Below are 130,911 nucleotides of genomic sequence, written 5' to 3' on the forward strand. Positions count from 1 at the left end.
CGACTTCGTGGTAGATGCTGCTGCTCGTGGTCACCGAGGTCCAGTTCACAGGGCTGGTCAGGTTGGGCGACAGCCATTCTTCAAACACAGCATATCAGCAAACATCCGTGTGGCGATGTCGAAGGGACGCACGGACGGCTGTGATATCGCTGTATACTTGCACGGTGTGGACCGCGTTGTCGTTCGCGGTCGCCTCCAAGGCAACGTATGACAGAGGAATGGACTGCTTAACCCAGTCGGAGGGCTTGCGAGGACGCGTAAGAAGAGTGAGACGCGTGAATGACGATAGCAGCGTACCTCGAGAGGGGATAGGAAAGTGATTGTGAGGGTCATCGGGCCCACCTGCATGGAGTAGATACTTCTTGTTGGGGTGACTTGCACAGCGGTGATGTTTGCCGTAGGTGGGATGAGGTCACCGCCCATCCAGTTGTACACCGTCCCGTCAATTCGAATCTTGCCTCTCCAGCCCAGGTCCGGAACCTGCCCTCATGCTCGAGAAGACAATAGCTGCGAAAAAACAACGGGGCGTACCGTTTGAGACCAGAAGTTGGCCCACGAATTGGAGAGTGGTGCTGATCCATTCGTCGAGATCTGCCAGGCGTTGACATAGGGGGAGCGGACTGCAAGAGGGATGCTAGCAGGAGTGAAGGAAGCAGCGCGTACTTGAGAGCAAACCAAGAGGGGAAGGACGGCGAGAAGGAGAAGAGGCAGCATACTGAGCACAGCTTGCCCAGTAGCTGGAGGAGAGAAGGGATGTCGGCGTGAGCAGGAGATCCTCCTCACGGCACGGCATCTAAGTTCCAACTCTATTATGTCCGGAGCAACCGGAGTCTGGGTTTGATGTCGGATGTCAAGATCCTGGAGGTTTGGGCTTGACCAGAGCGGACCAATCAAAGTAAAGCATGCCGGCTATGAGGCACTTGGTACGCCTTCAAGTTGGTCGACGTTGACGTATTCTTTCTAGGACGAAGACCTTAGCCAGTGCAAGGACGAGAGAAGGGTGGAGACGACGCGCCTGCAAAACTTTACAACATCGTCACTGGCGCATGACTGATGCGGCTCTCTCACAGCTGTCACATGTCAACGTTTCAACGTTAACAGTGTACTACATAAGTTCATGATGGCGGCTGTGCTCAAGTGCTGGTGGCCACAATTGGCAGAGGAATCACCGGCGCAGGTGTCTAACTATGTACGCGGGGCGGACTCGGATCTCTCGGTGGGACGCGCGATATGGCAGGGAAGCCGACCATTGAATATCGAAAACTATTGTGTGGGATTTCAGGCCGCGATCGGGAGAGGTCGGGGATGATGGCGTCGCGCCTGGTCTCCTCTGGCACCTGGGACAGGCGAATGGACGGGGGATGTGTGGTAGATGGTGGTGGATAAGAAGGAGCAAACGCGTAGCGTACAATTAGTAATACAGGCGGTGGCGAGCACGATCGGTACACGGTTACCTAAGCGAGCGGCCCGAGGTTGCACATTTAGCGCCCAAGTTCCAACTTCAACATACTTATTGGTATACACTGTACATTTGGATGGGATAAGATCAGAGAAAGTAGAGCCTAGTGAAGACAAGGATCGAGAACGTACCCGCTGCGGGAATCTGACACAGAGGCGAGACGTAGTGAGAAGTTCGAGTCAAAAGCACCCGGATCCAACCCGGATCCGTGTCCGCCCCACCATCTGGCGCCTGTGACACACGGCCGTACACTCAACTCAAGTACTGAGCAACGTCAGCGTTAACGCCAGCCGCTCTGATTCCTACTAACGCTGCCACAAAGCACTGAGGGTATGTCATCGATATTTTCCCTTTTCTTAAAAAGTCGGGGCACATGGACGCGGCAAACGATGTACCCTAGCCTTGGTTGTCGGGCACAACTTTGGAACCAGGATAAATGACCTCACTTTTATCCCTTGTCTACCGCTATATCTACAAACACTGTGAGTCCCACGTAATTCTTCCTTTCTTCCCTTCTGTTTCTCTCATCTAGTCATACCCTCACATCACTTCCCGCACCACTTCAGGCTCGCGCCGCTGCGGAACAGCTGGAACCACGGCCCAACACCCTTCCACACCTCCGCCAGCTCTGGCGGATACCGGCTGTTGCTCTCCATCGTCACAACACGCTCCGTGTGCGGCAGGAGCGCGAGCACCCGCCCGTCAGCCGTCTACACGCCCGTGATGCTCCCATGGACTCCCGTTCAAGTTGAGCGGGTACGCCGTCGCCGCCGCCGCGCCCTTCCCATCGACGTACCGCACCGCGACGAGCCCACACGCCTCTAATGCAGCGCGCTGTCCCTCACGCGCGAACACCGGGCGGCCCTCCCCGTGCGCGACCGCGACAGGCAGGCGCGCGCCCGCTGGCATATCGCGCAGGAAGACGGAACGTGCGGTCGCGGGCCCAGACACGATCTCGACGACGGCGACGCGCGCCTCGAGGCGCTCGGAGCGGTTTGCGCGGAACGCGGGCCAGTCCGCCGCGCTGGGGATCACCTCCGCGAGCGCGGCAAGGAGCTGGCAGCCGTTGCAGACCACGAGCGTGAAGTTGTCGGCGCGCGCGATCGAAGAAGGCGGAGAACGCGGCGTGCGCGGTCGCGTTGAGGAGCACGGAGGACGCCCAGCCGTGCCCCGCGCCGAGCATGTCGCCGTACGAGAAGCCGCCACAGGCCGTGAGCCTGCGGAAGGAGGAGAGCGGGACTGCGCCGGAGAGAATGTCGGACATGTGCACGTCGACGGCGTCGAAGGCCCGGGCCATCTCGATGTGCCCGTTCACGCTCTGCTCGCGCAGGATGGTGACATTGGGGCGGCGGAAGAGGCTCAGAGACTGGTGCGGGAGAAGGTCAGATCGTATTAGAGCCCGCGGTGGTCGGGGGATGATATGAGCGCGAACTCTTCTTTTGAACAGTCAGGGTTGTCGCGGAGGGATTGCATCTGGTAGGACGTTTCGGTCCATGTCGGCTGCAACTGCGCGCGTGTGCTGGAGAACACGTCGCCGGAAGACGTCGGGAACTTGACGGTCTCCTCACGAGTCACGCTGCCCAGAACGTGGATGGAAGACGATGAGAAACTTTGCTGGACGAAGACTTCGGGCCCGTGTACGCTTAATGTCCTGGGTCTCCACCACATCCGGGGCCTCCGAGCCGACCTGCTTGAACACCTGCGCGACAGCCGAGCCTCCAAGGCGCTGCTTCCCGCGCGCAAGGTCGAAGAACAGCAGCACCATCGGCCCGTCCACGTCGGTGCGCAACCGCGGCGTCCACGTCTTCCCCACATCCTCGACCGCCGCGAACGCCGTGACGACGAGCGAGAGCGGCGCGCTCACCTCCTTCCGCTCCCCATCGCGCTCCTGCCACCGCATCGACATCGACATCGAGTCCTTCCCGACCGGGATCCCGACTCCGAGCGCCGGGCAGAGCTCCAGATCTCCATCGGGGACATGCTCGAATCCGCGACGAGCACGTCCCGGATCTCGAATGCTGCCCCCAGCCCAGAGTCGTGCACGAGCTCCGGGAGCGCGTTCGAGAGCCCGCCGGCGCCGACGTCGTGGATGGACTCGATCGGGCTCGCATCGTAGAGCGCGATGCAAGCATCTCCGTGTTGTCCCGCTACACGCTCGCAAAGTCGAGCTCCGCCCACCCCGCGCTCGACAGCTGGCGGGCGGGCAGTGACTGGCTGCTCGCCGCGCCGCCACCCAGTCCGATTCGGAGGAGCCCTGGTACGCCGAGGATGACGATCTTCGACCCTTTAGAGATCTTCGACTTGTGCGCGAATGCCGCGCGTGTTGGTTTCTAGTGTTCCGGTGTACGCCCTCATCCGAGGCACGACCAGTACGCTTAGTCATGTATACTACGTTCCCACGCATTGTACAGTACTATGCCGCCGTATCGTCCTAGTAGATCGATCATATCCATTCTATCATCCTATCCACCATCGTCGTCCTATCCGACACCCTGTCCGTCATCCGGCGTCCTTTCGCCTCTACGGCTCTCTTCGTCCACTGCTCGATTCTTCACAGCGCGGACGTTCCCGAGTCCTCTAGCGAGCGTCCGGCGCTCGCTCCCGCAGCGTTGTCGCAGCTCAGCTCATTCGCCCTCTTGCACGCCTGCCGCGCTCAGAAACTTTGTCATCACTGGACATTTAGAAATGCCATTACGTCGCGTGTAGATGTACCAAAGGCCGATGTGGGTGCGTATAAAGCTCCTGGCATGACCTGACAGTAGCAGCAACTTCAACACAACCCACCCAACCACCCTCCAGCACCACTCAGCATGTCTACCGAGGCTTCCACCTCTGCACTTTTCAGCCCATTCGCATCTGCGACATCACTCTCGCCCATCGCGTGGTAATGTCCACGAGAAGACAGGCGGGCAGCCGAATGCCCCGGGTATCTACAACGACGCACAGGTCGCAGCGTGGAGAAAGGTGAGCACGTATTCCAGCGCTTCCAGTGAACGTTCGCTGATAATCAAAGCGCAGATCGTCGACGCAGTCCACGCCAAGGGCTCTCACATCTACCTGCAGCCTTGGGCTCTCGGGCGCGCGGCGCGCCCAGAACTATTTAACAAGGAGTTCCCCAACTGCCCCTACGTTGCGCCTTCGCCGATCGCGCTCAAAGAGCACGCCGAGGACACTTCTTGCCCCTTGACTGTCGACGGTATGCTGTTTCGTAGGACGGCATGATGTGGATATCCCGTCATGCTCACCATTTCGCCCACAGAGATCAAGTAGTGGGTCCAGTAGTAGTAGTATGGCCAGGCCGCGAAGGACACCGTCGAGGTGCACGGCGCGAACGGGTACCTTGTCGACGAGTTCCTCCAGGACGTCCCGAACACCTGCACGGACGAGTACGGTGGCTCGATCGAGGACCGTGCGCGCTTCGCTCGTCATGGACGCCATCGTTGGCGCCGTCGGTGAAAGCAAATTAGCGATCCGTCTGAGCCCATGGAGCACACTTACCAGGACATGCGCATGGAGGACCCGGTGGCGCAGTTCACGTACCTCGTCGACCAGTTCAAGCAGCGCTTCCCAAAGTTGGCGTACCTCCATGTCGTCGCGCCCAAAACGCTGGCCAACGTAGGGCCGAAGGACCCTTCGGTGTGTGCTGCGGCGTTTCTGGCGATGGTATCGAGGCTGACAAGGCATGCAGCAAGCGAACTTCATTTACGACCTCTGGGCCCCCCGGCATGTGATCTCCACCGGTAGGTACGACCACGAGTCTGGTGTGAAGACCGCGGAGGTCATCGGATACGGAATGATGTTCCTCGCGAACCCTGACCTGCCCTTCCGCCTGAAGAAGAACCTGGCGCTCAACGCACGGGACTACAGCACGCTCTTCACCGCGAAGTCCGCGGAAGGTTACACAACGTACACGTTCTCGGAGGAGTTCTTGAAGACGCAGATTGGATGAGCTCGGGCGATGTAACTTACAGCGACCTCCTGATGGTCGTGGATTGACGGCATTATTGGCGCGTGTTGATTGATGAATGTTCTTGCACTTTCTGGTCGTTAACGCATTGAATACGGTCCACCTTCCATCCCGCCCTTCCCGTGCGCGCTTCGCAAGGGCCCGTGTTCTCCGTGTCCCGGAGGCGTCAAATTTTCAAATTTCAAGGTCACCTGTGCTCTAGGACAGGCAGATGGCAGCGGACCAGTGCCATGTCTGTGCGCGACAGCAAAGTGCTTATGTCGAAGGTGTGGCACATTGGCTCAGCGGAGCCGTGTCCGACCCCGAAGTGCTGCGGCCACCGCCGCGGTGGTAGGTAAAGCAAGTGGGAAAATATCGATCAGAATATACGGACGCTCGAAGTAACTCAATCTGAGAGTCCATTTCAGAGGGCTCCTCCCGTTTGCTGGTCTCATCGCCAGCCGCTCCTGTGCCGCACCGCGCCGCCGCCTCGTCTGGCGTATTTCGACAGAGACCCTGCTTTTCTCCCTCCAGTCCCAAATGGTGTGACCGACTCGGCCCTCCTAATGCCGTCGGCGGCCCAGCGCGCAGATTGCGTTGCCCGATCGCGCGTCGCGTACCGCCGCGCTCTTCCTCCCTCCGCGTCCTCTGCCCTCCGGCTCCCTTCCTCAGCATCCACTACTTCCTGTGTAGCTTTCGGGAATATGTCTTTGGGTCCGTGGAGATGCGATCTCGTCGGGTCATGGCACTCGAGCGCCGGTATGAATCCAACTCTAGATTCAGACAAGGCGGCCATCTGCGCGGGCGGTCCGTGGAGGGCCGAGTCCGAGAGCATACCATTTGGAATCGGGGGCTCTGTCGAATTTGCCAGACGCTCGTCCAGGCGGTGGGGTTAGAACTGAGTACTGAGTCAGTACTGGTTGGTCGCGGTGTGGGCTCCGCGGCTGTGGACCCGACGCCCGCCTTAGTATGGCGTGCCCGCTCAAGCGCCAGCGAATGCGCAGCGGCACTGCAAGTTGGCCCAGCTCCCTCCTCCTCCTCCTCCTCCTCCTCCTCACCGTTGTATTGTGCTATCCCGTCGCCGTTTCAGTGCCTGCCTGCATCCACTGCCCCTCAGTCGTCCCTCCATCACTTGCACTGGTTCAGGGCATGGGTGCCGGGGGCCGAGCAGCGCGGACTCGTCAAGCACGCGCTTATCTCTGGTGTCAGACGTCCGCCACTATCAGTAAGGATTGTTCTTATGGATGGTTCCCAGTACGTCGCGCCTTCAGAGAGGCTCCTGTTCTGCTTCACTGACAGTGAAAACTGATCACGGTCGCCATACTATGTATAAAGAGCTGAGAGGAAATGCTCCCCCCACGCTCATAGCCAGGCGGCCCCTCACTCCTTTCACCGTACCTGGCCCGCATACTGTCCTGGTACGTATCCCGCTCACCATATCCCCTTCTTCTCTGACGACACACCCCTTTGCAGCTCAGTAGCGTGAAAAATGCGCCTCCTTGCCACCGACACCGGGTTCATGTCCGAGTTCGCGGACCCGACCGAAGTCAAGTACGCTATCCTCTCTCACGTATGGGCCAGGAAAACGGCCGAAAACGACAAGCCCTACGAACCAGAACTCACGTATGACGACTACATCCGCCTTCGCACCGAGCATGGAGACGGATCCGATGATCTCTTCCTCGACAAACTCCCTTTGAAGGTACGACGCTCTTGCGAAGTCGCCAAACACCACGGCATCTCCTTCATCTGGATCGACACCTGCTGCATCAACAAGTCAAATAGCTCCGAGCTTTCGGAAGCGATCAACTCCATGTACCGATGGTACAGCCTCGCGCAAGTCTGCTACGCCTATCTCTACGACGTCGATCACGCCAAGACCAAGTTCCACGACAGCGAATGGTTCAAACGCGGGTGGACGCTGCAAGAGCTCATTGCGCCCCCAGAAGTTCTCTTCTTTGACAGCGACTGGCAGATGATCGGCTCGCGCTATGACCTCTCGGACGAAATCCGGGCGATCACCAACATAGACCGTGCCGTCCTCCGGAAGGAGCGCCAGATCTCCGACGTCTGTGTCGCTCAGCGCATGTCGTGGGCGGCATCCCGGAAGACGACACGCGAGGAGGACATGGCCTACTGCTTGATAGGGATCTTCGATGTCCATCTTCCCCCCCTCTACGGCGAGCGCGACTACGCGTTTATCCGCCTCCAAGAGGCCATCCTTGCAAAGATACCGGATCAGAGCATCCTAGCCTGGGGCTCGAACCAATACGACGAGGGGCTCACACTCGACAGGCCCTCTTCATGCGCTCTTCCGCCAAACGTATCTGTCAAACATAGTCGTCAGTCCTTCCTTCTCGCTGGGTCTCCCAAGGACTTCGCGAACTGCCACGAAACCGTCAACATCACCTCCGACATGCTCGCCCGCGCTCTCGACTGGCCCAACATCCCCTACGCTCGCTTCACGGTGACTGCGAACGGGATCTACGTCAAACTCCCTCTAATACCCTGCTACGATCTCTCGGGAGCTCAGCATCGTCTCGCTATCCTCACCTGCCAGGTGCCCCTACCGCGGAGAAACAAAAGCCAGGTCCATCATCCGCATCGCTTCGAACAGCACAATCCTCAAGTCGTATGCTTGGTTCTCCGTTCGTATGGCGAAGCACGATCGAGCAAGAGCACGGAAATGTTCGTAGGACTCGCGTCCATGGCCGACAGGTTACAGATCGACGCCCGGATTCCTATCAAAGCCGCGCTCGACAAGATGGCGAGCTACTTCCGCCTGGCAACGCTTCCTCTCGAAAGCCTCAAGGCGTCTAGGGGTAACGCTAAGGTGGAGTCCATCTACATCCACCATCTCCTTTCCGCCGGTCACCACGACCAAGACGGCCCCGAGTCCGACGTCCTCTTCCAAGCGCTTGCACGAGAAGGCTTGAACGATCCCAAGTTCGAGCTGACGAAATGGTGCTCGGACGTTCTCAAGAAGCGGGGTTTCGCCGTCAGCCAACCCCGCACTCAGACAATCACGATTTCCGACGACGCAACGAAGCTGGATGAGCTCACCATCGAGGTCACCCGCTGCAACTGCGTGGGCCATCGGTACTGCATCGTTCCTCGCTCCAACAGCGCCGACTCAGTGTCCCCGCAGCAGCACTGGTCGTGGGACACCGCCGTACACTACGGCGACGCCGGCTCGCGCACGAACTCGAACTGCTCCAGCTACCACATCTACTCGTGGGACATCAAGGACGGCGTCGCGCACCGTTCGTTCAAGCCACCTAGCCGACGGTCTGCCGGCGGGATCGAGCACATCAGCATCCTTGTCAAGCACGTCCCGCAGCCGGAGCGCTTCGTCGTCGACCTCAAGGTCGTCCGGTTCCGGCCTGACGAGTTGGCGTCCCAGCCGACGTGGCCCGCGGAGGACTTCCCGCCCTGGCCGCCGTCACCCTCATCCTCGTCTGCCACTGAAACACCTACTCGGGCCCGCACGGCCCTTCACGTCGAGACGAATGGGCCTCCGAGGAAGCCCGGGGGTGTCCGCTCGCACTCGTTGGCGCCCGCACCTATGATGATGGCGCAGCCCTCGGGGGTCAATGGCAGCGGCCGAAGCAGAAACGCCAGCTCTCCGCTGCGCCATTATCTTCATCTCCACATCAGCCGACGCGGCCTGCATGGTTTTGTAAGTCTTCAATCCGCGCTCCAAGGAAGCGTGGAAGCTCATAGTCCAGTAGCGCCGAACGATGGCCAGCCGCTGTCTACCATCTCCGACGAGCCCGAGCCCTTCGATGAATCAAGTCCTCGAACGCCTGCCACGGCGGTCAGCCCAGATACGGGAGAGGCTAGGTATGAATCCTCGTGTTATTGGGCATGGCTGGTTCTTACGTCTCTACGCAGAACTTCGGTCTCGTGGACCCGGGAGCTGGAAGTTTCCGGTTTACCCCCAAATCACGGAACGCTACCTGTGGTGACCAAGCTGCCGCCGCCGCCACCGAAGATTCGTGAGAAGAACAGCGAGCTCAAGAAGCGTCACCCTGCCAATGATGCTGCAAGTCGAGGTGAGTATGGGATTAAGTACCTTCGCGCTGCCCACCGTTTAAAGCTGGGTATATCAGACCCGAGAAGTCCTCGACTCTTCGACATGTTCAAGAGACTGGCCCGACACATCTCCCGTAAAGCAGCCCGTAGTGCCGACCAACGCAGAAATGCACAGTTCCGCTGGTATTAGACGGTTTGAATGGATGATGGTGGCGATGATGGTGTGTATGGTGATGATGATGGCGCTCCTTGTACTACGTGCTCCGCCCGTACACTAGCCATGACCGTAGTATAGTTTCATGCCATTCTCACGAACGAGTTACAACTCAAGCACTTCTTACGGCGTCCGTAACGCGAGGAAATGCGTCTCGAAGGGGTACGTGGCGTGTCCCTTTTCTCAGCATACTAGTAGTTGGAGTAAGTAGTCGGGATCGCTGGCCAGAATGTTGGTTTTAGCCGGAACACTAAGTTAGGCAGCAGCCCTTGACGTCAGACCTCCTCTCCGCGCATACGGTCTCAATGGGACTCACCATCGACAGGAACATCTGTCCTCGATATTTTCTCTGTCTGCTACGCTTTCTTCAACGCCATCTCCCGCGTGTATGCGCCCGTGGAGATCAGTGATTGCGGTGTCCATGGCTGGTGGATGAAGTCCGCCTGCCTCGGATCCTTGGACGAGCCTCCGCCGAGCGCGTTCGCGTTCACAAAGATCGGGGTGACGTGCTAGGTTGTCTGATACTTATGACAAAGCGTACAGAATACCGACTGGAGCTGTCGCTTGCGTGGTCACGGAAGCCGCGCAGAACTTGTCATTTGAGACAATGGAACGATTGAAGTCCCGGCCGCCCTTATCAGTACTACTCACATCTGTGCATCGTCGTGGTCATCCACAAGCACTCGGCAAGTTAAATCAAGGAACGTACCACCACTGCAGTCTTCTGTGTGAGTTCACACACCCCTAAACTCGTCGCGTTCATTCTTTCCGACGACCTTCTCACCGCCTCGGCCAACTCTCTGTCTTCTTCCGAGAGGGCGTCCATCCTTCCATCGCGTTCTCCCACGACCGGAAGTACGTCCACCTCGCATGTCGCCCCTTCCTCCGGCGGAACCTTCTCGTCAAAGTACCGCCACACCACCTTCGCCGTGCACACCGACGAGCCGCTCGTCGAGCATTGCGGCCACGCGCTCTCCTGCACCAACAGCCCCGCGGCCCCGAAGCGCGCTGGCCCGTCCTCCTCGCCTGAGCGAGCGGCGTGACCGGGTCGAACCTGTTCGACGGCGGCGACGGCGGGTGCGCCGCGCGCTCCGCCGCGACCGGCGCCGTGAGCCTCGCCTTCGCGCGGAGTGGCCACCCCGCGCACTGGACCCACGACGTGCCCCACACAGGCGCGAGCAGCGGCGAGGTCTCGACGAGGGCATCCCAGACGCGCGCGAACGCGGTCGCGTTGTACATACGCGTGCGCGTCCCCGTCCGCGCACTCCACCGCCCAGCGCGCCGTGCTTCTTGACTCTGGGATGGGACTGGCGGAGGAAGCATGCGTCGTGGCCAGTCACTGGATGACTAGATAGGCCGGCGAGGCGAAGACGGGAGTGGGGTACCGAGCCGGTGCCGACGCCGGAAGAAGCTTTGTTGGATGATGAGGACTACTGAGGCGGAACAGGATCTTGCGAGCTTCCGAGGACGGTGTCGAAGAATCTTGACGCGGAAGGATGGCGAGACAGAGTAGGCGTCGGGATCGGGTCCGAGGGGGGCAAGTCAGAAGACGGGTAGTCGGCGAAAGCAGATGACGGGCGAGATCCGGAGCTGCGCGCATTGGATTTGTTGGCCTGCCGCTGTTCCGGTGCCTTGATAGAAAGCAAGTCGTCCCAAGAAAGCGTGCGTTTCGGAATCCCCCACGAAGACGGTGTCGTCATCGGACGCAGCGAGAACGAAGGAGTAGGAGTAGGGACGCGTCGCCGCGCACCCCGAGGCGCACCCGAGACTGGTTGCACCAATGAGGGCGCTGGGGTATGAGAAGAAGCAGAAGTGCGCTTTTGAGCCTTGGCTGTATGCACGATATCCGAGCTTTGGCCAGAGTCGAGAGGCCTCTTCCGGCCCTTGGCCGCCGGTGGGGGACGCTGAGTAGTGGGGTTTTGGACGCAGACGCAAATGAAGCGGATCGAGTTCACAAAAGTGGTCGCGGCTCCTTCGTCTTGAAAAGTGACCTGAAACCTGCGATACTGCTGCTCAGGACGAATTTAGCAACGCGTATAGTCAAGGAAGATAGGCGTGGGTCCTCACTGGAGCTTTTCAGACAGAGACGTCGCGTGAAATGGGGCGCTGATAACGGAAGCCGACCATAACACCTTCGTAGACCGCTTTGAGGGGTGGCGTGAGGGGCGCCTGCATATCGGGCAGGGACCAGCGGCGCCTACACGACAAAGTCCAAGTCTTCCTGCAAGGTGCATTCAGCATACACAGCAAGGAGCAGTAATATTAGGGCACACACAAATCCGATCTCTTGCTGATCTGCGTCCATCGCATCTCGTCCGAGAGGGCATATCCACATGATTTTGACTCTGAAAGAGTGAAGACGGCCGTCGGGTGCCTTGGTGTCTTCAATCGTCAGGCGTATGATCGGGGTACTGAACGTCTGCCGGCCTCGCTGGGTCCCGCGTTGCGCGCGCGTGAGTACTTGAACAGCTCGTGAGAATCCGTCGTCGTCGTGGAAAGCGACATCGCCAAACGATTGAGTGATGAAAGCACCCAGGAAGGAATTCATGCGAGGATAGTGCCGCGCGGTCATGTGACTGAGTTCGATGTTCGAATCCCGCATCGTCCAGACATGCCGATTCGAAGATTTTTGCGGGGAGGGGGACAACGACATACATAGAATGCAACTCAGAAATAAATCAAAGTTGTCACTGCTGGCGCGTCCGAGGGACCTGGGCCTGAGCCGCGATCCACTGGCCCAGGACTTCAGGGTTCCTCGAGTTGTATGTACACCATTTCGGGCCCAGTGGATCTGGATCGCGTTAGCACGCTTCCCTCACGAAGAATATGAGCGGGATAAAAGACACCGGTACACAATGCCCTCGTCTGTATGCGATCTCAAGAGGAAGCCCTGGGAGATGAGCTCAACCTTGGATTGCGCGGTCCAAGCAAGGCCGTTGTCGGCTGCAGCACCGCATCGTCAGCCGTCTCCAGGGCGAGCATAAGGATGCAATGAAATGCCAATGACGCACCAATCCACCGCTCACCTGGCTGGATCGTGCGCGACGTGACGCCACCCTGGCCCGTGGCATGGTAGACGAACAGGCCGTCCTTGGAGAAGGCTGATCGTGGGTTAGCATGCAGCCCGTGCGGTGAGGAGCGAGGGGAGCAGAAGCAAGGTCGGATCGGACAGCGCTAGGTACGCACAGACAACCTTGCCAAAGCCTTAGCTCATGGCGGTGCGCGCGACGCCGCCGCCGGTGCAGGCGAGGAACGCGTCCCTGCAATCACCCACGGAGTCTCAGTCTGGCGGTCGAGGTGGATGGGGACGAGACCAGGGACGGTAGTATCGCCCCGGTCTCAAGTGTGAGCATGGCCCCGCCCGGGCCGGTGAACGCCCGAGACCCAGACATCTGCGCAGGCCGCCGTGCTCGTGCTGACCAGGCCCCAGGGTAGCCACGCTGCTTCTAAGACATAAGTACCGACGAGAATATGTAGATGCTGTTAGTGGGGGATGGGACGGAGAGGGTGATAGCAATCGAGCAGTGAGCTTGGCCAATCGCTATCCCAGATGGACCTGAAGGCTGAAAGATGCGCACGGTCTGGATCCGTGCGAAGGCAAAATGCTTAAGGCTACAGCGACAATGAAAAAGTACAAAAATGGTATGGTCTAGGGTCCCTATGTCACAGGGACGGTGCGAGCAAATGCATCCAGAGCCAGCCAGAGCCCCGCGGCGAGGTCATGAGTTGCTCCGTGGCGGCGATGGCGTCCCGCGCCTTTTCCGCACTCGTCAGCACTGTACGCGCCCAAACGCAGAGTTCCGTCGTCGTGTTTGCGAGAGAAGCGGCTGATCAACGAGGAAGGTAGGGGGTGCGGGGATCAGCGAGATTAACGGGAGATAGGCTTAGCACACACTTCCGGGGAAGGCCGAGGAAAGCGTACCTGACGACGCCGACGCTCATCGACGTGGATCCGGAGTCGGCGGCTTTCGATTTCGGCGGCAAATTCGAGCAGGGGTTTGTGCGCGCGGCGGCTCATTTGTCTGAACTTGCGGAGCTTAAGGCTCGTTGTGCTGTTTTCGTCGTGCTCCCGGGGTCGCCTCCGATGCCGCGTTGAGCTCATTTTCCTCGACAAGGAGTGGAGCCCCGGCTTTCCCGAGCACCGCGGGCTTTTCCTCGACAAGAGAGGAACACAGAGTAGCGCCTGTTACGAAAGGGGACGAAAGTGAGGATCCGAATACCTTGGGATTGACCAGGAATACTCACAGAAGGTGCAATCGTAGACGCGACGGAACTTGATCCTTCCACATGGGATCCCAAAGACAGACGGAAGGGGTCGGTATTCAAATATTCGTCCTCGGAAACGAGCAGATCCATCTTGAGGTCGGCGAGTTCCGGAGAGTTGTACAGAGGACAGAAGAAGATATTGGGATTGCTCCGGCTCTGCATATTGGGTATCGGGTGGCAGTCGGCGGCTGAAGTCCAGGGGCGATACTACAACGCTCTGTGCCCAGCGTTAAGAATATATGTACAAGCTCTTGCTTTGAAGAGAGCCACATCCTGAAGCGGGCTTTCGGCGAACAAAGAGTCGTCATTGTGGTCTGAAAGTGAGATTGAGTGGTCTAGTGAGCCGCCCAGGAACCAACAAAGAGCCTTGAATATGTCCACACGAACTTACGTGCTTCTTCACAGTTTGATGATACCAAATGTCAGCGCCTTTACGTCAAGAACACAATTTCTGACCAAGTACTTATGGCGCAGCGCTTGGTCAACTGGTTGTGACTTGGTCCGTGCCAACAAGTAGAACAAATAGAGACTCAATGGCGTGTAATTATTGGTCTTCATCGGGGATTTCCAGCCTGTGGCCTCCGTGACGGAACCCGTGGGACGGTGCAAAAGTGGACCGAACGACCCACCACGAGAGTACCAATAATTACGGCAACGTAGTGTAATCTTGCGGCAGCGTATGTACCATTTCAACTGCATGTATGCAATTTTGCAAAGGATCGGTGGTCCCGGCGTGGTGCACTGCAGTACTACGGCCTGTTAGCAACCATCGACACTCTATTCGACAGTCGCGAGCACATGGTTGGCTAGACCAACAATCGATGTGGATTGTGGTCGGCGTGAGAAGACGTGGGCTGATCGTCTGTCTTTACCATCGAGTGATGTGCTGGTCCGGAGATGTTCCTCAAAAGTGGACGGATCCAAGCCGCGATACAGGTTTCATTTGTAAGTACGAGGGGAAGCGGCTGAGACAAGGCGGTCTTAAGCACCGCTTGGGGCGGGGGAAAATAACGGCCGACGCACTCAAAGAGGCAAGATGCGGGGCAGGGCGGGGGCGGTGATATGGCGCTGCGACGCTCGGGCGCAAGCCTCGGCGATGAAGCTTGGAGATGGGTCTAAAAGCGGGGCAGCGGCTATCTGCCACAGCAGACGGGTGAGCAGGAAGCGGAGGTGCAGGTGCGATCATGGAGGCAGGGGCGCGGCACATTGCACCGGTTTAGCGCGAGGGAACGAACGGTCCGCCCGCGCCCAACGCGCTCGGAAGATTGAAGGCCGTCTTCCAACCCCTCCTCCTCCTCCTCCTTCGTCTGCCAACCTCGATCCGCCCTCCATGCGCTCTGGCTCTCGCTGAAACCCCCAGGTCCTCTGACTGTCCACGCTCGACGCGACCTCTTGGCTCTGGAAACACGCTCACCACTCTCTGCTGCGCACCTTTCGTCGCGCGAATGCACCCCCTCACCGTCCTCCCCTTCGAACTCATCCTTGCTGGCTTTGTTGTCGCTCGAGACATTGTGCGCTCTTCGGTTCGCATCGCGTCCCCCCGACTGACTCTCTGGTGTACGTTCAGCGGCTCCGAGGTGCACCTCCGCAGTCAACATGTCGGGACGGGCTTGACAAGGTGAGCATATGTTCTGTGGCATGCGCGTTCAGAGGGAGGGCAATGGAGGGAGATGGTAGGGGAAGGAAAGCAGATGAGGTGGGCGAGGCGATCGGCAATGCCTCAGGGTCAGGTTCGATCGCTTGCAGACCGTGCCGTCTCGGCCGCGGGGCCGTCTCAAGCGGTGGCGGCGACTCGGCGACTCGGCTCAATGGATGCAACAGTACCTGAGGAGAGACAGGCTAATCCACTGGAGGTCACTGTGCCGGATTTCCCCCTCGTTTTTCTTCGCATACACCCACTATGGCAGCGGTTGACGATGTTCCTACAGCTGAACAACAAGTACGGACATAGTCCATGCACCCTGCAAGACCAGCTCAACCAAGCTTGCTCTGACGACCCTGGTATGTTCTCTTCTCTCTTGAACACGTCTGCCCTGCCGCTCAATGTATTATCCTAGACGACGATACTTGTACATGGTGCGTTGTCAAGGACCTTGTGCTAGTCGCCCTTCTCACTGCGGACGCATGCTCAGCAATACCATGATGTATAATGTCGGTGCAGCATGTCAAGCTTGCTCAGGCAACGCTACCTCTACCTGGTCGCAATGGGCAAGCGCACACTCCTGTGGGTCTACACCTGGTCCACCCCCCTCTCATCTTCAAGTCCAAAAAGACACTGTCCCGGACTGGGCCTACCAGAACCTCTCGTCATCCAGCGACTTCAACTTGGCAGCTGCTCTTGCGCAGTCTCGTACGTTGCGTGACTTCCCGTGACCACTGACTCTAGCTAATTTTATACTCGACACCCTTCCTCAGCGCCGAATCAAGGTCTATCAAAGGGCGCAGAAGTGGCTGTGATCATCTCCGTAGCGATGGGCGCGCTGCTGCTGTCGTCGCTCGGCTTCTGGTGGTATTGGCGACGGAAGTGGGCACGCCAGCGGAATTCGCGACAGAAGACACTCCCGCTCCTCCCAGGACAGAACTCACCATTCCACCCTGCGAAGTGGTTGCGGTGGGTCGGCTTATTCCGTGGGTCGCAACGCCTTCGCCCGACAAAGAAGAACTCCGAGTGGGAGATCGACGATGACGACGATGACGACGACGACGGCACGGAACTCCTCTCGCAGTCTAGCGGAAAGCGGAACAGCTACCACAGCCCGTACTCTGCGCTGTCTCCGCAACGTGCGTACGGACACAACGTCAGCCCAAGCACGTCGGGCCACGTGCAGTCTCCGTCGGGCTCAAGCTTGCTCTCGCGCTTACCAAGCGTCAGGTTGCCGTCCTTCTTGGAGCGCTTCTCCAAGTTCAAGGACGGGGTGCCCAAGAGCACGTCATACAAGTCCAAGTACGTGTCGCCCTCGTCTGCGGACGTCAACTTCCAGATCGACGGGCCCATTCCCGAATCTGGCGAACTCCTCGGACGCAAAGGGACGACGCGCACCGTGGCAGACTTCCGCCCTCGACTTTCGGGTTCGCTCCCCGGCGACAATAATGCCCACCGACTTTCAAGACCCGTAACGGATCCCGGTGCGGCGCGACCGGACCACATGGACGAAGGTTTTGTTCTGGTCCCAGAACCGGCCCCGGTTCCAGAGTCGGTTCTGATCATCTCGAAGGACGGACGGGATTTCTCACTGGACGACACGACGACTGTCGCAGGCATGTCGGGAGGCAGCTCGGCTCTTTCCCATCCCGTACGTGGTTTTACTCACGTACCATCGCCCATCGCTCACTCACACGTTTTACGCATCAGCCCTCCGCCTTCGGTGGGCGATTAACGACGTCCTCCGGGTCGGGCTCGTTCTCCCGCACCGGCACCGCCAGCATGATCGTCAGCCCCGTCTCCGCCTGGCAGTCAAGCACGGGCAGCTCCTCCTGGCTGCCCTCCCGCAGCCACCGCGCGGAGACCTCCTCGACCGTCTCGGGCGCGTACCCGCACGAGCTGCGCCGCGATCCGGACCTCGCGGCGCCGCCCAGCTGGGCGAACAAGTTCCCCCTCCCCCCCACCATCGTCCCGCCGGTCCCGCCGCTGCCCCCTCTCCCGGACTTGCCGCCGGTGGCACCGCTGGCGGTGCGGCCGCGGCCGTTGCCGCGGATGCCGGTGGAGGACCTGGAGCCTCCGCGCGTGCTCCCGGAGGACAGGGAGCGGGAGTCGCCGACGGCGATGACCCCCGCGGACATTGGCGCGCGGACATTTCGATGACGGAGTCAGAGGCAGCCGTTGATTCGCGCGTTGTATGCGCCCGTGCGGTCGTATATACACAGCGGCCTGCGGTCGTGTTGCGTCATGCTCCGCCGTGCCGCGCTCTCGTCGGCGGAGCGGCGTCGGAGATGGCGTCTGCGTATATGGTTGCTTGTACGTATTTACCAAGGACTCTATCCATATCACGCGATGACACTTGTACATATTCCACTAACATGCGGACAGTGCTCTTTGCTGTACTTAGTATCGAACGGGGCTCGCCTCTCAAGGTAAAACGACCTCGATGGACGTCTAGACTCGCTGGAATGGATCCATAACCACGGCATTGAGGTCCCCAGCGACGGACCCTCCTATGTACACGAGTATAAAACTAGAAACAGATGTACTTGTTGTTTGAGTTGCTCTCAGATCAAAGTGGCATCAATGGAGACCAGTCACCCGCGCAAGCGGGTAGATGCGCTCAGACCACCAGAGCGTCTGCCCAGACAATACAGACGGGATTCCGGCTGGGTGGGGCCCGGATAAGTTGACACAACTAGCCAGACTCCAGAGGGTGTGCTAGGACCAGTGGTATTAGTAGTCGCGTGCTTGCATACGTCGACCGCACTGATGGCCGATCATTCCCACTCGCATGGGCGCCTACCCCGGGATCATGATGCCCGGCGGGATTTTGCCTTCTGTCCACTCCGAGCACGCGGCATGCAGGTCCATCAGCGCGCACACCACTCGTCGCACATGGCCATTGATCTTCTCCTTGACGACTTTTCTCCGTGGCCTCTGTGCCTTGTTGCTGGTGCTCCACCTCAGACCTGCGTCCTAGCTAGTAGCTAGTACCCAGGTCATGGGAGAGGCGCAAAGGTAGGAGACCTACTTGTTACCGTTCAAGTCGCAGCCGACTAACTTGGTCGAATTTCAAGTCCTACCCGCGAATCCGTGCCGTCAGGATGGTCATCCGGGATTGCTGCAGTCGGAAAGAACACATGTCGACATCGCCTATGCCCAGAGGCGAACCCCCGGTCTCCACCCTTTTTCTTTACGACGCACGCCGGGACCCGTTCCCGCGGAACGTCAGAGGGAAACGCGTCCCTATATACCCTTCAGCAACGCGGCGCAGCCCCTGCTTTGCGCCTTCCCGCTCCTTCCGCTCGTTGCTCCCTGTCCCGGCGTCCCCTTGCTCATGTCCCATGTGTCGCTCCTTGGTCGCAGCCTGGCTTGTTTCGACGTACGTTGCCTCTACCTTCAGCCTGCCCCTCCCTTTACTCGCCGCCTCCCATGGTCTTTCCCCGCTCTCGGAACTCTTCCGGCATCCGAACCCGGGGCCCGAAGACTCTGGCAAGACCCATGATCTGGAGCGGAGAGGATTAGCGCGGTTTGACGGAGAGGTCGCTCAAGGGCAGGAAGATGGAGTCCCCAAAGTCAGAACTACCTCTTCCTCTGCGGCGTTCATCGACACACCCCTTGAGGTATGGAAATGCTGTTCAGTTCTTTTCTCTCAATGCGAGCTCAAGGCACGATAGCTCTCCACCCGGGCTCGCCTGTCTTTACCGCTCTCCTTTTCAATATTTCTCGACAACCCTTCACATGAAACCCATGCGTATCATGTGCAAGGAGATTCATTCGTTGCTGTCGCACGTGAGTATGGAGCTTACCCAAGTTGTAAACTGATACTGAGGGACCGGCTCGCAGAGCGATTCCCAGCACGTACATTAAGCCCTATTCGAACAGTAGACATCCACGCGCAGGTCACCGCGCTCTCGACCGACACTCAAGCCCTCGTGTCTTCTAGGTTCGATGTCTTCTTGTGCCATCCGTTGTGCATACGCACTAACGACCGATTCAGAGCACAGCACGCTTCCGGGAACGTCCGTCGTGATGGAAGCGACGATAGCCAACCAAAGACTGTGTCCACGGGGCCGTACTGGGCGGCACTATTCCAACCGTAGCCTTCTTGGTGATCGCGGTTGGAGCGACGTCCTTCTTGCGGCGCCGCAAACGCAGGAGGGGTCGCAAAGGACCCCGGGACGACAACCAGAGCGAGATCATCGAGTATTTGGACTCACCCCGAGAAGCGCCTGGTCGCCTCTACCCTTACTACTACTCCAAAGACGCCAGCACCTTTCACGAAGATCACGAAGCCTCAATGCCTTCCTCTGCCACATATCCTATTTCCGCTCCCCCCAGCCCCAGTCCTTCAATCACCCCGCCTCCCCCCGCCATCGTGCACCAGCACCACTGCCTCGTCCGCGACAAGCTCCCCTCCACGGACAGCACGCCCACCTCCTCCACCCGCTTCAACTCCACCCCCCACTCCCGCTCCAACTCCCGCCCCACGATCGCCCGCACTGCCACCCTCCCTCCTCCCCTCCTCCTCCTCCCGACCGACCCGCGGCGCCCCCTGTCGGCGGCGTCGGACACCGCGATGCACCCGCTCTCCGCCGTCACCGCCGCGCACCCGAAGATGCACCGCGGCCCCGCGCGCCTCGTCGCCGTCAACGCGACCGCGGCGGACATCATCAGCCCCGTGTCGCCCGGGCCCCGCGCGCGGCCGCCGTCGATGATGATGGACGTGGACGGGGACGGGGACCCGTTCCGAAGGATGCCGAGCCCGGTGGTGGCGCCGCTGAGGAGCGGGTCGTCGCTCGGCGCGCGCGCGGAATGCGGGGCGGGCCCAGAGGCGACTTCGCCGGTGGCGACGGTCGAGGTGTTGCGAGCGAGGACGCTGGAGGAAAAGGCAAAGCCCGAGAAGGGTGGCGCGGGCGGAGGTGCCAGGGCACATAAGGAGATGGTGACGGGACTGAAGACTGAGATCCAGATGCTGATCCAGGAGGTAAGGGCGCTGAAGAGCGACCAGGACGTCCTGGACAGGGAGCGCGAGAAAAAGTACGGGATTGGGTCGGGGATGTGAAGAGGTGTAGTAGGTATATACGCGACCGCCGGTCGCTTCGTGCGTTTCACCGAATTTGCGTCTGGACATATACGTGTGTATCGAGTAGTTGATAATCTGGATCACTCTTACTTTGTACGTATGCCTCTATTCTACCTTGCGCCTGCGCACGTATTTGTATCATCATCTGGGTAAAGTGCACTTGCTTTTGTCATCGCAGTGCGCGAAATGGCCCAAACGAACCCCACAGCGACGGAGATAGCTTGCTCACGCATCCATCCAGTTCTTGCACTGGATAATAGCCCCATCAGTCGCGTAGAGGCTTTGGAACATAAATTGCTTACGAAGAATCGGCGATGGACTGTGGATCCAGCATCATCTATTGTTTTCACCTCCGCCGATGTCAAGTCGGGAAGGCGCAAAATATCGAGGTACTCCTGCATGCGCTCTGCCTTGGAGCTAGTCCTGTGAGTAAGGTCAATCAGATTGTAGTCCCGACGGAAGTAAAGCAACCATACGTGATCTCTATCACCCCGTGTGCGCGATGCCACAAGAGAAGCACCTGAGCCTCAGTCACTGGTGCTCCTGCCTCCTTCTCCAAACGCCGACGAATGGGAGCCAGCAGCGCTGAGTCGACGGGGCCGTCCGGGAACCGAGTCAACGTCGCAAGCCCGGAGTAGCCAGCGGTCGCGATGCCGTGCCGCTCGTGGATGGCGACGAGGGTCTTGTTCGTGTCGTACACGTACGGATGATACTCGACCTGCGCCATAGTCAGAAGTCAGCACGCGCCGCACATCCGTTATCATGGTCTTGAGGGCATCACCTGGTTGACCGCGGGAATGACCTTCGCGTCTTCCAGGATCGTGTGCAGCTGGGTCGCGTTGAAGTTTGACAGCCCGATCGTCCGCGCGAGCCCCGCCTCCTTCACGCCCTCCATCTCGCGCCACGTCGCCTTGAGGTCCGCGAAGAATATGGGCACGTGGATGAGGAACATGTCGACGTAGTCGACCCGCAGCTTCCGGAGCGACTCTTCGAGCGCGCCGCGTACGCTCTGGCCCTCGGGGAGTTTGTTGAGCTTGGTAGTGATATAGAGATCCGCGCGCGGCCGGCCGCACGTCGCGATCGCGGCGCCCAGGAACTCTTCGTTCTTGTACAACTGCGCGCCGTCGAGGTGGGTGAACCCGGCGGAGATCGCGGAGAGGATGGTGGAGGTGGTGTCGTGCTCGCGGTGGATGGTGCCGGTGCCGTATCCGAGGGCGGGGACACGTGTGCCGTCGTTGAGAAGTACCATCGGCATTGGTGGAAGCTGGGAGGCACCCATGGCAGTGGAGGATGACGGAGGTCGATTGTGAAACGAGAGACTGCAACAGCGGATTTCCCGTTGGTCCAGCGCAGATCGGGCACGTGTCCTGGCTGTTGAGGCTGATGGTTTACCGTCGGTGCCGAGTTTCGAGATTATGGATTGGCAGGTAGGACGACGGACCTTTTGCAGAACGAACATGACGATAGCGTTGAGGCGATAGAATGATATACATACTGGATTTGGAAGTGTGCACATGTGCCAAGTTGTCGGGCGTCTGCTCAAGTGCGCGCACGAGAGACATCGCGCGTGTCCTGGTTCGATACGTTCTTAGCTGTGTAGTTACACGCGCATATGTGACACATAGGGATAGAATGAGAATAATAATAATAATAAAAGCGTGTCCTGGTTCCCTGTTCTGCTCCATCTACCCGCTACACCCAGTCTCCTCCCATATCGCCCGCCCTGGCTACTCCTCGGCACGTTCAAAGATCGGTGCCATAGACTGGGGTGCCTATTCACAACGTCGCATCTGTCCATGAGAACCCCAGGTATGTACCTACCAAACCTAATCCTCGCCCCTTCATTCTCGCTCGGTCTCCCAAGGACTTCGAGAACTGCCACGAAACCGTCAATATTACCTCCGGCACGCTCGCCCGCGCTCTCGACTGGCCAGCATCCCATACGCTCGCGTCACAGTGACTACGAACGGAATCTACGTCAAACTCCCTCTGATACCCTGCTACGATCGCTCGGGGGTCCAGCATTGTCTCGCCATCCTCACTTGCCAGGTGCCTCTACCGCGGAGGGACGAAAACCAGGATCGCCCGCGTCACTTCGAACAGCGCAAGCTTCAAGTCGTCTGTTTGGTTCTCCACTCGCATGGCGAAGGGCAATTGTGCAAGAGCACCGAGATGTTCGTAGGATTCGCGCCCATAGCTGAAAGGCTGCAGATCGACCCCTGGAATCCGATCAAAGCCGCGCTCGACAACATGGCGAGCTACTTCCGCCTGGCGACGCTTCCTCTCGAAAGCCTCAAGGCGTTTAAGGATAACGCCAAGGTCGAGTCCATCTACATCCACCATCCCACTTCCGATGAGGACGGTCCCTCGGGGTCCACCTTCCTCCTCCAGGCGCTTGCGCGAGAAGGCTTGGACGACCCCAAGTTCGAGCTGACGACATGGTGCTCGGATGTTCTCACCCTCTCTCTCTCTCTCTCACCAAGCAGGGCTTCGCCGTCAGCCGATCCCGCACTCAGATGATCACGATTTCCGACGTCGCGTCGAAGTCGGACGGGCTCACTATCGAGGTCACCCGCTGCGACTGCGCGGGCCATCATCCTTCCCCGCTCCAACAGCAGCGACTCGGTGTCCCCGCCGCAGTACTGGTCGTGGGACATCGCCGCGGACTATTACGGCGATGCCGGCTCGCGCGCGAACTGGAATTGCTCCAGCTACCACATCTACTCGTGGGACATCAAGGACGGCGTCGCGCACCGCTCGTTCAAGCCACCGGGCCGACAGTCTGCCGGCGGGATCGAGCACATCAGCATCCTGGTCAAGCACGTCCCGCAGCCGGAGCGCTTCGTCGTCGACCTCAAGGTCGTCCGGTTCCGGCCTGACGAGTTGGCGTCCCAGCCGACGTGGCCCGCGGAGGACTTTCCGCCCTTGCCGCCGTCTACCATCTCCGGCTAGCCCGAGCCCTCTGATGGACCAAGTCCGAGTCAAACGCCTGCTACGGGGGTCATCCCGTATACGGGAGAGTCTAGGCTGGGTCTGACGTCCCTACGCAGAACGGCCTCGTGGACCGAGCTGGAAGTTTACCGTTTATCCCCAGATCACGGAGCACTACCCGTGGTGACCGCGCTACCACCGAAGATTTGTGAGAAGAAGCTCAAGAAGCGTCGCACTGCCAATGATGCTGCAAGTCGAGGTGAGTATGGCATTAAGTACCTCTGCGCTGCCCCCCGTTTACAGCTGAATATGTCAGACTCCGAGAAGCCCTCAACTCCTCAACCTGCTCAAGAAACTCCCGACGCATCTCCTGTAAAGCACCAAACGAATTCTGCTGGTATTAGACCGTTTGGTTGGATGATGGCGGCGATGATGATGATGATAATTGTGCTTTTGCTCCTTGTACTATCACGACCCCAGTGTTCGGACAGACCCTAGTGTTCAGACAAACGTGAATTGGGCTCCAGTACCTCTACCGACAATCATGAAATCTTATATTTGGCTAGGATATCTTCTCACACAGCTATGTTCGAAGTTTCGCGTCCTCCCAGTCCAAGCTGGGTCCGATCTCGAGGATGCACTCATTTTGCAAAGTGCCGATCACACGCCCAGCCCAGCGCTATTTCTCTTCCCCCTCAATCCACGACGTCCGCCCGTCATCCACCGTGGATGGCTGTTGCATTCGACGTTATCAAGAGATGACATTGCTGGATTTCGGGGGCAGTTGGTTCGGAAAGACAAAAAGGGGAGGCCAGGGGAGGGCAGCATCAAGAGACACACACTTCATCACGTGCAAAAACGCGCCTGTCACATCGTGTTACGGGAACGCGACGCGGGACCGACGCGCTGAGTTTCGACTCTTTCTCTCCCCCACTGGCTCAAGCTGCTGCCGCTCATCCCGTTCAACGGTGATGTCGGACATCGTCTTTGAACAGGTTGTTTATCACATCTCCGAAACCCTCGACGTCCAGAAACGCGAGCAGCTCTCCCAGGTCCTCGACGCGCGCGGGGCACAGAAAGCCGAAGATGTCACCGACCCTGACCTCACCCACTTCATAACATCGTCTTTGCCCCTCGAAGACTTCGTGGAACAGCTCCCCCCACATTCTCGTGCGCATACAGTCACCCCACTATGGGTCGAACGCTCCTTTGTCCTCGGCTCCCAGCAAGACCCCGAGTTCTTCTCCGCCGACCCCGCCTACCTCTTCTCTGGCGTCACCGCGACTGCGACAGACCTCTCGGCGGCCGACTGCGAGCTCATGTCGGCCGCGATCACCGCCATGGGTGGCCAATGGCGCACGGCCCTCACCCGCGACGTCACCCACCTCTTCGCGCTCGCAAAGGGGAGCGCAAAGTACGAAACGGCGATGCACTACCGCGAACAGATGAACGTTTGTGTCCTCGTCCCCCACTGGTTCGACGACACCGTCCGGCTCGGCATCCGCGACCTCCCCACGCGCAAATACGAGTGGCCCGAGCCTGCGGTCTTCGGCCAGCGACTGGAGGGCCGAACTTCTCAAGAGGACGTCGACTACGAGCCTACGAAGGAGCGGATGATGCTGTACGACACGGCGTCGATGTCGGCCGACGACCACAAGAAGATGCGGCCGGCGGAAGGGAAGGTGTGGGAAGGGAAGCGGATCCTCTTGGGCCTCTCGCTGGACCTCTCCGACCGTCAACGCGACGCGCTTTGCGTGGACATCCGACGACAAGGCGGAATACCCATCGTGCTCCCCTCTGAGAAGTCGACGAAGGCGGCGGGACGCGTGCAAGAGGAGTTGGCGAAGATGGAGGAGACGGACATATATGTGACGCGGTATCGGACAGGAGCGGCGTATGCTAAGGTGCGTCTCTTCCTCGTTCTGCGCCATTTTCCATCTCCAATGGGGGCTATAGGCATACAAGCTCGAGAAGACGATCGGCACGCTCGCGTGGTTGTGGTATGTCCGTGCCTCTGGCAAGCTATCGAGGCCGGCAGACCAGCTTCTGCACTATCCTATCCCCGACTCGCCGGCAAGCGGCTTCGAGAAAGAGGTGAGAGGCTCGAAGTACATAGAAGGCTGTTTTGACGCATAGATTCAGGTGGTCACCGTCACCAACTACACAGGGAAGGACCGGGAATATCTGAAGAAGCTCATTACTCTCATGGGGGGAGAGTTCACGGCGTCCATGTCAGCGGAGAAGAACAGTATCGTCGTGGCTGCATAGTGCGTGTCTTGACTGTTCGAGCGAATGTTTGGCTCAATCAAAGCAGTTTGCAGGGGACGAAAACGGACAAGGCGGCATCATGGTCCATCCCTATCGTCAACCACACCTGGGTTGAAGATTGCTTCATCCAATGGCGACGCTCACTCCTGCTTGCGACAAGTACATCCTGTTTCCTCCCGGCGTCGACTTCAGCGTCGTTTTGGCACAACGGGGCCTAGGCAAGATCGCATGGGAGCCAGGTCAGTTGGAGGAGATGGAGGCCGAAGTGGAGGCTGAGGAAGAGGCTATGGACACATCGCCGAGGAAACGCACGAATACCAAGACCCCTACCACGAGTCCACGAAAGCAGAAGAACCACAAGGCCCGAGACGACTTGCGACCAGTCGGAACGCTACAGAGCGTGGGTGAGGTTGAAGATGCAATCGCGATGGACGAAGGCGCGGACATGGACGTGGACCCCGACCACTCGGCGATGGATGTGACGACGAGCCGAGCCCCAGCAAACCGTCACCGAAGAAGTCGCCAGCGAAACCTCTGGTGAAGAGGAAGCTTGTCCGGAGGGTCTCCCGAAAGCCTGAGAACGACTCAGAAGAGCAACGTCCCACCACTCCCGACACGTCTCCCAAGAGGCCCTCACGAACAAACGAAGCCGCACAGGCTGCCCCCGCGGACTCGGACTTGGAGTCGCCCACCACGTCCAGGAAGCTTCAGACCGCACGTCGAAAGGTCCTGCCTCGCGATGAAGAGAGCTCCGCCGAAGAAGAAGTTCCGAAGACGAAGTCCAAGGCCAGAGCCAAGCCAGCAGCCCCCGCACCCTCGACCGAAAACAAGGAACAGGTCTCTACGAAGAAGCATAAGGTCGTTCACCCTCCCAGCGACTCAGACTCGGACTTCCCGATGACCTCCGCTCTGTACTCGGCGACCTGCTGTCGAACAACAAGGGCAAGGCACGCGAAAAGCCTGCGCCGAAGAAGCGCGACGCCGACCCTGCCGTTGCCGACGGCCACGACTCCCTCCCATACGCAGCGAAAAGGCAAAAACGAAGGCACCCACGACTTTCAAGGTGGGACCTCCGAAGGCCGCACCGAAAGCGTCAGCCGTCGAACACCGGCCCTCGCAAGATCAAGAAGACGGCGGCGCTGGAGGCGGAGAAAGAGCATGGTGATCATGCGTCCACAACAGAGAGCCCTTACAAGGTCGGACGGACGCCACGGGGGGCCGCGACGAAGGCCGCGCAGAAGCTGCACGATGTCGTGATGCCGGACGTGCTCTCGTACCAGAAGGAAGTTAAGAGCGGGACGGTGCGTGCCACCCACGAACGCGACGGCGGAGCATCAACGTCGTTGCCGGCCAAGGGCAAGAAGCGCCCCTCGATGGGATCGGCAGGCCCGGAGAGTGAAGAGGAGGATGAGATTGCACAACCGGAGAAGAAGAAGCGGAAGGCGGGTGAGGTGGAGAACGGTGGTGCGGCGCCGGGGAAGGGGAAGAGAGGAGGAAGTCGGGCACGGATGCGGATGCGACGCGCAGTGAGGATGAGCAACCCGCCCCAAAGGCCGCGCAGGCCGTGCGGGTCATGACCACACAGCTGGTTCTAGGAGACGACGTGACAAGGTGCGTATCTATCTCTCACTCCATCCGACCTCCACGTTGAAACGCTGCGCAGCGATTGACGAAGTTGGGCGTGAAGTTCGTCACCAAGCCCGCAGAGTGTACACATCTGCTCGTCAAGAACGTGGTGCGGACAGAAAAGTTCCTGTGCGCGATGGCTGTGCACCGCATGTGCTTACTGAAGGGTGGGCTACGTCGTCAGCTGCGAGCAAGAAGCTGCTCGGTGAGTGGCGCGTATCCGTTTCGACAAGCGCGTCCACTGATACCATTGACAGCGGAGGACCAGTTCGCGGTCAAAGACGGGGACACGGAGAAGAAGTACGACTTCAAGCTCACAGACGCGCTGAAGTTCGCGAAGAAGAACGCGGGGAAGCTCTTCAAGGGGATGACGTTCTATGTCACGCCGAAGGTCCCCGTCGAGACAAAGCTCCTCAAGAATGTCGTTACCGCGAATGGCGGCACAGTGCGTATTTCGTCATGACATTCTGGTCTTCCGATGCTCATACCACTGCGTCAGCTCTCTACCCAGTCGCCTACGGTGCGGATCTTGGACGGACACGACAATCGCTTCGTGATCTCGAGCCCCGGAGATGTGTCGATCTGGCGGCCTCTCGTGAAGCACCATCCCATCTACAACCAGGAGCTCATTCTCACCAGTGCGCTCAAGCAGGAGATAGACTGGGATCAGGCTACATTCCGGGTCCCGGGTTCGTCTTGATCAATTGTGGGTACCGGGTGGATTGCGTTGCCAGTATGGCTTGTGTAGTATGTTTCCTGTACCTTATCGCTATCTCGTACATTCCTAGTGGTCGCATTGCTTTCATTGATTGATATACCTGTTTGCTCTCTTAGAACCAGGCTCCACTGATTGGACTTCGAAGTTCGAATCTAGTCGAACCACTTCATTTCCGCTGTTGGCCAGCCGCCTCATAGTACTTCGAGACAGGTCATGTCGATACTTGGTGCGGCCCCGTACGCATATGTACTCTAGTACATATTCACAAACTCCGGAACATCAAGCAGAGTCAATGACCAATCCGGCGGTGGTAAACGGGAATCCATATACGACTAACATTCGGAGTAGGAAGTCGCGGGACGAGCCCAACAGTGCAACCCAATGTGAACACCAAACCCGACTTAAGAAGGGTCGCAACAGACGCTAGCCATGATGCTCAGGTCAACGTGTGTTGCCGGAGCCTTTGCAGCGCAGGAACGAAGTGTCAAACCGGTGTCGTACCAACTTGCGGCCAGTGTCCAGTACGAGATCGTCATGCCCTGAAGCATTCACGAACTTCGTGGTATAGAGCAGGAGGATGCGCATTGCACACTGTAGGTGACGTCTATCAGGGCTGGCGAGCGGTATGAATCGCGCGAGTTCAGTAATGAGAACTTCTCAGACGCGTAATAAGGTTAAAGCGAATACTATACAAAGCTTGTCCGCTTGAAGTCGTCACGGGCGCTGTATTAGTACTGCTCCTTCGACTGTGGCATCGCATCAAGTTTGGTCGCCTTACCCTCGCCGACTTCTCGATGCGCATGAGCTCGATTTGGACCACATTCCCGATCATCTCCCTCCAGCCCAGCGATCGATGCGGATAGGAGCCTCGTCCGCACCGCCGAGCTTGTGATGGATGGTGGCAAAGAGCTCGTACTTGAGCGGGAACTCGGTGTCGTAGTGCACTTTCTCGTTGAAGCTTTGGACAATGCGGTACTCGATCTTGGGCTTCCAGAAGTGCTTGGAATAGATCCAGATCATGAATCGCTGGAGACAACAGAGACGGTCGGTTGGGATGGGTCGCGGACGAAGTCGCGCCGAAGGACAGAGCAGGGGAGTGGAGTCTCGTACCTCATGTCCCATAAAAGCGACGGCCCCCCTACCACATATTGCCTTCCAGTCATCATAGACAACGACAATATGTGGCGGGAGAGGAGATACTCCTATAGAGAGAGCTAGAGGACGATCTAGTGGGATGATTTAGATACGAGCAAGTATAGCACGATAGACTGACCGACAGGGTTCTTAGGAAGCTGCTTGATTTCGTTGGCACCATCTTGGGACATGATGGTATTCGGTCAAGGTGAGCCGGTGGGAACCAGTGAGGGGGCGAACGTGATCCGCTCTGGCTGCGGATTGCTACCCCATTCAACAACATAGACGCGGGTCGAATATACTCGCCTCGGCCTCTCTTCGCACTCGTGCAGGTTAGGCGATGCCTTGTTTAAAGTCTTTGAAAATTCTGCTAGTTATCAGGAGACGATGCTACTGATCATAGCAGCCAGTCCTCCGGATGAGGTCAGAGGTGAAGGCGTCGCAACGCCCTCGACGTTCAAATGGACAGCAGGACGTAAGAGTATATTGGTCGTCGCCGCTCTTAATCGGGAAATTTCGAAGTCACAGTTGACCACACACCTGCGGGTTCCTTCCAGGTCCAAAGCACATCCTGCAAGCTACGCGGTCTGTGCTGTGTTCCAATTTTGGCGTTCAATGGCGGCCAATTAAAGGGCACAGCCTCCACGTGACCTGCCACTGTAATTGCCACGTGGGACTCTGATCGCGGTTGGTTCGCGGTCCGGACAAGACGGTTTGTGGGCGGGGCCGAGTCGCGTCCCCCGCGTCGCTCTCTGGTCCCAACCACTGTCTCCTCCTTCCCCCTGCCCGCGCTTTGTTCGCGTCTGCTCCCTACCGACGGCCACCACATCAGCCACGGCCACCCCCGCCTTCACTTTGCCCCCTTCTCCCCACGCCTCCCCGCATAAAAAGGGTCCCCGTCTCATCTCCTCTCTCATCTCCTCCCCAACCACCAGCCCCAACACCCCAGCACCCTTCTTGCCAGTTCTCAACATGCAATCCGAAGAAGACCGCATGGTCACCGACGATGGCGAGCCCACCCAGCAGCAGACCCAATCCACCCAGTCCTCGTCTCAGACAGAGACCCAAGATATTACGAAGCTATGGGGCTACCTCGTCCCCTGCAGCCCCGCTCTCCGCCGCATGGACCTCATGAAGGGAAAGCGCAGGTATTCGATAGGTCGCAATAAGGAAGGCCTTCTGAACGATATCATCCTTCCTGGCATGAAGATCAGTGAGTACCCATCCTCGACGCGTCCAAACACGCGTCCTGGCGTGTCTGACCACCCGCGCTCCAGGTAACTTCCACGCTGTCATCAATTGGGATGGGGACGAGACCCCCAAGTCCGCCGTCACCATCACTGACACGTCCAGCAACGGCACCTTCGTAAGCACACGTCTTTACCTGCGTGGGTGGTCAGGGACTCAATGTCCTCTCTATGCCGCTGGGTCTATAGATCAACGGGAGAAGATCGGGAAGGGAAAGAGCAAGGTGCTGCGTGACGGAAACGAGGTCGCGTTTGGGACGGTCACCGCACTTCAGGCAACAACTTCGAGGACTATCGTGAGTTTCTCTGCACTTCACTGCGCACTCTCCTCAACGGTTCCAAGGTTTCGTGTTCCGCCACCTCGTTCTCCAGGTCCCGGAGCGCGGCCTCCACACGTTCTACGACATGCAGCACGAGCTCGGAAAGGGCTCCTTCGCTACTGTCATGAAGGCTCTCCACCGCACCGAGGGCAAGTGGTACGCCGTCAAGATGATCCAAGCCAACAAGCTTCGCCGTGGGTTCAGTGCCGCGAGCGTCGCCGGGCTCCGTGACGACGACAAGGCGGCCAACTTTGCTCGCGAGATCAACATCCTCGAAAAGCTGCAGCACCGAAACATCTGCCAACTCAAAGAGGTCTTCTTCGAGCGGTACAACATCAGTGAGTGCCATATTTCTGGGCATGCCGCAGCACCTCCAACCCGTGGTGTCCACCCACAGACCTCGTCCTGGAATGGGTTGCAGGCGGTGACCTTCTGAGTACATCCTCAAGCACGAGAACGGACTCTGTGAGTATGACGCCTATAGCCTCCGCGCCGAGACTAAGCGCCTTTTGCAGCCGAGGCAGAGTCGCAGTATCTGACGTATCAGATGTGCGATGCGCTGGCAGTAAGTAGATCCATCACTGTGTCTATTCTCGTGCTCACCGACGATCTGCAGTATGTCCACGACATGGGTATTTGCCATCGCGACCTTAAACCCGAAAACGTGCTCTTGACCCTGGACAATCCACCTATCGTCAAGGTTGCAGACTTTGGGTTGGCGAAGGTCATCGACAGCATGACCATGCTCCGGACAATGTGCGGCACGCCTGCATACCTCGCTCCTGAGGTGGTGAACCAGTCCAACAACGAAGGGTATGACCTGCTCGTCGACAGCTGGAGCGTCGGTGTGATCGTCTTCTGCATGTGGGTGGTGCTCTTCTTGGCATTGTATGTAATTGACCACGCGTGCTCAGGATCGCCATGTGCAACCCTTTCGACGAGGATCAGGACATCGACATGAAAACTCGCATTGCCAACCGCAACGTTCAATGGAACTATATCCGGGAGAAGAACGTCAGCGAAGACTGTACGTTTTCACCCTCGCGTGTCGCCATCAGGAACTGACCCTGTTGCGGACTAGGCATCGACTTCCTCGGGAGTCTTCTCGAAATCGACCCTACCAAGCGCATGTCCCTGGCCGATGCGCGCACTCACCCGTGGCTTATCAGGGAGCACTATCGCCGTCAAACAGCTGAGTTCGCCCAGGCTGCCCAAGTCGCCCCCGCCGTTGCTCGTTCTCAAGCCCTGTCGTCTTCCACACCCCCACCCGCCGTCGCGCGCGCAGTGGTCGACTTCCCCGCGGACGCGTCCATGGCGTCCGTCGCGGACCTCAGCTCGGACGGTATGGCCCTGGATTCGGATCCTGTCGAGACTGGTCGACAGACTCCCGAGGTCGGTGAGGAAGAAGAGGAGGACGACCTCTCGCCAGTGCCAGAAAGCCAAGGCCTCGGCCGTCACGGATCGCGCTTGCAGCGGCGTGTTGACGTGATCCGCCATGCTCAGCGCCGTGGCGAGGACCTCCCGAGCCCGTCGCAGGAGATGCGTGCGTGGGCGGCGGCTGAAGACGCGGAGGAAGGCGACGCCGCAGAAGAGGACGACCAGGAGAACATGCCCCCTCCCGTCACCCCGGGAACGTCGCGGAAGCGCAAAGGCGCCTCGTCCGTGGACGAGGGGACGGAGCTGCCCGCGATCCACGAAAACGGAGAGTCCCCGGTGCCTGCTCGGGGAGGACGCAGGGGCCGTAGCGGTGCGCGGAGGGCGGCGGTGGCTCCTGTGCTCAGCTCGCGGACGCGCAAGACTCGCGCTTCTGCGGAGGTTCCTGTCGAGCAAACTGACCTCGCGGTTCAGCGGCGGTCTATCCGACTGAAGGGCCAGACCCCGACCAGCAAGGCGCAGCGGCGACAGTAGTTGTCTCGACGTTACTTTGGATTCTACCTTACCGATATCCTGCTCAATGATTCCCCTTGTCGTCTCCGTCCACCTCATCTGTACCCTGTCTGCGAGCTTCCACTCACTGCCACGCATCTCGTCCCTCTCCTCATCCTTTGGTCATGATTGGGTTTACTGACCTCGAACGGTCGCACTCACATCCCTGCCTCAATCCCCATCCACCCATCCTGCACATATCTTCTTCTCCCGTCTGTCCATCCGTCCGTCCGTCCATCCGTTCGTCCGTCCATCCGTCCGTCCGTCCATCCGTCCGTCCGTCTATCCATCCATCCATCCAATCCTCTATCAGACTGCTGCTACGCATGCTCCTCTCCCCATCTTCATTCACCACCCGAGCCGATCCGCGATTTGTGATCTCGCCTCCCCACCCTCCTTCTTCACCACAGGTAATCTACGTCTAATACGCGCCCTCAGTCCTCTCTGCTCTGCATCATCCCACCCCGTTATACTGTGCAAAGATCTAGTCGCCCGTCCCCCGCCCGTTGCATACATGTTTCAGTATCAAATACTGCGTCACCGGATCGTCCCACAAATAGAAGCAGTTGTACATCTGGATCTTTTTTACTTTGTGGGCGAGATCGTGGGCTGCTGTGGGCCACTTGTGCTTGCGCAGCTCGCGGTGCTGGTACGTCATAGCGTGTGCATTGGCTGATGTACATGACCTCTGGATTGTCTACGTAGTTCCTACGACTACGCTCGCGAGTCGCAACCTGCACCTTGTTTCCCCAATCGCACATCAGGCCGCGGGCGAGATTGATGACGAGGCTGGCCCCGCCACAGCAGTCTCGCTCGGGACGAGCTCGAGCTGCACGACGTTGTCGATCATGTCCGCCCACCCCACAGCGGTGAGCTCGACGGGGCCCTCGTCTGCGCCGCCGTACGTCTTGTGGAACGTCGCGCGGAGCTCGTGCTTCCGCCCGAATTCGGGGTCGTAGTGCGCGTCCCTCTTGAACGCCTCGCCTGGGGCCGTGGGCTGCCAGACGTGCGCCTCGAAGAAGTATGCGAGGAGGTCCTGTAAGCGGCGATGAGTCTTGACTCTTCTCGGAGCAGCCGGGGAACGGGGTATGTAACGCACCTCGCGTCCCACCTTCGCGGCGCTCTTTCGGCTGCAGGCGCCCTTCCAACCGCCGTAGACGAGTACGATGTGGGGCACGGGCCACCGCCCTGGCCGCTGCGCAGCTGAGGACATGAACGAAGACACGGTGATCAGCGCTTCCGCTGTAAAAGCCTAAAACAACCTCTTCGACCACTCACCACCTGAACCCGAGTTCTCTCCAGAACCGTACTCCAGTGGGGCCGGATTGTATAGGGGACTGGCTGGACAAGGCGGCGACGGCGGAGAGCCAGGTGCAGAGTCTCAGCTGGTGCGCTGGTGCGTGGTAGAGAGCCTGACTCCCACTCACGGCTACGTCTGGGTGACGCGTGCCGAGATGATCTCGACGACTGTGACCGCGTGCTTGGAGGTGGATGTAGCCGTGGCCGTGGGGCGAAAACGACTGTTGGTTCAAAGAGAGGAGAGCGAGGAACGCCAATGGGGGGTCCGTGGCCGGTCATGACGATGGCTGGAGAAGGGCCCACTCGCCAAGTCGCCAATCGATAGTAGGCGTATGTGTGCGCTCGCACGTTGAAGCTCTGACATAAGACACACCACGTGCCAGATTCCAGCCCGAGGGTGTTTTGGGTACTCCGTGCTTACTTACTGGCGACAACACGCCTCAGCTGTTTGATCGTCTACCAGGCTCGTCTGCACAGCTTCAGCCGCATGCCATCCTATATAAAAAACGCACAACAGCACACGACCGCAAAGTCCATAGATGTTGCAAGCGTCCAATTCACGCATGGCCTGGCAAACGGATTAGGGAACAGAAGCTACTGCAGTAGTCTTACTTGCGACGAGTTCAAGCCGCGTGACCTTGTCAATAACGTCTTGCCATCCGTCGGATCGACAGGTCCTTCATCTGCGCCTCCATACGTTCTGTGGAACGCCGTGAGGGGCTGACGCTTTCTCCCAAAGCCGGGATCATAGTGTGACTCTCCCTTGAACGTCCCGCCCGGCCTTTCTGACTGCAAGCCTCAAACATACAGATATGCGAGTAGGTCCTGTTGGTGGGCGGTGAGTGTCCTCCGCACGCCGACCTCTGAACGTGATGCGCACACGCACCCCCCATTGAGACTACACTCTTTCGGCCACACACGCCTTTCCAACTGCCGTAGATGAGGAAAACAAATGCGACACGGACCCCCGTCCAGGCCGCTGCCCAGCTGCAGTGGGATGAATTCATTAGTCAATCCCTTTGGATGGGCGTCGATAGATGGGAGGATTGTGTGTGCTCGGTCGTGTGTGTGCATGCCGATGCTCCGACATGACGGGAGATGCCAGCTTCCAGACGAGTCAAGTCGAAATGAGAATGTGGTCCAATGAGCGCGGAGATTACGTGCCATCTACGCCAGTAAAAATCTCATGTTAGCATGTTCTAGCACAGACTCCCGATTTCAAAGCGATTGTGACGAACCTCCGCCGTATCTAGACACGTGACCGCGTCTCGCTCGGGAACAGCGGACGTCCGACGGGATGTAGGCATACGTCACACTCACCTGCGCGACGACGACGAAGCTCGACGGGCTACACCACGAAGAAATGCGCACATAGAAGCGGGATAATCATACAAAGGCTAGACGTACAAGCCGAGCTGCTGCTTCTGGTACATTGTTTCATGCTAAACACTTCGTTCACGGGCTGGGCCTGTAAGTGCCGGGAACAATCTCGACCCAGTACCTAAATTAGGATTCCATGTCAGCGCATAAGCCTCCCACACGCCAAATGAACAGACGCGCACCCATCGGGGTCGAGGATGAACGCGATGTTCTTCATGCGCCCGTCGCTCAGCTTCTTCTGGAACTTGACCCCGAGGGCCTCGAAGCGCGCGCAGGCCGTCTCGATATCGTCGACGGTGATCGCAATGTGGCCGAATCCGCGGCCGGGGTCCGAGTTCCCGTTCGCGTAGCCGGCGAAGTTGGGGTCGGACTCGGTGCCGTGGTTGTGGGTGAGCTCGAGGATGCCCTCGCGCTGGAAGCGGTTCTCGGGCGTCGTGCCCTGGCCGTGATCAAAGGCGAGGAAGTAGAGCGTGAAGGTCTGCATCTCGGTTTCTGTGCGGAGGAGGGTAGGAGGGGTGGGTGAGAACGACGGGGGCGGGGAGCGTACTGGAGACGAGGTCCATGCCGAGAACCTGCGGGCAGTCTTGTCAGTCGTGGACGGAGCGGAAGAAGGGGTTGGTGCACACCTCGGTGTAGAACTTGAGAGAGGCCTGAGGATCCTTGACGCGGATCATGGTGTGGTTGAACTGCGAGCGCGACGCTCAACTGGTTGCTCTGCGCGAGAGTGTGCGAGGGGGTGAAGTACCTTGAAGCTGGCGGTCTCAGCGGTGCGCGGCATGGCGGGATGTCTGGTGGTGGAGAATGCGCGATGCGAGGGGGCAAGTGAAGAGCTGAGGGTAGCAGGGAAACAGAGAGAGATTTATAAGCCGTCTACGCCAAATAACACTGTACTTAGAATGTGGGAGAACATCCGCACCGGGAGCCGGAGACCAGGCTGGCGCCGGAGCCGATCGATGACGAGCGAGGTGACGCGCCCGACGCGAAACGCGTGACGCGACAACAGGGACAAACAGACGCGGTCGCGCGCTGTTGAGAACCGCACGTGGCCAATTGACCGAGCTCTGCTCGCGGCTCTGCGCCTGCCTCTCTCCAACTTGCTTCGCGCCCTTATCACCTCCGCCCCGACATCTCCTTCCCTCTCCGCCCTCGAGGCCACGATGCCTCCGACGCGGTCCACACCCGCTCCCATCCATCGCCCCCCACACTTTGCCAACCTCCCCTTGAAGTTTAGGCGCAAGAGCTTCGGGCAGGACGACTACCTAAGCCCAAACGACCTCGTCCCCCCTTCGCCGTCGTTGTCTCCTTCGCGCTCTTTCTCCATGTCCTCATCCCCGCCGTCATCTCCCACTGCAGTTTCGACTTCACCCATCCACCCTTCTCGCCTCGATACCGTCAAGGTCATGCCACCTTCGAGCCCCATTGGGTCGAGCACATACTATGGTCGCGGGTACGCATATAGCTACGCCCGCGGCTCCTCCTCGGCACACACTCTCGACGAGGACACACATTTCCTTGACCGCCCGCCCAAAGCGCAAGCGTATGCCACCATTCCGCCCTCAGCCCGAAGTTCGAGACGGAGCGGCTTCGCCTACTCCCAGCATCAGTCTGATGCCCTGCGCGCCGCTTCGCCGGCAGCGTACGAGTCCGCCATCAGCAACGGTGAGTGCTTCTCTCCACTCATTTGCTGCCTTCGCGCCCGCCGCACTTGGCACCCCGTCTGCATCCCGAGCCCGCCAGCGGACGAGCGCCCGGTGTCCGAGGCTGGACGCTCGTTTGTTGAGCTGGGCCCGGGTTTAGCTTCAGGCCTTCCGTCACCGGAGAGGAAAGGACGCCTCATTGCGCTTGCTTCCCTCCGGATATCCGATCCGGATCAGCCCATGACCGACCTCCGCCGTGCGAGCGATTCTCGCGCCCGCGAGGACAGTTTGCCTCGCCCCGTGCTATCGCTACGCTCAGGCGCGCGCCAGCCGTCGCTCACCGTTCAGGGCGGTGGCGGCAGCACTTGGTCTTTTGTCATCACGGACAGCCCGATATCTGTGTTCGCCCAAATCGACGTCCCCTGTGGGCGCTCCGAATGTTCACAGAGTTCGAGTCCCGTCAAATACCCGGTGACGGCTAGTTCGACGGTTTCCTTCCCCCTGATCACACTCCTTATCAGCTGCTCTGGTCACGACACTCACCTTTGCCTATGTTCCTTCATATCCGTGCAGATGACGAAGATGATGACCTCGACTTCGCCGCTACTTTCGACATGGACGACCTCCTCTCCTCCCCCGTGCGGCGTGTATCTTTCACCACATCCTCCGAGCGCGATACGCCTTTCACGCGCCCTCCCCCCAAGCTCTTCCCGTCGCGTCCCACGGCGCAAAAGTTGCACAGGAGCCTATCACCCGCGCGTTCGTCAGTCTCGACTGGTGATCCCGTCCCTGCGGGAAAACCTCGCTCTGTGGACGTTCAGATCGACGCCGTCCACGTACCGACGCCTGTTCCGCTCGCACGATCGGTCTCGCGGCTCAAGAGCAAGCGGTCCCGTTCCTCGTTGCCCCGAGCGATCTCTCCGCCTGAAACGCGTGTCAACGCTGAGATCGACGACACACTCCCCCCGTCCTCGCCACCGTCATCCCCGCTCTTGTCACCGTCACGCCCTTCCGACGACACCGTACGCGCGATCACCCCAGTGGACGACTTCCCAGGCTCCGACTTGACGCTCCCTTCGTCATCTCCCATCCCAATACCGACGACGCCTGCGCGCGACCCCGAGCAAGACCTCCCCATGGATCTCTTCGCTTCTCCGCCATCCCCCACTCTCGATGCACTGCGGATTACGTCCCGGGTCGCATTCAGAGCGCTCCTCAACCCGGTCTCAGAACCCGCGTGGACGTCGTACACGCCCGCGCCCGCGCCCCGGTCGTGCTCACCACCCGTAATCCCGGCTCCCCTCCCCGTCGTAACTGCAGAATCCGAATCAGAAGTGCCCCAGCTCCGCTCGCAGACCCCTATCCCCGACAAAGCCGAGCTTGAAGAACCAGATGCGGCGCCGGAGGTGGAGATGGTGGATGCTGTGGCGATCAAGGATGCGGTCGAGGAAGCCGAGGCTAGCGCGGAAATCAAGGTGCGTCTGACGGCTTCGATCAGCTTCGGTTCCCCATACCAATGTGGGCCTGCACAGTCTCCCGCGCAAGCATCGCACGTCCCCTCTCGCGTCGTTTCCCGGGCTCACACCCCGGCACGCGATGTCTCCCAGGACATCCCGTCGTCCCCACTCTCCCCCGCGCCTGAGTCGCCGCTTGGCGCTCGCGATGTTGATATCGACATCGATGTCGATGTCGAGTTACCGGCGCCTGCCGTGTCCATCACCGAATCTCTCCCGCCTGTGGCCGGTCCAAGTCGCGCCCCGTCGCTCGCTGCCGACGTCCTCGTGCCGGTGCCCCCTCGCAAACGGGCACGCAGGAACAGCGACGTGGACGTCTCCCATGCAAAGTCAAAGTCGCGCTCCCTGCCTCCTTCAGATGTCGAGAGCGATGCGGAAGCGCATCCGCCCAAGCCTCAGCCCCCGTCGAAGAAGAAGGCACGCAAGTCGGAGACCGTTCGCCCTCGGCAGAAACGGCCACGCGCGATGATCTCAGACGATGAAACGGATTCTGGCGAACCTGCTCCTGCACCGGTGGTCAAGAAGAAGGTCCGCAAGGATAAGGCAAAAGGGGGCGACGGCGAGCGCAAGCGCGAGAAGCCCAAAGTCGCACGGCTCAAAATCCAGGACGCCGTGTCCGACGGTGACGTCGAAAACGCGCCGGTGCGCTCATCGAGTTCCGGGTCGAAGCCGCGCCCTCGTCCTAGTGTTAGGTCTGCTCCACGCAGTGCGACGAATATCGCGCTGAACGGCAGCACGCCCCTTCCCACCCCGGCACCGATCGTCGAGATGCACGTCGCCCCCTCTCTTTCGGACGCGGACGAGTCCGACGAGGAAGATGCCCCGAAAAAGCCCAATGCCATCAAACCGCCTTCGAAGGCCTCCCGCGGTGCCCCCGAAGACGTCGACCTGGAGCCTCTGCCGCAGTATAACCTCCCGCTGCCCGTGGCGGAGCTCGAGGGCATGCTCATCGAGACCCTCGCCACTGCGCGCGCGTCGTCTCTCGCCACCGCTGCGCTCTACGGCGCGCTCATGGCCGCGCGACCCGCGCTGCGCGACATGGCGCTCCCCACGCGCGTCGGGGCGTCCGCGGAGGACGAAGAGGATAAGGAGCCCGGGACAGGGCGCGGGAAGAAGGCGAAGGCGGACGCGGCGAGCCGGCGCGCGTGGGTGCCCGCGATCGAAAGCATGCTCGAGACCGGCTGGCGGCGGTGCGGGGTGTTCGGGAAGGTCGTGAACAGCGGCACGGTGAGCATCTCACTCTCCTTTACGCTATGCCCCGCTGACTTGGCCTGTCGCGTCTTGCAGGGCCTCGCGGATCACGCGCTCGCGCTCGAGGCTCGCTGGTTCTACGACCCCGAGCGGGACGAGGACCGGGAGCGGGCTGGGCTGGTGTCGAGCATGATGCGCCGGCCGGGGAAGCGCTCGGAGACGAAGAAGGCGAAGCAGTACTACTGGCGGCCGCTCCCCAAGATCTCGCGCTGGGACCCAGAGGACGAGCTCTAGGTGGGCGGTGTCGGCGCCCGCGCTATAAGTTATGTCGTTAATCCTTAATGGATTCAAGTCCTGCCCGTGGTTGATTTTTGATTTTGAATTTCGATTTCGATTTGATCAGTCGTCGTGCCTTGTTAGGCTTCAGAACGCTGTGTCCAAGCTGTGTACTTGCATGTTCTACGCCCCCCTCATGTTGTTTGTTTGTTTGTCCGGTGTCGATGTCGATCTGTGCCAATCTGCCGCCGTCGAGGTTAATCGTCTGTACATACATAGCTCTAATCTAGCACCCCGAGTATCCCATGGCCACACACAAGTTTACCCGCTCCCCATCGGTCGTCCTCATCTTCTGCGGCCGGACGCGCTCGCTTCGCGACTTTCTCGATCGCTCCGTTCGAAGGACTGGAACACCGCGGCGAAGACGCACACAATTCCGCGCCTCTCTCATTTCGAAGTCGGCACAGCACACACGCAATATGCGCTCGCCATTTCACACGTGGTGTGTCTCATACGCGCGGCGCGCTCTGCGGATATCCAACACACTGCCATTACGCGACTACCGCAGGCAAGACTCGATCCTACACGCCGAAACAAAGCAACGATAGCGAGCGCAGAGATGCATAAACGTTAGCGAACAGCGGGCCCTCCCCGTCCTCCCCTCTCTCTCCCGCGCGCGCGCGCGCTCTGTCTTTCTCTCCTGGATATCACCGTGACGAGTGTGGTGTGGTGCGGTATGGTGTGCGGCGGGCCCGACGTCGCGGTGCCTGTGTGTATCGGGCGAGGACGGACGGACGGATGGACGGATGGTGAGGCGAGGCGAGACGAGACGAGGCTACGCGAGCCCGATCTTGGTGAGGTGCGAGCGCATGATCGCCTCGCCGACTGCGGGAAGTGTGAGGAGATGAGGATGAGGCGCGGACGGGGCACGCACCGTTGACGATGATCGACTGCGTCGCCTTGATGTCCTGTGTGCGGGGGGCGCGTGAGCGGACCTGCACGGGGCGGGCGGGGAGGGGAGGGGAGACGTACGAGCATCGAGGTGTAGTGCTGTGGGGGAGAGGGGGCGTTAGCGTGGGCACGGAGATACGAAGACGTGGAGTGGGGGAGGCGTCCAGGGGGTGCGGGGGGTGAGAGCGCGTCGCACGAAGCCCATCCGGAGAGTGCGTGAAAGAAAGGGGGGAAGGGGAGGCCCACGGGACGAGGGAGGAGAACGGGACGCACGAGGTAGAGCGGGCGGTGGGAGACGTCCTTGCGCTTGTGGACCTGGATGAAGTGCGCGCGGAAGTACTCGGACACCTCCTCGTAGCTGTTCGGCCGGTCGCCGTAGGACGAGATGCTGCGGGCGGGGCAGGTGAGCGATCGTCGTTCGCCGTATGCGACCGCAGAGTGCACGAGCACGAGGCCAGGCGGCGACGGCGGGCGCAGGATCGCCCGCAGCGCTCACACGCCCAGAGCGCAAGCCGAGAGCTATGGACACCCCGGGACGTCCGGCGGGAACGGAGGGGACTTACTACTTGCGGACCTTGATCCCGGCCTCGAGCTTTTGGCGGAGCAAGTCGGTCTGCGCGGGGACGCGCGCGTGAGCGATCGATCGACGGTCTGTCTGTCCGGACGAACAGACAAACAAACGGACCTTGTTGAGCATGAGGACGAGCGCGGCGCTGGAGAGCAGCTTGTTCGCGCAGATGGCGGTGAACAGCTGCAGCGAGTCGTCTATCCGGTTCGTCCGCGGGTCTTCCTCCAGGTACTGCGTCGGCGTGTGAGCATGGGCGCGGTGGACGGGGGGACGCACGCGCGGGAGGAGAGCGGCGGGGGGTGCGGGGGCGGGGCGAGCAGCAGCGCGAATGGGCGCACGGACGTGCGTGCGCGGTCGGATCACGGAGGGGCGCGACATCATTCAAAGTGAGCACGGGGGCCCCGCGCGTCGAGGAGAGGAGAGCGGGTGCAGTGCACTGCCCTGCGGATGGAGGAGAGACGCACCTGGTCAAAGGCGCTAATCGGCGCGAGGAAGATGATCGCGGTCGCTGGTGAGAAACAGCGGAGTTAGCACACGTCCCGGGGCCTGCGCGCACCACACCACCGCCGTCCGGATTACGCGATTCGCGATGCGGCGGGGTCGGAGCCACCTCGTCCCATCTTTCACGACGTCCGGCCGGGGGCCAGAGAACGGACGCAGGCGCACGCGCGCGCGATCCGACTGGCTGCCCCCGCGCGCGCGCATTCCGTCGGCCTCTGGTCATCCCAGGCCACTCGCGAACCTTGTACGACAGCGCGCAGGCCCTGTGTCCGGCTCGCCGTCTGCGCGCGGCAGCGTGCATGCGAAACGGACGCCGGATCGGGCGGGGGCAGCTCCAGGCACGGACGGCGAGGCGACCGACGCCTTCGGTGCCCATGGCTGCCACCCTGCGGACCGGAGAAGCCAGGCACGGGGGGCGAGTCGCGCAGGGCGGCAGAACCAACCGGGGAAGGGAGGGACACTCACCGTCGTCGAAGAACGGGACCCACGCGTGTCGCTGTGGATGGCGACCGTCAGCATCTTCCGTGCGCGCTGACAGCGGTCCCCGTCGGGCACGGAGCCTGCGCCGCTCACCTGGCCACGCTGTGGGAGTGGGAGAAGGGAAGGGCGCGGTGTGAGCAACCTGGGGCACGGACGGAGGAACGAAGGGGCGTACCGCGCCGCCGACGTCGTACAGGTTCCAGCTGTAGTTCGTCCCGCCCAGGTTGATGTCGAACGCGTGCTCGGTCACGCCGATCGTTTGCAGGCGGACGTGGAGGATGTCCTCTGCGCGCGCACCCCGTCAGCCCGCGTTCAAGGTTCGCGCGGGCACGTAAGCGAGACGCACCGTTCGTGGGGAGATACTCGGGCTGCGCGATCCGCCTTATGTTCGCGAGGAAGCTGCGCACAGTGGAGCCAAACCGCGGTCAGCACCGCGTCGCCCATGCCCCCGAGATGCTCGCGAAACTCACAACGCCGCGTACTCCTCGAGCTTGAGCTTGTTCCCCTTGAGGAGGGCCTGCACGGCGGGGTGCCACCACAGCGCGTCGACCTCCTCCGCGCTCGCGGCGAGCGTGGTGGCGACGATGCCGGTGACCGCGGTCTGCCGGCCGCCGTGGCCGGGGAGCGCGCGGCTCGCGTAGTAGTCCTCGGCGAGCGGCCACTGGCGGTGCGCGCTGGTGAGCGCCTGCCAGCCGGAGCGGACGAAGACGCCCTGGCGGCCGCGGGCGAGGGTGACGCCCCCGGAGAGCTCCGCCGCGAGCGCGTCCTCGGAGGCGACGAGGGGGAGGAGCTTGTGGCGGAGGGCGGCGAGCTCGCGCGCGGCGGTCGCGTGGGTCGTCGCGCGGGAGTGGAGGGAGGAGGAGCCGCTGCCGGTGCCCGTGCCGGTCGAGCGGGAGTGGGAGGGGTAGAGGGGCCGGGGAGGGGGACCTGGAGGGGCGGGAGGGGGGCGGAGGGGGAGGTCGGGGAGGGGGAGCCGGAGTGGGAGGCGGCGGGGGAGGGGGAGGTCGGGGAGAGGGAGTACTCCCAGTCGAGCTCGTCGAGGATCATGCGGATCGCCTTGAGGATGTTGAAGTAGACGATCGGCCGCCAGGAGGGCCGCTCCTGCTCGAGCGTGGCGGAGGAGTAGTAGAGCTGGAACTGCTTCTGGAGCGTGGACTTGCCGGACTCGGCCTGGCCGAGGAGCAGCACTGTGCGCGGGGGGTGGGCACAGGCGTAGGCGAGGCGGGTGGGGGAGAGGAGACGGACCTTTGAGCTGCTTGCCCCGTTTCCGCCGGACGGCCTCGCGCTCGCGCTGTCCGACGAACGTCGCTCGAACGGCGGGCGCGGCGGGTGTAAAAATGTAAAACACGCACCCGGAGCTCGTCGTCAATCGTCTCGCTCACGCGCAGGGCCTCCGCCTCCTCCGCCGGACTGCGTCTCTTGCCCATGATCGCTGTCGTCCTGGCCGTGGTCTGCTGGGTGGTGGGCGCGGGGGGAGGGAAAGGAGAGGCCGTAGAAGGGAGCCAGGGACGTGAGCCCGGGAGGCAGGTCGTGACGGAGTCGGGGCAGACGGGGCGGGAGGACAGAGGCGGGGAGGAGGGGAGGGGGAGGATAAGGCCCCGGCGGGCGTCCCACGGCGGGCATTCATTGTGATGGAGAAGAAGAGGCCATCACCCGTCCTGCTCCCAGCGCGCGCCTCCTCGTATGTGGCTCCCGTGCGCCCGCTGCGCCGTCCCCTCCGCGCGAGCCAATCCGCCGCCAGGCCTTCGTCTCCGGCTGCGAGCGCGCGAGGGGCGGTCGGACGGCGAGCACCCCCGATCTGCCAGCGCACACGCACCCGGGCCCATCACGACTCCCTCGCGCCGTCGCGCGTCGCCGTCCGTCCATCGTCCCGTCACGCGTGCTTCGCGCCCTGTGATCGGCCGTCCGGCGCAAAAGGCAAACGCGCGCGTCGCGAGCGTGCTGTGCAGCTACCCATCCCCTGAGGAGCGTGCTCTGCGTCCTCCGCCGGTCTTCCATCCCTCGTCTCTTCCGACCTTCATTCCTGCAGTAGGCACGCCCCGGTTCCAGCCTGGGGCTGTGCCCAAGTTCACCCGCCAGGCCCGCGCGACCACGCGCCCTCTCCTGGGGCCTTCGCTCGCTCTTCCATCTTGATCCCGCCCGCCCGCGTTGGGCCCGCCGGGCGAGTGTGCTGGGACTTCGCGCGCAGACGTACGTACGCCCGTGGGCGCGCGGCGAGCCCTTCCTGGGGGACGCCTCCCAGCGCCCGCCACGCCCATCCACCCGCGGTGGGCTAGTACTTGGTCCCCCTGCGGGTCTCTCAGTTCCGGATGTGAGCGCGGATGGCGGACGGCGGACATCGGGCACGATGCTATCGCGATCGGCGCGTTCACGTTCGGTTGGTGCAGCAGTTCCAATACCCATTGCCCCGGATGGAGGCGCGTTCTGTCCACGCGTTCTGTTCATCGCGCGCGGGCTTCCATTGCCTGATCGACGCGTGCGGACCACGCGCTCGTCGAGATGTCCGTCGAGGGCTGTCGTCTCTTGATACTGACCCACCCGGATATGGGCAACGAGGAACATAAGTAAGTAACAGGCGGGTCGGGCCGCCGCCTAGTCACAGGCTGTCGAACAACCACAACCGCAACAATTACGCCGCCTGTCTAAGTGAGATCTATCATTCGCTGGCTACGCAGTCAAGCTCGACGTCGTGCATACCAGGGCCCAGGTCGGTGCGCATGCACTCTTCACCTCGCACGCGCCAGATCCCCCACCGAACACCCTGCAGCCTCACGCTTCCCCTTGGAGACCGTGAAGATGTCATGCAGCTCGGCATCCAGCCACCCGGTGTCGAGGAAGCCTGGGAAGGGTGACGGCGCGAATACGGGCTTCGAGCGTGATGCGCAGGAAATTAAATCACTTCCGGGTTCGCCTTCTGGCGCAGGTGGTGATGTTAGGTAGTGATGGAGCAATGACCACCGCACGGGTGTTGTGGACGTTGAGTGCGTCGTGACGCAAGTTCTGAGCCGGGTTTGTGAGGAAGGGTGCTACATGACACCCGGATCTCGGAATGCGCCCCGCTCGCCCCAAGGTATGATGCCCGAGTGTTGGTGCCACGGTGCGAACTTATTTGAGACATTCGGAGGATCCGGAGGGTCGGGCAGAAGCTGCAGTGCATCATTCATGATCAAGAAGGAGGACACGGGTTGATGCAATTGCACTCATGAGTGCTGCATAAACGGGCCACTGTACGCTAACATGATTACGGACGTCTCAGAGTAAGAACCAACACTCCCGGGGGATGGAAGAAGAACGCACCGGGGAGGGGAACAACGCACGAATTCCCAGCTGGGATCCTGTTATATAAACGTGAGTACACCACTGCTCGTACCGAGAACTGGCACAGGAAGGTGCCACTCCCACGGGGCAGAGCTTGCTGCGCAGAGCAGATGTACTGGAATGGGTTGGAAAGTTTCAGGCAGTCGATACCGCTGGTATAGTCTTCGGGAGCTCACCTTCTCGATCCGAGCGGAACTAGCACATACACAGGTTGCAATGGCGCGTGTGTAGAGCCTCGTCGTTTGAGTGTCATACGTATACGGCTACTTGGATGTTTGTGTGGACCCCTGACAGACTGACTCGAGTGTGGCCACATGAAGCACCGCTCTGCAGGAAATTGAGTACAGGTTCTACGCTTGAGCTGACTCGTTTATCGAGGCCGATACCCAGAGAGAACACAGGTTATCCGGACGAGTCACGAAGAAACGCAGGATGAGAGAGAGCTGAGGCGGTGCTGCCAGTGGCGGACGGCCAGATATGGACGGCCGCACGTGGAGCTCACGAGGGCGGCTCTTGCCGTCGCCGCCAGTACTTGACCCTTTCCTCCTGCTCATCCTTCCTTCATCTTTCTCGCTTTCTCCAGACACCCCTAACCCACTTCCACAACACAAGCACTAGAATCACTTCTCGGCACATGCGAATCGGCGTACTCCCTGCACTCGTGGTGCTCGGCGCCAGCTTGGGTAAGCCCTGTCGTCCTCCTCTTTCCCCCTCTCCTCCTAAGCGATCCTTCCCTTCCTCCCCGCACACCTCCACACAACCACCTCAGCGAATGCGAGCCCGATCCGGATCGTCGTTACAGAGGTCTCCTCGAGCGTGCGCTACGGACATGCCGTCCCCGACGCCGACGCCAACGACGCCGCCGTCGCCCGCATCGCCATAAACCAGCTCGAGGGCCCCCTCGTCGCCGTCTCCACCTCGGACACGCACCCCGCCGGCGCCCGCCACTGGTGCCAGGGAATGCGCACCAAGGCGCTGGACGCTTCCAACGCCCTCCGCCAGATCCTCGGCCTCGAGCCCATTACCGTCGCCCCGCACCACCGCATGGGGCCTATCGTCGTCCCTCTCGAGGGTGCCCCGCACCACCCCCACGGCGGCCACATGCCCCCTCCGCCTCTCGTGCCGTTCGTCGGAACTGCCGTCAGGCCCGGGCTGGTCGCCGAAGGCGGGGACCCGCGCGGCCCCATGTGGGCGCACCACCGCGGGCACAGGATGATGCGCCAGTCGTTCCTCCGCCGCGTGCACCACGCACTCATGACTCTGGGCCCCTGGGAGGGACGCGCCGTCGCCTTCGTCCTCGGTGAGTGTTCTCCCTCTGTTCCTCCCAGCACTCCACCCCCGACCATCGCTGTCTATCTTTATCCGTGCGTCTTTGTCGGGTGGTGCGCTGACTCTCCCCCTTTTGTTTTGCTCGTTTGGCCGTACCATCCACGCCCCTTTGCCCGGATCGCGGAACACACAGGCTGCGGCATCGGCGTCCTCCTCCGCATGGTCTGGGTCGTCGTCCTCCTCACCGCCCGCGCGTTCCGCGGCACCCGCGAGGACGAGACCGTCTACGACGTCGTCTTCGACGAGGCCGAGCTCCTCGTCGCGCCCCCGCAGTACACCACCATCGAGGGCTCCGAGGCCGTCCCCGTCGCCACACAGGAGAAGGAGAAGAACTAGCCGTATGTCGCGCTCTTTCAACCGCGCATACAGTCCACGGCCGAAGCACAGCAGACGGAGAGCGACGGATTGAAGCTTTGGCCGTGGCCTGGATGGGTGTTTGAGCGGACTCGACGTACGTCAAGCGTGCTTCTGGACTCTTGCGATCTTGCCTCCTCCCTTGTCCCTGTCCTTGGCATTGGCCATCTTCCCCTACGACAACATTGTCCTGACTCGTCGGACTCCTCCCCTCCCATGCCCCCTTTCCCTTTTTGTCGTGTAACGCTCGAGCGTCCTTTTCCACCCTTGCTCCCGTCCCCTTCTTGGCACACCCATCGCGCTGGCCCAGGCCCAGGTCCCAGTCGTGTGCTGCGGCAGAAACGTCGACGGCGTTTCGGCTGCGGCGCACGAGCGGCTGCTGGCTGCGCTCTTGTATCCGTACGTGTGATTTATCGAAGTTGCTGTTAATGTAAAAGAAAAAAAAAGTTGGAGTAGACTCCGCGCGCTCGAACTTGAAGCCGCCTTCTCGAGTGGTTGGTGTGTCCGGTAAACTGCTTGGTGTCGTAGTGTCACATGTGTTTATCGTTACTTTCATGCTACTAACAGCTCCCCGACTCTCAGTACCTCTCTCTCTCTTTCACGGCTTCCAAACCGCGGGTCCGGGGATGGTGTAGTTGGTGACACCCTGCACGAGACGGTGAGTGAGTGTCCACACGCTGCACGAAACCGAGCACTCACAGGCTGCGCGTAGACGTCGAGCGTCACACCGGGGTCGGACGCGGCGTACGCCCCCGGGAGCTTGACGAGGTACTTCGCTGGCGGCACCGCGGAGCCCGAGCCCTACGTCCCCCGTGTCGTCAGCGCCCCTCGCCCCTCGGCTCCAGGTCAGAGCCACTCACGGTCACGATCAGCTGCGCGCACTCGGGGTAGAACTGGGCCTGGTTCGGGGTGTGGATCGCGAGGAGCTCGTGCCGGAGCATGTACTCGCCCGGGGCGAGCGCGGCGGGGATCGTCGTCGTCCAGGAGCTGTTGGCGGCGACGAGCGCGCCCTGCGCCCACGCGCCCGTCGGGAGGTCGCCCGAGAGCAGGCCGGCGTGCTCGATCTTGAACCAGTCGAGCGCGGCGGGCGTCGCGGACGTGCACGGCCCGTCGCAGTTCGCCATGTAGACCATCACGGGCCCGATCGTGTGCGGCCAGGTGCTGCGGCGGGGGCGCGTGTGAGTGCTGGTGTTGGTGTGTTAGGGTGAGGAAGAGGACGGGCGGACGCACTTCCAGTAGGCGGTGACGGTCGCGCCGGCCTCGACCTGAGCGGAGAGCTGTCCGGAGCCGAGGGTGGCGCCCTTGGTGTTGCACGAGATGTAGGACGCGGTCGGGTCCGTGATCGGGTCGTACGTGTCCCACTCGCGCTGGATGGAGCTCTGGCCCACGGGGGTGTTGTACGCCTTGAAGCTGCGAGGGCGCGCGCGTCAGTGGGGTTGGGGGCGTGGAGGCGGGGGGACTCACCCTTTGTAGGTGACGCCGTCGATGTCGTACTCGAGGACGCCGCCGTGGGCCGTGACTTGTGCGACGCCCAAGGCGAGCGCGGTGGCAAGAGCGGCAGCGGAGATCATGGCGAAGAACCTAGGTGGGGTAGAATGGAGTGGAGTTGTGGAGGAAGCGCGAGACTAGCTACTGAACGGATGGCGGTTGCTGGGGTTCTACTTCGTCCGAGCTCCGGTGGTTATATACCGCCAAGGCGCGCACGCCCGCCCCATCCCGTGCGCATGATTTGCGCAGAGTCTTGAGCTCGGGGTGAGGGTCATGGGAAGTGGTTGCGGTCGTCATCACCGCGACGATGTTCCGCGCCGGTGCTTCCTTCGCGCAGGAGAATTGGAGGGCTATTCCTCGGCCCACTAGTGGAGCGAATTTGACCGGCGCATGTGGGTGTTCCGGCATCTTCGAGCATCTCCCGGACAACGTTGGCACTGATCCAGGTTGATGCCCGCAGAAGCGGAGGTGTCACGAGTCGGCGAGAGAAGGCGACCGGTGGACGTCATGGCCGCGGTACCAGTGGATGTGGATCCGGAATGCGATGTCTATCACGCTGAAATGCCGCAGTTCAAACGAGGAAGCGAGAAGTTCGGATGAGCGGCTTCCGCGTTGATTGTTTGGAGACCGAACTTCGCGGTATAATGCGGAGGGCAGCGTTGGTGAGAGGTTAGGTGCGCAGAGGACCAGTTGAACGCCCCTATGTTGAACAAGAACGTCGACGTCATGCATGGGGATCGGCGTAGACCATGTCCCATACGTTCCAATCCGCGAGCAGCTTGGCGAGGCTCGGGGCGACGTCTGCGGATACTAGGCGAGACTAGGGAGCACCGTCAGCGTGATCAGATTGACATATCCCGACGCGCGAGGCACTTCCCGCTCTCCGCATCATGCTTGTAGGCGAAGTATTAGTCTCGAGTAACTCCTCCGAATCTCCGCACCTGTGTCGTGCGACCGTTGCGTTGATGACGTGAAAACACACGCCGTAGGTGCTTGGGATGACCCAGTGGCCTTCTTCTTGCAAGACTCCATCGCCACTTAGCTGCCACGCGTAGACCGCCTCGACCTGTAGAAGGGTGGACTCGGAAGGTGGTGACGGCAGAAACTGTCTAGTGCTTGCTATAGTCAGGCGAGTCTGATCGAGGGGTGTGTACTTGTCGAGCTTGTCGAGAATAGACCAGTGGGCGAGCGCGATGCTGAGAGGCTGCCTGAGAGGGCCAACGAAGCGCCTATCTCTGGACCGATTCGGATCAAGCCGACCCTGGAAATGAAGTTTCGCGCTCCGATCCGCAACGCGCCGCGGAAGCGCCCACGCAACACCTTGCCTTTCAAAAATTCAACCACGGCGACTGCCAGTCCGAGTGCCAGAGAACAGGTGCGAATTGTCGAAGATGTTTTTACAAGCACAGGGTCCTGCAATATCTCAGCGCCGTATGCACAGCTACCGCCAGGATTAGCGATCGAGCCTCTGAGTAAGTTTAACCTATACATAGCTCGATCGCCCCGTGGCAGCATGAGTGGCTCGTCTAGAGTCTGCCTCTACAACGCACGCAGAGGGGGCGAAGATGGCCATGAGGATATTTGAATCCGTCGACATTCCATATGCTATGTGTGTCGCAGCTCATGGGATTTTATGGCAGTGCGGCTCCGTATGTCCTGATGAAGTAGTGATCATCGGAGCACCCACTATTGCAGGATATTGACGAAACGTCCCCCAGACGCTGCCACACTGGCCGCCGTCCTGCCACAAGCCGTCGGAATCACCCACTTTTGCAGGATATTCAGGAACCGTCCCTCCGCTGCCAGTCCCAGCGACCTCAAAGCTCCTCGGACAGTGCAGTCAATTTCCGTCACTGGCGATCCCCCTCCCTGCCTCTCCGTCGCTCTGCTCTTCCCTCCCGGTCACAAGGCTTCATACACTCTTTTTGGACCGACTCACGGCACTATGGCGAAGACTTCAGGAAGATCATTCATGACAACAACCGCCCTCTTCTGGGTCGGCCTCGCACTCATACAGCGAGTCTCATCAACTGCCGTCACCTGCTTCGACGGGTATTACATCACTGGGAGGGGCGGGTGCTCGGCCTGCCCCGCCGGCACTTACAGCGGCGCGAACGCCGCATCCTGCTCCTCGTGCCCCGCAAACACGTTCAGCGCGGGTACGGCACCGAGATGCACGGCCTGTCCCTCCGGCACGGTCAGCAACCCCGGCAGCGCTTCGTGCACACTCCAGAACACTTGCTCACCCGGCGCATACTTCGACGGCAGAGGCTGCTCGGCCTGCCCAGTCAACACCTACTCCGGCCCTGTCGCGACGTTGTGCGTGGCATGTCCCGACGAGCAAGTCAGCGGCGTAGGATCCTCGTCGTGCCACGCCTGCGCTTCCGGGACCCATTACGACTCTGGCGCCTGCGTCATCGACGCCGTCACCTGCTCCCCTGGCCAGTTCGTGAACAACAACGCATGCTACGACTGCGCAGCCAACACGCATTCGATGGACGGTTTCTCGTGCGTAGCCTGCCCCGACGCGCAAGTCAGCGACGCCGGATCCTCGTCCTGCCACGCCTGCGACTCCGGTACCCACTACGACTCGGGCTCCTGCGTCGTCGACACTCCCACCTGCACTCCCGGCCAGTACCCGCTCAACGGCGAGTGCTCGTCGTGCGCGGCCAACACCTACTCCACCGACGGTACCGAGTGCATTCCTTGCCCTAGCAGTGAGGTCAGCGACCCCGCCTCATCGGAGTGCCACGCCTGCGCGGACGGGACCCATTACGACGCGGACTCGGCCACTTGCATCGTCGACCCTCCTATATGCCCGGCGGGGACGTACCTCAACGGGGACACGTGCACGCTCTGCGCCGCCGGGTCGTACAGCGGCGACGGCGCGACCCAGTGCGAGGAGTGCCCCGCGGGCCAGTTCTCGTGGGAGGGCGCGTCCGCATGCTGCTCCTGGTGAGTCCTCTTCGAAACGCGGTGCACTGCGCGCGCGTGCTCACAAATGTGTGTTCGCAGCTGCTCCGGCTTCTACTCCGACCACCCCGGCGCGAGCACCTGCGCGCAGTGCGCCACGCCGGCGCATACTCTGTCGTCGGCGCGTCCTCCGCGTCCGCGTGCTCCTCCTACTATCTCGGCGGCCAGCTGTCCTGCCCCAGCTCCGGGCCCACTTGCCGTGCGCTCCTTACCCCTTCCTGCTCTTTGCCCACGACTGACGTCTCGTCCGCAGCCGATGTCGGCGGCGCGAACCCCTCCAGCCTCAACAGCCAGAGCACCCCCCGACGTCGGGCAGTGCAGTGTCGCTTCGGCCAGCGCAGCTGCCCCGTTTACGGTATCTCCGCGGACGGGCGCGGGTACATCCGCGGGAGCGAGTGCGTGGACGTGCGGACGGACCTGGAGAGCTGCGGCGGGTGCGTCGCGGACGACCCACCACTCGGGGCGCGCAACGCAGACGGGGGACGCGATTGCAGCGCGATCCCGCACACAGGGCGGGTGGCGTGCCGCGGGGGCGCGTGTGTTATCGGTGAGCCCCGATGCGCTGTTACTTCGACGTCAGGCTCATGTGGGGCACTTCTTGCAGAATCGTGCGCGTCCGGCTTCACGCCGTCCGAGGACGGGGAGGCGTGCATCGCCTCCAGCGCATCCGACGCGCTCCATGTGCAGCACCGAGCTGCGGGCCACCGGCGTGCCCGACGCTCCGCTGCGAGCCTTTGACCCTGCACTCCATGTGCGCTGCCTGTCTCTCCTGTTGGAGGAATATTGATGCACGGATAATTTGGAGTGGGATAACATCGGATTTAATGTACCTTCTGCTAATCGCCACCGTCGTTCATCAGTTTTGTTCAAGGAGTTCGTGGAGCCGCGAGGATTTGACTTTGTATTGCTCAATGTCCAATTGGTAGTCCGTTCGGGAACACTTCTAACACATTATAGAGGGTCCTATCAGAGGCTGATTCCAAACGCGGTGGTGTCGGACCTTGAGTTTGAGAGAGACAGTCCTCCATATCATGTGTACGCTCATGGTATTCACTCGCTTCTCGTCAGTGCCATCCGGAGCGCCTGTATGCAGTGCTCCGCAGCCATCTCCGATCAGGAACAGCACTGGCGGAGAATGAAATGTAGAGCTCCGCTCAATCTAATTCTGAGCACACCATGCGCCACTCCCGACCAGCCACTATGGGCTCACCGTCATAGCAACGGCACGGTAGTGTTTATTATCGCCACGATTTCGCGCGAAGACCCCCAAATGGCCTCAGGGACATCCGCGACACAGCTCCCCCTGAGCGCACGAAGAGTGCTCATGGTGAGATCTCCTTGGTGAGTGAACTCGTTGCCCTATGTAGGCGGACGACGTTTTCGTCTCCTTACTTCCGCTTCAAATATTGCTGCGCCAGCTTCATGTTAGGCTCAAGGACTTGCACCTGACAGCTCAAACGAGTACTACACCGTACCGGCAAATTCAAATGATCAACAGCCCCCTTTGAGCCCCCTACAAATACGATTTCGTATGCCAATGAAATCGCGATATCCAATTCATCGTGATCGTGGAGATCCGGCGGCATGTGTCTTTGCTGGGCGGTCCACGCGTGCCCAATGCACGAGATGCCTCGGGCTCTTCGGCGACGACCATAGACATAGACTTCTGGGTGTCCTAGACACCTGGCGTGCCTCAAAGCAATTTCCATCCACCAATAATGGTATACAATGAATTGCGTACTAGTCCCAATCTTCAGCAGATGCTACCCGAGTGACTGGCCGCGATACATTCCACCAGGTACTATATGTCCACACTGCTGAAAGATCTAGAAGCAGTAGACAAATACCAGGAGGGCAAATTGACGATCGCAAACGTGAACCTGCCAAACGCATTTCATGCGGTCGACAGGGAGATTGAAAATTACAACGGTGTGCGTACTTTCGTGGTGTATAAAAGGCACCCTCACTCGCTGTTGTTGTCAGAACTCAGGCCTCATCCCCCGTTTTCGCTGAACACCTCCTACACATCGTGAGATCATCCATATATTATCTTCTCTGTGGTCCGGCTCACCAACTATGCTTCACGCAGAGACTCTTGAATTTCCGCTCAGTCATGAAGTTCTATATCGTTGTCGCCCTCGCTCTCATCAACGGTCAGTAGTAGCTCAATTGTCCGGCATTTTCCGACATCCGCTGAATGATATATCCCCAGCGGCCACTGCGTCCGTTGTGCCTGTTGTTCGCGCGGGCACCGACGGGATGACCGCGGGCGTTGAAGAGCTACGCCGCGAACCTGGAACCGGACCTGACTGGCGTCGCGAACCTGGAACCGGTCCTGACTGGCGCCGCGAGCCTGGGACCGGACCCGACTGGCGTCGTGAACCTGGGACGAGTCCGGACTGGCGTCGCGAACCTGGGACGAGTCCTGACTGGCGTCGCGAGCCGGGGACCAGTCCTGACTGGCGCCGCGAACCTGGGACCGGTCCTGACTGGCGTCGCGAAGCCGCCGATGTTTAGTCCACCCAAGGATAACCGACTGCACAATGGGGGAGGTTCACTACGAACCCCGAATTAGTTACCTTTGTACGCCGGACCAACGGGGATGTGATGATGATGCGTGTATCTTGCTGTCTGTATGACTCGACCTTGATAAATCCACAACTATGGACATGTTTCGCGCGACGCGGGCTGTTACGGTGGCACGCGACCACTGTGAGTCGGGACTCGGGAGTTGGATTCACTCCACGCACCACGACTCCTGAGGCGACTCCGCCCCGTCGTGCATCGTGGCTATATATGTACCTGCCAGAAGATGAGCGGCTGTGTTTCTGAGGTGGAGGTTCCCGTGTCTGGCGGCAACCCAGCACGCCGCACTGCTCTACGGCCCGGAACGCCGTCAGCAGCCGCGATCCTCGCATCACTGAATGCAAATTCGAACAGCGCGCGCGCGCGCGCCGAAAGGGCGTAGGCTTCTCTCGCATCGAGGACAGGAGCCGAGCAAGCGCGATACAAGAACGGCGCGGGTGGCGACTGGCCGGCCTTTCAACTTTCCTTCTGCTCTTGAGCATCGCAGGATGGACAAGCGCTGGAGCGCACACGAAGCTACCCCGCTCATCGGGCAGCACACAAAACCGCGCCCCGGCGAAGGCCAAGTCTCTCCCATGAAGTGCAGTACGTACTCGCGACACATCCGCATTTTCCCGCTGACCGTCGTCGACGGTTCACAGGCTACCTTCCGCGCGCGACGAGGACGCGCGTAAAGGCGTTCGAAGGGGACCTGACGATGGAGTACATCTACGTGCGTCGACCCTCCGCCGGCTTGCTTTGCCCAGGATTGACCCATCGAGTGCTCCAGAGTGCGGACACGCACCCGTTTCCGGAGACTAGACACAGGTTGCGCGACGCCATCATGTGGGCTGGGGCGATCTTCCAGTCCCGGATGTTCACCGTCGATGGCGGCGACGCGTTGATGTACTAGTCAGTCCGCCGCGCTTTTTGCCGCCGCACGATCGCCGCAAGCTCATGTTGTGCCGATTAGCGCTCCACCTAAGCCCTTGCGCTTGGTCAAATTTGTCGGGGACGCGCTGGCGCGCTTCATGTCCCCTGAAGCGAGGAAGGTTTGTCGCGTACCCGTGCCTCCGTGCACGCGATGCTGAACGGCTGCACTCCAGAGACGCAAGGAGGTCGACGGCGTACTCCAAGAGATCGTTAAGCGGGAGTTCGGCGACCGGGTCGAGGACATGTACGAGGTGCAGGGCCTCGCCGTCACCCCGGAGAAGCAGGGGCGCGGGTACGCCACCGCGCTCATGCGCACGGTCCTTGACAAGGTGCGCTCCCTGCGCATCGCCTGCGGAGTAGATGTTTGTGACTGACACGATGCGAACAGAGCGACGCGGAAGGGAAGGACTCATGGGTGATCACTGGGCGATCGCACATGTTCTACGCGACGCTGGGCTACGCGATCGTCGGGACGGGCCAGACAGGCGGCGAGAATCCGATGTGGCCTCACGGGCCTGTCGATTGGATCGTAGTATGTTTTGCTGCCCGTAAGTGTACGAAAGACACGCTCATACCGACTCTCCAGATGCATAGACCCGCGGGCCGCGTGTCCTCTTCGTGATGTGCGCGTGTCCATCGAAGCCGTTCAATGTTGCGAAGTACGACGCGGTTTCCGAAGCGTTGACGTTGAAGCGCGTGTCGTACTACGCCCGATATACACATTGTGGCGCGAAGAACTCCGGAAATAATCAGCACGCACGGATGCGGGCATCAAATGCAGCACTCACCGTCTCCCAGGATGTACCCTCAGGGTCAATTTCCTCGCCCTCCACGACGGGCCTCGCCCGCCCACCTCCCGCCACACCTCGACCATTTCTCTCCGGTCGCCGTCGTGCCCAATCATCCACCACCGCGTCTCCCGTGTCTGGACCGAATGAAGTCCGTGCAACTCCTGCAGCGCCGCACGCCCGCCCCCGTTTTCCGCACGGCCGATCTCGTTCAGATCGAGATCGAGAGCCTCGACCGCGCCAGGTGTGAGCGCCATGTTCCCCACCTGGAGCATGCGCAACGGGGGGAGCGTGTTCACGAGCGTGATGCGCTGCTCCGTGTCGTGGAACGTGAGCGGTGCCGGATTCTCGGCGGTGTGCCCGGCCAGGGCCAGACCGGGGCGTCGTCGCCATTGAAGTCGACCGTGGCGGGGAAGCGGGTGATGTGGGCCCCCAAGGCTTCGCCTCCGCAGACGTTTGGTAGCTCCGCCCCGTGCGCCTAGACAGGAGAACGTCGTAAGCAACCGATAACCGAGGCGGAGTGGGGGATGTGCCGCGATCCTGTTGATTTTGCTCACTACGCGAAGGGGCGTCAGTATAGCCGAAATGTACTATCCGATCTCGACGGAACGAGCGACTATGACTTCTACGGCAACACTGTGGGTGAAGTCAGCAAACAGTGGTGTGCGAGATGGCCGCGATCTTACGCGACGTTGGAGCCTGTCACCGAACATCCATTGCAAATCGCTCGATGAGTATAGAAGAGAAACACATGGTTTACCGTCGCGACCGGGGGCTTAGCACCCGCAGTGGTATTGGCCGGGACAATAATGATATTCACGTTCAGACCTAAAGCATATGAGCGTCGTCGGCTGCACTCCGCGAGAGTAAGAACTCACAATCTTCGCCTACAGGCGCAGTTGTCACGAACGCGGAGATGTACTGGTCTACCGTCGCAAGCGCGTGAAGAGAGCGTTATGTAGTGTCCGGTCTTGGAAACGGATCTCGAACGCAGACGAGCGAGACGGCGTCCACAGGCGTCACCTGAGTGCCCACATCGCCCATGTACGCGCCAACGAACGGGAAGCGGGTGGACGAGCCATTGGAAGAGGCTCACTCAGCTGCAGTAAGTGGCGTCCGTATCTGTCTGCGCGTGGGTTGAAAGCAACGCTATTGAAATTCATGTAATACACGACATACAGCTGGTGGTATCGGTACCAGAGAGGAGTTGTTGGGGGACGCGCGTAATGACAAAGACAGAGCTCACATCGTACAGAGCCTCGGTGACCGTTGTCTCCTCCTCACCCTCACCCTAGTCCCTCCTCCACGCCCGCAGCAATTTGAAGCGCCGGACCTCCATCGCGGGCGGGCTCGCGAAGATCCTCTGCGACCACGGCGCCGAGAGTGCGGCCTGGACTCACCTGTCTCGGCGAAGCCCTCAGCGTTGAACTCGTGCAAGATGAGATACTTGGGAGGAACGTCGTGCTTGGGCTTGATGGCTTCGTTCGTCCCGCAGGCGGAGCCGTCATGGTAGACGTCGCGGGTGCTGCGTACCCAGCTTGGCGTCTTCGCGATGCTGCGATGTGTTCCTCGTCGTACCAGCAACTGAGGTCATCCTCGAGGTCCGGAGATACTTGGCAGGAGACGAGAGCGAGGAAGGGCCCCGGGGCGTGAGGATGCGGCCGTCGACGGTGATCCAGTGAGACCAGGAGAGGAGGGCAAGGATGCGGATGCGGAGCGGGAAGTGTTCGTTGTCGTTCCAGTCGTGGAACTCGCCCTCGGAGACGAAGCTGGGGCCCGGGTTCGGTTAGAACGAGGATGGCAGCCATTGAGGGAGCAGTGCTAGTGAGCACTGGGGCGCCCGGCGGGCGCAGAGGCGCAGCGCGCTTGTGGCTGCCCCACGGGCCAGGCTCGGGCCGGGCCCCCAGCCTGTGCTACTTCAAATCTCAGTGAAGTTTGCATTATTGACTGTAGCGTATACGTAGATGAGTCCTCTCTTTCTCTCTTTAATTATTGAGCCTCATCTCACTAAAAGTGCCCGCATCGCATGCTAAACGTCCCTTAGCAGAACGCTCGGAGGCCCTGAAAACGGGTCCAAAAGTCACACATTCCGGCGATACTACAGCAAGATACACGCATCATCATCACATCCCCGTTGGTCCGGCGTACAAAGGTAACTAATTCGGGGTTGATAGTGAATCTCCCCCCATTGTGCAGTCGGTTATCCTTGGGTGGACTAAACATTGGCGGCTTCCCGACGCCAGTCAGGACCAGTCCCAGGTTCGCGACGCCAGTCGGGTCCGGTCCCAGGCTCGCGGCGCCAGTCAGGTCCGGTTCCAGGTTCGCGACGCCAGTCGGGTCCAGTCCCAGGTTCGCGGCGTAGCCCTTCGACGCCCGCGGTCACCCCGTCGGTGCCCGCGCGAACAACAGGCACAACGGACGCAGTGGCCGCTGGGGATATATTATTCAGCGGATCTGGGAAAACGCCAGATAATTGAGCTAGTACTGACCGTTGATGAGAGCGAGGGCGACGAAGATATAGAACTTCATGACTGAGCGGAAATTCAAGAGTCTCTGCGTGAAGCGTAGTTGGTGAGCCGGACCACATAGATGATAATATATGGATGATCTCACGATGTGTAGGGGGTGTTCAGCGAAAACGGGGGATGAGGCCTGAGTTCTGACAACAACAGCGAGTGAGGGTGTCTTTTATACACCACGAAAGTACGCACACCGTTGTAATTTTCAATTCCCCTGTCGACCGCATGAAATGCGTTTGGCAGGTTCACGTTTGCGATCGTCAATTTGCCCTCCTGGTATTTGTCTACTGCTTCTAGATCTTTTAGCAGTGTGGGCATATACCTGGTGTAATGTATCCAGTCACTCGGGTAGTGGCATCTGCTGAAGATTAAAACTAGTACGCAATTCATTGTATACCATTATTGGTGGATGGAAATTGCTTTGAGGCACGCCAGGTGTCTAGGACACCCAGAAGTCTATGTCTATGGTCGTCGCCGAAGCGCCCGATCGAGGCATCTCGTGCGCGTGGACCGCCCAGCAAAGACACATGCCGCCGGATCTCCACGATCACGATGAATTGGATATCGCGATTTCATTGGCATAAGAATTAATGTATTTGTAGGGGGCTGTTAGTCATTTGAATTTGCCGATACCGTGTAGTACTGTACCATTTCGAATTATTCGACCCGGGCCTTGGTGCGTGACAGCCCAAGTACGCCAGATGCATTCGAACCGGGGGCCGGCTCGGCGTGACCGGCCTGAAATATTCGAACCGGACGGTCTTTAACGCGCAGGGTGCACCGTCATTAGAGAAAAAGTGCACTCAACTATGCCACGGGTTAGCACAAAACACGCCCAGAAGGCCGAAAATGCTCTAGACATACGAAACGAATGCGTATACCAGTAAGCGCCCAACTAGCGATTTCGAACTATGAGCTTGTGATGCGTGACTGACCCCAGATATTACAATTTACGAACTTAATGTCTGGGGCCTCAATGGAACGTCGGCATTGTTTCGCGGTTCTGCGCCAGGCTGCGATCAGTTGATGCAGCTCAGGGGTCGAGTCGGATGGCTGGAGGGCCGCGTCATGTCGCTAAGTGTTGTGTGGAAACCCAGTGGCTTCCATCAAGCGTGAGTCATGTTAGATCGGCGTATTATTAACGGTGTTCCTGGTCCTCGGTCCCGCGTAAGTATATACAGCCGGAGCGCTTTCCGCTCGCTGTCTCTCTCAACGCCCGCCCGTCCTTCCTTCACGATGCTGTCGCTGGCGGTGTATGTCTCTCTTGCCGTGGCGCTCTACGCCGCTTTGCGCTTCATGCTGCGGTTCTTGCGGCCACCCTTCGCGAATATTAATGGCCCTCCGCCGCAATCGTTCATGGCTGGTACGTCGTGTCTGATGTCGCGCTGAGATGGACTGGCAGTGACCCCGATCCATTCAAGGAAACATGAGGCAGCTCTTCCAGCCTCGCGCGTGGGACTTCCACAAACACCTCATCGACACGTACGGGCCCGTAGCACGCCTTTACGGCCTCGCTGGCGTAAGTCGGGATTTTCTTGCTCCGGAGCTGCATTTCTGAAGCATACGTCGTACGCACGCAGCGCCCATTCCTTCACGTGTGCGACTTGAAAGCGATGCACAGCGTGCTCGTCAAGGACCAGGAAATCTTCCTTCGTGGTTCGGAAACTCGCTCGTGAGTCATCACATCTTCTGTCGACATTTTGCGAGCTCACGTCGTTTGCAGAGTCGTCAATTTGATTGTTGGCCCTGGGCTCCTTCAAACTGTGGGCCCACAGCACAGGCGTCAGCGCAAGCTGCTCATCCCCGTCTTCTCGGGTGCGCACATGCGCGACCTGACGCCCATGTTCCTCGAAGTCACCGGCCGGGTGAGCTCGCTCGGCATATGGGGGAGCGGCCGACACTCAACTCCCCTCCCCAGCTCAGATCAGCTCTGGAGAGCCGCATCCGCGACGGCGCCGTTTCGTTCGATGTGAACAGCTGGCTTGCACGGACCGCGCTCGAACTCGTCGGACAGGGCGCCCTCGGGACCTCTCTTGACCCGCTCACCAGGGACAGCTCGAACGCGTGGGCGGACGCGATCAAGGGCCTCGCGTACGTTCACCGCCATATCTAACGCACATACACGCGCTGATGACCTACATTCCTGCAGCGCTGGGAGCTCCCAACTCAAGTTTTTGCGCGGGCTCGTGCCCCACCTCGTCCGCATCGGCACTCCGTCCTTCCGCCGACGCCTCGTGGAGCTTGCGCCTTTCCAGGTGCTCCAGAAGGCAAAGGACCATGTCGACACGGTACAGAAAGGGTGTCAGGACCTCCTGAACTCGAAGCGGATGGCCATCAAGAGCGGAGACGCGGAGGCGTTGAGGCTCATGGGTGAGGGCAAGGACATCTTGAGTGTGCTATGTGAGTTGCACCGCTGTCTCCAGTCGTTGCGTGCTGACTAGACGGCGTCAAGTGAAAGAGAACATGCTCGCAGCAGAGGAAGACAGACTTCCTGAGGAAGAACTGCTCGCACAGATCGGGTACGTGCAGTCTCTCGGTCCATCGTTGCGTGTGCGAGGATCTAATCTCCCGGGCACCCAGCACCTTCATCGTCGCAGGCACAGACACTACCTCAAACTCGCTCTCTCGGATTTTGCACCTGCTCAGTGAACATTCCGGGGTACAAGATAAGCTGCGAGCGGAGCTCGCCAACGCGCACGAGCAGTTCGGTAACATGATCACCTACGACGAAATCAACAAGCTCGAGTACCTCGATGCTGTCTGCCGCGAGACGCTGCGTCTGTGAGTTCTCGCCTCTCATCGTCATGATGTAACTTAGGCTCACTACTGGGTAGCCACCCACCTATCGCGTTCGCCCAAAGAGAGTGCGTCTATCGTTATTCGCGCCCCATTTTGTTCCTACGCTGACGCTAGGTGACTCTACAGAGCCGTCGAAGACGCTGTCCTCCCGCTCGGTGAGCCCATCGTCGGGAAAGACGGCCAGCAAATCACGGAGATCCCGGTCCCAAAAGGCGAATCCGTGCTCCTCAACCTCGCGGCGTGCAACAAGGCGAAGGCGCTCTGGGGCGAGGACGCGGAGGAGTGGAAGCCGGAGCGCTGGCTCAAGCCTCTGCCGCGTGCGGTCGAGAACGCGCGGATCCCAGGGATCTACTCGCACCTGATGACGTTCCTCGCCGGGGGCTACTCGTGCATGTACGTCTCGTCTCGGTCGGTGCTTCGAGCTTGAACCCGCGGGCTGACATGCGTTCACAGCGGCTTCAAGTTCTCGCAGCTCGAGATGAGTGCGTCGTTCCCTCCCGTCTTCCCGGATTCGAACTCACCGTTTCTGGCCTTTCGCAGAGGTCGTCCTGTACATGCTCCTTCCTGCGTTCGAATTCAAGTGCGGCGCGACCTCCATCTTCTGGAACTTTGGTGGCATCGCGCACCCCACCACAGGCAAGAAGGGCGACAAGCCGCAAATGTGGCTGGATATCGTCCCCGTGTCGGCGTGAGCGTGCCCGTAACGGTTGTGCTGTTTCATGTTCTGTCTTCCTCTGCTGGATCCGTTGTCTTGTATCACTAGAGCCTTCCGTCCGTCTCGCATTGCCTCCACTGTACACATACTGCAAGTAACTTACTGTCGCCCCCGCATGAATCACTCCCCACTCCGTATCGCTCTTCACCCCACTCTTGCTAATCCACACTCATACTTATTTCATGTTCCAACACTGTAATATCCGAGAAATCCTATCCATGCGCCCCTCAGGTCGTCCCGCTCCGACTTTCACTGACAGGGTGCGGAAAAGCTTTTCGAACGCCGGGTGAAGCATCTCAGAAGACACCATCCACAAATTTTGTCGCAGATGGAGGATGGAAGGATGTGGGCCGACACTACCGGCCGGACGAGGAAACGGATCAGGATTTAGGAGGAGGAAGACATGACGGGAGCATAGGCGCCAAGATGGACACCATCCGGGTACTAGATCGCGCGGCCACATGGCTCGATTGGTTGAGTGGGCTCGAGGCTGTTGCGGCCCCTTAACTGAGTCTAGTCTAGGACACCATCGCCGCGACTCTGGTATGTTACTGCTGTTCATGTATTTGGGCGCAACAAGCTTAGCTCATGCATATGATCATAACAACAGCTCGTAACATGCCATCGAGCACTACTTTTCCTGGCGAATCGCGGCTTCAAGTCCCTCCGGAGATCTCCGACAGGATTATCGACCACTTGTTCTCAGACCCAGGCTCTCTTTGCTCCTGCGCTCGTGTGTCCTCGTCCTGGCTGCCCGCTGCCAGGTATCACATCTATTACCGCGTCGAGCTCTCCCATTTCACTCTTCCCTCCTTCCACACGCTTTTCACGACCACGCCCGTGCTCGCCCAGTATGTGCAAGATACGGCCCTCCACAACTTTCCTTTCTGGACGTCACGACGCGCTATGTTGCTCTATATCATGACGCATCTTCCAAACATGCACACTCTCCGGCTCTCACACCTCATCCTTGCCCCAGACATGATCGCGAGTCTTTGGCCAGTTCTCCCGCAAAGTGTCGAGCACCTCAAGATGGACCAGGTGGACCTTCCCACTGTGGGCGATCTCATCGCACTGTTTGTACGCTTTCCTCGGCTCAAAACGTTCACGAACCTGGAAACCCTGCTACCACGGACTGCCTCCATCGAAGATACCACCCTCAGCATACCCTCTACCTTGACTGAACTTCATCTCCGGTGGTGGGTTTACCACCTCCACACGCTTGTCGACTCGATGTGCGAACAAGGCGTTCCGGCTCGCCTCCGCGCATGTTCCCTCTACCTGCTCGACGACGAGAACGTCGGTGCAGCCGCAACACTACTGAATGCAATGGGGCCCGCGCTCACCCACCTGGAGCTGCTCGTCGGCCGCGATACGTCACCAACTTGTATGTCCTATACGCTCGCTATCGACTTGCCTGTGACTGGTCGCATGCTCATGATTTCTCATAGCCCTCCTCACATGCACCCTCGCCAACTGCCCCAGTCTAACCCATGTCAGCATCTTTGCATCCCTTCTCCACACGCGCGGCTACTCGTTTTTCAGGGCACACGCCCTAAACTGGGTCCCGCTCTTCTTCGCACAGCTGGCGACTCCCAGCATCGAGACCGTTCTCTTCATGTTTGACGAGTCGCTGGTTGGAACTGGGCGCGTGGCAGCAATGGGGAGTCTCGCGAACGTAGGAGTCGCGCTCGAGCGCGATGTATTCAGGGGACTACGACAGGTGCTCGTGCGCATCCGCACCAGCAGCCCGTTGGAGCAAGGAGTTGTTGACACGGCACGCAACGATCTCAAGTCGCTGGATGAACGCGGGCTCCTGAACATCAAAGTAATAGACTGGACGGTGAGACTTACTGTAGAACTCTGAGCTACGATGTGCGACTGACGTTGAATGGCATTTCAGCAGCATCAGTTATAATCGCATCACGGGAAGCTGGATACTTGGGTCGTGCCGGCGGCTTGTCCGAGAGGGCGTCGATCTCCGTGCGTTTCGTGATCTATCCCTTATCACCCGCGACTTGCACACCTGGAACGTACACGCTTCCTTCTGGAGAGTGGCTGCGCGACATGTGACAGCTTCCATTTATTCACATCTTCCAGAGATAATAGCCCAAAGTGTCCGATGATCCATCCCTATAAACACACAAGACCACATGGATAACCGAGTACTGCCTGTACTAAGTCCGAAACAACGATACATGGAGCTCACTGCTGCGTTATCCCAGTATCAGCACAGGTACTAGCCTCATAAGCGGGAATCCAGGTACGGTCGCCCCGCGACTATTCTTCGAGGCGGGGCAAGACGCCGAGGCGGTGAAAAGAAGTCCTCGGCCATCGGAAAACCGACATGACGTGCGCGCCATGGCATTGTCTCTAGTACTAGTAGTACCCCGCACGCAAACCCCGCTCGCACTTTCTCCTCCCCCACCCTTTTCCTCCGTCCCTCGCACTCTACGCTCCGTGCTCCCTCCCGACATTGCGCGCTCAGCGGCTCATCCAGTCACTCAGCAGGCGGCGCGCTCAATCATAGGCCCTTACTAGTAGGACTCTTCGCAGATGCGGCTCCTACACACTCGCACCGGACGCTTCACCTGGATCGATGACCCCCGCCATACTTGCTACGCGATCCTCTCCCACGTCTGGGCCAAGCCAAGCGACCTCCCCTACATCCCCGAACAGACCTACCAAGACGTGCTCGCGATCCATGCCGCGCTCAGCCCCAGCGACCTCGCCCTCCCGCGTCTATCCGCGAAGATCCAGCGGTTCTGCGACACCGCGCGCGGCGATGGCTTCGACCTCGCCTGGGTCGACACCTGCTGCATCGACCAGTCGAGCAGCGCGGAGCTCTCCGAGGCGCTCAACTCCATGTTCGGCTGGTATCGCTACGCGAGCGCGTGCTACGCTTTCCTCCACGATGTCGCGGACACGGACGACGAACGCGAGCGCCGCGAGCAGTTCCGCGGCTCGCGCTGGTTCACGCGCGTGTGGACGCTGCAGGAGCTGCTCGCGCCGAGCGTCGTCATTTTCTTCTCCGCGGAGTGGAGTGTCGTCGGGTCAAAGCACACCCTCGCGTCGCTCCTGGAGAGCGTGACGGGGATCGACGGCGGGGTGCTCGCACTGGAGGTGCCGCTTGAGGAGGTGCCAGTCGCGCGGAGAATGTCATGGGCGGCGGGGCGGGAGACGACGCGGGAGGAGGACGAGGCGTACGCGCTCATGGGAATCTTCGGGGTACACATGCAAACGACGTATGGGGAGGGACGGTACGCTTTCATCCGGTTACAGGAAGAGATCCTCAAGCGCATCCCCGACCAGACCATCTTCGCATGGGGTCCTTCCCTTCTTCAACACACCTTCTCGTTCTCCGATCCCTCACTGCCGATACCAAGTACACATCCTACGCTCCGCGTTCCACACACTCCGAACCAACTCTTGCTTGCGTCTTCGGTCAGAGACTTCAGCTCGTGCGCCGGCCTTGTGCCCCTCGGGCGGGAAGATTTCGCGCACAAGTTGGGGATGTCTCCTGACTCCCTGTACCAGGTATTCACAACAACCTCGTACGGCATCAAGGCGCGTTTCCCCCTCCTCCAGATACAGACCCAAGAAGACCCCCACACCAACGTTCCCACACATATCGCGCTCCTTGCATGCGAGGACACACAAGGCCGTCTGCTTGCTCTCCTTCTTCGCCCCCACTCTCCCGAGCACGTTTCTACTTCACAGTACCATGCCGGCACCATTGTCGGCCACATACACGACCTCCTTCCCTTCAACTCCAACATCCTCTACTCCACGCCGAACTCCCATTACCGCCGCTACACGTTCATCCCGCCAGAAGACATCTCTCCCTCCCTCCTCTCCCTCCGAAGTATCTACATTCAGCATCGCCCTTCTGCTGCGACGGCGCGCAATGAGCGCGACGAGCATCTCCACGCGGGGCTGCGCGAAGCTCGCGACGCCTTCACAATTCACCTCACCGGCTGGTCGCGCAAACTCCTCTCGCTCCAAGGCTACCACGTCTCCCCCCCGGACCCCTCCACCTCAATCGCGCTGCGCGACCACAAGCTCTCGCGCACCGTCTCGCTCTCCTCTCTGGCTGGGGGCGTCGTCATATCCAGCGCGCGCCGATACGTCTCGGTGCAGGTTGGGCGCTGCTGCTGCGAGCTCGGCCGGCGTTTCGGGCTGCTGGGCGTGCTGGTGTCCGCGCGGGACGCGGCGTGCGCGCTCGACGAGCCGTTCGCGGAGGAGCCGCACCTCGCGGACAATCCGGTACACGTGCAGTCGTGGACGTTCGACTGCGGGGTCGCGTCGAAGGAAGTGATGCTCGTGTCTAGCGCGAACGAGGTGTACATGCTGAGGCTCACGTTCGCGCACGGGGAGAGCGCGGGCTCGGAAACCGCACGCATGAAGTCGTATCGTCTAGGAATCGAAATGTGGGATCCCAGTGGTCCGGGCCAGGTCGTGGACGATCAGGATCACCTTCCGACGAAGACTTCCTGGCTTCATCACACAATAGGTGAGATTCCTGCTCGACGCGCTCTCTTTGATCTAACCCTTTCCACAGAACCAGGGCCAGGTCGTTCGCGCTCCCATTCTGCTCCCTACACTGCAAGCCGCCCGATGGAGAAGAAACCGTCTCCGAAACCGAGCATGCTCATCCAGGACATCCCGCACCGCACACCGCGTCTCTCCATCGACAGCCTCGACTTCATTCCATCCCCGCCCATGAGCGCATCCTCGAGCAGGAGCGGTCTCCTTGGCGGCCAATACAACAACACGCCCCCACGCGAGTCTCCCCTGCGCGAGTTCCGTCGGGCCCCCGACCCCTCCCCGCGTTACCTCCCACTCCCCTCAAGAAAAACGACCGAGCACCGCCCACGCTCCGCCGAAGAGGCCTCCCGCGCAAGCGTGATCGCGCGCCGATCGTACCTCGCGCGGCCCTCGCAACACGACCTCCGCAAGCAGCGCTCGCTCGAGGCCTTCCGCCGCATCCGCCTCGACGCGCTCACGCCCCTCGACCGCGCGCGGACCGACGCGCCCTCTCCCCACCAACACCAAGAACCCTCGCGCCCGCCTCTGCGCGCCGCCTTCTCCCCCTCGGACCCCACCCCGTCGCCCTTCGAATGGGACGTCCCTGCGCGCCCGCCCGTGCCCATGCCGCCCATCTTCGAGCGCGTCCCACCACTCCCTGCGCTCGTCGTGCGCGCCGACCCCTCCGACCGGCGCGCGCGCGACCACAGTGCCGAGCGCGGCTCCCTCGCCACGCTCTCCCAGTCCCGCTCGCGCTCGCGTTCCGGAAGCGCAACGAGCGCGACCCGCGGGCGGTCCCGGTCCGGGAGCGGCACGAGCACGACCGCGAGCGCGGCGCGTCCACCACGCATGACCCCAGCGCGCGGCGAGCCGGTGCGGCGGGGCGCGTTCGCGATAGAGACCCCGGACATCTCGGAGTCGCCCGAGCTGCGGATGAGCCCGCCGCAGTCGAGCCTGCTGAGCAGCGTCCGGCCGTTCGGGGAGGGTCTGGTGGAGACGGGGGTGGATGGCTCAGGCCAGGGGGCGCTGTCGCTGTCGCTGCTGCAGCACTCGCTGGCCGCGGCTGTGGGGGAGACGAGGCGGCGTGAGCGGCCGTCTTCGGGCAAGGCGCGTTCATTGCTCTCACCTGAGAGCATCGGGCAAGAGGTGAACCGGGCGGCGTCACTGCGTGGGGGTATGGACGAGGGCTTGTCGGACGTTTCGGTGGCGCGGAGAGGAGAGAAGAAGAGGACTGGACTGGGGTGGTTTGGGAAGCTCGGACGGCGCAACGTGTCACCAATGGATCGCAGTTGACAACTCAGGGTCTGCGACATGGGCGGGAGTGGGAGTACTGTGCGGTCATCGGAGTGTCTACGGGGTGCTACGGAGTCTCAGAGTGATACGCAAGTATCCCAAACTGTCCTCGTCGCGCAAATCACTGGAAGATCCATATTCTGTCATGGACCCGTCGTTATTCAAGTCAGTGTCTCATTGTCAGATGGTCGCCCAGCAGTCCTGACTTTGATTACAGTATCATCTTCGAGCCCACGGGCCTCACGCTCGCGATCATCTTTCGCGACCGGATGCAGTCAAACTCCGCGCGCGATTCCAGCGCGCTTCCTGCCGCGCTGGAGTATACACTTCGCGCGGCATCCTCCGCCCCCACTGAAGAGAGAGAGAGAGAGAGAGAGAGAGGAGAGAGCGAATCCTCGTCGGCGCGCCCAAACAAGCGCCCGTCTCTCCCGCCCCCCCGGGGTACTTGCACTGTCGACGCTCCCTACTCCGTCTCGTGAACTCGGTCTCGCGCACTAGTAGAATTACTGCATGTACTGTACGCCTACTACTATAGGGCTCTGCCCTCGAGGGCGTTAAACGAGGAAGACAGAAGAAAAATAATGTCAAGCCCGTCAAGCCTGCGACTCCCTCCGCCGCCCTCACCGCGACCGCCGCGCCGAGGGTGCCTTCCGGGGTGCAGAGAGTGGCGAGCGTGCGCGTGCGGAGGACGTGTTCCAACCACGCATTCGGCCATGCTGGACGGGGTGTACGACGACGGGTTCGACGTCTTGCTGGGTACTTGGCTCGCGGGCTGGCTCCTGTGTGCGCTCGACGACGTGATGGATGTCGTCGTGCGGGATCGCGGGTGGCTCGCGGAACGGGTGCGTGTCTCGGTCTAGATCTCTTCTCTTCTCTGATCGGGATCGTAACTGACTACGAGCGCAGGCGTCCTCGTGGGCATCCTCGGCGCGTTCTCGTCCCACCTGTCTTCCCTCTCGCCCACGACCTGCGCGGCGCTCCGCGCGCACTTGCCCCGGCCGCGGATGTCAAAAAATCCGCCTCCAGAGCGCGGCGCACGACTCGAACTCAGCTTGTTGCGGTCGCGCACGTATCCCGATTCGATTACTGCACATCCATGTTGTCCGCCTTGGTTTTTCGGTGGTGGTGTGCTTGTCAAAGCGCAAGGCCTTACTCTTTCACGATGGTGTCAACATAACTTGGCCTAATTTTCCTGAGGAGTCTGCTTTCTCTGTTCCCACGCCACCGTTTGCAAAGACCGGCGTCTGTGCCTTGCTGCGAACTCCCATCGTCCTCCACTGTCCTTGGCGAAACATGAAGCCATTGACATGCGCTCTTCGTCCGACATTCCCGCGGCCCTCTATATCATGTGACAATCGAGCGCGAAGAATACTGAATTGCACTCAGCACTCGCGAAAGCTTGGCAGTGAGTGCCCGTATGATCTGCCTGCTGCCAGTCGTCATCGTCGTCTCATCGATCACGACGCCGAGCGTGAGGCCTTGAGGGACGCGCCACGTATTCTCGTACAGCCAGCTGCGCCTGCCCTTCGAATTAGTTCCTGGATGGGGACGTGCTGTGGACACGGGCCTTCTCTGATTGTGGACGATAATAATGGCGCGGGCCGTGCTTACAACATCCGTGCACAGCCTTGACGGCTCTTGGTGCATTCACTCTCACGATATCGGGGTTGTGAATCGCACCGCGGTCTTCCTCGCTTGGCACTCGCATGGTCGTCTTCCAATGTCTTTTGCGTCTTCTCTTTGAAACTGTGTTGGCGGCGCCCGTAACTTCCCTCGTAGCAACTTCTGACTTCTATCCATCTTCACAGGCTTATGCCGACTTCTCGGCTTTGCTCATCTCGCTCGTGCCGTCACGCTCAGGCTCTGCAGACCTGATCTGATGCCGTTGGCGGTTCCCAAATATCGCAGGCTGAAGTACTCCACGGTGACATCGCCAAGCCCATCCCACGAGCCCACTCTTGCTGATATCTACCCTCGAGCACGGCCCTTACCATCGACTCTTTTCCGCTGGGAATGCTGCGGTCATGTTTCTGGCTTCGACATCGCTCTTCCTTTTGCTGCTCTTCTTGTCTCTTGCACACTCTCAGGACTTATCTCAGACATTCTTTCCTTCCAGTATCCCTCTTGCCGTGCGGAGTCCTTACCTCAACGTATGGCATAACAGCACGGTCGGTGCGGGTGCTCTTTCCCAATCATGGCCTTCATTCTGGCCCATGTCGGTGCGTAAATCTCTCTTTCCTGCGTCTACGATCAGCGAGGCAAACCAGAGAAATCCCCTGGCAGAGTCAATCATTCACGGCCATGAGGTGGCGGGGTAGGATCAAAATCGACAACACTACGTTGAATATGTACGAGTGGATGGGGAACAGCGGCGATTGGGTCAAGGGCGTAGTCTCAAACATGCAGTTGACCCCCACGCGGACCATCTTCACGGTGACCACAGGGAGCATCCGGCTGAATGTCACCTTCCTCTCTCCCATCGAGGTGAGCTTCTTGATCGCTGTCGCCGGAACCCACATGTGTCTCATTGCGTGGATGGCGCATTTCAACTTGCGCAGCCCGACGATCTCGTCAAGCAGTCGATACCATTCACCTACCTCTCTGTGGACGTTATGTCGATCGACGGAACTCCGCACGATGTCCAAATCTGGAGCGACATCGTTCCCATGGGTAAGCCGACTGGCTCCTTCGACGCTCGCACGCTCATGGGTTCCGTTCAAATAGACTGGCTGACGAACACCTCCAAGACTAACGCGTACTGGATAGAGCGTGATACGACGTCCAGCAGGTACGAGAAGATGGTTCTCAGGGCTCAACAGAGTAACATGGAGGCCAACGACCATACTCTGGATGGAGTCCTCTATCATGCGACAAAGCTGGTGAGTCCCCGGTTGTGATGCCGATCGCGCTCTAGTTCGTCTAAGAACGTTGATGTACAGGATCAAACCACGTCATTCGAGATGGGCGTTTTCGAAACCGTCAGGCAGCAGTTCCAGGATAGCGGTGTTTTAAATAATGCTCAGACAAATGCTTCGGGAGCCGTCCCAGCGTGCGTACTTTCCGGTCGCCCCTCCAACGAATCGCTGAACAGAGACTGCATGCTCAGGGATGACTATGTGTTCGCATTCTCCAAAGAGATGGGCGCTGTCTCGACTGCGCCTCAGACCGTCACATGGGCTGTTGGATACGTGCGCTCTCCATCCATCCTGTATAAGACTCCTCAGGGTGTGACACAAAACCGAGTCCCCTACTTGATACCGAGCACCCTTTGTTACCGACCACATTCGATGCAGCTCAGCGGTACGTCCCCATTGAACGTACTGTGCGATTCAACGCTGATTTTGCAATTCCTCAGATTGACGTTTTCATAGCAGACTACGACAATGCGCTCAGCCGCGCAAAAGCACTGGATGACAAGATCATGGGTGCCGCAGCGCAGGTCTCGCCCCACTACGTCGATCTTGTCTCGTTGAGCGCACGGCAGGTCTTCGCATCTCTTGAAGTCACCGCCGGGACAGACGCGAGCGGGAACATTGATCCCTCCGACATCAAGATCTTCATGCGCGACACCGGCGCATCACAGTATGTCCCGGTGGTATGTCTACGCTCGTGCTCTCACTTCTGCCGAATCACAGACGTGTCAGTCCGGTCGAACGCATGTACGCAGCGATGCCAGCGATCCTATACATCAACGCGAGCTGGATGAGTTATATGCTCCAGCCCCTACTTGAGAATCAGCAGAATATATCGCAGCCATTCGCTGCACAGCACCTCGGTGAGTTGCTTGCGAAGATCGTGCGCGTTTATCGTCTGAACGCCCGCTGTAGGGAACGTTTGGCCTCGGGCTGTAGATCTTGGGGTAGAAGGAAATTTGGGAGTGGAAGGTGCGCGAAGAAGTATTCCCATGTCGTAACTTGCTTACGATGCATTGCAGAAACTGGAAATATGCTAATCATGATGTATGCGCACGCTCGGTTCACCGGGGACTCCTCACTACTTTCTGCATATGTACGTGTACACCCACGATATCCTGACTGACGGCCATCATCTCTGAAGCTTGTCTTTGGCAGTACGAACTCTCTAACGCCTGGGCGGACTACCTTGTCGCTAACGCTCTGAATACACCAAACCAGTAGGTGCTCTCGTCGCTGGCGCGGATACACATGTTGACCAACTTCTAGGCAGTCGGCTGATGGGGTGCTAGCAGATAACCAGACGAACCTCGCCATCAAGGGGATCATCGCGGTCAAGGCCTTTGCGGAGATGAGCAGGATGGTGGGAAACGACACCAATGCGCAGAAGTACGAGGCAAGTACTTTATCGGCGTCATGAGCTGTGGGAGATCACTGATATCCCGTGCAGACTTCATCGGAAAGCCTCATGAACCAATGGAGGTCGCTTTCCATTTCTGACAACGCCGAGAATTTCCTCGGGAGATACGGGGTGCAAAACTCGCAGTCGCTGTTGTACAACCTGTACGCAGACCGGCTGCTCAACACGTCTGTTGTTCCGCAGTCTGTGAGTTGTGTATGTCCCATCCGATGTGGTCAAACACATACATCAGCTTGTCAGCTTTTGGACGTCCAAGCCGAAACATATGCTCGAGTCATGCGACGCAACGGTTAGTATCTGACAGTATATTTTGGTTTGGGGGGCAACCACTGACGGCGGAAATTCAGGTGCACCGTTCGGAGCTCCGATCGATAACAGCACGCAGGATCTTACAAACGCAGGTAGGGGCATGCCGTGTGCGCAGTCTCGATATATCTGACCGGATACTACAGCATGGCTTGCATTTTGTGCCGCGACTACTACGAACTCCGCCGTCTCTGCCCAGTTGATCGACGCGATATGGCTCCGTGCGAGCTCAAACAGCTCGGTTGGAGCATTCCCCGCGATTTACGATTCAGTGGACGGATCCGCTGCGTCGAACTCGGGCGGTGCGGGGTCAGTTACCTATGCTACTGTTTATCTCGTCCGATCCTAACACATGGACTTGCTAGACCCAGTCTCGGCGCCATGTTCTCGCTGCTCGCCCTCACGTGTGTTCTATCTGCCCACCAACTCACTTTTAACCGCACTGATCACTGTACAGCGTCGGAGATGGGCCTCTCAACGCCTCCCAAACCAACAACACCGGTCCCGCCAGCGTCGGTGGCAGCCCCATCCGTTCTACCCGAATCGGCCCAATTGTCGGCGGAGCGGTTGGTGGTTTCGCGCTCCTCTGCCTCCTCGGCACAGGCCTCTGCTTCTACGCGCGACGAAGCCAGAGCGAACGCGTGAAGCACCTCTCTATGTCGAGCGCGAACGACGTCTCGGCCGTCGACCCAGGGATACTCTCCACCGTCTGGACATATAGCAACCACGGGGCCGACTCTGCGCCCTTCCTAGCAAATGTGCCCACCGGTACTGGGACGCGCACTGGCAGCGCACCCACGTCTGTCCCTCCTCTTCACTCCGTGCTCTTCCCTCCCTCCGACCCGGCCCCTTCCCCCGCCGCACCTTCGAGCGAGGGATACATCCCGTCCGCGAAGGCGCTCCGCACTGCACGCCCCTCGCCCTTCGCACACGCCCCATCCTTTCTCACAGAGGCATCCTCCGCGCCCTCTCCCTCCTCGCCCTCCGCACCCCCGTACGCAAGCGCCGATAGCGCGCACGCGTTGGCCTCGCTAGACACCGTGCGCGAGGCGAGCGAGTCCGGCCTTGGGTCGCTCTCGATGAGCGAGGTCGTCGACCTGCGCGCCGAAGTCGTCAACCTTCGGCGGGTGATGGAGGAGCTTCGGACGGACCACGACGGGCCTCCGCCGGTGTACCCGGGGGCGTGTGCGGTGCCGCCGAGGGGGGTGGTGGAGGTGGATGACAAGGGGAGGCTGAGATGATCGTTCGGTTTTTTCGATCGTTCTTTCTTTGTATCATGGGATTCTAGGATGGCTCCCTTTTGTATTTTAGTTCGTATTTTCCAACACAATCTATATCGTAGGTCTCAAGTTTGGCTGGTCGACGCGCGTACTTGTCCTCCTGACGCCTGGATTCTTTGAATTTCAGGAGGGACTGCAAGCCGCGATTAGCCAGGAAAAGTAGTGCTCGATAGCATGATACGAGCTGTTGTCATGAGCCCAGTTTTTCGTGCATAGGAAACTGGAACATACCAGAGTCGCGGAGATGGTGTCCTGGATTGGACTCGGTTTGAAGCTGAAGCTTGAAGGGCCAGCAGCAGCGAGCGCTAGCCAGAGTCGACTGTCCATCTTGGCGCCTATGTCCCTGTCACGATCCGTTTCCTCGTCCGCACATCCTTCGCTTCCATCCTCCATCTACGACAACAGTCGAGGACGACGTCTTCTGAGATGCTTCGCCTCGCGTTTGAAGAGCCATACCCAACTTTCCCGTACTCTGTCATTGAAAGCCGGAGCGGGACGACCTGAGGGGCGCATGGATAGGATTTCGAGGGTCTGCAACATGGGCGGGAGTGGGATTGTGCGGTCGTCGAAGCGTCTACGGCTCATCCGGTGCGTTCCTCATCCTCGGGTCGTGATGATGTGACTCATATCGTAAGACTCGTTTTTCTCGATCCCTCAAGGCACTCTATGGCAGGGTCGTCAACGTATCCGATTCGGTGAGCCCTCCATCTCTCTCTCTTTCTGAGCCACCCTCCTTGTCGCGTTTCGAGTCTCTTCCGATGTACTTTGGCTCTTCGAAACGTCAATGAAGGACATGCTCTGTCGCCTTATCGGCGTACAGCATAGCAGTACATGATGCATGAGGCCTGCCACAAACTGCCATGAAGTGACATGTTATCGCCCGCCATTGTAAGGTTCATTCACATTATCTCGTAAACCCACCCAATCCGTATGCCACGTTGATGTGCAGCGATCTCATGACTGAGCGTTATTGGAGGCTATATTAACAAGGTAATATTGCAGCTCATGGGCTCACTACCCCCGCATCTGAGCCGTCCTCCCATTACTTCCGCCTGGTCACTTCGCATCCCCGTTTCCCGCCTACACCCCGTCTGCACTAACGCAAGATCAAAGACATCGCGGCTCACCCCTAGTAAGTGGTTGATTGCGGACCAGGTACACAAGCACTGACGTCGACGCAGTGCCACCACTACGTCTAATAGACACGCAAACCGGCCGGTTTGCGATCTTTAAAGATCCCTCCAAAGCAGACTATATTGCCCTCTCTCATGTGACGGCGAAGCCAAGCAACAATGAACACATGGAACGCGAGGTCTTACGAGAGCGGACCTACCAAGATCTCATCGCGCTACAAGCATCACTCCACGACGGAGACAGCCTCCTCGAGTCGCTTCCCCACACAGACAAACTTCGAAATGCCTGCCGAGTCTCCCTCCAGATGGGCTACAAGTACATCTGGATCGACACCTGCTGCGTCGACCAAAGTGACGCCGCCGCATTCGCCGCAGCAAACAGCGCTACCTACTCGTGGTACCGCCAGTCCAGCGCCTGCCTCGTCTTCCTCCACGACGTCGACCCCCGCGGTCCCTCCGACACCGACGCCTACTCCCTCATACCCCGGCTCCTGCAGAGCGAATGGTTCCGTCGCGGCTGGACGCTCCAGGAGCTCCTCGCCCCCAACCACGTCCTCTTCATCGCCCACGACTGGTCCCTCCTCGGCACGAAGGCAACCCTCGCACACACGATGCACGCCGCGACGGGTATCGACCCCGCGGTGCTCACGCGCACCCGCGCGCTCGCGGACGTGTCCGTCGCGGAACGCCTCTCGTGGGCCGCCGCGCGGCGCACGCTTATCGCTGAAGACGAGGCGTATTGCCTCGCAGGCATCTTCGATGTGCGCGTAGAGCCAGCGTACGGGGAGGGGGGCGCGCGGGCGTTCTCGCGGGTGCAGCGCGCGATCTATGAGCGCACCCAGGACCAGAGCATCTTCGCGTGGGGCGCGCGAGTGCAGGACGGGGTGTCGCTCGGGGGCGGTTCTGGCCTGCGCTGGGGCGGTGCGGGGATGGGCGGCGTGCCGGCGCTGCTGCCCGCGCCGTCCCCGCGTCTGTTTGCCTCTTGCGCCGATATCAAGGCGCTCTCTGCGGATGCTCTTGCGCGGAAGCTTGGAGGAAGGTCGGCGCTCCCAGACTTCGAGGTTACGCCCTATGGTCTGCGCGCGCGGCTTCCTCTGGTCGAGGGCTCCGACGATAGTGGCGTCTCCTACCATCTCACCTTCCTTGCTTGCGAAGACCGTGAAGGAAGATACATCGCCCTCCTCTTGAGTCACTGCGAGGCTTCTACGCTTACCCCGACGAATTTCATGGAGTCCCCGACGACATCTCGCACCAATACGACGCATGCGGCCCACCGTTTGTCCCACCCTCCCATTTTTCGCACCGCATCACTCTCCCATCCCTCCTCGCGCGCTTCCACCTCAAGTTTCCTATTGCGAACCTTCCCAACGTTGTCGAAACAAGCCTTCAAGATAAAGGCCAGTGGACAGGCCATCAGCAATTCTCCATACGGCACCATCGCGATCTCGCTGAACGCCGCTGAACTCCCCTCATCGACGCCTCTGCACACCTTCGCCTCCGCGCTGTCTCGCGTACTCGCCCCGAAACTATCCCCGGATCCCGAGCCACTGGACGCAAACTCAAGCCGAGCCTCCGACGTGGAGGAGAGCATTTATCAAGCGTCGACAGCGACTCTCGGAGAACGTTCATCGGCTTCACCGGCCCGCGCTGCCAGTGCGCAACTGCCTCACCTTGAGGGCTCGGCAAGTGTCGAAGACGTGGAGCATAGCGATCGAGGTGCATGTGCAACTGCCTCTCGTTCTTTTCCCCGAAGCGAGGGTCCAGCGTACGCCGTTGGCACGTTTTACGAGTCGACAAACGTATGGCGCAGCATGTGCTCTGATGACAGTCACAGCTCTTACCATACTGCTCGGCCAGCGGACTCTTCGGAGAGCTGAATCGTCGATGGGTACATCAGGAAAGCCTCGTCCATACATTCGCTATTTATGTCACCGTGTCGTTCACGTATATTTCGACGATGGATGCGATTCCCATGCCTGAAGCCGCAAAGCCGCAAAGCCGATCACCGTGCCGGCGCGAAGGATCCACCTCAACGTCCGATGCGCACTTCCGGCACCCAGCCCGGGAACCTCCGCCTCATCCACGGGTCCGGATGGGGACTGCGCCCCAGCAGCCGTCCACTTCGAGGGTGGGTCAGACCCGTCATGAGAAGCAGAAGTTGAGAAGTTCGCCTGAGCCTACCCAGCCCTATATAGGCCGCAGCCTGAGGCCGTAGCACAAACAACATCCCTCCCACCTTTCTTGCCATGCTTCCACTGACAGTATACGTTCCTCTCGCTGTTGTGCTGTACGCCGGCTTGCGTCTCATGTTGCGCGTCCTTCGCCCGCCTTTCGCCAACCTCCCTGGGCCATCGGCCCAGTCCTTCTTCGCGGGTAAATTCAATTGTATACGGAATGTACTCGAGAGTGTTCTTTCTTACACTCCTTGTTACAGGAAACTTGATTCAACTCTTCGAGCCGAACGCTTGGGGCTTCCACAAACATCTCATCGAGACTTACGGTCCCGTAGCCCGTCTCTCCGGTTTGGCTGGTGTGAGCTCAGATCCATCTACTCAGATTATCGCGTGTTCACCTTTTACGACCAGCGTCCTGTCTTGCACGTCTGCGACCCAAAGGCACTGCAAAGTATCCTTGTCAAGGACTCGGAGAAGTTCCTCAGGAGCCCAGAGAGTCGCGCGTGGGTCCCTGTCTCCGTCCGCACCCCTCTTGCTCCACTTCACTCACTCACCTCTAGCACCGCATCTGTGGTGGTTGGTCCGGGTCTCTTTCAAACTTCGGGCGATCGTCACAAGCGGCAGCGCAAGATGCTCATGCCCGTGTTCTCGGGAGCCCACATGCGCGACTTGACGCCTATGTTCATCGAGGTGACTGACAGGGTGAGCCTTTCGCCTGTGGAAGGTCACGCAAACTACCCGCTGATTTTTGATACGCATGTAGCTCAAGCTCGCTATTGAGACTCGCATTCGTGATGGGACCATGTCATTTGATGTTAATAGTTGGCTTGCGCGTACCGCTCTGGAGCTCGTCGGACAAGGTGGCTTGGGTACATCTCTTGACCCGCTGACAAAGGATACCTCCACTCCCTGGACGGATGCAGTGAAAGGTCTCAGGTATGCCCCCGGTGCTGGTCGGCCGACTCGTTCGACTGATTTCTTCATAAAAGTACGGCAGGCTCCAAAATGAGACATCTCCGTGGGCTTCTTCCGTATATCCTGCCCTTGGGACCGGCGTGGCTTCGAGGTTATCTCGTCGACTTCGTCCCGCTGAAGGCGCTCCACGACGCCAAGGCGCATATTTACGCCGTTCACGGCGGATGCGTAGACTTGTTGGATTCAAAGCGGGCAGCACTCCAGAGAGGTGACGAGGAGACGGTGAGGCTCATGGGCGAAGGAAAGGATGTTATGAGTCTGCTGCGTCAGTGTTTCCATTTTTTGCACTTCGCAGCTTCACTGACCTAGTACTTCATAGTGAAGGCGAACATGCTCGCTTCCGAGGAAGACAGACTCCCGGAAGACGAACTGCTTGCACAGATGGGGTACGTTCCGCCGTTTCGACCGCGTCTACGCCTATTCCTGACCCGATCATGGTCTGGCACTACATCAGCACGTTCATCATCGCGGGGAGCGACACGACCTCGAATGCGCTCTCGCGCACTCTGCAGCTCCTTAGCGACCATCCAGATGTGCAGGACAAGTTGCGCGTGGAGCTGCGCCAGGCGTACGAGATGTTCGGCACCGGGATCTCATACGACGAAATCAACAAACTCGACTACTTGGACGCTGTCTGCCGCGAGACCTTACGCCTGTAAGTCCCCACAATTCTACTCGTCTTCAAACTGGCGTGACTGATCCACAGTGGACAGCCACCCTCCTGTTGCGTTCGCCTCCAGAGAGTATGTTCCCGTGCTGCAACCTCGATCGTGTGCTGATTCCTTATTTCGCGTTCTAGGTCCGTTTCGGATGCCGTCATCCCGCTTTCTGAGCCCGTCCGCGGCAAAGACGGGAGTTCCATCACGGAAATACCGGTCCCGAAGGGCACCTCTCTCTTCCTCAACCTCGCAGCGTGCAACGAGGCGAAGGCGCTCTGGGGTGAGGACGCGGAGGAGTGGAAGCCGGAGCGCTGGCTCAAGCCCTTGCCGCGTGCGGTTGAGGAAGCGCGTATTCCGGGGATCTACTCCAATCTGTGAGTAGCGGCTTTGAAAAACGTCAGGGCGGCATGGTGGCTGATGGACTGCGCTTTAGGATGACGTTCCTCGCTGGGAGCTACTCCTGCATGTGCGTGCTCTTGCACTTTCTTTCGCCTCCTCGGGGCCCCTAGCTAACCGGCCCCTCGCATTGGCACGTCATAGTGGTTTCAAGTTCTCGCAGCTTGAAATGAGTGCGTGTAGGCCGTGCTTACCGTCTTGGTACTGATGGATGTTGATTTCTTCAGAGGTCGTCCTCTACCTTCTCGTCTCGGCGTTCACCTTCAAGCGCGGCGAGACCCCGATCTTCTGGAGCTTCGCCGGAATCGCATATCCCACCACAGGCAAGAAGGGCGATAAGCCGCAGCTGTGGCTCGACATCTCCTTGGCCCCATCATGAAGACACAATTCGTCATGTTGCTCAATGGAATTGGGTTTGAACTGCCATGCCAGAGACCTCATACGCTTCGGTCCTTATGCTTTGCAGACAGTCCCGTTGCTCTCTTTCTTGATTGATTCTCCCTTATGTATTTTCTTTCCGACTCCCGTAAACGTCGTAGTTGAATAAATGTTGCACCGTGTCAAATGGGTATTTGATGACTGGAGGTCTCGTCGAATACATGACTCCAAAACTCCACTATAGCAGCATTCGCCGAACAGGCGTATCCTCCGCGAGCCGCTCCAACGCCCGCAGGAGCTCAGCGTCCTCCGCCGACACAAGACTCGCCCCGACCTTCCCCACGAGCGGCAGCTCGTCCGGCTCGCACGTCGCCCCCTTCCCCGGCAGCGTCCCGTTCTCAAAGTACGCGCGCACGACCTTGGCCTTGCACACGCTCGGGCTCGACACCGAGCAGTGCCCGTGCCCCTCCTGCACGAGCAGCCGAGAGCCGCCGAACCGCGCGTTCACCCGGCGCGCCTGCGACAGCGGCGTCACCGGGTCGTACCGCGTCGAGAGCAGGAGGAGCGGGTGCGAGGTCTCGCCGACCGCGATCGGGCCCGTGAGCCGCCACTGGGGGCGCACGCGCCACTCGGCGCAGGAGAGCCACGAGGTGGCCCAGACGGGCCAGTGCATGTCCCTACTTCAGCCGGGTAAGTCGGCTGACCGGATCCCAAAATACCCCAAAGGTACCGTCCGGCCGGGCCCGATCAGGTCCGGCCAGGTACCTCGGCGGAGTCGCCCGATCAGGTCGCCTCGGGTAGTCTGGAGGAGTCGTCCGATCAGACCGGGGTGCGGGCGGGGAATAACATGAGGGAGGCTTGAGCCAACGTCCTGTGAGTAGCATAGAAATATGACATCTGATGCCTTGAATGCATGGAAGAAAAGGCGGGTGTGTAAATGGAGCTCAGATAGATTTGTGAGTGTTTGTGTTGCAATCAGGTAGTGCGGGGGACTCAGGTAGCCGGATCCGAGTGGGATTGACGGCCACGCACTGGATCACCCATGGCGCCGCGCGGTGCTCACGCATGGCATCCACAAACTGAGGAAACCACTCCATGCTCGTTTCGGAGGCACGTGGCGGTATTTTGGCGCTTGAAAAGAGCTCGCGCGGAGGCTTTTGGGTCGCGCGGGGGACTCGGGCAGCCGGATCCGGCCCAGATCTCCCTGGGCACTGGCTGACCTGCAGGGCCTCACTTTCCTTGCGTATTGTACAGGCTCACCAAGTGTGTTGAAGCGCGCCCAGTTTAAATGCATGCGGCGGCATTGTTGCTCTTCAAAACAGCTCGCGCGGAGCCAGGTGGTGCGCGGAGCCAGGTGGTGCGCGGAACCGGGGCAGCCAGGTCCATCCCGCTGCGCTCCGTTTTCCTCACAAACAGCATCCACATTCGAGAGTCTATGTTGTGTCTATTTTCAAGGTTTCTTATGCCTCATGCGTTCAGCAGCGAGTGCGTACCAAGCTGAGAGCGAGAGCACAGCAGGTGTCGCTGTCGTGGTCGGCATCGCTGTCGCTGTCGCGGGCGCTTAATCGGCGTCGCTGTCGCTGTCGTGGTCGGCGTTGGCGTCGCTGTCGCTGTCGGCATCGCGGTCGCTGTCGGCTTTGCGGTCGCGGTCGCTGTCGGCTTTGCGGTCGCGGTCGCTGTCGGCTTTGCGGTCGTGGTCGCTGTCGGCTTTGCGGTCGTGGTCGCTGTCGGCACCGCTCTCACAGGCGTCTATCCGCATTTCAGCCTGTACCACCGGAGTGAGTATCTACCCTCCAAAGCATTGAATTACTTCAGCGTCATCTGCATCGGATACCTGCATGTATGGGCTGTTGTTATGCAAATTTGGAAGGTATTTACTGCAAGATTGAGGGGATGATGTCACATGACATTTTCGAATGAGATACCACATACTGACATGAGATGTGAGTGCATCACATGCTGGACACCTAGATATATTCAAGGAGGATCTTATGATTGCAACGCAGAAAACAGCACAAATAAATACGGACTTTTGGTGATGGTACTGTGTATGTTTCAAAATTGGAAGTTCTCAGAAGACATGATATGCATAACTTCTCATGCAGATGTGATATTGGCGATCTGTTTGCTTCTTCGTAAACCAATACTTATTGAGTGCTTATATCGGAATTTTCATGCCTATCGGTGACGAAATGCACATGGGGCGTCATTTGTCATTATTTCATGACATACAATATACCGACATATCATGGACTTCAATGGACATGGTAGCATAAGGAACAGGATCGGATGTGCAGCAGCTCGACGATGCAAAAAGAATCTCAAAAAACGGTCAAGAACCGGTGGAGATGTGCACTGGGAGCCCGAAGTGTGCTCTGTGTTGAATGCACTCCGAACTCGCCTTCTGCTGAAACCACACTTCGGGCTCCCAGTGCACATCTCCACCGGTTCTTGACCGTTTTTTGAGATTCTTTTTGCATCGTTGAGCTTCTGCTCATCCGATCCTGTTCCATGTGTTATTATGTCGATTGGAGCTCATGCTATGTCGGTATATCGTATGTCATGAAATAATGACAAACGACCACCCTTATGCATTTCGTCACCGATATGCATGAAAATTCCGATATAAGCACTATACTAGTATCGTCTTATGATGAAACTGACAGATTTCCAGTTTTTTGTCTCCACAAGAAGTTATGCATGTCATGTCTTCTGAGAACTTCCACTTTCCAAACATACACAATACCATCGCCAAAAGTGCGTATTTCTTTCTGCTGTTTGTTGCGTTGTGATCAAACAATCTTCCATGAATATATGTAGGTGTCCAGCATGCGATAGACTCACATCTCATGTCAGTATGTGATATCTCATTCTAAAATGTCATATGACATCATCCCCTCAATCTTGCAGCAACTACCTTATAAATTTGCATAACAACAGCACATACATGGTGGTATCTGATGCAGAATACAGCTAATCCATTCAACACTTTGGAGGGTGGATACTCACTTCAGTGGTACAGGCCTGAACTCTGGATAGACGCCTGTGAGAGCGATGCCGACTGCGACCGCGATTGCGACAGCGACAGCGACCCCGACAGCGATGCCGAGGCCGACAGCGATGCCGATGCCGATAGCGACAGCGACCCCGACAGCGACAGCGACAGCGATCAAGCGCCCGTGAGAGCGACAGCGATGCCGACAGCGAGAGCGATGCCCGCGATCTCGCTCTCAGCCCGCTGTGGGTGCATCCTCGAAGAGCCACACTTCCCCCTACAGCTGAGTTGGAGCACCGGGTGAACTGATCTAATGCATGTGAAAACTGGGGCATGGAGCAGGGGACTCCATTCTGAGCCAGATGTTACATTGCCTGAGTCCCCTAAGCGACCTGACCACTGCACGAGCTCTTTTGAAGAGCCACAACACGACGTACACATATGGAGTGGGTGCGGAACAGTGCACCTTGCCAGCCCCCACAACACACGAGAAAAGCGGGGCCCCACGGATCGGGCAGTGCCCAGGGACGTTCTGAGTTGGATCCGGCTGGCTGAGTCCCTCGCGCTACTTACCTAGCCCCCTGCACGAGCTCTTTTCGATCGCCCCAACACCGCCGCATGCCTCCGAGACATGCAAGGGGTATCTTTCTTGGTTTGTGGATGCCATGTATGAGCCCTGCGCACCGCAGCATGGGCCGTTATTCTCACCTGCCGGATCCGGCTGCCCGAGTCCCCTGCACTACCTGATCTCAAGACAAATGTCCGGAAATTCCCCTAGGCTCAATGCACACACGCACCATTTCTTCTACGCATTCAAGGCATCGTATATTATAATTCTATGCTACGTACAGGGCGTTGCTGAAGCCCTCCTCTTCTTATTCCCCACCCGCACCCCGGTCTGATCGGACGGCTCCTCCGGACTACCCGAGGCGACCTGATCGGGCGACTCCGCCGGGGTACCTGGCCGGACCTGATCGGGCCCGGCCGGACGGTACCTTCGGGGTATTTTGGGATCCGGTCAGCCGACTTACCCGGCTTACTCTAGGGCCCTCAAGTGGACGGGCGCGAGGAGCGGGGAGACGGACTCGAGCTCGGCGTAGAAGGAGGCGTAGAGGGAGGGGTCGAACTTGTACGCGTCGCTGTCGGCGCACTCGACAGCCCATTGGACTTCGTTGCTGCCGACCATGGGGAGTGTGGCGGCGGAGCAGGAGCAGGTGGTTGGATCCGCGATGTGTGGGGCGAGGGCGGTGAGCGCGGTGGTGTTGTGTGATTCGAGGGCGGCGAAGACTTGGGTGATGAGGGGGAAGGTGTTGACGGGCTTATACGCGGCGCGGAAAAGGCTCTCGAGGATGACCTTGCGCGTGATGATCAGTGGGGGATCGGCGAGGGGAATGGGGAAGGGAGATGCTGAGATGCTCTTGAGAGTGTTAAAAAACCTCGCGGCGATACGGTCAGGGGTGGAGTCATAGATCGGGCACTTGAGGGGGCCGGCATCGTGGCAATAGGTGAAGAGAGATTCCACGATTGCCTCCACGTCAACGACGTCGGTCTCATAGCTAGAGCGGCGGTAGCTGTGTCCATCAACGACCCCGTCGATAGCGAGACGTTTGATCTTGTCTGGGTACAAAGTCGCGAACCACTGTCCGAGGATTGTGCCGTAGCTCTGACAACACGATTTAGCGAAGAAAGCAAGTCATTTGGTTTGGAACTACCTACAAATCCCCAGTACTGCAGCTTCTCCTGACCAAGCTTCTGTGTCATCTCGAGCATGTCTCGAGCGACGTATGGAGTGCTGACGAATCGAGCCAGGCCATGTTCACCTCCCAGCTTGTTCTCGCATCGCTCGCCAAGGAGCTGCGCACGAGCACGGTAGAGGAGCGTTCCGGTACTGTTCGCGGTACCAATGAGTGCATGGCCTTCTTGAGTCTCCCATATGTCCCGCTGGGACTTGCTGTCGAAGCAGTCGATCCGAGGCACCGTGAAACCGATTCCGCGAGGGTCGAAGGAGAGGATGTCGTACGAGGGGCCAAGAATGGTAGACATGTCTTTGCCACGGCGTTGTATGTAGTTGGTGCCGGAGCCACCGGGACCGCCTGGGTTTAGGAAGACGGTGCCTCGGTAGTTCTCCCTGTCGGTGGCCGGGATCATGCGGATGGCGATAGCAGTCGTGGGACCGTTGGGACGATCGTAGTCGAGAGGGAGCAGAAGGCGGGCGCACTTCTGGTCTTCATAGCAGTCGACCCACCTGACGTCCCTGCTTGGCTCAACCTATGAAATATAATGTCAGCGCACCGTACTTTGAAAGAAAACAGGCACACCGCACCGCGAACCAATCGAACTCAGCACCCGGAGCACGCGTACTGGCATTACGGAGAGAATCAGGGTACACCGCCGTGGGTTTTATGACCATCTGAATCGTGGCAAAAGCCACGGTCGCCAAGAGGGTGGTGTAAAGGCTTCGAAGACCCAGCACCGCGCGTTTGTTGCCCGGCGTACTGGCAAGAGGGACTGTCGCAGTGACCGGCAGGCCAAGGCCCGCGTCAGACTTCAGAGGTTGCATTTGTGCGCCCAGACTACCTAAAATGCTGTATCATTAGCATTCAACCCGGATGCCCGTAGAACCACGTACTGAGAAAGTGGGGGTCGATAGCAAAAGCGACCAAGTGCCGAGAGGCGTCACCAGTTGCTTATCATATAAACGCAGTCATTCCCACGATCGTCCTCATGCTTACTTACCAGCTCTTATCTGGGACTAAGAGTAGGCGTTCCGGGAAGAACGGAGCTGGCAGCATCATCTTCACCCTTGTCTTGACCTGAAACCAGCACCAGCACCTCTTCCTCCTCCTCGCCCTCATCTCTTTTACTGTCCTCGCTCCTCCGACCACAGCCGCCGCATCTGAATCGTGCCACCAAACTGCCTCTCATGTCTACATAAAGCCATCACACCACTTCTCTACACTCGTGCTCCTCAACAGGATGGTCGTCTCCGACAGACATCTCATATGGCACCCGCGCGGACAAAACAAGTTTATTGTCGGTGGAAGCACACAAATCACTCTCTACGAATGGTTTCCAGAGTCGTCAGAGATCAAGCAGGTTGCATCGCAGCTCGAGCTCAACCAGATGAAGGTGCGCGGCTTTCGTTCTTGTCCTTCATGCGTACCCACCTCGCCCCTTCGCTCGCTAGTGCTTTTCGTGGTCTCCAGACACCGTCTTTGATGACCTCATTGCCGTCGGGTTCAGCAACGGCCGCGTCGACCTCCTCCGCTTCGAAGCCTCACGCCGAGCCCACACCAGCGCAGCCGTTTCCCTTCCCCCACGCAACACGCGCGCGTGCAACGCCCTCGCCTTCTCCCCCTCGAACCCCAACTACCTCGCCGTCGGTCTCGACAAGGTGCGCAACGACCCCAGTCTCGTCATCTGGGACATCAACTCCGCCCTTCCCGCCCTCTCCCTCGATCCGTCCTCCAACGAGGACCGCGACGGCAAAGTTCTCCCCACCCTTCCTCGTGGCGATGCCGCACCACGTACCAGCGCAGAGTCGCGCGTCGTCCAACAGCATGCACCTGCGGAGGTTGTGTCCACCCTCGCCTGGGTCCCCAACAACCCCCAGCTACTGCTCGCCGGCATCTCCCACCGCTGGCTGCAGCTCTTCGACCTGCGCACCGTGGTCGCGTCATCCCTCAAGGCGGCTAGTAAGGTGCATGGTATCGCCACGGACCCATTCGACCCGCACCGCGTCGCATGCTACAGCGAAGGAACTGTCGCGATCTGGGACATCCGGCGGTTCACACAGCCCGTCCTCACCTTCACGGCCAAAGACGCGTCGGCGGACGGAGGAGACGCGCCCGCCGCGGTGTCGGCCTCTGGTCGCGGCAAGAATACGTCGCACGCAGCTGCCACGATTCCCTTCGCCCACGTCGAGTTCTCGTCCTCGCGAAGAGACACCCTGGCCACGCTCGAGCGCGACGCAAGCTACGTCAGGTTCTGGGATGTGCGGCAGGCGCAGTTCGTGGAAGCGACCCCGGAGAGCGGGAGGTCAAGGGAGTCGTCGCAGTCGGGAGGGAAGACGGTGAGGACATCGTGGGTCAAGCCGTGGGCAGGCGCGAGTTCCGGTACGAGTCAGCCATCTCCACCTCCCGCGACGAACCTCGGCGACCCCCCACCATACCATCTCATCCTTGCGGACACGCGACGGACGAAGACGTTCGCCCGCCCGTTCACCTCGTTTGCCCTCCTACCTGCGGCCACTTCTTGCCCCCTTACTTCCGACGTCATCCTTGTCAACAAAGATGGAGACCTCGAACTGTACGCCGTCCACGACACGCCTGTGCATCCGCCATGGAGTGCAAGAGGTGATCTGGCTCTGGGCATCGGAACATCTTATACAGTCGTCTCTGGGATCACCGACCTCTCTCCTCCTCGAGAACCATGGGAACTTCTTGCTGCACGACAGTCGCAACCAAGCTCTCGCGCGTATTCGATGGAGCGACCAGAGTTTGGCGACGGCGTGTCGGTCGCGTCGCGGAACCAGTTCGACTCCCCGACGCCTTCAGTTCCTCCAGCAACGTTTGGGCGGGGAGATGAAGACGGGTTCCCGCGCTTAGCCCGGCGCCCACCTCTACTGTGGACGAATCAAGATCACCTCAGCGACATCGAAGTGTTGATCGGAAGAGATCCGCGATGAAGGATTTCACGTTCGAGCATTCCGCAGTGGCTAAGGGCGCGATTCGGAAGAAGTCGAGAGGCGGGCACGAGAGCAGGCGCAGGACATGCACCACATCCGACGCCGAGGACGATAACATTTCCACTGGACGGCGAAGACGGGCACCGCCGACATCGAACGTCACCAGCCGTCATGGCGCTACAACATGTACTCGAGTCCGACATCTCGATGTTGATGCGTCGACGCGCAATGCTCGCGTATGGCCTCACTGATGTACGCCCTCCTGTAGCACTTCCTCTGCCAAAAGTAACCGTATTTTTGCAGCCGCTATACAACTCATCTGTCGCCCGCGCAGTCACTCCAGAGGATCATACTCTGTCAGAGATGTGGTTATGGATCCATCGTAAGTACGCATAGGGATGACGGACTAGCTGTCTCTCACGCGTCACAGATTCTCAACGCCTGCTCTCATCTCCATCATCCGTCGTGGAGGGCTACAACTTTTCCTACCAGGGTCTCTCGGGTATTTGGGAAGGTTTCAAGCCCGTCCGGCCCGCCCCACCGTCGGGGCAACCAACCCCACGCATGGTCGCTCGAAAGGCACTGCACGACCCGACATCTCTCCTCTCCTCGCGCCGCTTAATCTCGACGTGCCCATAAGATCATCGTCGAGACATACCGGACGCAAGAGGAACCAGCAGCCACGTCCAACATGCCTGACGACTTCCTTGCTGCGATCGAAGAGCTGAACGCGCGCAGTGGGACGCACGTCGGCGACGGAGTGGCATGGCGCCCCGCGTGATCACAGCTCGTCTCGCGCAACGTCGCTTCGCGTTGCAGCTATGCGGTGGAGCCTCGCACAGGACGACCTGGCGCGTGCGATCAAGCGCTGGGAGAAGGAGGGCAAGCACACGCAAGCAGCCTGCTGGCTGGTGTTCACCGAGCAGCACAAGGCCGCGATCGACCTCCTGATGCGCAGCACGGACGACGCGCACCACATGATGTCCGGGATGCTGGCCGCCCTCACCGCCGTGTCCTCCTCCGCGCGCAGCCCGGAACTCGTGCAGCACTGCGAACGCCTCGTCGTGCGCCTCCAAGACCCGTACCTGCGCGCGCTCCTCACCCAGCTCACGGTGCGCGACTGGACGGACGTGCTGGAAGAGGACGTGCTGCCCCTCCGTGAACGTCTCGCGATCGCGTTCCACTTCCTCGACGACAAGGAGCTCTCCGCCTTCCTGCGGCGCGTCGCGGACCGCGCAGTGCACGACGGAGACGCGCTCGGCCTCCTGGTCACCGGACTCGCGGGGCCGCCTGGGATCGCTCTGCTCGACGCGTACGTCGACAGCTCCGGGGACGTCCAGACCGCCGCGCTGCTTGCGAGCCTGCCGCCGTCGCTGGCGCGCGATTCGCGCGGGGCGCGGTGGATGACTGCATACCGCGACCTCCTCGACGGGTGGCGCTTCTTCCACCAACGGTCGCACCTCGACATCGAACGCGGGCGCATCCTGCGCGATGCGATCGATTTGGGCGAGATCGCGCCGTTCGAGTGGGCGCCGCGGCAGATCCTTCTGCGGTGTAACTACTGCAACAAGCCGATGGACGCGGCCGCACCATCCGAAGGACAACCGAGGGTTCGTTCCTCGACTTGGATCCCCATCTCGCTGGGCTGACGAAGGGTTTTCAGAAAATGCTGTGCCCGAACTGCAGTAAACCACTTCCACGGTGCTGTGTTTGTCTGATGACGCTTAACCTCGCACCCGAGACCGCAAAGGGGTCGCATGCGTATGCTGCGCTGCCGTCAGGTGAGTGCACTCGTCGCACGTTCATCATGCTCGCGCTCATCATGTGCGTCGAGAAGATACTGTCCAAGAAGCCCTCGTTTTCTGCCAGACGTGCCGACACGGCGGGCACGCGTCGCACATCCTGGAGTGGTTCTACGGCGAAGGGGGTGCGACTTCGCGGGCGCACGGGACGTGTGCGGTTGCTGGCTGTGACTGTCGATGTTCGGATGGGCTATGAGTGCAATTGTATGCCCCGTTCGCTTCTTGTGCTACCTGAATCACTTATTATGCATTGTGATCAAGTCGCTTGAGCGCCGGGCAGTCCCGACGGTTTGCACGGCTATTCCAGGCTGCCAGCAGTCGCATGGGAAAGTTCAAAGTTATCCCGCATTTAGGCGACGTGCAAGGCACAGATGTAGGGCGCTAATGCGGGGCTTCAATGTCGTGACAGAGCGTGACAGTCGACTGTCGGGCTGCGGAGCGCAAATCCCAGAGACAGCGGCTGTGCAGCCTCCTTCTCTTCAACCTCTGAGCTGTCCGCGCGAGTCTACCCAACGGTCCGTCGGTAGGTTCTCTGGCGATTGTATGATGGACGACTGCTCACACGCCTCACAGAGAGTGTCCGAGCATGCGATGCGCCTCTTGGACACCTTTACAGCCGACTTCGTGTGGGTAGACGACCCTCGGCATGCCACATACGCCATCCTCTCCCACGTCTGGGCCCGCAACGGGGAGAAGCCGCCGGAGCAAACATTTGACGACCTCCAGCGCATCCCTCGACGCCGCCCCGACATTGGTTCCATCGCCTCAAACGGCCCTTCCGGGCTTTACCCACAGAGACGGCCAGGCCTCGTCTTCCGGCCGCCTTGTCAGAGAAACTTCGTCAAGCGTGCGACCTCGCGCGATCCCACGGCTTCCGCCTCCTCTGGGTCGACTCGTGCTGCATCGACAAGAGCAGCTCCTCCGAGCTCTCTGAAGCCATCAACTCCATGTTCGCCTGGTACCAGAACGCTCGCGTTTGCTACGCGTACCTCGCCGATGTTCCCGACGACGACCCCTCCCACCTCCTCTTCCGAAGAAGCCGCTGGTTCACACGTGGCTGGACATTGCAAGAGCTCATCGCCCTCGCGTGCTCATATTCCTCACTCAGACCTGGACCGTTCTCGGCACCAAGGCGGCGTTCGCGGAGGTTGTAGAGGAAGTAACAGGGATCGACCGCGCCATCCTCACGCACGAGGCGTCAGTCGTCAGCGTCAGCGTCGCGCGGCGCATCTCTTGGGCCGCCCACCGCCATACTTCGCGGGAAGAAGACGAGGCATACTCGCTCATGGGCATTCTCGGCGTCAACATGCACACCATCTACGGCGAAGGGCGGCTTGCATTCGTCCGCCTGCAGGAAGAAGTCCTCAGGCAGTCCTCGGACCAGAGCATCTTTACGTGGGGTCCCGCCCTAGAAGACAACCTCGAGCTCGCGGACGACCACGACGACAACGAACAACCGCGCTCCATCCCAGTCCTCGCGGAGCCGGACGAACACTTCGCGGAGACCCCCAACATGCGCAACCTCCTCGCACTCTCCCCGCGCAAGTTCCTCGCCGCCGGCGCAGTGAACGTCCTCACGCCCTCTGCGTTTCGCGACCGTCTCGGACTAGCCGCCCCCCTCGTGGAGTATACGAGCACGCCCCACGGCATCCGCACGACGCTCCCCCTCCTCTCCACCCGCGCAAGCCACTCCGATGAGCCCATCTACCTCGCCCCGCTCGCCTGCGTGGACACCGCCGGACGTCTCCTTGCACTCGTCCTGCGCAGGCGGCGGTCGAGCGAGACGCAGTACGTCGTCGGCGCGTTCCTCAGCCCGACGATGATCGTCTCGGACGGGACGCTCCCTCCCGGGGCCCCCAACGCCGCGAGCTTCCTCGGCGAGGGCTACTTCCGCACCACCCGCCTCCCCGCCGGTTCCTCGACGCGCACCGCCAGTCCCTCAAAGTCAAAGAGATCTACATCTCGCACCGGCCCCCGCGCGACCGCACGCTCAACTTCCCCGAGCACCGCCTCACGTACGCCGCGCTCAGCCAGTGCCCCACGCCCTTCGCGCTCGCGCTCGCGGACTGGTGCGCGCCCGTGCTCGCCCGCGCCGGCTTCCGCCCCACGCCCCTCGCGACCCCGGACGACCTCGAGGATCCCGCCGGGCTCAGTCCGGCCTTCCCCCGCCGCCGCGGGGGCTTCGCGTTCACCAAGGCCGGCCACGGCCACGCGCTCCGGGTCGAGCTCGACGCGTGCGCGTGCGCGGGCGGGGCGGAGAGCGGCTGGCTGCGCGTCACCGTGTCGACGTGCGCGGCCGCGGCGCGCGTCCCGTTCGCCAACCCGCCGCGGTCGGGCGCGGCGCAGCATCACCAGTGGCACGCGCGCGACGAGCCGTCGCACGTGTTCGCGTGGGACTTCGCGAGCGGCGTCGCGTCGAAGCGGTTCGTCGTGCGGCTGGGGGAGGAGAAGGGAGAGGATGTGGTCGTGCACCTGACGCTGGGGGTCGAGCCGACGTTCAAGGCGCCCGACTTTGTCCAGACGTACTCGCTTGGGGTGGAAGTGGTGGAGATGGACTTGGGACGCACGGTGCGTGCGCGAAGCCCGGTCCAGCAGACTGAAAAACAGTCTGCGCCGCTGAAGCGATGGGCGCCTCCAGTGACGGTCGTCGACAACGTTGATGGCGAGTCGGTGGAATGTGACGATTCAGCTGTTTAGCACCCTGTCGTTACTTTGATGCGTGCTGGGATATCTTCCGGAGATCATTATACAGGACAGCAATGCAAGTTACTATAGCGGGAACCATCGCTGCACAGATTATCCCGACCACCTTTGCCTGCCTCCACAATGCGAAGCGCCGACCGACTCACCACGAGACGCTGCAGAAGGGCGTCCATAGGTCTCCCACGATGAGCGCGCTTATCCCACACCGTATATACCCCGCATAACGCATGAGTACCTGGGGGCCTTCCCGAGGGCTTTGACTGTACTTACTTACCCCACATACGCCTCTCGCCCCCCGGCAGCTGCTCTCACTCTCTCATGGATGGTGCTTCATCCAGGGCCCGGAGGACCAGTACATGCGGCCATGGGAGCCGGCAAGACTCGAGAGATTAGCCTAGGCTTCCCCCACGCTCGGACTCTTCGCCCTCCCCTCTTTCCCTCGCTTCACCATGACCTCCGACGAACAGCCCACACCCGAGACCCAGCCAACGCTCTCCTCAGCGGCCGCGCCCATCCCAGCGCCCGCAATATCGCTCAAGACCGAGCTTCCTAAGACGCAGAAATCATGGAGACCGACAGCCAAGGGCAAGCCTGCCGACGTTCTCAAGCTCCGCGAAGACACCCCGATCCCCCCACTCACTAAGGGCACCGTTCTCGTCAAGGTCCACGCCGTGGCTCTCAACCCAGTGTAAGCCTGCTTCCTCTTGCGCTCCGTGCAGCGTGCTCGCCCCTTACGCCGCGACGCGCGACAGAGGGTACAAGGTGCTCGACTTCTTGCCCGGCTTCCTGCTCCGACGCATACAGGCGCACGAGTTCGACCTCGCCGGCGTCGTCGTCGACGGCAACGGCACCGACTTCAAACCCGGAGACGAGATCTTTGGCTCGAACCCTGTCCGTGAGTGCCCACCACCCTTCCGCGTCTTCCTATCTATCGCACGCACACGCCGACCCGCCTCGCCGACAGCGGTCACGGTCTCGTCTGGCTGGGGCTCGCTCGCGCAGTACGCCCGCGTCCAGGCCGGCCGCGCCGTTCTTCGCCCGGCCTGCCTCACGCCCGTCCAGGCTGCTGGGATCCCGATCGCGGGCCTCACCGCGTACCAGGCGCTGCAGAACATCGGCGCGCTCAAGCCCGGCCAGCGCGTGTTCGTCAACGGCGGGAGCACCGCGGTGGGCGCGTGGGCGATCCAGCTCGCGAAGGCATGGGGCGCACGCGTTGTCGGCGCGAGCACGAGCGCGAAGAACGAGCAGTACGTGCGCGGGTGCGGCGCGGACGTGGTCTACGACTACGCGAAGGCGCCGCTGCACGAACAGCTCATTTCTGCGGCGAAGGAGGCCAAGGAGAAGGCCAAGGAAGGGGAGGAGGCGGAGGGGGTGTATGATGTGTTCTTCGAGGCGGTCGGGTTCATGGACCCGGCGCTGTTCGTTCACAGCGCGGCGTACCTCGCGCCGAAGGGCGTCTTCGTCTCCGTTGGGCCGCAGGGACCGGGACTTCCGTCGTTCCTGTGGAACGTGATGCTCAAGCCGGGGTTCTTGGGTGGGACGAAGCGCAAGTGGAAGTAAGTGGCCAGCCGCTTTTTCGGCGACGGGGCGCTCAGTTTCTCTCTAGGTTGGTCAACGTGGACCCGATCAAAAAGGACTTGGAAGCGTTTGCGAAACTGTGCGAAGAAGGTGCGTTGATCAGTCGTGGCCGAGAAGGGAGGTTCTGATTTGCACCAGGCAAAGTCAAGCCGCTAGTTGACTCGGTCTTCGCGTTCGAGGACGCACTCAAGGCGTACGAGCGAGTCATGACCGGGCGCGCGACGGGAAAGGTGGTCATCAAAGTGGATTCGGATTCGGAGTGAACCCATTAGCGTGTGGCGTGTTGTACGTTCCTTTCACCACTAGTTTGTACAGTAATCATTATGCGTCTTTTCTCTGTGAGTGTATGCACAGTATGGAAGGACCATCCAGATCACTCTTGAGCCTTCAACACAGAAAACCGTGGGTGTCTGGGCGGAACCTCGATAATTAGGATCGCGACGACGTCCCCGAGTAACCACTTGAGAACGTCCAAGCACACCGGGACAACGAAACGACAGTGATCAAAGAGTGTGGCGATTAGCAGAAGGTATATTAAATCCGATCCTCTCCCAATTATCCATGCGTTAATATTCCCCCAACACAGATCAAATCCTCGCGGCTCCACCAACTCCTTGTCCTCCCACCCCCAGAAATGGAAAAAAAAAAGTGATGAACGACGGTGGCGATTAGCAGAAGGTACATTAAATCCGATGTTATCTCATCTATGCATTAATATTCCTCCAGCAGGAAAGACAGGCAGCGCGCATGGAGTACAGGTTCAAAGGCTCGCGGCGGAGCGTCGGGCACGGTGGCCCACAGCTCGACGCTGCACATGGAGCGCGCCGGCCGCGTTGGAGGCGACGCACGCCTCTCCGTCTTCGGAGAGCGCGAAGCCAGACGCGCACGATTCTGCAAGAAGTGCCCCACATGAGCCTGGCGTCGAAGTAACAGCGCATCGGGGCTCACCGATAACACACGCGCCCCGCGGCACGCCACCCGCCCCGTGTGCGGGATCGCGCTGCAGTCCCGTCCGCCGTCCGCGTTGCGCGCGCCGAGCGGCGAGTCGTCCGCGACGCACCCGCCGCAGCTCTCCAGGTCCGTCCGGACGTCGACGCACTCGCTCCCGCGGAGGTAGCCGCGCCCGTCCGCAGAGACGCCATAGACGGGCAGCTGCGCTGGCCGAGGCGACACTGCACTGCCCGACGTTGGATGGAACCCTGGCCGGTGAGGCTGGAGGGGTTCGCGCCGCCGACGTCGGCTGCGGACGAGGCGTGAGTACGTGCGCAAAGAGCAGGAAGGGTGGAGGAGCGCACGGCAGGAGGCCCGGAGCTGGGGCAGGAAGCTGGCCGCCGAGGTAGTAGGAGGAGCATGCGGACGCGGAGGTCGCGCCGACGACTGAGTATGCGCCGGCCGTGGAGCACTGCGCGCAGCTGCTCGCGCCTGCGTGGTCCGAGTAGAAGCCGGAGCAGCTGCGGGCGCACGTCTATGAGCACACGCGCGCAGTGCACCGCGGATCGAAAACGACTCACCAGGAGCAGCAGGCGGACGCGCCCTCCCACGAGAACTGGCCCGCGGGACACGCCTCGCACTGAGTCGCGCCTTCACCGCTGTACGACCCGGGGGCGCAGGGCGTGCACGCGTTCCCGTTGAGGTACGTCCCCGGTGCAGTAGGGGTATCAGCGACGCACGCGGCCGAGTCCGCGTCGTAATGGTCCCGTCCGGGCAGGCGTGACACTCCGATGAGGCGGGGTCGCTGACCTGGCCGCTGGGGCATGGAACACACTCAGTGCCGTCGGTGGAGTAGGTGTTGGCCGCGCACGACGAGCACTCGCCATCGAGCGGGTACTGGCCAGGAGTGCAGGTGGGTGTGTCGGCGACGCAGGAGCCGGCGTCATAGTGGGTCCCGGAGGCGCAGGCGTGGCAGGACGAGGATCCGGCGTTGCTGACTTGCCCGTCGGGACAGTTTCGGCATACGATACCGTCCGTCGAGTACTTGTTGGCTGGGCAGTCGAAGCATATGTCAACGGCGAACATCCACTGGCCCGGGGGCAGGTGGCCATGTCGGCGACGCAGAAGCCAGAGTCGTAATGGGTCCCGGAAGCGCAGGAGTGGCAAGACGAGGACCCCGCCCTGCTGACTTGGCGGTCGGGGCAGGCCACGCATCCCGTCGCGAGAGGGTCGGAGTAGGAGTTGGGCGGGCAGGGGAGCACTCGCCCCTTCTGTCGTAGTACGTGCCGGGCGAGCAGGTGTTCACGGGTGTGCACGAAGCACTACCGGGGTTGCTGGTCGAGCCGGCGGGGCAGGCCGTGCAGCTCGAAGCAAGACTTGCACTGAACGTGTTTTCGGGGCAAGTTGAGCAGAATCGGGAGTCCGGGCCGCTGTAAGTGCCGGGGAGGCAGCCCGTGCACCAGCTTGAAGCCTCAGGGATGCGAAACCCCGCAGGACATGTCGCAGAGGCTCGTTGTATGAGTGTGAGCCCAACGACGAAGAGGGCTGTCGCTGTCACGAAGGATCTTCCCGAAGTCTTAGCCATAGTGCCGCGACTCAACTCAAAAGAGCGTATTGAGCCTTATGGCTGGGAGGGAGGAGCTGGCTACAGAGAGCAGAGAGGGGGATCGGTGACGGGAATCGACTGTACCGTGTCCGAGGAGCTTTGAGGTCGCCGGGAAGGCTGGGCAATCGCGATATTCCCAACGACTTGTGACAGGACGGCGGCTTGGCAGTGTGTGGCAGCGGAGGGACGGTTCCTAAACATTCTGTAAGAGTGGGTAGCTCCGACGGCTGGCGACAGGCGGCGGTTAGTGGTGTGGCAGAGGATAGTTCATGAACATCCTGCAAGAGTGGGTAGCTCGACGATGACTTCATCAGAACAAAAGGAGCCGTACCATCAAATCCCATGAGCTACGACGTAGCATATGAAGTGGGCGCTGGACAGATGTCGGGGGTCTCGAAATGCATCCATAAGAACTTTCGGACTCCGTTCACGTTCAGCAAGTACTTCAAGATCAGCCCTCAAACTGTGTTTCAATTTGAAACTCCGAAAACCTGCCAAGCAGGGCCATAAGCCCCTTTATCTGCTGAATTACGCAGTACGCGCGTCTTCACCTGCTGTCGAGTGTGGAACGATTCGAGCTCCGTGTACATGCATGCGCGCGTGAGCGGATGCGCCCAGTTCCGCCGTTACCGGTGCGTTTCCTGCTTGGCGCTTCCGGCGTTGTGGACGCGCTGCTAGTTGAGCTGAATCCACCAACTTCCTCCTGCTCCTCCTCCAGTTTCCCTCACTTGTCCCCCTACCTCACTTGCACGGGCCAAAGGAGAGTACCACGAACAATACGTGAGAGCGCCCGGGCCACGGGCTGATGAGCGCCTAACGCTGCGGCTGCCTACCGAGCGTTTGGTCATGCGGGACGCTCTACGGGAGACTGCACACTGCGTGGTTACGTATACGTACGTACGTGTGCCCGATCATGCAGATCCATGAGTTTCAGCCCGTGCTGCCAAGACCGAGATCGGACGGGCACTATCGGGTTGAGCCGGCACGGGCGGCTCGGGCTCTGACGATTATGGTTATTCCCGGACTTGTTTGTATGTTTGTTTGCTTCCTATTTATCGCCCACGAGGACGAAGCCCATAAGTACTGTAATTTACAAGACGGAGAATGGCGTGACAACTGACGACCCTCCGGGGGCCAGGATGAATAAACAAAGTAGGGCAAGTACATGAGGTAAGTATACTTGGCAGTCAATCTCGCCCCCCCCCAGCGTCACCAAAGTTTGTACCTCAATACATACAGTAGGTTCGCCCCTGAGGAAAAGCGCTCCAAACGATCCGATTAGCGTGTAGTTTAGCGCTTGAGTACTGCGCGACAGAAGCGGGACATCGCTACGAGCGAGTGTCCATAGTGACACGGGTAACTAGCTGCATATTATCTTCATCGACTCAATAGTAAGTACGAGCTTGTCACTTAGTTGGAGTGTATGGGGTTCCTTACTAGCCTTCTTGAGAAACAACATAGCTCGAGCGGTGGTCACAGAAACGTTGTCCCGCTGCCATCGGGGGCTGACCTTGGCGTGAACACCGGGAAAACGCGGCAGCAGATGCGCTCGACGAACGGGACGAGGCTATAGCGTGCACGGGCCGGAAATTTCCATCTAGTCTCGACTCTTTACGACTCGGAGGGGAGTGGGTCGAACACGAGCATTTAATTCTGAGCACTAAACTTGTAACACGGGGGCCCTTCCTGCGGGATATCCCGACATAAGTACTTATGACCGGCTGACGAGAATAAGTAAGCTATTACATGAAACGCGCCACGAGCAGAATAAACACGAGCAAGAGGCACTGAAGTACGATCGTGACGGCACGGGCGTCCGGCTTCGACCGAAGCAGGAGCCAGTGGTGCTGAGGCTTTGCACCATGCGAGACGGGTCCGCGAGAGTCGGACGAGTCCGACTCCGAGCCGTCCTCGGAAGACTGCGCCAGAGACTCCACGGAGGCCTTGGGTCGGAGAAAGGCCGGCGCGGGCAACCCGCCGGACGGCTCAGAATGGGCGACCGCATAGTCTAGCGTCGCGAGCGACTCCACGGCCTGATGAAGAGAAAGTGCGTTCGTGGGCGTGGCGAGCGCGCCGAGATCTTCGGGGGAGCGGTCTGCAGGAGGATAACCCAGAGTCAGTCGTGACACGGAGGAACGCTGCGATGCGACTCACCGTCTGGGTCTCCTGCGCCGGACGGAGACGGCGGGCACGTCGTTACGCTGATCGACTCGTCGTGCGTGCTGTGCCGGGGAATGGCGTCCGTGCTGCGAGGCCGTCGCGGAGCGTGCTGCCGAGCGGTCGTGGGAGATGTCACAGGCGGAGGGCGTGGAAATGCAGCGCGCTGGACGATGGGTCTGCGGACCGTCCGCGCGAAGACGTCGAACGCTCCAGAATGTGTGAAGAGGAGGGGCTAAGGAGAGACAAAGGGAACGCGACCGGCGCTCGGATCGCTCGTCAGTGCTGTTGCGCGAGATCTCGATCTGGGCGAGGAGGGTCAAGGTATTGGGGCTGACATCTGCGCGGCGGAGGGAAAGCCGGAGCCGGGACATTCGATCGAGAGGAAACGCGCGGGACAGGGTGCCGCCAGCGGTTGTAGACCAAGCCTCCGAGCCGATGTGGGCATCTAGGCAAGTTGAAGCTTCGCTCTTGTCCGGAAGAGGGCTGGACATGTTTCGGTGGGCAGGTCGTGAACTTGAAAAGCGGACTGAGATTGCACCCGATGTACAGAGCGTGCAAGGACCGACGAGTATCGTGGTCATCGATGGATCTCCAACCCGTGAAAGGAGGATGTGGATAGCTGGGGGGACGAACGAGGAGACGAGTGGGAGGTGACGGCGTATCCCTGCGTCTTGAGGACGTCGGAGCACCATGCATCGACCTTGACGACAAGGGGGAGATATTTGACAGGGCAGAACGCTGGTGCGAGCTCAGGACTATCCCGACCCGCGGTCGCACCGGGGGAGAGCTCGTAGCGGATGTAAACGTCCTCTTGACGGGGGATCGGCGCGACCTTCGGGCTGAGCGATACAACTCGAAGGTACTGTCGTCTTGAAGGCGCTTCCAATCCTGCGTCAGCCCGTCCGGAACGTGGAGGGCAAAACATGGTGCCAACGGCCACGCGACATCTGCTTCCTGCACTTGAGGCTCGCGCAGGACTAGCCCACTAAATTTCCCGCGCCGTCCTCGCATGCCAGAAGAGCGAACTGGTAGCCCGGATCCGAACGATCGGAAGTGACATACGGATCCCATACGCGCTGATGTGTGCTTCAGGATGAAGAATGGAGATTCCAACCGACAGGAGAAGACTTTGGGAGGATGATGCACAGATCGAAGGAGGCGGAGAAGTCGCGGGGAGACGTGGCAAAGAGGCAGGACTCATGCGTGCCGCTCTCAGATCTGGAGATCTGGGACGAGGTGTCGCCGGTGAGGGACCTGAGATGATGGCGTGGACCCCACGCGAAGAGGCTCTGATCGGGGATGTGTTTGAGGATCGCCTCTTGTAGCCGCGAGAAGGAGTTTCGTCCTTCCCGTAGTTGAGACGGAGATGGACACCGAAGATCCCGAGCAGACTGTAAGCTTCGTCCTCCACCTTGCTCGCCTCTCGACGCGATGCCCACGACATCCGCTGCGCAACACAGACCTCGCGGAGCGTCCGGCGCCCAGTGAGGACGTCGACGTCGATGTTGGTGATATCCTTGATCGTGTGTGCGAGGCTTGACTTTGATCCGATGACATTCCAGTTCTTCGAGAGGAAGACGACGTTGGAGGGAGCGATGAGCTCTTGCAATGTCCACGCGCGCGTGAACCATCGACTGCGGCGAAACTGAGACTGAGGGAGATCCGGGCGATCGTTGTCGTCGACGTCGGCGAGATAGGCGTAGCACAGGCGGGACCGGGCGTACCACGTGAACATGGAGTTGATAGACTCGGAGAGCTCGGCACTGCTGGATTTGTTGATACAGCACGTGTCGATCCAGAGGTACTCGTATCCGTGGCGATTGGTTATGGCGCACGAGGCCTGGATCTTGGGGCTGAGGAAGGGAGGATGGAGCGTTCCGGGCGAGATTGCTCGACTTCGACGATGTCTTGATAGGATTGCTCAGACACGTGGCCGGGATCGCCTGGCCTAGACCACACGTGGGAGAGGATGGCGTATGGAGGAATAGAAGGACCATCGAAAGAACACAGTTGACCGGTTTGTGTGTGAAGCAGGCGCATATGGGCTGATGAATGGTCAGTACAGAAAGAACGGAGTATTTTCGGTGCTCACCGAGAGAGAGATTGAACGTTGGGGGGTGGGGTGATGCGACGAATATTCAGCTCTCTACGGCTCATATACCTATGTTCCTTGAGAGAGAGCTTTGAGCAACCACCGATGCCACCCGGATATCTACGCGTCGGTGTTCGCCGATCCCGCCCCCGTGGAGGGCGGACATGCGCAGAGGGCATCGTGCAACGCTGTCAGCCATGGCAACAGCTTCGGGCGACAGCCTCCACGTCCACACCGGGACAGCTTTCTCGCAGCCTCGCACGTTCTTCCGATATCGGGGCATGGAAGCTAGCGCACTGCTCGGGCTCAACCTGTGCGCTGAATCTTGTGAGCCATATCCTGATGCTGAGGGTGGCCGATATCAGGCATGGGAGGACGAGAGGACGCACAGCCCGTTCCGCCGCAGCCGGTGCCCGAACATAGTGGGCGGTGCACCGCGTCCCGATTTGGTCATCCCCCGACCCCTGCTCCGACTTGTTCGGACATCCACCACGTTGAGCCCGACTCGTGGTGCGCGGAGTGCTCTCCGTCCCTCTCTTCCTCCTCTCCCAACACATCTCCCAGGGACGCGTCGTTTCGAGCGAGTACTGTGAGCACGCCGTGCCGATGGCTGTCAGAACGCTATACTAGGTGACTTGGAAGTCCCACTGGTGATAAGATTCTCTAATCTCTGCTGCGGCTGGCCGCCGCACTGCCCGTGTCGCCGGATTTTCTGCCTGTGCCAGCTGCTAGCCGCATTCCCCCACTTGCCCCGCCGCACTTGCGTTCGATCCCTCCACGAACGGCAACACGGCTGGCGCCGAGCGCTCACGCCGAGGTTGGCGTAGATGCCCAGCAGACGCGCCTCCTCGTCGGACCTCCACGCCCCGCGTGCGACAGCGGCGCGAGCCACCGCTCCGGCTTCCATTCCCCCCGCATCACCGCCCGATGAGGTTTGTCGGTGTTAGTCGGCGCGAGGTCGAAGGACGGCGATGTCTCGAGGCTCCTTGGTCGCCGGGATTTAGGACATGGAGGAGAAGGCTGGCATGCTGAGCATGTTCCGCTGTTGCCGGTGTTGTGCGCTGCGCGCGACGAGCAGGCCGGGGCCGAGTACTGTGAGCTCGTGAGTGCTGGTGCATTGAAAGCTCAATCGATGTTGATGCGACCGTTTCACTGCGACAGATGTATCTTATCTTATCTCAGATGCAGGTATAGTACAACGCAATCTACTTCTGGGTTTCGTCCTTCGCTACACACGAAAGTTTATCCAGCGAAAAGACTATAGGCTGCCTTCGACGCCCGGGATTTCATGTGCGATGTCGGCTGATCCATACCAGCCTGTGAATGTAAGCGCTGCACACATGGATCGGGGATACTGCGCATCTGCGTCCACAGAGTGCATCGACGAACTTGACAGAACGGAACAGCGGTCATCGACACTTCGACAGGAACTAAGAACCAGCCCACCCGCGTTCTATCGCGACGCGAAACAGGAGTAGGATAATTTGAGCAATAATACATGAGCTAGTTGCAGCTGTGGGATGATTACGTGCGGACGTGTGATGTGGACGAGTCGCTCGGCGATATAGCATAAAGATGTCGAGGGTGTGGCTGGGCAGCGAGTGCAGTGGGCAGAGGGCGTGGTCCGTGATAGGCGAATGACGGTGTACGGGATGGGGCTGTGTGCGATGAGCGCGTGGATGGGCAGAGATGGAGATGTTCGAGGTAGAGTGAGAGCAGTGCGGGGAGAGGCGGAGCGAGGCGTTGATAACGATGATAGTGGATGTGCACGTGGAGTTAGTGAGCAGAGCAGGAGCATGACGTAGCGTGTGACCGATCCCTTCGCGCGCGCTGCGGACCCAGCGCAGTCACCGGAGCGCGGGCGTCAGCCAGATGAGCGCAGTTTACCGGATGCGGCCGGGAAGCTCGCGGGTGACGTAGTGCCAGATGTAGTGCGTCCAGCCCTCGAGGACGCCGGCGCCGGTCATGAAGTGCAGGCAGTCGCTCGCCGCGTGCGCGTCGGGCCGGAGGAGCGCGTGGCGGTCGATGGGCAGGAAGTGCAGGTCCGGGTACCCGCCCGACGAGAGCACCGACTGCGGCGCGAGCGCGGATGAGCAAACGTCGGGGGCGGTCAACAGGCAGAGACGAGACGCACCTCGAACGCGGCGTTGAAGTCGCTGATCTGGTTCCAGTTGTACCACCCGTTCGGCCCGTGCTCGTACTCCTTAATCGGCGCACGGTGGTTGTGGCAGTCTTCGTGACCGGGGAGGTACGCGCGGACGACCACCTGGCGCGGCGCGCGACGGCGCCGGTCCCCGTGCTGGCGCTCCGTGGCAGCCGCGTCGAGCAGACGGATCTGCACCTCGTCCGCCCACACGTCCATCGCCTCCTTGAAGAAGCTCACCACGTTCTCGATGCCGTCGTGGAACAGGCTCTCGTCTTTGAGGCCGGCGAGCATCGTCGTCGTCCAGTGCCCACCGGTGCTGACGACCATCGTCGCGTAGTTGCCGTGCGGGAGCGGCTGGGTGAAGAGCTTGAGGTACTCCTCCGGGGCGACGTTCCAGTTCGGCTCGTCGCTGAAGATGCTCTCTCCGTTCGGCGCGTATTTTGAGTGTGGGTGGAGCCGGTGGTAAATCTGGTCGAGCTGCGCGGTCTCGTAGAGCAAGTCAATCCGGCGGAAGGTCACGAGCGGGGTGGTCTCGATGTCGAAGCCGGGCGGGAAGTTGATGTACTGGAGCAGAGGCGAAGCCGGATTGAGGTACAGGTTCTGGGGCCAGGCGCGGTCGAATCCGCCACGGGTCCAATCTGGGGTGGCGCGCACATGGGGGTATAGGATGCACGAGAGGGAGAAAAAGTGATTCTCCGTGACGGAATCTGGCAAACAAGAATCCGGGGTGAGCGTCGCTGAATGAGAGCGGGGCTGGGCGAGATCGGTGGTGGCGAGCGCAAGCGACAGTTATGAGGGGCTCTGACGGGATCGAGCAGCGACGGGATCGAAGCGGGGGGTTCTCGTTTTGTGCAGCGGACAATGTGCGGGCGTAGGTTCGGGGTAGGTCGCGAACAGGGGATGCTCACCTCCGACCAAGAACCAGCCGCCGTGCTCGACGAGGTCCTTGAGGAGCCGGGCGGTCTCGAGCTCTTCGATGTCGCACTCGGACGACGGCCGCCACTTCCAGGAAGCGACGCCCGGGAAGCGGTCGTAGAGACGCTCGGCGTCGGCGCCCATGTGCCAGTAGACCTCGCGCGAGCTGGCGCAGCCCTGGAGGCCGAGGAACTCGTACGCGTCTTCGGGTCTGGTGGGGGCTTGGGCACCCACTGGCCTGCGGCCCATGCGCGCGGGGGGCAGGTGTTGCGGGGGCGGCGGGCGAGGGAGAGGGAGAAGGAGGGGAGGGCGACGTGGGCGATGTAAAGGAGGGAGACGAGGGCGAGGAAGGCGAAGAACTTGGAGGAGAGGGAGCGGGGGGACGAGAGGAGGGGGCGGTAGGGGATGGCGTCGGCCTTGAGGAAGCCGACCATGGCGGCGGGAACGGTGGGGGCGGGGAGGAAAAGGGTGGCAGCAGCAGCCGGGGCGGACGGTTTTGAGGGAGGGCAAAAGCAATCGGCGTTCTGCTAGCGCGCGTTGTCGCGCTCAAACGAGTCCTCTGACGTCACGGCCCTCGTTTTATGGATGGCAGCCTATTTTCGGATGACGGTCAGCCACTGGGTCAGTCGACAAGGGGACTGGATCCACCTTCGTTCCCCCACAGCGAACTTTCCCCCAGGCCCCCACCAAGCCCAGTCGTCGTCCGGAAAGCGCGCCTTGTGCACGGAGCCGCTTCCAACCTTGCGGCGCGCGTGCACAGAAGCGATCCGAGCGGACGTAGCGGACATGAGCGGAACAAGCCGACGGCGTTGTGCGCTGGAACGGCCAGGCCCAAATTTGACCGGCCGGGCGAGAAAGATAAGATAAGACCAGATCTTCGCTCAATCAGAGGATGTTTGATCAGCTTGTTGTTCCAACGCAACTCTGATGGCGACTGCCATCTTCGAACTTTCACTTTTTACACCTTTCTCTGCGCACTTTTTCCCTTTTTGCTGGTCTTCAGGACTGGCATTTGGAATTCACAGCTGCACTTCCACACAACAGCACCGCCAACTGGACGTCGTATATGCGCCGCCATTTCCCTCGCGTTTTCCGCTGACTCCTTCGTACTACCAGTGACAACGATGGAACCCAACTCGGATATCACATCCTGGAAATGGCGGCGCTCTTTCAGCAGCGAGTTTCCCCCACTCTCCCCACCGCGGACCAGCCCCACGTTGGTCAGCAGACGACGGTGTCTCCATCTTGAGCGGTGCTTGTGTGTTATGTGAAGCCCCGCGCCACTTCTGTGGATCGAGGTGTTGACTCCCGAACCGACCAACGCGTGCCACTGGCGTGAGCCACTCGTGCTGCCAAGTCCCTTCGATTTCTCAGTGGCTCGAGTCGTCGCGAGCATCCATCGCTTCGGCCGTTACAGGCTGCTTTGTCCATTCCACCACATATATTTGAAAGAGCTCGCGCTCATACGTTCTCATCTCATCCTCTCCTCCCTGATACATGTCCCGTAAAGATTCCAAGATGCTTGTTTCTTATCTCCGGACCCAGCTTCCCATGGCCACGTTCAGCAAACCGCCACCCGTGGTAGATTTTGTCAAACGAGCCCAAGACTGCGGTATTCCAATGTGTCTTCTGACTGAATTCGACGCAGCCAACCGGTTCAGGCATCTAGAGTCGATCCCTGTGGAGAGAATTCCGTGCTTCAAAATCGCAGTTTACGTGGGTCTCTCGCTCTACCGTCTCAGAATCGCTGCTGAACTTCTTCTTAGTGGCCCCAGTTGTTTACAGACGAGAAGGGCATACCTCAGCTCCGATTGTACGACTTCGAGGTGCCCCGAAGGGCGGGACAGGTGCACAAGGCGGATCTCGCCGCCGCGATCGTGCACACCTACCAGAGTTTCTTCAAGGTGCGTGCTTCTCGGTCTACTCACCGTCTCCCTCTCCCGGCGCTGACGCGCGAAAATCCCTTCCAGGATGCTGAGGCCGACCCAGCCTGTCGCTTGGTGCTGGCCAGGCAGCGTAAGTACCATCCGCACGCGTGCATCAGCAAAACGAGGGGTGCCCGATCGAGCGCTGTGGCGCCCGGCGAAAGCGGATGATGTCAGCTCGGCAGACGCCAGACATCGTCGGTCCGGAGGTCCAATGATCGGACACGATCGACTTACGTAGTGTAGGGCTCTGCTCGACCGGTGATAATCTGGTAAGACATTTTTTGAGAGAGCACTGGGGAGCCAGTTGTACTATGGTAGATGAGACTCATTCCTTGTTTCTTCACGCTAAGAAGGAGCTAGAGTGTAGTCAAAACATCCTCGGTACGGGCGCTGGTACTACTAGTCTCCCAATTCTATCCACGCGCGCGTCCGCAGGACTCGACTCCCGACCCCGCCACCATCGCAGACGCCCGCGCGCCGGCTCTCATTGCACCCTCGCCCTTCGCACCTACGTCGCGCCTCCCCGAAAATCGCCCTGCAAGGTGCCGCTACACAACACGCCATATCTCCGACTCACGAGGGACCCCGACACAACGCGCCGGTGTCACGCGCTCTCCGTCAAGCCTCGCGCCCCACCATCCCCGAAGTTCCCATCGTGCTTATCCTTCTCTCTGCTTGCTTTCCTCTCATCCCCTCCGTGTTCGCCCACTTCGCTCCCTTTCTTCTCCGCGACACCCTCGGACCTCCTGTCCCACGGTACTCGTGCCCTGATCAGATTCTCGGATCTCCATGTCTCATGGAATCGTCTCCCTCACCATATCTGCAATGATATTGGATTTGTCGGCCAGTTGATATTATTGCTGACGAGGCTCTCAGAGGCTCATGGGGGCCGGTGTCGCTATCAGTGGGTAAGGTGATCTAGATGTACATCCTCGTTGCCACCCGGTTCAAGCGCAGCTCATCTGGCAACAGTATCCTGGTCGACATGAACTCCGCTTAACAAGAACATTTATATCACTGGGGCCCGCACTGCAGCAGTACGAACCTCGTTTCCCCCGTTATGTTTCCCCCTGCTTCGCCAATCTTCGACAGACAGCAAGTGCGGCACCGCCAGTGGTGTTAAACCGGTTCATGAGGAGTGGAATACGACTTCTCAGGTGAGCGCCTCCCCCACACTCAACGCGTCCATCTCCCCGCGCTCAACCGATACACCCCTCCACGCCCTACGCGTCCACCTCCCTCGCTCCCTCGCTCCCTCGGTTGCCGTGTCCCTTAACCAGCTTCGGCCCCTCCGTCTGCGCCGTCCACTGGAATAACCCCAGGTTCGAGGCCCCCGCTGAGCATCAGTAATTCCGCACGCGTCAGACAGGTCAGAAATAGTCTGCCTCAGACCTATCTGACCCATTCTGACCCATTTCTGACCCATCTGTTGTCTGACGTCTGACCAGGGTCGAAATTCAATCTGACCCTCAAATCAGACACAAATCTGACCCACAGCAAAAATCTGACCTGATCTGACCTAATCTGACACACTATACACAACATGAAATTTAAGCACAGGGGCATTTTATTAACGGAAACTACTACTACTACTCTAATCACACACCCAACATAAGAACAAGTATCATACAGAAGTGGATGCGGGCGACGCAGTAGAAGAGGGTGGCGAGAGTGAGGTAACTGACGCGGGACGAGACGATGACGATGCAGGTTAAGTATGAGCGACGTGTCCGTCGTGCCCTACTCAGTGCCGCCGCTCACCGTGGGGCTGCTCCTGCTCTCAGTCACGCGCCTGCGGCGGTACACCGAGAGCTCACTCCCACCGCGAAGGCTTCCTGAGCGACGTCGCGGACCTCGAAAGCCCGGCGCGCGAACAAGTTGCAGGAGCGTGGTGTGAGCGACGCGGGCTAGGGCAACATGGGCGAGGGCGACGCGGGCGACGCAGAGGGCGACGTGCGCAACGTAGGCGCAAGGCGGGCGATGGAAATGACACTGAGGAGGCACGCGAAGTGCGTGGGGCCGAGGGCGAGACAAATAAGGATGGCGCGGGATAGAGCAAGACGGGAAAGGACGGTATGGGCAAGGACGAAGTGAGTGACGCGGACGGCAGTGACGTAGGCGACGGGACGAAGCACCTGCCAAAGAACACCTGCATAACGTTTCGGAAGGGTTGGACGAGCGTGGGGTGTGGTGGGAAACGAGCTTACCGAGGCCGTGTTCGGGTGCCGCGATCCCATCATGGCACACTGGCTAAGCTCGTGGATGCCAAACTTGCCCGCATGTTGCAAGCCATGGTTCGACGTGCCAGATGGTCGCTGATGCCCTGCGCGTGCATCTTCTGCATGGCGCGCTTGTACCCGTGACATTTCGTCTCAAAGTCGGCACAGATGTGGATGAAGAGGTAGGCGGTATCAAAGGATGTTAGCGAGAGCCTCACACATTTCTCAGCTGCTACACTCACAAGAACGCAGCGATGTTCGCAAGCGCACACTAGTGTGGATCGCAGCATGACCTTCTGAGACACCCTCGAGACCTGGCGTGTCTGCGTATGCTTCCGAGGAAGGGCCTTCCCGACGCCTGAGCTTGGTAAAGCGGCGCTCGGCGAAGTGCGTGGGAGGAACGTGACAGACTCACTGGGATGGGATATAGCGGGGGTGGGCGAGATGAGCGATGCAGGCGAATAACGAGGGCAAGGCCGGCGGAGCGGGCATGATCAGAAGGGGCGGGCGTGGGTGAGGATGAGGTGCGGGCACGGGTGAGCGAGCGTGGGCTCTTGAGTGCCTCCTCGTACGCGCTGTGGGAGCCGTCCTTCGGCATGGGATAAGGACCTGGGCAGCGCGTGAGATGCGGGGGCTGCTGGAGGGCTGGTGTGGCAAAGTAGAGGAGGAGGCGGTGGACCACAGACTCACCCATGTCGTCCTCGCTATCAAAGCCCTCCATGATGTTGTCCAAATCCATCGACTCCCTAGGGCGCTGAATTTTCTTCGTCGGCTTGGGTATGCAGGTGAGGCTGACCATCGCGACAGGAGTAGCGAGGATGGAAGGCGGGGAGGACGAGGGGGATGAGATCTTGAGAGCGCATGTGCTGGCAGCCGCCAGGTGGCGTGGGAATCTCAGATATCAGCCTCGTGGACTCTGCCAGCGCATCCTCCACCAGGTTCCGCCTTTCACCGTTCTCCGCCTCGCCCTCGCCTGCATCACCCGCGTTGCCCGTCTACACCTCGCCGGTCTCGCCCACATCGCCGCCCTCTCGTCCTGGCCCGTGTCACCCTTGCCAGCCTCGCTCTTGCTGCTCTAGCCCGCATCACCCGCGTCCCCCGCATCGCCATCGCCCACGTCACCCACTTCGTTCGCCTTGCTCAACTCGCCCGCTTCACGCGTGGCCCACATCGCCCGCATTGCCCGCGTCGCTGGACTCTTCGCCTGTGTCTCGCCCTTGGCCCGCGTCTCACCCCACGTCTCGCCCGTCTCGCCGTCTCACACCGCCCCTATCACGTCTGCCTGACCTGCCTGGCCCGCGTCGTCACCTCACCTATGTTGACCACGTCGCGCTCCTTGCCCGCGTCATCCGTATCGCGCTCTTATCACCCTCCTTGCCCTCGTCGTACGTCCCCGCTCGCCCCCATCCCCATGTGTGCCCCCGCTCACCCGCGCGCACAGTATCTAGTGGTGATCCAGCCCGCGTACGAGCGCGCGGTCGCGGCCTATGCGCCTGCGCCCGTCCCGCCATGGACGTCGTTCCCGACGGTCTCCTTCCGGGTCCCGCTCATGAGCGGCGTCCTCCTCGGCCTCTCGACGCTCGCTCTCCTCATGAGTCCCCCGCGCTCGAGGACGAAGAATCGCTGACCGGGCGTGGCGGACCGCACAGGTCGTGCTCCTGAACTACGTCGTTGGTGCGTCTCCGCTCCCCATGTACTCTCCCGCGCTTGCCTGACCCGCGCGCTACCAGGCCCGACAACACGCAGACGTCTACGTCCACACCGCTCCGACCGCCCTCGGCGCGCTCACCGTCATCCGCCCCATATCCGGCGCGGTGTTCCCCGTGCGTCCCCTCACTGTGTACACGAACGCGGGCTCACGAGCGCTCGCCGGATCCGTGCGCAGCTCCTCGACGCAGCTCTTCAGGACGCTCAACCCGCGCCGGGTGTCGACGCTCCTCAGCTGCGTCGCGGTCCTGATGATCCCCATCCCGTTCGCGCTCAAGAAGTGGGGGCCAGCGCTCGCACTACCTCCAGCAGGACGCGGTGTAGATCCGAACGACGAACCGGTCTGCGACCGCAGCAACCCTCGAAGCACGAGGGGCGTGGGATCGAAGAATGAACGGACGAATGAACTTGTTATGACCAGCGGACCTCCTCCACAACACCTACCGCATCGCCCCCACGTCGCCCGCCTCACCACCCCATGTCGCCCACATCCCGTGCCCACCCCCTGTCGCCTGCAGCACCCACCTCATCCATGTTGCCCACCTGCTTCCCCCGTGTTGTTCTAGCCTTACCCATGTCTCTCCCGTCACCACCTTGCCTGCTTCACCCGTGCCAGAGACGTTATTGTTTGTAGCCTGTAGCCTGTACTTCGTAGCATGACAAACATATATATTTGTTGCTTCTCCTTCATGCTTGTGTGATTTGATGAGTGCGTTATAGGAGCACGTTATGTCAGATGAGGGTCAGACTGTCAGATTGGTGAGGGTCAGACATCAGACTGTCAGAATGGTGTCAGATGAGGGTCAGATGTCAGACAGCCCAAAAATCTGACAGTCTGACCAATCTGACACGTGCAGAATTACTGATGAGCGCGCACGTTGCCCACACACAGCTCAGCGCAGCGCGACGTCGGCATGTCGCAAGCGACTTCGCTGGTCCTCAGTGTACGTACCATCCCACTCCTCTTCCGCCCGCCCCGCGCTCACTGCGTCCCACTTGAACCATCAACTTCAATGTCGCGCTCACTGTCCCCGCGCTACTCGGCGCCTGAGGCTGATTTGACTGAGACTGGAAGTACGTCTTCCCTCTCCCGCGCCGAATCCCAAACCCCGACGCTGATGCCAAGTGTTCAGCTTCTTCAGCTTCTTCGCCACACTCCTCTTAGTGCTTAAGAACAGAACCCGCGTCCCGATGCACACCCATGCGGCGTACCAGCTTCATGCGCTTGACCTTAACCTCCGCCGGCCGGTCCTCGGGCAGAATGTCAGGGACACGCCGCCGCCGGCCGCTGTATGAGCACACAGAGAGTCGGTCTCAATCCCGCTGACACGGCGACTACGCATTGTCAGCATAACATCCGACGTTTTCCTGTCGCTCTCTTCAATGTGTAGTATGTACCTTACTCGATATAAAGTAGCAATACAATGGTTTGTGCTGCACACCTGCTATGAGTGTGTGCATGATTTCGGTGGATTGTACCGCACCAGGCATCCGGTGACCCGTTATATGGTCTATAATGGACGTCAGCACCTGTGTCTGATCGCACTCGATAGGTCTTTGTCGGGTCAAGAATGCACTGTAGTATAGCGGCTGCGCAGATAATGTTAGATCATATACAGGCCAGCTAATGATCATACACACACCGGGATTCGATCTGACGTTCACTGGCGTCTGACCATGCCCGATCGGACGGTGTCTTCATCTGTACTTTGGTCCTACTTCTAAAACCTCTAAAACCTCTAAGTTTTTTTTAGAGATTGTTAGAGATCCTTAGAACTTGTTAGAACTATTGAAGGTTATAGAGGTCTTAAGACGACTTAGAGAAGTGGTGATTCTCATGTGGTAAGGACGAAATATATTGGTGTCAAGGCAATATATTACACAAAATAAGTACACAGGGACACTGTGCCACAGACACGAGGGCACAAGGGGCACACCCACAATGTGCAAGGTGTGTGAGGTGGACGCGGAGGGCCCAGGGCGATGCGGAGGGCAGGTGATGTGGAGAGCGCGGGCAACGCAGAGGGCAGATGACGCAGAGCGTGCGGGGCGTGGACAATGCACAGGGAGCTGAGGACGACACGAAGAACGCGAGGTCGGCGACACAGCGAGGGCGACGAAGGGGTACAGTAGATGACGCGGGTGTGATGCGGGCGTGGACGACGACGACACGGCGAGGCGGAGAGGGTTAGGCGGGTGTGGGCGACGTGGGGGTGAGACGAGGAGGCGAGACGGGAGAGTGGGGCGAGAGTTAAGACGGACGGGGCAAGAGGCGGACGAGGCAGGGATGTGGGCGTGATGCGGGAGACGCGGGCGTAGTGGGCAAGGTGGTTGACGCAGGTGTGAAGCGTGTGGGCGCGGGCGCACCAGATGAGGGCTACGCGGGCGCAAGGTGGGTGACGCAGGGTCGAGGTGCGAGACGCAGGCCAAGACCGCCAACGAGGGTAAGACGCGGGCGTCGCGGACGATGCGGGCGAGGTGCACGATGCGGATGAGGATGACAAGGGAGATGGATGGGGGTAAGGCGGTCGACGTGCAGCGGTCGACGTGGGCACGACGCGGTCGGCGCGGCGCGACACGCGGGTGAGAACGTGGTGGGCGCGTGAGACGATGCGGGCGACATGGGCGACGCGGGCAAGGGCGACGCGGTGGCCACAGGGTGAGGGCGCGAGGGCGCGGGTGGAAGGACGAGGACGCGGAGGACGGATGGCGGAAGGATGTGGTGGGCGAGGGTGCGGTGGGCGAAGACGAGGGCGGGGAAACGCGGAATGTAGAGGGCGGAGAACGCGGGGGGTGAACGACGCCGGGGTGGAGGACGTGGAGGGTGCAGGGGTGGATGGTGTGAGGGTGGCGAGGTGGGAGAGGACGACGCGGACGAGGGCGCGAAGGGCGACCCAGAAGACATGGGGGCAGTAATGGCGACGGGGGCGACGTGGGTGAGGTGGGCGAGGGCGAGACGGGCGATGCGGGCGAGGGCGTGAAGGCGGGAGGGCGGAGGCGTGGACAACGCGGACGTCGTGGGTGGGCAACGCAGGAGATATGGGGGCAAGAGAGCGTAGTGGGCGACGGGGCGAGGTGGCGAGCAACATGGGCGAGGGTGGGGACGAGAGAGCGGGTCAGCAGAGGTTGGGGGATGCGGGGAGCAGAGGGGGCAGGGGAGTACTCAACTGGGGTCACTGCAATCCCACTGCCTGCCTCGCGTCGCCCTGCCCTTCATGCACGTGGGGTCATCGCGCTTCCGCGCGCAGACGTCCTGTGGGGTAGCGGTGACGGTCCCGATTTCCTCTGGTGAGTTCCTCCCGCCCCCCTGCTCCCCATGTCACCTCTCCCTCTCAGGTTCTGGCGGCGAAGTTGGTCCCGTGCTGACCCTTTTCGAGCCCTCCACGCGTCGCCCTCGCGCCCTCCACCCCCCGCTCCTCGTCCTATCAAACGCGCGGGGTGCGCGTTCATCCAGTGCCCCCACAACCCTCCGCCTTGCCCCCCTAGTCGGTCGCGCACCCGACCAATTGCCCCCCTCGATGCTCACAACACACGGAGGATTCGGGACTTCCACCCCGACGTCTGTATGGAGACATGGTTGCTGGGGTTGCGGTGAGCTCCCGCAACCCTGATCTCCTTCGGTGAGTTGTCCCCTCTGCTCCCTGCGTCCTCGCCCACCTAACCCTCGTCCTCCGCCTCATCCGCCTCATCCCGGCCCTCCCTCCCGCATCCAGGTCCCTCGGCTCCGCCTCGCGTCGTCCCCGTCTCGCCGCTGCGTCGACGCGCCCCACCGCCCCCGCTGCCCCCGTCTTGCACTCGCCTGTATCGCCCGGCGCCCACATCCTCTGCCTCCCCTGGGTTTCCCGTGTCCCGCCGCCAGCCTGCACCGCCGTCGTCTCGCCACCTGCATCACACTCCCCCGTGTCGCCCTCATCCTCCACCACGTCTCACCCTCGCCCACCTCGCCCACGTCACCCACTCCGCCTGTGCTACCCCCACGCCCACCTCACCGCCACGCCGCGTTGCTACCTCGTCTTCACCCACCTCGCCCTTGCCCACCACCTCCCGCCTCACTCACTTCGCCCGCATCTCACCTGCGTCTCGCCAATCTCGTCCACGTCGTCCAACCTCTCTCCCTCCTCTGTGCCCTTCAGCTTGTGCCTTGTCACCCCCCTGCACCTGCGTCAGGGCCCTCGCCCGCGCGCCTCGCATTAGCGCACACCCGCCCACGTCACCAATCACGGTTTCGCCCACCCCTGCTCGTTCATGTCCCTGTAGTACTCTTGTTAATGAAATACAATCAATATATTTTCTCTAAAGCTATATCTTGTGTGTGGATCTGTGGGTTGACCCACAATTGAACCGGAGTGTGCGCTCATTAGCAGCTCTGAACATAACCAAACAAGTTCTAAGTACCTCTAACTCATTTAAGACCTCTAACCTCTCTACAAATTCTGTTCTATCTCCACTAAACATCTAACTTCACTAAAACCTCTAAAATATCTACCGATAGGGCTTTTAGAGGTTTTAAAAGTAAGACCAAAGTACAGATGTTGTCCGACAGATGCAGATGAATGCTGATCGTCGCCGCCGTTAATCTACCAAACATGGATACTATCGGATCATTGCTCGTCTGAACTACAAATAATGATAGCGCTATCTGACATACTACAGTGTACTACAGAGCCCTGTCGTGCATGCACCCATTTTGCTGATGTGGGACCGTGGGCTCCCGCTCGGGCTGGCGGTGCGATCCGTCACGCTGCGCCACGACGCCTTGGAGGCCCAAGTGGAGCTCATTCACCTTGAACGGACGTGTCCGCTCTGGGGATTTGAGGGGAAAAGCAAGGTCGCGTTTCCCGCGTCGGAAAGTCTGGGTCTCCTGAAGGACTGGCAACAGATGTATCCTCTCACCAGTGGCCGTTCAGTGAACTCTTGAATGCTCGCAACCAAGTTGTAACTGGGTCTTCAGTTTCTAGTAAATACTGTATATATCACACCACGTTCTCTGTCCTCCCGGACTCCTGATATAGCATTTAAAGTTGGTTGGACGATTTGATCGGTCGACCGTTTCCGCGAAGATAAGTAATGCGCACGTGATCTTTCCGCTGCCCGCCTCGCTTGCGCGCTTGGGCGTTACACTTTGGGCGATCACCATCCCAAACTCTCTGTTTGCTTGCTTTTCATCTCCCGTTCTATCAACGAGTGTCCAGTCTCGACGCCTTTGCTCCATCCCTGCACAATCTATCAAGTGCCTCCGTGACGGCGGCCCGATGAGGCTCTCAAAAAGCTTCAATCGCAACTCATCAAGTTGAACTCATCTATCCGTGGCAAAGACCGTCTAGGTTTGGTCGGAGCTGTGTTTGACGTTGCAGTGGCTTGTGACAGTCATGGCTTGTCGGTTTCGGGGTGGTCAAGATCCGACGACCACAACTGCATCGACGCCGCCGATCGAATGAGCATTCGTCTCAGTGTCTCAGCCGGTGTCTATGCGTCAGTGTAGCCCTTCTACGCCTAACTTCGGGAAGAACTCGTGGTGAGTTCTTCATTTTCTTTCCGTCCATTCTGGCGCACCAAGAGCGCATTATCCATGGGCTCTCGTTGCGCGATCCCATCGAGGTTCAGCTCAGCGCTCCAATGAGCAGGGAGTGGTGCACTCTTTGTCGGGGACAAGCGGCGGCCACTCTGTCGAAGCGTATGTTATGCTTTGTTCTCTTGCATCGCTGATCGCCACTCATCAGACAATGTGCCACCCCTGAGTGGCAACCCGCTTGGTTCAGTGAGTCTTGCCACTCAGAATGCCAGTCGCTTTGGCCGCAAACCGCCTTCAACCCCTGCCCCGGTTCGGGCTGTCCACACGTATAAGACGGACGTGCGAGGTCACCCATCTTCAGCACCTCGCCCGCCCTCCGCCCACCGCCCCCAGTGAACGATCGCCACCATGCAACAGTGGTCTGGAGCGAACTCGCCGCCATGCAGTGGAATTGCAATCAAACCACCAACCCGCAGCATACGTACTATCGGACTATCCTTGGGGCTCCCACACGCACGGGATTTCAGAAGCGGGATACTAAAGCCTACGAATTTGCGATCGCGGTCCCTATATGCCTCCTTGTCGACCCCAAGAGGCTTCAGAAAATATTTGAAGGATCGCGCGGACCGACACCGGATCCACCGATCGTCGGCGCGTCCGACTTTGAGCTCGTGATCTCGGTAAGTACTCGCTTTTCTGACCCTCAACGTTGCCTCGTGATTGACTCTCCACGTAGTGGCCCGGGCTTTTTGGCGGCAAGCCGAAGGCGTACAGCGTACGCGTCGCCACCACAGGTTTCGGTCGGACCCCCTGTCGGAGAGACCTTCTGGAGCAGGTTGCGCGAGGATACGAGCGATTCTTCGCGGTGCGTGTCTCATTCCGTCGGGCGCGTTGTAGTAACCTGACACGCCCGTTTCGCGGTATGTTTAGGACGCAGAGAAAGCGGCCGCGGTCTCGCCAGAGGCGTCCAAAGCGCTCTTGCAGAACCGCGAGATATTTCCAAAGGCGCCCGGAAGCCCGCTCCCCGTTGGGCTGGCCCTGCGCTCTGTAACAGTTGACCTCGTGGTTAAGGCAGATGTGGAGGTGCTTCAGCTCGGCCCCCCGCAGCATCCCTGGTTTGGTCACTACGAGACCACGTTCGCGTTTGGAGCCCCCGCGCCGGAGAGGCCGGACCTGCTGCGAGACTGGGAGTTTATGTGCATGTCGACTGTTTTGTCGGACATTGTATACCGGGTGTTCTGATGTACTCTCCTATGCATCCATCTAGAACCAAATCTGTCAATCCACTGTGTCAGGTGTCCTTAGAACCTTGGGAGCTGTCCACGTTTGCTTGAGAGGACGCTCTGCAGAGGAAGACGCGTGTGATACGAACGCGCGCCCCCTCCGCACAATACCAAGCACGTCAAGCCCCGACCACTCCGCCACCCTCGCCGCGTCCGCCGCGCGCGGCGTTCCGTTCGACGTCCTTCCGAACGGCAAACACGAACGTGATGTGCCGTGCCGCGGGCGCCTTCCGGAGTGCGGAGAGGACAGGCGTGGTAGGGCGTGTGTCGGAGCCACGTCATCAGCGCGCTGATCACGCACTCGCCATGCTGAACGGGGTGGATGGCGACGGGTTCGGGCAGTGCTGCTGGGCACTTGGCTCGCGGGCGCGGGCGGTTCGATTTGAAAACATACCGGATCGATCGTTGTGGCGAGCGTGGGGTGCAATACTGAGCACCGTGGTGTGACGGTGTGCTTAGAAACGTACCGTTGTGTCAAGGGCCGATCTAAACAGGTACTGTTCTAACACTGCGGTGTACTAGCTGGTGTCTGTGAGCATCTCAAGGGTTCGCGGCTGAGACCCCGAGCATCTCGGAGTCGCCCGAGAGACGAATCTGCGGCGAACCGGTGACGTCATCCATTGCCAGTTGAACTTCAGCGCTTCAGCCTCCAAAAGCTCTGGGTGATAGCATTGAGTACTTGAGTGCTCTTCTACTCCTTCAAGCGGTACGATGCTCTGGATTTCCATTGGCAGCGCCGAGAGGCTGTAGTTGGGAAGCAGAGGGTCATCTGACATCGCCCACGTCCTCGACAGAACCTTAAAGCCTCATCGCCGCCATGCCGCGGCACACCCTCTCCCTCCTCCCCCATCCGCACACACTACCTCCCCACCCCTCCTCACCATGCGCCCCCCCCTTCACCGCCCTCCTAGTCCCCTCGTCGCCGCACAGCGAAGCGCGTCCCTCCCGGTCACCGTCTTACCTCTGTCGCCGAGAAGCTCGTCCTCGGCACCGACCGCCGCGTGCACACGATCCAGTCCACACCCTCATCACGAGCACGCTCCCGCCCGCCCCTGCGGCGGCGGCGACCAGCGTCTCGACCGCGCCCGATACGCGAGGCACGCCGACGCCGGTGTGGGAGATCTTTGGGGAGCAGGAGGACCAGGAGCAGGAAGATGGGGAGTACTGGCTCGACGACGAGGAGTGGGAGTGCTACGACGAGTACTACGAGGAGGAGGGGGGATTGAGATCGTGGGCGAGGAGCACGGGCAGGAAGGTGAGTGTTCTTGGTGCGGTCTCTGCGGCCCTTGGACGGCTTTCCTCATCGACTTTGCACTAGTCCTCCGCGCTTCTGCCTGAGGACGCGGTCTGTCGTGTCTTCCAGACGTGGCTAGACGGAGAAGGAGAGTCAACACGGACTACGCTGGACACTATTCTGGATGGGGTATCGAGACTCGGTTTGTAACATGGAGAAACTGTAAAGCTGATGGTTTTGTAACGGTCTGGGTTGTATATATAGATAGGGCGTATGTTATGGAGTCGTGCACAATCATCTACCTTTCAGAGGCGCGTCCGCGCTGGGTCTCCAACCCTCCGGCTCAGGTCTCAAGATCTCAGGGGTGGGCGCTGTGTGCTGCGCTATATGCGCCCCACAGAACAAGTACGCGCGTCGAGACGACCACGCAAAATTATGTTGACAGCTACGAACTACAATACAAAAGGAAACCATCTAGTCCATCCTCGAGTCCCATAATAAAGAAATACAAACGAAAGGACGAACGGAACAACGGAACGATCAATCCAACCTCCTCTTGTCATCCACCCCCGCCACCCTTCTCGGCGGCACCGCACACTCCCCCGGGTACACCGGCGGAGGCCCGTCGCGGTCCGTCCTAAGCTCCTCCATCACCCGCCGAAGGTTGACGACCTCGGCGTGCAGGTCGACGACCTCGGTCATCGCTGAGAGCGACCCAAGGCCAGACTCGCTCGCCTGACACATGGCGTCTGTCGTAGGATGGAGGCTCGCGGCGCCGCCCGCGGCTGGGGGTGCGTATGCGTACCGTGGGGATGCGGACCGGGGGGAAGAGGGTGCCAAGGGCGCGTCGGAGGATGCCTCTGCGTGAAGGGGTGGGACGTGCGCGAGGGGCGAAGGCGTGCGCGGAGCGCCTTCGTGGACGGGATGTATCCCTCGCTCGAGGGTGCGGCGGGGGAAGAGGCCGGGTCGGATGTAGGGAAGAGGACGGAGAGAAGCGGAGGGACAGACGAGGGTGCGCTGCCGGTGCGCGTTCCAGTACCGGTCTGTGTCCGTGTCCGCGACGAACCACCGGTCACGGTGGGCAGGTTCGTTGGGAAGGACGCAGAGTCGGTCCCGCGGTTGCTGTATGTCCAGATGGTAGAGAGTATTCCTGCATCGACAGACAAAACGTCGCTCTCGCCCGAAAAAGAGACGTGTTTCACGCGCTGGCTCCGGTTTCGTCGCGCGTAGAAGTAGAGGCTTGTGCAGAGGAGGCCGAGGAGCGCGAGGCCACCAACTACTCCGCCGACAATTGGGCCGATGTTGGAGCGAGTGGAGCCGCGGCCTCCGACACTGGTGCGACCTGGGTTGTTGGGTTGGGAGGCGTTGAGGGGCCCGCTATACAGGCGATCAATACGGTCGGAAAGTGAGTTGGTGGACAGTTAGAACATACGTGAGGGCGAGCAGCGAGAACATGGCGCCGAGACTGGGTCTAGCAAGTCCATGTGTTAGGATCGGACGAGATAAACAGTAGCATAGGTAACTGACCCCGCACCGCCCGAGTTCGACGCAGCCGATCCGTCCACTGAATCATAAATCGCGGGGAACGCTCCAACCGAGCCGTTTGAGCTCGCACGGAGCCATGTCGTGTCGATCAGCTGGGTACTGACGGTAGAGTTCGTAGTGGTCGCTGCACAAAATGCAAGCCATGCTGTGTTATTCGTTTAGATATGTGTGCACTGCGCACACGACCCGCCTTTACCTGCGTTAGTAAGATCCTGCGTGTTGTTATCGATCGGAGCTCCGAACGGTGCACCTGAGTTTCCGCCGTCAGTGGTTGCCTCCCAATATACCGTCAGATACTAACCGTTGCGTCGCATGACTCGAGCATATGTTTCGGCTTGACCGTCCAAAAGCTGACAAGCTCACCTATGGGTTTCACCACATCGAATGGGACATAAACAACTCACAGACTGCGGAACAACAGACGTGTTGAGCAGCCGATCTGCGTACAGGTTGTACAACAGCGACCGCGAGTTTTGCACCCCGTATCTTCCGAGGAAATGTTTGGCATTGTCAGAAATGGAAAGCGACCTCCATTGGTTCATGAGGCTTTCCGATGAAGTCTGCACAAGAGGTCAGTGATCTTCCACAGCTCATGACGTCGATATACTTGCCTCGTACTTCTGCGCATTGTCGTCGTTTCCCACCATCCTGCTCATCTCTGCAAAAGCCTTGACCGCGATGATCCCCTTGATGGCGAGGTTCGTCTGGTTATCTGCTAGCACCCCATCAGCCGATTGCCTAGAAGTCGGTCAACATATGTATCCGCGCCAGCGACGAGAGCACCTACTGGTTTGGTGTATTCAGAGCGTTAGCGACAAGGTAGTCCGCCCAGGCGTTAGAGAGTTCGTACTGCCAAAGACAAGCTTCAGAGATGATGACCGTCGATCAGGATATCGTTTTTGTACACGTACATATCCAGAAAGCAGCGAGGAGTCCCCGGTGAACCGGGCGTGCGCATACATCATTATCAGCATATTTCCAGTTTCTGCGATGCATCGTAAGTAGGCTATGACGTGTGAATGCTTCTTCGCGCACCTTCCACTCCCAAATTTTCTTCTACCCCAAGATCTATAGCCTGAGGCCATACATTTCCTACAGCGGGCGTTCAGACGACACACGCGCACGGTCTTCGCAAGCAACTCACCTAGGTGCTGTGCAGCGAATGGCTGTGATATATTCTGCTGATTCTCAAGTAGGGCTGGAGCATGTAGCCCATCCAGCTCGCGTTGAAGTATAGGATCGCTGGCATCGCCGCGTACATGCGTTCGACCGGACTGACGCGTCTGTGAGGCAGAGGTGAGAGCACGAGCGCAAACATACAACTGGGACATACTGTGATGCGCCGGTGTCGCGCATGAAGATCTTGACGTCGAGGGATCGATGTTCCCGCTCGCGTCTGTCCCGGCGGTGACTTCAAGAGACGCGAAGACCTGTCGTGCGCTCAATGAGACAAGATCGACGTAGTGGGGCGAGACCTGCGCTGCGGCACCCATGATCTTGTCATCCAGCGCTTTTGCGCGGCTGAGCGCATTGTCGTAGTCTGCTATGAAAACGTCAATCTGAGGAATTGCAAAATCAGCGTTGAATCGCACAGTACGATTCGAGGACGTACCGCGGTAGCTGCATCGAATGTGGTCGGTAACAAAGGGTGCTCGGTCTCGAAGTAGGGGACTCGGTTTTGTCTCACGCCCTGAGGAGTCTTATACAGGATGGACGGGGAGCGCACGTAGCCAACTGCCCATGTGACAGTCTGAGGCGTGGTCGAGACAGCGCCCATCTCTTTGGAGAATGCGAACACATAGTCATCCCTGAGCGTGTAGTCGCTGTTCAGCGATTCGTTGGAGGGGTGACCAGAGAGCACGTACGCTGGGACGGCTGCTGAAGCGTCGCTGTTGGCGTTTGTTAAGACACCGTTAACCTGGAACTGCTGCCTGACGGTGTCGAAAACGTCCATCTCGAATGACGTAGATTCATCCTGTAATCCAACTTTCTTAGACGGGCAGGAGCACGATCAGTGTCGCAAGCGGGGACTCACCAGCTTTGTCGCATGATAGATGACTCCGTCAAGAGTATGGTTGTTGGCCTCCACGTTAATCGGGGGAAGCTTGAGGACCATCTTCTCGTACTTGCTGGACGTCGTATCACGCTCTATCCAGTACGCGTTAGTCTTGGAGGTGTTCGTCAGCCAGTCTATTTGAACGGAACCATGAGCGTGCGAGCGTCGAAGGAGCCAGTCGGCTTACCCATGGGAACGATGTCGCTCCAGATTTGGACATCGTGCGGAGCCCCGTCGATCGACATAACGTCCACAGAGAGGTAGGTGAATGGTATCGACTGCTTGACGAGATCGTCGGGCTGTGCAAGAAATGCGCCATCCGCGCAATGAGACACATGTAGGTACCAGCGACAGCGATCAAGAAGCTCACCTCGATGGGAGAGAGGAAGGTGACATTCAGCCGGATGCTCCCTGTGGTCACCGTGAAGATGGTCCGCGTGGGGGTCAACTGCACGTTTGAGACCACACCCTTAACCCAGTCGCCACTGTCCCCCATCCACTCGTACATTTTCAACGTAGTGTTGTCGATTTTGATCCTACCCCGCCACCTCATGGCCGTGAATGATTGACTCTGCCGGGTGATTTCTCCGGTTTGTCTCGCTGATCGTAGACGCAGGAAAGAGATATTTACGCACCGACATGGGCCAGAATGAAGGCCATGATTGAGAAAGAGCACTCGCACCAACCGTGCTGTTATGCCATACGTTGAGGTAAGGACTCCGCACGGCAAGAGGGATACTGGAAGGAAAGAATGTCTGAGATAAGTCCTGAGAGAGTGCAAGAGGCGAGAAGAGCAGCAAGAGGAAGAGTGATGTCGAAGCCAGAAACATGAGCGCAGCGGTTTCAGCGGAGGGGGTCGATGGTGAGGGAAGCGAGACTAGAGCGAGAGAGGTTGCGTGGGATGGGCTAGGCGATGTCACCGCGGAGTACTTAAACGTGCGCTCGTCGTCATGAACGACATTTGGGAACTGCCAACAGCATCATAACCAATCATGTAAGGTCTGCAGAGCCTAACCGTCATGGGAGTAACGGGAGCGATTGAGGTGAGCAAAGCCGAGAAGGCGGCATAAGCTTCCTGCGAAGATGGATAGAAGTCAGAAGTTCGCTATGATGGCGCCCCCAACGGCGCAGTGTAAGCGTGCTTCGGCAGGAGTCGCAGGATACATTCAAAGACGACCATGCGAGAGGTGGGCGAGTAAGACATTCCGCATAAGAGTGAACGTATCAAGAGCTGTCAATGCGGCATGATACAGTACGGATGCTGTAAGCACGGCCCGCACCTCTGACACCGACCGTCATCATTGTCCACAATCAGAGAAGGTCCGTGATCACAGCACGGGAACCAGTTTGAAGGCCAGCGATTCCCTCACAGGCTGTAAGGGAATGCATGGCGCGGTCCCGACGCTCGGCAACGTGCACATCGATGAGACGGAGATGACGAGCACTCACCGAGCTTGAGCGTACTAGTTCTGGATTCTTTGCGCTACGATGTCACAGGAGTTCGAAGGGGGCGCATATAGCCGGCTTGGTGCTTAATTTAGATGGGGTTCCAGCAGAGGGAGTAGAACTATCCAGCCACGGTCATGTTTCACTGAGGTCAGTGGAAGAAGATCGGTGTTCGCAGCAAGGTACGGGCGTCGTTGACACTGCCCGGAGTCTGGTGGCGTGGGAACGCCCACCTGACGGCGCTCAAGCCCCGGGACTGGCGCTAGGCTCGAAGACACGACGGAGCTACGCTGCAACTGCTCAACGTCCGTGTCAACGATCGTCATGAATGAAAAAGGCCATTGCGGTACAATCAATTAATGCGAACAACATGTCCATTTATTTTCAAATCGAATCGGGGTGCGGGTGTGACCGCAGCAAACTGAGTTCGAGCGTGTCCAACACTGGGCCTGCGCCCCGTTCCGCCGTCGGGTCCGAGTCCGCCGCGCCCCGGAGAGCTTCTGACATATGTGGGCGGGGCAAGTGCGTGCGGAACGCCGCGCGGGTCGCGGGCGAGAGAGACGGCAGGTGGGTCGAGAGCGCGCCGAGGATGCCCACGAGCACGCCTGCGCTTGCAGTCAGCTACGATCCCGATCTGAGAAGAGAAGAGAAGACGGAGACATGCACCCGTCCCGCGAGCCACTTGCATGACGACGTCCATCGCGTCGTCGAGCACATCCAGGAGCCCGCCCTCGAGCCAAGTGCCCAGCAGGACGTCGAACCCATCGTCGTCCACCCCATCCAGCATGGCCGAGTGTGTGGTCAGCGCGCTGACGAACACGTCCTCCGCACGCGCACGTCCGTCGCTCTCTGCACCCCGGAAGGCGTCCGCGGCGCGGCGCATGACGTTCGCGTTCGCCGCCCAGAAGGGCGTCGACTTGAACGTCGCGCGCACAAAGGCCCGCCCCACGCCGTCGCCGTCTCCCCGCGCCCGCGCGGCCCGGAAGAGCGCGTGGAAGAAGTCGTACTCGACGCGCGCGTCGGCCAGCACCTGCTCGGTGAACTCGGCAAGATGCTCGGCGAACGCGGAGAGCGCGGCGGTCGCGGCAACTGTGGCGGAGTGAGTCGCAGGGTTGACATGCTTGAGATTGGGCGGAGGCGGCGCGCGTTTGGTGTTCTGCTTGGAGTGAGAGGCGGGCGTGTGTTTGGTTAAGCCAAGGAGGATTCGCTCAAGGAGCTTCTTCGGTGGGGGCGGAGGGTGCCGCGCGAGGTGCGTATTCCAGCGCGGCGGGAAGCGCTTGGAAAAGAGGGGGAGCAAGATTGTGAGGTTTGCTCTGGAATCGCGCGCGGAGTTTGACTGCATCCAGTCGCGAAAGATGATCGCGAGCGTGAGGTCCGTGGGCTCGAAGATGATGCTGTAATCAGAGTCAGGACTGCTGGGCGATCATCTGACAATGAGGCACTGACTTGAATAACGACGGATCCATGAATATAGACCGTCCAGTGATTTGCGCGGCGACTTGCGCATCACTCTGAGACTCGGTAGCGCGCCGTTCACTCCATACCTGTAAAACACGCGTGAGCGACGGTATCCGAGAACGGGATGCGGAAAACGCACATGTTGCATGATCGACGACCAATGCCTCTTCAGGTCCTCGACCATCTTCTTCTCCGTATCCTTAGGGGGCACGGCACACGTAGCGAGGGCGTCCCGCAGGATCTCCAACGGATACACATACGAAACACCCTGCGCTTTGCTATTAAGGCGAAGCGTGCATTTACAGCTGCATCCCGAGCTTCCTTAGAGTCGTGTGTGTGGCAGGGTAAACGATACTCACAGCGCAAAGACAATCCCGGCATTCACCAACTCCTTCCACATTTCGCCCTTCGCGACCTTGGCGACCGCGCCTACAGCATGCAGTGCTCCGCGCACGTCCTTCCCCGCTTCCTCGTGGACGTGCCCCTTGTGTTCCTTCATGCCGTATATCTTGAGGATGCGGACGATCTGGATAGGGGACACAGACATCATCCGGTCCCACCGCGTCGCACCTGAGAGGAGCGCCGTGGCCACAGGCTGGTGTCCATCTTCCGCGCTTTGTGCAGGTGGGCGGTCGCTCTCTCGTTCCAGTTGCTTTAGAGAATCAGTGGCGATGGAGGCCACGGATGGAGATGAGCTCGTCGTTGCTACCGCCATATCTTGGGATGAAAGCGAGGTCGTGGAGGACAATGTCCAAGGGTACACACGTCTTCCTCTGCACAACTGTCCTCTTGAGCAGACGTCGGACAGCTCCCGAGTAAAGGTCACGTTCCTAGGACACCTAACGTACAGCAGTGACAGGCACTTGCATCGTACAACTACGTCAGCAGACGGCCGTGTAAGCGCATACAGCCCGAGCGAACTCACAGCCTCGTCACAGATCAAACGCCGCGCTCCGCCACCCCGCCCGCCCCCTCTCCACCCGCTCGCGCGCGCCCACTCGTGCTCCCGCCGCCCGTGTCTCCCCCACCGCTCCCGCGGCAGCATCCGCAGTCTCCCGCACCATGCCCTTAACGCGCGCGAGGTCCGCCAGAGCCCCACGCCCCTCCGCCGCCGCGCGGCCCCCGAGGTCGAGCCCGCCGTCGCTCCCGCTCCCGCTCAGCGTTGCGCTGTGCGGTCCCCCTTTCCCGGAAGGAGCTGCGCCCCGACGCCCACCGCGAGGGCGCTCTCCTCGGGCTCAGCCTCGCCCGTCGATTGCGCGATCGTCGTGCGCACGATACCCTGTGCGGTCGCGTGGGTGTGGCTCTCCGCGGGGGGAGTTTCCGCGTCGTCGGAGTCAGAGTCGGAGTCGGAGGTGAGGTCGCTAGAGCCGCGTGAGCTGTCAAGCTCGTCCATGAACGCGGTCCACCACTGCGTCGCGGATAGGGCCGGGGGCTCGCCACCGCTGGGGGCGTCGCGCGACGCGCGCGCCTTGACGCGGCCGCCGAACGCGCCGAGCGATGCGAGCGCATCATGTAGTTGACGGCGCAGTGCCCATCCGACGGCGCTGCGCACGATCGGGGCCGCGAGGGGCTGCACGATGAGCGCGTTGAACAGCCAGTGTTTGCTCCGCGTCAGGGATATGTGCAGTCCAGAAAGGTCGAGGTGGACGTCCGTCACCGTGAAGAGCGGTGTTGGGTTGGAGTCGACAAGTTGGGATGCGGACGAGGAAGGCCAGGGGAGGAGAGCAGAGAAACCGCGCGAGGAAGCGGAGGTGTCGAATTCGAGCTCGACGTCGGCAATGAGGCCCTGATTTGACGAACCTGGAGCACCCACATCGATGCTAACAAGCCCCTCGTCTTCATATGCCGTGCACGGTAGTCGTGCGCCGCACATCCGCGCACCCTTGTGATACAGGTAGTAGGCAATGTCGTGAGCGGAGAAACGTACGCCTTCGAAGTGGAGTCGCGCCCTTGTTTTCGCGTGAACGACTGAGTCCGAGGGGGACAGGGGAGTCGTAGATGTCGTGTTGAGCTCTACAACGACCTGGTTCCAGCTTTCAAGTCGCACTTTGTCGGGGACCAGAGACGCTCGCAGCCGAACCGGATCGCCAGACCCTCGTGGTGCAGAAATGAGGAGCGCGTCCACCGCTGCTTCAATGTTGTCGTCAACGTACTCGACGCGAGGCATCGGGATTGCGTCCACGATGCGCATCACGCGGGGGAGGATCCAGAGCGCGACCTGCTTGAAGGCTTCGTGTCGCGCGCGCGTAGTGGCACGAGGGGCTGCCTTTCCGGCGTGGAGACCGAGCTGAGCGAAGCTAGACACGGCTTCGGATAGAGCATCGACAAGATTGCGTGTTGCGCGGTCATGCTCAAGAGCCGAGGTGAAGGCCGAGACTTCATGGAGCAGCGTCCGAATGTGCACGACCCACTCTTCATCCTCTTCGTCTGTCGCGTCATCGATTATCTCGCGTGCCTTGTCGTAGAGTGCTTCTAGCTGCGCAGTGCCGGATTCAGAGATCGCGAAGCCGGGATCAGCGAGGGCATCTTCCAGCCACGACCCGAGAAACGAGATCCAGCTCCGCATGGCAGCCTTGCTGGGACTCTCGGAAATAGTGGAAGCCGGGACCGTGACGATGTCGACGAAGGTGACAAGGAGTACGTTTTGGAGGGGAGCCAAAGGATAGCCAGAGGCGAGGCGCTCTAGGAACACCCGGAGATCTTCCAACGCCTTCGTGAGATGTGGATCCGTAGAAATGACCGGTTCGATCTTCACAGCGGGGAATTCTGCGTTGGAAGCTTCTGCGGCAGCAGCCCGCACCTTCGCGGCGTACTTGCGGAAGAAAGCCAGGAGCGTGACGACAGCCGCTCGAGATTCAGGCTGGGAGTGTGCCCGGACCATCGCCTATACCGCACCGCGATGAGAAAGGGCTTTGATACACAAGTCAGAGCATACCTCTTGCAGACGCCTCACGACCGCTCTTCTGATCTCCGCTCCTGGGTCCATCTCCACCTTCCCGCTGGCATCCCTATCCCCCATCGCCGTCGGGTCTTCCAAGGATGCCTCTATCTGGAGCAAGCCGTCTTGTCGAAGCATGTTGAGGGATGCAGAACCATCGGCCGTTCTCGCAGTTTCTTCAACCTTCTGAGCAGCGCTTTCTACCGCGATAGCAGCCTGTTCCACGCGTACAGCAACTTCGACGACGATGTCGCGTGCAACGAGAACGAGGTCCAAAAGTAGCAGTCTGAAAAATAAGGAGGTCGCCAGGGTGTAGACGAGCGTGAAGCCGGCATGTAGAAGGTCTACTGTGTCCGCCATGACTTCTTCCTGAGAGGGGACCTCTTGCGCTGCAAGCATGCGTTCATGGAGGCGCATATACACGGGAAGAGACGGGCTTACCGATTGCATCGGCGTCCAAGCTCCCAGGCGCGACATTCACGACGGCGCCGACACGTAACGAAGCTTTGGATACTTCACGAAGCTGAAACACGAGGTCTTGCACCCTGTCGTCGTCTGTCCACGACGCAAGCTGTGAGCGGCGACGAATGCTCGAGACGAGGTGAACTTACCATTCTTTTCCAGCCCGAACTCCAATGATGCCTGACAGATCTCCCGGGCACTCTTTGCAAGCCTCTCTGCTGTCACGACTACATCTTCGTCTACCATTACCGGTGGGCCTCCTCCAAACGTTGGATCGAAGACGTTTGAGCTTAGAATTTGGCGTAAAGCGCGGTTCAGTTGATACTGTGAGGGGAGCTTCCCGCTTCGGAGTGCCGCGATGGCGTCCGCAACGCGTTGTAACTGAGCCCTGTGAGTGACGTTTGCATCTTCCGTGTGGGTGTGTGACCTCCTAGGAGCGGTTGACGGTCATGCGCGTCGCGAGGGACACGAGAGTGACGGCGGCGAGAGCAGCACGCGCCCATTTCTGTGAGCGATAATAGGATGGTGGGATCTGCTTGGTGAGGGAAGAAGATGATGGCTGCATGGCAAGGGAGAAGAAAGGAGCGGTGGACGAGGACGCGAGAGCCGCGACGTCACTGCGAGCATGGGCGCCAAGAGGTGACGTCATTCTTGAGGAACGCGCAACTGGCAAGGGAACGACTCGCACTACTTATTAAAATATTGACAGCCAAAGTACACATCGGACATGGTCCATGCTCTGGCATGGGAGCACAGACCAAGATTTTAGCGGTCAAGGTCCTCGGTCGCCGCCATTTTCCGCGCCCACACCCGTCATGATCCACACGTCAACCATATGTCGCGCGCGGGCTCGTCGTCTTCGCCTCGCACAACGCGGGGACCGTGTCGGCGAGCAATGCAGGGAGCGCGTGTGCTGCGCACATTCACTCGATGAGGCAGAGGCTGTGAAAGAGGTGTTCCCCGTTCTCAATCCGCCCACGCTCTCATCCTTACACGGATCGTGGCACGTCGGCGATGACATATGAAACTACCCAATTACGAAAACAAAAAAATAGTTTATACGCCACCATACATGGGATGCACATATCAAGACGCCCTTTTGCCACGCAGAGGAAAACAGACATGTACCTCTTCTCCCAGTCCTTCAGCACGTCCGGCGGCCCGGACGCGGGCACCTCAAACGCGAACTTGATCTCGCAGCCAAAGAACTGATACTACGGCTGCCCTAGCTGTAGCACCTCCACGTCCGGCAGGATATTCAGGCCGACGACGGTCACCGAACGCAGAACGAGCCCGACCGGGAGCGGGCCCGTGCGCGCCTTTGGGAACATCTTGCGCTGCTCTGCCAGGATGGCGACCTCCCTGATCGGATGTCCTGCTCTGCTTCCTGTATGGTCCAAAACGGGGGATTAGACGGTAAGGTGCGTTCAAGAATGAGATCACGTACGGCGAAAGCGCACTCATAGGCCCGCACGATCGGGCCCACAAAGTCTCTCAGATACAGGCTCCAGAAGACGAGGCGCGGATCTGTACGGTGTACCCGCCGGCCCACAGCCCAGGCCACTGGGTGGGGGCGTCAGCCGCGGAGGAAAGACGAGGGAAAGAAAGGGGGCGTACTGAAATATAGAGGTTGTAATTCAACACGCCGTTCGGCGTCAGGCTGGGTCGCTCCGGTCGTGGTCCGTAGATTCTGTCCATTACTTCCGCGCCCTTCGTGGGGTCGGTGAGCAGGCACAGCGGGACCCCGTAGGGACAGTTGTAGACGACACGGTGAACACCATCGAGTGACTTGCCGAGTGTGGTAGCTGTATCTGGGATGACGGTCCGATAGTACATATGCTGGGAGTCGGCGGCTTGGTTGCGAGACTGGCGCTGCATGGGGGCGAGCGTTTGGTGGCGCGGTGGATGGGATGAGGACGAGCGACTTTCTGCGTCCATCTTATACATGTGTAACAGGTCAAGGCAAGGCCAAAGCAACGTTCCGAGTGGCATGACTCGCCGAAAGCCACTAAGGGTGGCACATTGTCTGATGAGTGGCCATCCGAGATGCAAGAAAAAAGGAAGACATACGGTTTGACAAAGCGGTGACGGTAAGCCCCATCAAAGGGACACGGTTTTGACACTGACGAGCAGTGACGGCAACTCGCCGGAGCGACAGGGTATGACCGGCCTGAGAGTGACAATGGCGTGCGACGAGTGCGCTCTTGACACGCGAGAATGCATGGAGGGACCAAGGGAGACTTACAGTGCTTCTCGGGGGAAATGGGCGAACGAATGCTCACTGCCGACGCAGCTGTCGGCCTCCACTCCTGACCGTTCCCAAAGGAGGGAGCCCTCTCATCCAACGTCCCATACAGTGGCTGCAAACAGGCTCTGCCTCCGCCCGCGACCGTGGTATTTGTGGAGAGATGAGGGCTGATTGTTGAAGCTCAAGCTTGAGATTGGAAGAGCGGCGGCCAGGATCGAAGGGACTGGAACGTAGATGCGATTGACCAGCGTTGCAGGAACAGAGACAAAGGCGATGGGGCAAGTGTGAAGGCACCGCATAGACGAGCAACGAGGGTTAATACAAGCATTGTGAGCATCGATGATGGTTGCAAAGAGAAAAACGCCGCAAAGGCGGGCGCTACATAGTGCATCGCGCGGTTGGCCGAACATATGGGTGCTTTCCAGGCGCGGGCTGCCGGATGTGGTGTCAAGAATCCCTCGCCACGCGGCGCAAACAATATCGACGAAACTGCGATGTCACTCCCTCTCAAACCCGTAGATCAAGGAGGACACGGTATGGGAAAGGCGTACCATGAGTTCCAGCCGCTGTACAAACACTGCACAGAAAAGTCACTGGAATACGTTTTCGAGAATTTTATGGGCGGATCCAGGCTTACCGAATCTGCGGAGAAGATCCTACCCAAGTTCAGCTACATCAAGGGTTCTCCCTGGAGCACATACGAATGGTGGTTCCAGCTGCAGATCGTACGTGGCATCCTCTATTCCTGCGGCGTATATCCACTCGCTTATCTGAAATTCCCTAGGCCCAGATCTCCGCGCACGTTATGGAACTGGCCGCTACCGAGTCTGAAGGGAGCGGTGTCGGATCACTCAAAACCCTAGACACTTCATCCAAGGAAGCCCTACGAGACCGGGAAGATATACACGTCCATCAGGGCATTAGGCCTGATCTCTCTGTCTACTTCAAAGAAACTCTTGAGGATCGTTCTCTCGCCGAGATTAGAGGCGCCACTGAGTCCAAAGCGCCGGCGAAGCATAAAGAAGACAGTGCCAAAGGGAAGGCCAAACAACGCAGGACCCCCAAAGAGGAGCGTCTCCGACAGGAGCGTAGTCGTTACGCTGGAAAAGCGTCTTTCGCGCACATTGTCGTGCCGATTGAGGCGAAAACCAAGCGTACCCTGTCCGCTTTCAGTTTCCCTACCTCGAAAGTCGATGCGGAGAACCCGGACTCTGCGGAGCCGCCGATCGTTGAAAAGCAATCAGCAACTGTTGAAGATGCGCTTGGCCAGATTTCGGAATACTGCGCGACCATATTCAATCGCCAACATCGGACTCGGCTCATCGCCCTCTACGTCCATCGCTTCGAGGCACGGATCATCGTCTTCGATCGTGGGTCATGCGTCGCTTCCACTCCGTTCAAGTGGGGATCTG

The 130,911-nt window shown here is 59.8% G+C and overlaps 42 protein-coding genes across 42 annotated transcripts in view; 22 read left to right on the forward strand and 20 right to left on the reverse strand.

Moving 5' to 3' along the window:
• Nucleotides 1–4: 4 nt before the first annotated feature.
• On the reverse strand, nt 5–714 carry BXZ73DRAFT_81449 (uncharacterized protein; the record flags this gene model as incomplete). The annotated part of the gene is made up of 4 exons (XM_048023504.1): nt 5–78; nt 133–244; nt 298–480; nt 532–714. Coding segments are annotated over 4 exons (552 nt in total), but the record flags the coding sequence as incomplete, so codon positions are not given.
• A 1,290-nt stretch (nt 715–2,004) lies between these two features.
• Nucleotides 2,005–3,842, reverse strand: BXZ73DRAFT_81450 (class I glutamine amidotransferase-like protein; the record flags this gene model as incomplete). Its single annotated transcript, XM_048023505.1, has 6 exons — nt 2,005–2,169; nt 2,261–2,515; nt 2,610–2,825; nt 3,147–3,440; nt 3,461–3,606; nt 3,638–3,842. The coding sequence occupies 6 exons, from the start codon at nt 3,840–3,842 to the stop codon at nt 2,005–2,007; spliced, it is 1,281 nt and encodes a 426-aa protein (XP_047872762.1).
• Nucleotides 3,843–4,942: 1,100 nt separating this feature from the next.
• On the forward strand, nt 4,943–5,408 carry BXZ73DRAFT_106327 (uncharacterized protein; the record flags this gene model as incomplete). The annotated part of the gene is made up of 2 exons (XM_048016594.1): nt 4,943–5,095; nt 5,148–5,408. 2 exons carry the CDS (start codon nt 4,943–4,945, stop codon nt 5,406–5,408), a joined length of 414 nt encoding a protein of 137 aa, XP_047872763.1.
• A 1,486-nt stretch (nt 5,409–6,894) lies between these two features.
• On the forward strand, nt 6,895–8,462 carry BXZ73DRAFT_92687 (heterokaryon incompatibility protein-domain-containing protein; the record flags this gene model as incomplete). The annotated part of the gene is made up of 3 exons (XM_048026450.1): nt 6,895–7,728; nt 7,753–7,893; nt 8,409–8,462. 3 exons carry the CDS (start codon nt 6,895–6,897, stop codon nt 8,460–8,462), a joined length of 1,029 nt encoding a protein of 342 aa, XP_047872764.1.
• A 3,389-nt stretch (nt 8,463–11,851) lies between these two features.
• On the reverse strand, nt 11,852–12,202 carry BXZ73DRAFT_106329 (uncharacterized protein; the record flags this gene model as incomplete). The annotated part of the gene is made up of 2 exons (XM_048016595.1): nt 11,852–11,875; nt 11,930–12,202. 2 exons carry the CDS (start codon nt 12,200–12,202, stop codon nt 11,852–11,854), a joined length of 297 nt encoding a protein of 98 aa, XP_047872765.1.
• Nucleotides 12,203–12,399: 197 nt separating this feature from the next.
• Nucleotides 12,400–14,082, reverse strand: BXZ73DRAFT_106330 (uncharacterized protein; the record flags this gene model as incomplete). Its single annotated transcript, XM_048016596.1, has 4 exons — nt 12,400–12,445; nt 12,501–12,597; nt 12,666–12,755; nt 13,962–14,082. The coding sequence occupies 4 exons, from the start codon at nt 14,080–14,082 to the stop codon at nt 12,400–12,402; spliced, it is 354 nt and encodes a 117-aa protein (XP_047872766.1).
• A 1,754-nt stretch (nt 14,083–15,836) lies between these two features.
• BXZ73DRAFT_106331 (uncharacterized protein) lies at nt 15,837–17,722 on the forward strand (the record flags this gene model as incomplete). Its single annotated transcript, XM_048016597.1, has 5 exons — nt 15,837–15,921; nt 15,978–15,996; nt 16,053–16,270; nt 16,336–17,213; nt 17,273–17,722. The coding sequence occupies 5 exons, from the start codon at nt 15,837–15,839 to the stop codon at nt 17,720–17,722; spliced, it is 1,650 nt and encodes a 549-aa protein (XP_047872767.1).
• Nucleotides 17,723–18,906: 1,184 nt separating this feature from the next.
• On the forward strand, nt 18,907–20,627 carry BXZ73DRAFT_106332 (uncharacterized protein; the record flags this gene model as incomplete). The annotated part of the gene is made up of 5 exons (XM_048016598.1): nt 18,907–19,185; nt 19,240–19,354; nt 19,409–19,508; nt 19,563–19,661; nt 19,721–20,627. The coding sequence occupies 5 exons, from the start codon at nt 18,907–18,909 to the stop codon at nt 20,625–20,627; spliced, it is 1,500 nt and encodes a 499-aa protein (XP_047872768.1).
• A 131-nt stretch (nt 20,628–20,758) lies between these two features.
• On the reverse strand, nt 20,759–21,903 carry BXZ73DRAFT_54571 (NADP-dependent oxidoreductase domain-containing protein; the record flags this gene model as incomplete). The annotated part of the gene is made up of 3 exons (XM_048021193.1): nt 20,759–21,071; nt 21,125–21,366; nt 21,430–21,903. 3 exons carry the CDS (start codon nt 21,901–21,903, stop codon nt 20,759–20,761), a joined length of 1,029 nt encoding a protein of 342 aa, XP_047872769.1.
• A 917-nt stretch (nt 21,904–22,820) lies between these two features.
• On the forward strand, nt 22,821–23,600 carry BXZ73DRAFT_81456 (uncharacterized protein; the record flags this gene model as incomplete). Its single annotated transcript, XM_048023506.1, has 2 exons — nt 22,821–23,089; nt 23,195–23,600. The coding sequence occupies 2 exons, from the start codon at nt 22,821–22,823 to the stop codon at nt 23,598–23,600; spliced, it is 675 nt and encodes a 224-aa protein (XP_047872770.1).
• Nucleotides 23,601–24,550: 950 nt separating this feature from the next.
• Nucleotides 24,551–28,173, forward strand: BXZ73DRAFT_106335 (uncharacterized protein; the record flags this gene model as incomplete). Its single annotated transcript, XM_048016599.1, has 10 exons — nt 24,551–25,483; nt 25,536–25,673; nt 25,722–25,846; nt 25,894–25,957; nt 26,008–26,325; nt 26,391–26,684; nt 26,723–27,293; nt 27,658–27,678; nt 27,731–27,918; nt 27,973–28,173. The coding sequence occupies 10 exons, from the start codon at nt 24,551–24,553 to the stop codon at nt 28,171–28,173; spliced, it is 2,853 nt and encodes a 950-aa protein (XP_047872771.1).
• An 846-nt stretch (nt 28,174–29,019) lies between these two features.
• BXZ73DRAFT_81458 (uncharacterized protein) lies at nt 29,020–29,516 on the reverse strand (the record flags this gene model as incomplete). The annotated part of the gene is made up of 3 exons (XM_048023507.1): nt 29,020–29,217; nt 29,302–29,417; nt 29,465–29,516. The coding sequence occupies 3 exons, from the start codon at nt 29,514–29,516 to the stop codon at nt 29,020–29,022; spliced, it is 366 nt and encodes a 121-aa protein (XP_047872772.1).
• Nucleotides 29,517–30,318: 802 nt separating this feature from the next.
• On the forward strand, nt 30,319–32,800 carry BXZ73DRAFT_54555 (Pkinase-domain-containing protein; the record flags this gene model as incomplete). The annotated part of the gene is made up of 9 exons (XM_048021187.1): nt 30,319–30,538; nt 30,603–30,701; nt 30,762–30,872; nt 30,916–31,230; nt 31,290–31,361; nt 31,408–31,457; nt 31,509–31,756; nt 31,807–31,919; nt 31,974–32,800. 9 exons carry the CDS (start codon nt 30,319–30,321, stop codon nt 32,798–32,800), a joined length of 2,055 nt encoding a protein of 684 aa, XP_047872773.1.
• A 778-nt stretch (nt 32,801–33,578) lies between these two features.
• Nucleotides 33,579–34,031, reverse strand: BXZ73DRAFT_81460 (uncharacterized protein; the record flags this gene model as incomplete). Its single annotated transcript, XM_048023508.1, has 2 exons — nt 33,579–33,854; nt 33,918–34,031. The coding sequence occupies 2 exons, from the start codon at nt 34,029–34,031 to the stop codon at nt 33,579–33,581; spliced, it is 390 nt and encodes a 129-aa protein (XP_047872774.1).
• A 1,541-nt stretch (nt 34,032–35,572) lies between these two features.
• BXZ73DRAFT_54612 (Glyoxalase/Bleomycin resistance protein/Dihydroxybiphenyl dioxygenase) lies at nt 35,573–36,275 on the reverse strand (the record flags this gene model as incomplete). The annotated part of the gene is made up of 5 exons (XM_048021198.1): nt 35,573–35,618; nt 35,680–35,989; nt 36,045–36,069; nt 36,124–36,183; nt 36,243–36,275. 5 exons carry the CDS (start codon nt 36,273–36,275, stop codon nt 35,573–35,575), a joined length of 474 nt encoding a protein of 157 aa, XP_047872775.1.
• A 2,271-nt stretch (nt 36,276–38,546) lies between these two features.
• On the forward strand, nt 38,547–40,133 carry BXZ73DRAFT_54590 (uncharacterized protein; the record flags this gene model as incomplete). Its single annotated transcript, XM_048021195.1, has 4 exons — nt 38,547–39,410; nt 39,543–39,704; nt 39,771–39,875; nt 39,936–40,133. The coding sequence occupies 4 exons, from the start codon at nt 38,547–38,549 to the stop codon at nt 40,131–40,133; spliced, it is 1,329 nt and encodes a 442-aa protein (XP_047872776.1).
• Nucleotides 40,134–40,950: 817 nt separating this feature from the next.
• On the reverse strand, nt 40,951–44,042 carry BXZ73DRAFT_54572 (G-protein alpha subunit; the record flags this gene model as incomplete). Its single annotated transcript, XM_048021194.1, has 14 exons — nt 40,951–41,000; nt 41,050–41,083; nt 41,148–41,165; nt 41,340–41,454; nt 41,630–41,679; nt 41,752–41,865; nt 42,099–42,142; nt 42,601–42,631; nt 42,779–42,900; nt 42,962–43,014; nt 43,086–43,426; nt 43,543–43,802; nt 43,861–43,906; nt 43,968–44,042. The coding sequence occupies 14 exons, from the start codon at nt 44,040–44,042 to the stop codon at nt 40,951–40,953; spliced, it is 1,353 nt and encodes a 450-aa protein (XP_047872777.1).
• Nucleotides 44,043–46,567: 2,525 nt separating this feature from the next.
• On the forward strand, nt 46,568–47,598 carry BXZ73DRAFT_92691 (uncharacterized protein; the record flags this gene model as incomplete). The annotated part of the gene is made up of 3 exons (XM_048026451.1): nt 46,568–46,616; nt 46,703–47,233; nt 47,396–47,598. The coding sequence occupies 3 exons, from the start codon at nt 46,568–46,570 to the stop codon at nt 47,596–47,598; spliced, it is 783 nt and encodes a 260-aa protein (XP_047872778.1).
• A 616-nt stretch (nt 47,599–48,214) lies between these two features.
• BXZ73DRAFT_54564 (cellulose-growth-specific protein) lies at nt 48,215–49,187 on the reverse strand (the record flags this gene model as incomplete). The annotated part of the gene is made up of 5 exons (XM_048021190.1): nt 48,215–48,262; nt 48,316–48,417; nt 48,477–48,777; nt 48,847–49,026; nt 49,081–49,187. The coding sequence occupies 5 exons, from the start codon at nt 49,185–49,187 to the stop codon at nt 48,215–48,217; spliced, it is 738 nt and encodes a 245-aa protein (XP_047872779.1).
• Nucleotides 49,188–51,076: 1,889 nt separating this feature from the next.
• BXZ73DRAFT_106343 (uncharacterized protein) lies at nt 51,077–54,594 on the forward strand (the record flags this gene model as incomplete). Its single annotated transcript, XM_048016600.1, has 7 exons — nt 51,077–52,059; nt 52,120–52,167; nt 52,260–52,276; nt 52,331–52,624; nt 52,682–52,758; nt 54,167–54,230; nt 54,290–54,594. The coding sequence occupies 7 exons, from the start codon at nt 51,077–51,079 to the stop codon at nt 54,592–54,594; spliced, it is 1,788 nt and encodes a 595-aa protein (XP_047872780.1).
• Nucleotides 54,595–55,151: 557 nt separating this feature from the next.
• On the forward strand, nt 55,152–56,197 carry BXZ73DRAFT_106344 (uncharacterized protein; the record flags this gene model as incomplete). The annotated part of the gene is made up of 7 exons (XM_048016601.1): nt 55,152–55,248; nt 55,305–55,375; nt 55,433–55,548; nt 55,616–55,694; nt 55,749–55,904; nt 55,964–56,107; nt 56,162–56,197. The coding sequence occupies 7 exons, from the start codon at nt 55,152–55,154 to the stop codon at nt 56,195–56,197; spliced, it is 699 nt and encodes a 232-aa protein (XP_047872781.1).
• Nucleotides 56,198–56,324: 127 nt separating this feature from the next.
• BXZ73DRAFT_106345 (uncharacterized protein) lies at nt 56,325–58,892 on the reverse strand (the record flags this gene model as incomplete). Its single annotated transcript, XM_048016602.1, has 10 exons — nt 56,325–56,366; nt 56,429–56,674; nt 56,740–56,841; nt 57,124–57,191; nt 57,242–57,289; nt 57,764–57,918; nt 57,977–58,132; nt 58,585–58,727; nt 58,784–58,793; nt 58,849–58,892. The coding sequence occupies 10 exons, from the start codon at nt 58,890–58,892 to the stop codon at nt 56,325–56,327; spliced, it is 1,014 nt and encodes a 337-aa protein (XP_047872782.1).
• Nucleotides 58,893–60,118: 1,226 nt separating this feature from the next.
• Nucleotides 60,119–62,373, forward strand: BXZ73DRAFT_54604 (cytochrome P450; the record flags this gene model as incomplete). Its single annotated transcript, XM_048021197.1, has 12 exons — nt 60,119–60,245; nt 60,304–60,401; nt 60,463–60,554; nt 60,606–60,747; nt 60,801–60,973; nt 61,032–61,282; nt 61,335–61,401; nt 61,463–61,663; nt 61,717–61,746; nt 61,808–62,074; nt 62,135–62,163; nt 62,222–62,373. The coding sequence occupies 12 exons, from the start codon at nt 60,119–60,121 to the stop codon at nt 62,371–62,373; spliced, it is 1,629 nt and encodes a 542-aa protein (XP_047872783.1).
• Nucleotides 62,374–64,952: 2,579 nt separating this feature from the next.
• Nucleotides 64,953–66,767, forward strand: BXZ73DRAFT_7462 (HET-domain-containing protein; the record flags this gene model as incomplete). The annotated part of the gene is made up of 1 exon (XM_048022059.1): nt 64,953–66,767. A coding segment is annotated over one exon (1,815 nt), but the record flags the coding sequence as incomplete, so codon positions are not given.
• Nucleotides 66,768–70,240: 3,473 nt separating this feature from the next.
• On the forward strand, nt 70,241–74,095 carry BXZ73DRAFT_54569 (uncharacterized protein; the record flags this gene model as incomplete). The annotated part of the gene is made up of 17 exons (XM_048021192.1): nt 70,241–70,431; nt 70,502–70,700; nt 70,775–70,886; nt 70,941–71,095; nt 71,156–71,265; nt 71,323–71,458; nt 71,479–71,520; nt 71,572–71,798; nt 71,852–72,048; nt 72,151–72,224; nt 72,287–72,348; nt 72,398–72,541; nt 72,593–72,783; nt 72,896–72,949; nt 73,001–73,163; nt 73,220–73,258; nt 73,312–74,095. The coding sequence occupies 17 exons, from the start codon at nt 70,241–70,243 to the stop codon at nt 74,093–74,095; spliced, it is 2,880 nt and encodes a 959-aa protein (XP_047872785.1).
• A 1,228-nt stretch (nt 74,096–75,323) lies between these two features.
• BXZ73DRAFT_14932 (uncharacterized protein) lies at nt 75,324–76,454 on the forward strand (the record flags this gene model as incomplete). Its single annotated transcript, XM_048017506.1, has 1 exon — nt 75,324–76,454. A coding segment is annotated over one exon (1,131 nt), but the record flags the coding sequence as incomplete, so codon positions are not given.
• Nucleotides 76,455–77,513: 1,059 nt separating this feature from the next.
• On the forward strand, nt 77,514–79,850 carry BXZ73DRAFT_54561 (cytochrome P450; the record flags this gene model as incomplete). Its single annotated transcript, XM_048021188.1, has 13 exons — nt 77,514–77,640; nt 77,702–77,799; nt 77,853–77,944; nt 78,002–78,143; nt 78,205–78,377; nt 78,431–78,681; nt 78,736–78,802; nt 78,871–79,071; nt 79,130–79,159; nt 79,216–79,449; nt 79,509–79,541; nt 79,616–79,644; nt 79,699–79,850. 13 exons carry the CDS (start codon nt 77,514–77,516, stop codon nt 79,848–79,850), a joined length of 1,629 nt encoding a protein of 542 aa, XP_047872787.1.
• Nucleotides 79,851–80,204: 354 nt separating this feature from the next.
• BXZ73DRAFT_9219 (peptidase S33 tripeptidyl aminopeptidase-like protein) lies at nt 80,205–80,426 on the reverse strand (the record flags this gene model as incomplete). The annotated part of the gene is made up of 1 exon (XM_048026274.1): nt 80,205–80,426. A coding segment is annotated over one exon (222 nt), but the record flags the coding sequence as incomplete, so codon positions are not given.
• Nucleotides 80,427–82,554: 2,128 nt separating this feature from the next.
• BXZ73DRAFT_81472 (uncharacterized protein) lies at nt 82,555–83,148 on the forward strand (the record flags this gene model as incomplete). The annotated part of the gene is made up of 3 exons (XM_048023509.1): nt 82,555–82,606; nt 82,670–82,704; nt 82,816–83,148. 3 exons carry the CDS (start codon nt 82,555–82,557, stop codon nt 83,146–83,148), a joined length of 420 nt encoding a protein of 139 aa, XP_047872789.1.
• A 732-nt stretch (nt 83,149–83,880) lies between these two features.
• BXZ73DRAFT_81473 (uncharacterized protein) lies at nt 83,881–85,404 on the reverse strand (the record flags this gene model as incomplete). Its single annotated transcript, XM_048023510.1, has 3 exons — nt 83,881–84,507; nt 84,561–85,112; nt 85,168–85,404. 3 exons carry the CDS (start codon nt 85,402–85,404, stop codon nt 83,881–83,883), a joined length of 1,416 nt encoding a protein of 471 aa, XP_047872790.1.
• Nucleotides 85,405–85,820: 416 nt separating this feature from the next.
• On the forward strand, nt 85,821–89,529 carry BXZ73DRAFT_92696 (uncharacterized protein; the record flags this gene model as incomplete). The annotated part of the gene is made up of 14 exons (XM_048026452.1): nt 85,821–85,973; nt 86,032–86,852; nt 86,877–86,916; nt 86,938–87,152; nt 87,192–87,199; nt 87,236–87,470; nt 87,639–87,783; nt 87,835–87,913; nt 87,962–88,098; nt 88,202–88,268; nt 88,319–88,343; nt 88,364–89,141; nt 89,195–89,312; nt 89,369–89,529. 14 exons carry the CDS (start codon nt 85,821–85,823, stop codon nt 89,527–89,529), a joined length of 2,982 nt encoding a protein of 993 aa, XP_047872791.1.
• A 2,956-nt stretch (nt 89,530–92,485) lies between these two features.
• Nucleotides 92,486–93,877, forward strand: BXZ73DRAFT_106353 (NAD-P-binding protein; the record flags this gene model as incomplete). Its single annotated transcript, XM_048016603.1, has 5 exons — nt 92,486–92,724; nt 92,789–92,931; nt 93,001–93,592; nt 93,643–93,704; nt 93,753–93,877. The coding sequence occupies 5 exons, from the start codon at nt 92,486–92,488 to the stop codon at nt 93,875–93,877; spliced, it is 1,161 nt and encodes a 386-aa protein (XP_047872792.1).
• A 497-nt stretch (nt 93,878–94,374) lies between these two features.
• BXZ73DRAFT_92698 (uncharacterized protein) lies at nt 94,375–96,129 on the reverse strand (the record flags this gene model as incomplete). The annotated part of the gene is made up of 5 exons (XM_048026453.1): nt 94,375–94,505; nt 94,574–94,791; nt 94,910–95,065; nt 95,126–95,203; nt 95,861–96,129. 5 exons carry the CDS (start codon nt 96,127–96,129, stop codon nt 94,375–94,377), a joined length of 852 nt encoding a protein of 283 aa, XP_047872793.1.
• Nucleotides 96,130–99,398: 3,269 nt separating this feature from the next.
• On the reverse strand, nt 99,399–100,350 carry BXZ73DRAFT_92699 (heterokaryon incompatibility protein-domain-containing protein; the record flags this gene model as incomplete). Its single annotated transcript, XM_048026454.1, has 3 exons — nt 99,399–99,655; nt 99,685–100,156; nt 100,213–100,350. 3 exons carry the CDS (start codon nt 100,348–100,350, stop codon nt 99,399–99,401), a joined length of 867 nt encoding a protein of 288 aa, XP_047872794.1.
• Nucleotides 100,351–102,285: 1,935 nt separating this feature from the next.
• BXZ73DRAFT_81477 (uncharacterized protein) lies at nt 102,286–103,897 on the reverse strand (the record flags this gene model as incomplete). The annotated part of the gene is made up of 4 exons (XM_048023511.1): nt 102,286–102,474; nt 102,537–103,255; nt 103,457–103,674; nt 103,698–103,897. 4 exons carry the CDS (start codon nt 103,895–103,897, stop codon nt 102,286–102,288), a joined length of 1,326 nt encoding a protein of 441 aa, XP_047872795.1.
• Nucleotides 103,898–109,355: 5,458 nt separating this feature from the next.
• On the forward strand, nt 109,356–109,613 carry BXZ73DRAFT_8326 (uncharacterized protein; the record flags this gene model as incomplete). The annotated part of the gene is made up of 2 exons (XM_048023890.1): nt 109,356–109,448; nt 109,509–109,613. Coding segments are annotated over 2 exons (198 nt in total), but the record flags the coding sequence as incomplete, so codon positions are not given.
• A 5,656-nt stretch (nt 109,614–115,269) lies between these two features.
• Nucleotides 115,270–117,572, forward strand: BXZ73DRAFT_81478 (uncharacterized protein; the record flags this gene model as incomplete). Its single annotated transcript, XM_048023512.1, has 6 exons — nt 115,270–115,509; nt 115,566–115,694; nt 115,760–116,025; nt 116,135–116,316; nt 117,129–117,367; nt 117,486–117,572. 6 exons carry the CDS (start codon nt 115,270–115,272, stop codon nt 117,570–117,572), a joined length of 1,143 nt encoding a protein of 380 aa, XP_047872797.1.
• Nucleotides 117,573–117,886: 314 nt separating this feature from the next.
• On the reverse strand, nt 117,887–121,500 carry BXZ73DRAFT_106359 (uncharacterized protein; the record flags this gene model as incomplete). Its single annotated transcript, XM_048016604.1, has 18 exons — nt 117,887–118,095; nt 118,152–118,723; nt 118,779–118,817; nt 118,874–119,015; nt 119,073–119,141; nt 119,193–119,241; nt 119,296–119,437; nt 119,510–119,629; nt 119,679–119,740; nt 119,803–119,876; nt 119,927–119,983; nt 120,036–120,089; nt 120,151–120,174; nt 120,225–120,450; nt 120,504–120,866; nt 120,927–121,081; nt 121,135–121,246; nt 121,318–121,500. 18 exons carry the CDS (start codon nt 121,498–121,500, stop codon nt 117,887–117,889), a joined length of 2,652 nt encoding a protein of 883 aa, XP_047872798.1.
• Nucleotides 121,501–122,777: 1,277 nt separating this feature from the next.
• On the reverse strand, nt 122,778–124,566 carry BXZ73DRAFT_106360 (uncharacterized protein; the record flags this gene model as incomplete). The annotated part of the gene is made up of 5 exons (XM_048016605.1): nt 122,778–122,998; nt 123,060–123,787; nt 123,840–123,937; nt 123,991–124,129; nt 124,211–124,566. The coding sequence occupies 5 exons, from the start codon at nt 124,564–124,566 to the stop codon at nt 122,778–122,780; spliced, it is 1,542 nt and encodes a 513-aa protein (XP_047872799.1).
• Nucleotides 124,567–125,007: 441 nt separating this feature from the next.
• BXZ73DRAFT_106361 (uncharacterized protein) lies at nt 125,008–127,497 on the reverse strand (the record flags this gene model as incomplete). The annotated part of the gene is made up of 4 exons (XM_048016606.1): nt 125,008–126,735; nt 126,787–127,178; nt 127,231–127,344; nt 127,401–127,497. 4 exons carry the CDS (start codon nt 127,495–127,497, stop codon nt 125,008–125,010), a joined length of 2,331 nt encoding a protein of 776 aa, XP_047872800.1.
• A 184-nt stretch (nt 127,498–127,681) lies between these two features.
• Nucleotides 127,682–129,129, reverse strand: BXZ73DRAFT_106362 (uncharacterized protein; the record flags this gene model as incomplete). The annotated part of the gene is made up of 4 exons (XM_048016607.1): nt 127,682–127,868; nt 128,380–128,465; nt 128,785–128,814; nt 128,869–129,129. 4 exons carry the CDS (start codon nt 129,127–129,129, stop codon nt 127,682–127,684), a joined length of 564 nt encoding a protein of 187 aa, XP_047872801.1.
• A 1,175-nt stretch (nt 129,130–130,304) lies between these two features.
• BXZ73DRAFT_54565 (uncharacterized protein) overlaps nt 130,305–130,911 on the forward strand; it is a gene marked incomplete at both ends in the record, with an annotated part of 2,613 nt that continues 2,006 nt past the window's right edge. The window contains one exon of the mRNA XM_048021191.1: nt 130,305–130,911. This exon is cut by the window's right edge and continues 642 nt beyond it. Within this exon, the coding sequence (XP_047872802.1) occupies nt 130,305–130,911 (607 nt within the window).

The sequence above is a fragment of the Epithele typhae genome (genome assembly GCF_022376455.1).
Source record: "Epithele typhae strain CBS 203.58 chromosome Unknown BXZ73scaffold_81, whole genome shotgun sequence".
Lineage (NCBI taxonomy): Eukaryota > Fungi > Basidiomycota > Agaricomycetes > Polyporales > Epitheliaceae > Epithele > Epithele typhae.